General features: G+C 38.6%; 1 protein-coding gene and 1 pseudogene across 1 annotated transcript; both read right to left on the bottom strand.

The window, feature by feature from the left end:
* Positions 1–12,511, bottom strand: part of LOC143642347 (protein phosphatase 1 regulatory subunit 17-like) — a 13,824-nt pseudogene extending 1,313 nt beyond the window's left edge.
* A 33,541-nt stretch (positions 12,512–46,052) lies between these two features.
* On the bottom strand, positions 46,053–93,877 carry LOC143410712 (protein ITPRID1-like). Its single transcript, XM_076871484.1, is given in 10 exon segments — positions 46,053–46,141; positions 51,050–51,194; positions 51,613–51,724; positions 53,200–53,228; positions 53,230–53,328; positions 59,663–60,901; positions 61,475–61,557; positions 92,353–92,413; positions 92,530–92,641; positions 93,780–93,877. Coding segments are annotated over 10 exon segments (2,067 nt in total).
* Between the last annotated feature and the right edge of the window lie 50,302 nt (positions 93,878–144,179).

Below are 144,179 nucleotides of genomic sequence, written 5' to 3'. Positions count from 1 at the left end.
ACAATGGCAAATTAATGAAAACTATGTGGTAATCTTAATGACTATTCATTTGATTTAGTTCCTAGTTTGTTCTGATGGGTTCCTTACCAATTAGCTAATATTTATTGGAGGAGAAAAACAATTTCAAGAGTCTGGCTGGAACTAAAGCTTTTGCATAAATCACGTATGAAACACAGTAGGAGATATTCTCTCTGATACCAGCTACATGGAGGATTGGATTTTTATTTGAATTTAAGATAGCCTAGTAGGGGAATGTAGGTTTAGCTATGTTGAATTCTGAAACTTTTCATCCTTCCTTCCTGGATATGTCTTTATATTAAGCTCCATGTAGGTTGATTCAAAATGGGTGAGAGCCTTTATATTCCCAGGTCTTGGTACGCTTTGTGGTTACTTTGGGTATCCTTGACATAGAGGAAGATGAGAATCTGGGCCAAAAGTTGGGGGGTGGGGAGGTCCTGGGATTTCAAGGATAGGAGAAACCTTCTAAATGATAAAGGCTGATGCTTCCTAAAGTGGAGTGGCCTACCCACAGGAGCACATGAGGTAATTTCAAGTTGAAAGTGAACAACCATGCTAAGCGAAATAAGTCAGTCCCCAAAACCAAATGCTGAATATTTTCTCTGAAAGGCGGATGCAAATTTACAATAAGGTGGGAGCTAGAGAAGAATAGAGGTACTTTAGATTAGACAGAGGGGAGTGAAGGGAGGGGAAGGGGTATGGAGGTAGGAGGAATAGTAGAATGAATAGGACATTAATTATATTATGCACATATATGATTCATGATCAGTGTAATTCTACATCATGTACAACCAGAAGAATGAGAGTTATTCTCCATTTATGTATGATGTGTGAAAGTGCATTCTACTGCCATGTATAAATAATTATACCAAATAAAAAAATGATGTGAACCACTGTTTTATACTTGTGTAGCTAAACAGTAATTTTAATGTTTTATAATAAAGTTATATGTTATGATTTGGAGCTTAATTAAATGTCCCCCCTAAGGTCCAGGTATTGAAGGTTTGTTCCCCAGCTTACAGCACTCTTGGGAGGAGATGGAACTTTTAGGAGGTAGGGCCAAGTGGGAGGAAGTTAGGTCATTGTGGGTGTGCCCTTGAAGAGGATATCGGGATGCTGGCCCCTTCCTGTTCTTCTCTCTCTCTTTCTCTTCTCTGCTTCCTGGCCATCATGAGGTGAGTCGCTCTATTGCACCACACCCTTCATGGCATAATATTCTGCTTTTACAGGCCCAAAAGCAGCAGAGTCAAGGACCAAGAACAGAAATCTCTGAAATTGTGAGACAAACTGAATCTTTCCTCCTTTTGTTTTAATTTTCTCAAGTACTTTGTCAAAGTAACAAAAAGCTAACATAGGAGCTCATCAAAATCTTGACTTCATGGATATTATTGTTCAGGATGAGCTTTAAATCAGGAATATATATATATGTTACCACTGCATTGTTGTTCTTGATGCTTTGGTGATTTGAAAATGACCTGGCTATGAGATGCACTGGTCTGGTTTGACTTCTTCCTGATGCTCTGTTCTCTTGGGGGAAGCAGAGCTGTGTCATTGAAGGAAGGTATACTCTAGAGCCAGACAGCTTTGAATTTGGTGATCATTCAACACCAGCTCAAATAACCTATGTAAATCTTAGTTGATTCCCCTGTATAATTGGAGAAAAATTGTGTATTTCCCACAGGATGTGATGCCTCACAATAGAGAGTTAGGCCTGCGCTTGTTCATGCTGTAGTAAGACCTCATGTAAACATTGCTAGACTATTTCCACATTGTAGGAAACACTAGGCAAATACATCCATATTCCCTGGAGGTTCTCAGAGGGCAGTCAACCCTCTGGTACAAGACTTGGGATGTAGCAGGGATTCAGCAAACCTCAGTTCCTCCCTCTCTCTTTAGAGAAGAATTTAGGGAAGTTGACTGCTTGTAAGACTTTGGTGTGTTTTAAGACCAAAGCTGTGAGTCCTGGGTCTCTGAGGGGCAATCAGCCTTGCAGTGAGCTATTTTTGAGCAGGATCCCATGTACAGTACCATCTACAACTGATCATCCACATTATAGACATGTACCTCTGACCTATAGGAGCCAAAGAGAAGGCACCCCCTTGTCCTAACTAACCATCTTAGAAAATATGTTATTACAAGCAAGACAGAGGAGGTGTCACTTTCAAAGGACAAGCCAGTCCCTTTCCTTTGTATTTTAATGTCTGGTTCCCCTAGACTGCCAGATGTTCACAGTTTATGGACCAGTTTTCCATCAGGTTCCTCTTTCATGCTTCTAGCCAAGCTATGCTTGGCTCCATTTGCTACAGACCCCAACTCAAGACTTCCTTCTCTCTTAAGCAATACTTGGTTACCTGGTCCTGACCAATCACCAGCACTCCCTGCCATGAAATCATCAAGATGGGGGTCCTGGCAGACTGTGGACCAAGTTGGGAGCAAGCCTGGAGTTGGCAAGGGAGCCTGAGATACCCTATTGAGGGGCTATTCTGGCAGTTGGAGCCTGTCAAATGAGCTCATTAACCTAGGAGAAGGACGGTGGTTAGCAAGAGACTTAGAAGGGAGATTGAATCCATGTCCAGTGTTCCCTTGCCAAGGGCTAATGAGAGGAGATGTCTCCAGGGTGCATTTGTCTGTGAGTTCCTCCCGACACCCTCATTAGAATCAACATGAGTTTTTCTGCACATCTGCCGAAGGCGCTATCCTTATCAGCTTAACTAGCATTTTGATTACTGCCAAATCTTTAGATACTAAAAGGCTCTTCAAAAACAGAGTACTTCAGCTAATATGCTAATAAAAGCTAGAATCATACAACAATATCTATAATTGCACATACTTAAATGTAAACATTTGCTGACTCAAAAATTTCCATAATGAGTGTCGAGGCTATGGCCATACAGCACCCCTCCAACCCTTACACATGCTGCAGTATTTGATAAACATTTTTGTTTCAATGGGGAAGCTGTTGATTGGGGATTTAGGTAGTGGCATATAGGCAACATCCATTGCCAAGAGATCAGAGTTCAATCAATTTGGAAGTTCCCTGAATCAGCAGGTTTGCACGAAGTAGGAGAATTCTCATCTTCAGATATTGTTTGACCTATCTCAAAGAATATAAGATTAAACAGAAAATGAAGAGGAACTAACATTTATTGAGGACTTTCAATATGCCAAAAGCTCTGCTAAGTGCTTTGACATTTTATTTAAAAGTGTTCTAAGTGCTTTGAGATAGCCGTTATAGCCCCCCTTTTAGGAATGGATGAAATAAAAAAAGTTCTTAGTTGTGTTCATTTTTCAGAGCTTTGAAGGTACTAAGGAGAAGAAAATAAAATCTAGAGTTTTCTTGCCTTCAAAGCCCATGCAAAATTTTATGTAGTCAGATGGCTCCCTGCATGTAAGTATTTTTTTTCTTTCTACTAACTCTGTGGAAGTAAAATAAACACAAGAATGGGTAGAAAATAATCAGTCTCTTTCAGGTACTGCAGAATCATGATTGACAGGTAGAATTTCAAATCAGAAGATAATTATGGAGCACTACTATATAGAAAGGATTGGACTGGCTGATATCAAGGTCAACACCAGAAACATGAGGTGATTGAATCACAACCCAGTCCTCATGAATTCAGCAAACAAGTTGTTGATGTAGGTCAATTTACATAACAGGTATAATAACAGTAATGAGAACAAAAGACCATACTAACAACAATGGCAGAGTCTTGGGTATTTGCATGCCCATGTCCAGTAGAGAGTTAGTTTGGAAAAGAAAAAGCCATCTTGGACTTGAAAAAATGGGTTAACAGAGGCTTTGAGTTGGCTGAGGTCACTGGGACCTGGAAAATATATGTCAGTTTGAGGGTCAGTAAATTTGGGAATGCAGCATGGCTGAGCAGGAGTAGACTTTCCCACCCATCCTTAGTCCATTTCTCCTGAGAATTGTCTATATGCGCCACACTACCTTGCCTCACTCTGTCCCTTATTTGCAAATGAGAAAGCATGTGTTATAATCTGTGTCTTTCTTTCCTTCTCATTTGATTTAAGGACAGAAATATTTAACAGAGGCAAAAAAAAGAAAAAAAAAACAAGAAAATCAATTTAAGTCATACACAATTCTAAAGTAGAATTTCCCATATTGCAGCAAAACCTATAGAATGAGTAGACTAATAGGAAACAGGAAAAAAAATCATGGCAATGGATCAGAGTTTGCTCATCTGGGTTACATAAGTCAAAATAATTACTTTGATGCAAGACTTATCAGATATTTTATTATTGCATCAACGAATGCAGCTCTACCATGGAAATATCACCATGTAACAACTCCTTCTTCCTTTGGTTAAGTGTTGGAATGGATAAATTGTAACTATTGGCTATTATTCTTAAGTCATTTACACCAAGGTCTCTGTACTCCTTTTCCAATAGCAAATCTACTGTGAAAAAAGAAAGGATTTTGCCCCTGGCTTGCTCTCCATGTTAGAGGCTGGAGAGTGGCTTCTTCCTTCAAGTCCTGCATGAGGTAGGAGAGTTGTGCTCAGCAACCTCTGTTGACTGAAGTAAAAGACAAATGAGGGAAGGAAGAGGCTAATGCAGATCCTGCCCAGGCAAGTGATACAAGGAGTCATGGGAACCATCCTTCTCTCTGAGTGAGTTATCTCGTGGTTTACAATTTGCCTACCTGTGAGTGAGTTTTGGAAAATGTGTGTTAATTCTGCTCCAGGACCAAATATTTAGTTATTATAATCCCCTACCTAGAATATACACAAGGGGAAGACAAAAACTTTTTTAAGTTTTGTTTTCTAATGTATGTCTAGCACTCCCAACAGTGCCTAGCGCATAGTAGGTTCTCAATAAATACTGAGGGAGTAAAGGCTGAAGACTTTGCCATTTGTGGTCACTTGAACTCATCACTTTGGCTCAAATACTCTTCGCCCAGTTATTCCCATGTACTCTCCCACACTCCCCATTCAGGTCTCTGTTTCAATGTCCCCTCATGAGAGAAGTCTTCCCTGCATCCCTACTCAGGAAGCAGTCTCTAGCTCTCTCCCTCTTTCCATACCCACCTTTACTTTTCTTCCTAGCATTTATCCCTAGGAGAGATTCTATTGTCTGTTTGTACGATTATGATTATGATTAATATTTTGATACCAGGGATTGAATCCAGGGACACTTTACCACTGAGCCACATCCCCAGCCCTTTTTATTTTTTATTTAGAGATAGGGCTTCATTAGGTTCCTCAGGCTGGCTTTGAACTCCTGCCTCAGCCTCCCAAGGATTATAGACATGCACTATGGTGTCTGGCTAACTCTATGATGATTGACTTTCTTGCAGTATTAGTGCCTAGAACACAGCAAGGATTTAATAAATATTCATTAAAATACTGAGGGTTGTTTGAGGATTAGACTTCTGCCTGTTCTAAACTTCTTGTGTTATCATTATAATTTATTATGTTAAAAGATTACATGTAGTCAGAGCTCAGAAAGGCTGTTTACTAGAAATGGGTGTGGATATAAGTGTGTGTGTGGGGTGGGGTTGGGGAGAAATACTGCTAAACATGACCAGGTGGGGTCACATACATTTTGATATACAAGTAAGTAGGTAAGTGGTGAAGAAGGAAGGATGGATGAAAGGAAAAAAGAGTTGGAGGGGCTGGGGATGTGGCTAGAGTGGTGGTGCACTCGCCTGGCATGCCTGCGGCCCGGGTTCGATCCTCAGCACCACATACAAAGAAAGATGTTGTGTCCACCGAAAACTAAAAAATAAATATTAAAATTCTCTCTCTCTCTCTCCCCATCTCTCACTCTCTCTTAAAAAAAAAAAGAGTTGGAAAGAGAGGATGAGTGGGATGAAAGGAAGGGAAGGACAGAGAACACAAATTTCATGGAACTTGGGACTCGTCCCTCTAGCTTGCCTGAATATCTAAAGGCCCTGACCTCTTTTGTCATGGTGTCTTTTTCTGAGATGTCTTTTTCCTACTTTATTAAATTAAATAATGGAATGCTGGGTGTGGTGGTGAACACTGGTAATTCCAAGAGATTGAGGCAAGAGGATGGAGAGTTCAAAACCAGCCTCAGGAAAAGTGAGGTGCTAAGCAACTCAGTGAGACCCAGTCTCTAAATAAAATAAGAAACAAGGGCTGGGGATGAGGCTCAGTGGTCGATTGCCCCTGAGTTCAATCCCCAGTACCCCCTCAAAAAAAATTAAACAATGGAAAACTCTTAATAACAATCAAATCTTATCTCCTTCCAAAAGTGGAACTTCTGCATTCATATGATGCTAGAAGTCCAAACCACCCCATAGTATAGTAAAAACCTGGTTAAAGCCGGAGAGGCTTGGATTTGAACTCCAGCTGTTCTACCTAGTAGTGTTTAACCTTGATTGATTCACTTATTTATCTGGTCATTCTATCATTAGTCGAACCAGTTAATCAGCCATCCTTCTATCCATCCTTCCATCTATCCATCTCATCCAGGTAAGACTTTAAACTGTCTGACAAGTGAATTAGATTGTCTCTCTGTTTCTCTTCTATAAAGGGAGGTAAAAGCTACTCTGTTACATTACTCAGTAAACGTTTTAAAATCCATGATACAAGCCATATCTAACATTTTGTGGGTTCTCAGTAAATATCAGTACATCTCCCACTTGCAATTCTCCATACAAAACCATCTGCATCTCTCTCTCTCTCTCTCTCTCTCTCTCTCTCTCTCTCTGTCACACACACACACACACACACACACACACACACACACACACACACACACAGTCTCACACTCTAATCATCATGAGTGTACACATTTTATTTCCTAACTTGCATATAAAGTTCTCAGGGACAAGAACTATACCTCATACAGAGTCTCCCTTATAGCCTGGATTATAAACACAGATCAGTAAGGTTTTCTATTGCATACATAATAAGATAGCTATCAATATTTCTGCATTTCTCTTTCTTTCCTCCCTTTCTCTCTCTCCTATTTTGAGAACTTGGTCAATGAGTCCATGTGACTTGGGAGGATCAGCCATCAGTTACTGGACACACGATCAACTTGAGATGGGGAAAGGTATTTCACCAGTTCTCAAGGACCCACTGACATTTCTGTTTCACTGGCTCAGTGAATTTGACCAGCTCTGCTGAAGCAGGAGTAATCTCCAAGCCTTTGGCATCTCCAGGTCATCCCCCAGGGAACTGCCAATGAAGATAAATCTGAGAGGCAGCAGTAAATGTGACTCCTCCCTAGAGCACTTGGGCAAGACCGAGCTTGCTGGGCAAGGACAAAGGCCATGTCCTGGCACCTCCAGATGGTCAGGCTCCCGATCCATTCCCACCACCTCCTGCTCTTTTACCTGCTGCATAGGGGGGCACGTGCAAGGCAGGTGTGTCTTATCTCCTTGGCCTTTTCTGTTCCAGGTCAGAGTTATGAAGAGCTAGGTTTATTTTGCCCTTAGGATGTCTGTCCTGAGCATCATATCTTTTAAGTAGATGTTCTGAAATCACACCTGCATGAATAGGGGAACAGAGAGACAGAAGCAGGGTCAAGTGAACATATCCCATATAGAAGGGTTGTGCATAAACACAGCACATACACCTGGTGAAGGTAGTCAAGGTTGCTTTCCCAAACTTATTTTAATAAATGAAGTTTTCTTAGTGTAAGAATAATACTTACACAGACTGCACTAGGAACATCCTCTATACAAAGGGGTTTGCATGCCTGATTTCATTTTAGCCTCATAAATCCCTGAGGGATTTAGTATTACCACCACCATGATCTACCTAAGATGATAGGTGAGATAAAGAAAGGACTCAATTTATTCCATTTCCTAGGTGTTGCACGGGGATTGAGCCTGGATTTTTTTTTTTCTCCAAAGCTCATCTTCCTTAGCCGGGGGGTCATTTTCAGTTCTGCAAGTTCTGTGCCTCACACTTCCACCCTTAGACCTTAATTATTGCCCTACCTCACCTATTTGCCTTCTCACCTCTGTTCTGCAGGTGAAAATTTTCTCCATCATTTAATAATGCTCTAAAAATCAGAACTCACTACCCAGACCCAGTTTCCCTGGTTCTTAATTAGAACTTCCATTTTGATGTTCCTTCCTTTTCCTTTACTAACAGTGCTGGAAATCAAACCCAGGGTCTCAGGCATCCTAGGCAAGTGCTCTACAATGGAGTTCCATCCCAGCCTGTGATGTTTCTTCTTACTACAGATTTCAGGTGTGTCTGGACTGTTATTTCTTACACATATGAAAGTTCCTTCATAGAAATATGTTTCATTTATTTTGTACCCCCTCAAAGTATGTTGTGAATAGAAATGACATTAAGGAAATGACCAAGAGTGAAGGAAAAAGAGACCAAGCAAATAAAGTTTTTGAGCATAAGGGAGTGTCACATGTCACATCTAAGGTCTCATAGAGAGACATGTTAGTTGTTCATCAAACTGCTCCATGTTTTTCCTGGGCATGGAGCGGATTATATTTCCAGCCTCCTTTGTAGTCAGGTATGTCCTGTGATTGACCCACATTCATCTCCCCACTAATCCTCCTTTCTGATGCCTTATGCCTGCTGGATGTTGATGAGCATGATGGCTTTGGAAGTTTGTGGTGGCTTTATTCACTGTCTGTTGATAATATCAGAGCCCATCAGCTGGACCCCCGATGACTGGAGCAGAGCATGACTTTCTGTCCCCAAAGTCCACTCTCAGTGAGTGAAAAATACTGTATTCTAAATATAGTTCTGTTTTAATCCACTATTATTTTATTTAAATACCCAATATTTAAAGAGAAATGTGTTAGGACCAACATGGTCCAGTGGAGGTGGTTCCCCTTCACAGCTGTGGGAGGTGGCTGCGCTGTCCGTTACCTGGTATAAAAGGCGGGATGTGCAGGGCGGGTGTATCTTTCCTCCTTGGTTGTTTTTGGTCTGACTCAACATTCAGGTTTGTCTGTGTGTTCTTCCCCTTTCTTGGCTTCTTTTTGAGATCACAGTCCTTAATGAACTGTTCTGAAAGATCATCTGCTTTTGACAGGATATGAAGCAAAAAAAAAAAAAAAAAGAAGAAGAAGAATATAACATGAGTAAGGGTTAGTCCCACACTGGGAGCAGAGGTCATTTGTTCTGAAAAAGAAAAATGTTTATTATTTTTGCCTCTTCCACAGAGAACTTGAGTAGACTTACAGAATGGTCTACTCAAGTACAGACTAGAATAGAGAGAAATGAAAACTGGAATTCTGTGAAACCCCCAATTAAGAGAATTTGAAAAGCAAGACAAAGAAGAACTTCAAAATATGGTTGGGGAGATCTCAGCATGGGTTTACATGGGTTTCTGACTGGGTAGGCTTCCTGTACTAATGCTCAATTTCCTTTGCCCAAGGCTTGCTCTCTTTAGACACCGCAAGGGTCAGCATGGAATCTGCAGCTCCCTTGATCTTGGGAAGTTTCCCTGGGGTGCTCAGTAAATTCCCGACTCTCTTTCGCTTTTGGGACAGTCTTGTCCTCCTGATGGTTCACACGGGGGTTCCACCACTCATCTTTCTTTTCCCTGGCCTGGCAGATCTCCTATTTCCCATCCTAGCCCCAGCCCTTTTGTCTTCTTCTGCATCTCTTTCTTTTTCTCAGTCCCCTCAGGACCTCAGGAGAGCCTTTGGAGTCCAGCAGCTACCTCACTTCATCAGATCATCACTCGTGGCCCCTGAAGGTTGTTACTGCTCGCCTTCATCCTTCTGTCACCAGCCCTCATTCACTGCTCCCAATGATTAATCTGTTGCTCTATTCGCATCTTCCCAGACATTAGGGAGTAGATGCTTTCATGCAATTTTATTCTTAATGGCCTCTCCCTTCAATAAGTGCATGTTGAATGAGAATCAGCCATGCCACGTCCAAGTCCTAACTTTCTCATTTGTCAATTGTGGGAGCGTGGCCTTAATTTGTAGAAACTTTAATAGACTCTCAATACTTAATGCAAGGACAATATTAAATCAGTGTGTGAATGTGTGTGTGTGTGTGTGTTTGCTCATGTTAGCAAAGCATCTGATACATTTGATATATTCCACATGTTTTAATAAAATGTTCCCTCTGCCAGGGCTCAGCCCCTAAATTTCCACCAGGCCCAGAGGAAGGCCCCCTCTTCGTCAGTCTTTCCATGCAAACCCCAGTCCTGTGTGTCCTTTCTCATTTTCTGAATAGTCACAGAATTTTTGCTCAGGTAACACCTTCAAAGTTGTTAAAGGTGACAAATGATGAAGCCTGAGCGTGAATCAGCAGGAAGCCTCTTCTGGCCTTAGAAATGAAGATGAAGATGGGTGAGGAATTTACTGATGTAGTTTTGATTTGTTCAGGTCTTCTCTTCCCTTTTTTAATGATAGCATCTTGTCTTTCATCTCCTTAGCAGCAATAATTAAATGTTTGCTGAATATATGTTTGAATGAATGGACTCCAACATGTTTAGCGTAAGGAGACATTCTGTTAGGATTCAAAGAAGCCAATTCCACAAAAACAACCAGGTTATTTGTCCTCTCTGGAAACTCTGAGCCATGACCTGAATGCAGTCTGGCTAGATCTACAAATGTGAAGGAACATGGGGGACATTCAGAGGTTAACTGGATCTTTCAGATCCCTGCCTCTCCCTCCCTCTCCTCTTTCCCTCTTTCCCCTCCTCTTTTTCTCTTTCCTTCTCTGTTTCTTTTTTTCAGTAAAATATTCAGGTAAATTTCTTGGAAACATTGAAAATTAAATAGGTCAAATCTCTTCATTTTAGTTTATGGATCTGGACATTTGTGGATCTGTCATTTGTTCATTTATAAAATTAATGTTTATTAAAGCTCCTAGTGTATTCCAGGCCCTGCTAGAGTCTAGGAATAAAAAGGACAGGTAGATTGCTCTTGCCTTCAAGTTTTATGGTTTATTGAGCAAACAATGGAAACAACTATTTCTAAAACAATTATCCTTTGTTTTAGAAAATTCAATATGCCTGAGGAAACCACCATCACTTGGTAACTGTACATTAGTATGCCTGTATTATCAAAAGGTCAGTATACATAACCCCCAAATCAAATAACATTATTTTCCTCAGTCACATGCATAATAATAAACATTTACTTTACCTAAAAGATTTTGATAATTTCATTCAATCATCTCCATTTAATAAACATTTATTGAAGTCAAACTATGTATGAGGCATCGGATTATACGAAGTTTATATATACAATAAAAAGGCTGTAAAGAAGCCTTTACTGAGTATCACTTATGTTCTAGGTGATTCCATGTCATTCCAGCACACAAGATTGGCCAGCAGTTTTTCTGATTCATCTCTGCCTGTACTTTCCTGGTTGTTTAATTCCAAAAGAAGCCTACCAAAACAGTGTACTATTAATCCCCAATTTGCAGATAAGGAAAATGAGGTTCAAAATGTCAAATAAAAGGCAGAAGGAGGCACTGATGGCAGGTTATGGGATCAGAATTAAACCTGGGCTCTTGGAATTGTGAGTCTTCATATGCCTGGTTAAAAGAGCAGTTCTTAAAACATGTTCTCCCACAGCACAGTTAATTTCTCCCATATTGTACATACCATAGGTAGGAATGAATGAATTACTGAATGAATGAATGTTGCCTAGAATGGGTGTTGCCCAGCTGTGGGGTCTCTGGGGGTGCAGCCTGGCAATGTACCTGTCAGGGGTGTGGGCCACCATTTGACCCTAAGGCACTACTCTGCACAAGTACATAGAGCAAGACATTTGCTTCAGTTTATACTTTAACTTCAATTGCATTTTTCCCCACTTTTGGAGAAATTCTGAACATAAAATATCTTGATGGCAAATGGGGAGTGGGAAGAGGAGGGGGGAGTCATAACCGGGTGAGGCATAAACAAAGGCTATAAATATGCAAAAGGCCCATCCATCAAAAGTCTGAGTGTCTCATTGTTAGAGATGGGTAGAGGCAGAAATGTTTCTGGTATTTTCATTACAAAGGTTATGCAAAAAGTCAGTTCTGGAAAGGAAACACATTGACAATAAAACAGAAAAAGGCTATTTAAAATTCTGTCTTGATAGGCAAAGAGAGATATTTGAAATATTTTATTGGCACTGCACATGGGGTGTAAGTGTGCCAGGAAATACTGGAAACAATCTCTACTGCCACATCCCATTTATTGCCTCAAAAATGCCTTGCCTGGGACTCTAAACAGACCCACAAAAGAGGACAATGCTTCCTCTTTCTCTCTCTCTTTAACTCTAATGAACCTGTCCCCAGTGCTTCAGCTAATATTTCATGGCAGACCCCACAGACCCATGGCTATTTGCCCATCCAGCTGGTGTTGGCTGTCACCAGAAGGCACAGTCCATCAGGTTTCAGGGGCCTCTTTTCTGACTTGCCTGCAAGCTGTACGGCAGAGACACCCCTTTCTGACTTCCATGAGTGACATTCGCAGTGGAGCACTTACCCAAGTGTCTGTAACGAGGGTCTAGTTTGTCTAGTCTGTCTTCTGAGAGCTCCAGGGGCTGCATTTGCTCAGTGGACATCATCAAAGGAGAGTGGGTGTGCTTCTTATACTACAGGTGTGTAAGAAACAGTCCGTAAGGGTGCCTTTGGCTCATCCACTCATTCACTCATAAAATAAATATATTTTTTGAGCACTAACTATTATTTCCCAACTCAATCTTATTTTTTAAGACTGCTTCTTATACTTAGGTATGAAACTTTAAGCCCAAATAAGATGGATCATACACCCACCCATGGAGGCACACAGATTTATTTGCTAAATGTCATATATCAAATGTTCAGTATTTTTCCTCTTTCAGAGATATTTTAAGAGTTTCAGAATAAATACCTAGACCGATTCTGAGTTAGAAATGAGTTAGCTCAGAGTTATAGAAAATCTTTTTTTTAATTTTAAATTTATTTATTCATTCTAATTTGTCATACTTGACAGCAGAATGCATTTCAATTCATAGTACATATATAAGCACAATTTTTCATGTCACTGGTTGTTCAGAGTCACACTATTTTGTGTCTTCATATATGTACTTAGGGTAATAATTTCCATCTCATTGTACCATCTCTCCTAACCCCTCTCTTCCCCTCCCTCCCCATTGCCCTATCTAAAGTTCCTCCATTCCTCCCATGCTCCCCCCACATCCCCATTATGGATTAGCATCCACATATCAGAGTAGAAAATCTTGATTGAACTTCACCTGTATTTTGTCAGCTGAATCCTGCAAAATAAGATTATGTCTGTTTCACAGATGAAGAAACTGAGGCTCACAAAGTATACCTAATTTACTTAGTCATGCATCTATTAAATTACCAAGCCTAGATCCAAATCAAGTTCTACAGACTTCACTAGACACATCTCTTAAAAACAAAGTGAATTATTGAATCCAAATTTAACCAGGCTTCTAGTTTTCTACCATTCTATCTCATAACTATTAAGTAATGAGAATGCTTCCCAGTCCATATTATGAGGGTGGTTGAGTTGTGCCAGGAGAATATTTAGGCCTCAGATGGATCTTCACTATATTCTCCCTAGGGATTCCTGACATGAGAGCAAGTCTCTCTGCCTCCCCTTATCCTCCATCTTTCCTGAACCACAAATCCATTTGAACTTCCAGAGCCATTAGATATAGTCATTGCCCAGGAGGAGTGAAAATCCAGAATGGACATGTGTCAGGTCTGAATGAAAAATGCATTAGCTGAGATTTATAGGAAATCTTCATTAGAGACTGTTCAAATTCTGTTTCTTAAGTTCCTTTCTGAGGTTCTCTGATAATTAGCACTCAGGTCCTACAATAGCAAGAATGGTGGGGGAGGAACAAATAAGATTAAATTGGCTCAGCTGATCTTCTTCTCTTGAGATTTTCTGGACCTGTGGTGTGCAGAGGAACACAAAGACCAATTGTGCTAACATTTCAAGGCCATAGAATAAGTTCAACTCAGTTGTCTTCTGAGGAATTAGCCATTGTTCTCAGGAAAGGCTGGAGGGCCTCTCTCCCTGTGAGCTGAGATCATTGCATAGCAGATGGAGCCATTAACTGATCACTTGAGCCTGGCTTTTAGTGTCACTCTGGGCAGACTGATTGTATGTGACTTCAGCAGAAATCAATGCCGACCATTGTTCTTAATGTATATATAGACATGGCCAACTCCCCGGGACCATAAAGAAGTGTGCTGTTATCTCGGGTAGCCCCTACCTCCATCTTTAATGATAAGAGCTATGGGAAACCACTTAGAAGGGGGCTCTATGCTGAGGTCTCAAGGAAAAGTTACAGCCTCAGATGGGGAACTTTGCACCTAAATAACCCATCTTTCTCTTCTCTGGGAAGTCATGGGTCCAGTCATAGCCGTTGTACAGAAAATCACCCCAGGGAAGATTTGACGCAAATAGTTATGCACTCATGGTCAAAGCCATCATTTGATCTTGGAGTTCTGGTCTTATCTGGTGATTGTTCTTTTTCTTCTCCCCAACTTAAGGTAGCTCTTCTTCATGCTTGGGTCACAAGGCTGCCCCCAAGTGTCCAATAGCTGATTATTTAATTTGAACACAGGCTTTCAAGTCAATAAACCTAGGTTAAATGTCAGATCAGTTAGTAACTAAAAAGCTATGTGACTTTGATGAAGTTGCTAAATATTAATGATGAGGTGAGGGTAAATGGCGCCCCAGCCCAATATAGTCATTTTTACCCTCTCTCCCTGGAAGCTATGATGAAAATTGCAAGACTAGCTTCTTTGTTATTCCCCTATAGACTGACACTCAGGGACATATGGGCCCTCTCTTCTCTGCCCCTCCCCCCCCCCCCGCACAATTGCCATTTTTACTCAGTTTTCTTATTTGCAAAACAGAAATAATAACTGCCTCATAGAGTTCCTATGTAGTTCACTGCTTAGCACATTGTACTCGCTCTTCAAGAGATGATAGCTCTTATCATGTGCCATTTTCTACACCTCACTAGATAGCTTTGTATGTGGAAAATTCTAAGAAACAATTGAACCTTTTGTTTTCAACAATTCAAATGCAGTTTCATCCCAACAAAGCAGCCCTGACAGCACCAGAGCAGAGAGGGAAGAACCTGCCCCAGGTTGATCAGTTCCACCATTAGAGGGCCCCGGACATGCTAGGGCAGCTAGAGATTCCTCATGAGACTGACAGGGGCTACCTCTGCAAGGAGGCTGTATCATCCATGGGGAAAACAAACACTGTTTTAAATCAGTGGGAACAAGCAGGACTATTTGCAAGAGGGGTTGAGAGAGGATTTCCAGATTTGAAATTCAAAAATATTTTCTATCACAAAAATTTCTCATGTTTGGTGGAACCCATTCTGCCCATGGGGTTATGTCATTGTGACCTTCCTCTCAGAAACTCCATAAAGAACAAGTACTTGGAGGGCAGAGCTATTTGAAAGTGTACCCTCTTATTGATCATTGCACAGTATTTGCCTGTTGAATGTCAGTTTGAGGCCACCACCTGCTCCACTCCCCACTTGCCTTCTCAGAGAGAAGGGTGCTCTTTATGAGCAAACCATTGTAAGACCTGAGCCTATTTCTTGATCTAAGAAAGAGGATATTCCTAATTCCAGCTCTCGACTCTTCCCTGCTTTCCTCTTTGATTCATTCTCCCCTCCAAGCAGGCATCATACAGGGACCTGCCCTAGTCACATGATCCAGGGAAGTGTCCATCATCTTCCTTAGCAGCTTCCTATCATTTGGGGACTAGGGAGGTACCAGTTCCCTTTATATCTAAGGTTCTCTGGGTCTTCAGATTGCAACACATAAGCTAGGGCATTCAGTGGTACTTGTTGATGGAGACTTTACATTTGGGGTTGTTCCATAATTGTCTCTAGTAGAAAGATTTGTTACCCTTCATTATCTCTTGCCTTTTCTGGTTCAGCGTGGTCTCTGAATTTTAACACTGACACAGTGGTGGCTTGTTCTGCTCTGTAATTGTCAATTTGAGGCCACCTACCCTCACCTGATGAGCTTGAAGTCAAATGTGCTGTGGAAATGAGGGCATTTTTATTATATAATACCCCTAAGGTGCCTTAGGGAGCACCAGGGATTGCACACATTATTTCTGCAGCTAAATATGAATCTTCACACTGAATGGCAGCAAGCACAGACCCTATGAAGATTCCAATCCTTCCAGGTCAGGTTTGGCTACCAAATAACTTTATGTTGAGCTTCACACAAACAGCATCAGATTTTTTTTTTTTTTTTGGTTTTCAGAAATTTTCACATTTCTTAATTAGAGAATAAAGGATTGTGGATCTGTACTCTTTTCTTGGGTGTTGGTTTGGGAGAATAAGCAAAGCATGTACAAGAAAGAGATCAGGAATTGTGATTTCAGGATCTGAGGAGGGTTTGTAGGGCCCCAGATGCTAAACTCTTACAACTTCCTGACTAATCCTTTTCCCAAGAAACAAAGCCTTTCTTTTCACAGAGACACTTGTAAAAGCAAATAGGACTGAGAGAGAAGATCTAAAAACAGATGTCACAGTTCTCAGCAAATGTTAATGGCAGAAGTCACCTAACATTTTGAGAAGAGCAACTGAAAGGGCTAAGGAACTGGATGCCTGGGTAGGATCCCCAAGAAGTTGCCGGAGGGCAATCCAGCCTGCAGAAACTTGAGGACCTGTTTTGCCGAGACCAGCTTCCATCATCTCAGGCTAGTTCTTTTTCAGGGGGATTACATGCTATCTCTGCAGCTGCAGAAGATTAGTGAGTTCAGTTTGAGGTCAGAAGTTGGTCTGGGAACTTTTTCTTTTGAGTCTCAGTAGCTTTCTCAGTTGCATGTAAGAATATACGGCTTAACTCATGGGCAGAAAATTCCTATCTGTAAACCTCGGATGCTCGGAGGCAGAAGCAAATGCTGGGTTGCTTGTCCCTCTTTAACTTGGTGAATTTGTGAAATCCATGTGTTCTCTTGAAAAACGTGGCTTTCACATCTGAAAATAGGGGATGCTAGTGCCTGAGAGTATTAATAATATAATATGCGGATAGCACCCAGCCCAGGACCCAGCACATGCTAACACAATCATGAGACTGAGCTGCCTTCTTTGTACTCTTAGTCTTGTGATTATGATGCCTACATCTATAACTATCTAAATTGATTTTCAGAATAATCTCATTCCACACCTGGCCTTCTCTAAAGCTGTTAATAAGATTAGAACATTTCAAGGCACAAACCAATGACAGAACACCCACTTTCAGATCTTGGGAACATAACGATTCTCTGTAGCCAGTGGATACTTGGGTGAGATGGTGGTATTTTAAAGAATATCCTAAAAGTAATCAGGTCTAGATGTACTTGATGCAATCAAAAGTTTCAACAATGACAACCATCACCCAATGTGCTGTCTTGTTATTGCCCCCTCTGGCTATGTATAATTTATATCCTTTGCTACCCCCCCTCTTTAACCTTAGAAATTCAGGCCAAAGAGTATGACGTTTAAAAATCAAATTTGTTCACTGAGAAGACCTAAATCCACAGTATTCCTCAAGGAGTGACTTGAAGTAGGGCATGCAGATGGTTTTGGATAAGTGTACTTTGCCCAGCCTGATAAGCTGAGACTCCTTGTGCTGTGTGAATACGCAGACACACACAACGCTCATCTTAAAATTTACAATGTAGTTTGCGAGGGTACAGGCTTTCACAAAACTCAGGACCCCACATCCCTTGGAAAAAATGACATGAAAGTAATGACTTCTGTTCCCCACCACGCCTCAGCTTAGCCATGCTCCATATAAAGCCCAACCCCAGTGCCACCAGCTACAACCTTCTTTGTCCCAGCAACTACAAAGAAGCTGTAACTTATTGGAAACTTGCCTTGCTCATCACAAAAATTTGTCAAGAAAAAAATCCAAAGCACTTACCAATCTGTGAGGGCCCCGGGATGAGAAGGCCAGAGATAGGAGGAGGCTTTACTATTCACTGAGGCTGGCTGGCTGCTCTGCAGCAGAGGCTGCTGCTGCCCCGCTCCAGCTCCTCTTATCTAGGGACCAGCTGCTGTTGTTGCTATGGGGATGCTCTGCTTCTCAGGCTCCAGGGCAAGGGGGATGGAGAAGGAGAGAGGACTAACCTCGCCTTAGTGGGCACTGCTCTCAACAGAAATAACTGAATATTAGAAAAGTACAATGCACCAAATCCTGCGTTAGGTTTCCAGTGTGCAAACCAGAGAAATTCCAATGAATCAATTACATCCTTAAACCCCCCTAACAATCCAGCAATAGTTTTATATTTTCTTTTTTGCCTGATATTGCAAATATGGAAACTGAGGCACAGAGTGGTTAAGTGACCTTAACCTAACGTTGATACAGCAAATTTTAAATTGACCTTCAAACAATTTAAATTTCAGTTCAGCAGACTTTTGACCACTCCTACTGTATCTTAGAATAATATGATGATGAGTAAAGGAAAAGTAATAATAGCAATCGCTATTATTGTTGACATGGTGTTAATATTCCCATGCATCAGGTACTTTTTCAAACTCTTCACGTGTATCAACTCATTTAATACTCAAACAACCGTGTGAGATGAGAGGCTGTCATTCCCCATTATAATGATGAGGAAGCTGGAACTCAGAGTGATTAAATCATCTGCCCTAAGTCTCACCACTACTAAATGCTAGGTTTGGGGTTTGAACCTGGCAATTGGATGCTAAGTTCATGCTTTTAACCACTTTGCAACACTGATCACCAGTGCATTCCAAGTAGCACAACGGCAAAGAAGGCAACTCTTTGCTATGCAGGTTGGGACGGGGAAGCCAGGAAAAGTTGGCTCCTTCAAAGGAACTGAACCAAATGTTCCAGTATTAGGAATGCACATGTGGTATGCACCCTTTGGAGCCAAAGAGTGCCTAAACAAGGGTGCAGGGGAAGAAATCTTGCTATGAGCTATCTGTGCTGATTGGAGGAGCTGCAGTTCATAATCATTGCTCTGGGCATCTTTATGCAGTGAGGACAGTCCCAGAGATCAGGTAGGGATCAGCACTGACAGAAAGGAAGGGCTTCAGACCCCTGAGGGTAGCCCAGATACCACCCACTGATGCCCAAGAGACGTCTTTTCACAGATGACATCTGATCACTATCAAGCACATTGTTTCCTTCCTGGAGGTCACATGCAGTACAGGTCTTGGGCAGCCCCTTTCCCCTGCTTGTCTCTGGTAATGGGTGACGGATGCTTCCCTTCCACTGATGAGCCTGTAAATAACAGAACTGGAATCACAGTAAACTAGTTCGAGGTTGACTTGCAGGGTTAGGATTTCTTCAGAGGCCTTGGTAACAAGTTGGCAGGAAGTGGGCATCCTTGTCTGATTCACTTGGTTGCTTTCTTTTTGGAACCTTCTAGAAGGAAATGGAGGCTGTCCAAAGGCACTACTCCTGGTTAGGAAGAAAGGCCCAGGTTCTGTGGGACAGTGCCTAGATACAACCCTCTGTGCCCGGCTTCCTGCTTCATCTTGTCCAAAGCCTTTTGGCCACTGAGTGAGCAGCGTCTTCATTCAACCTCAGTGGAAAAGATATCCTTTCCTCCTGAATGCTTAACTTCTTTTTAAGTGTCACCTTTCTGAAATAATGGTAGAGCCACATACATGTAGTTGTAAAGAATAATAGCTGAAGAACATTCGTACTGTTCTCCCAATAGCAACAGCTTGAACACTATAGTACATTATGGAGACCTGAATAATGACAAGGAGACAGGCAGAAACAGAGGCTTTCCACCACCACAAGCCTCTCCCATCTTGCCCTTAAAGAGGCACCCCAGTCTCCTTCCTCCTCACCTTCTCTAGCACCACCGATTCCTTAACACTTGCCCACTGCTTATCTGTTCTCCACTTCTTTAATGGTGTTATTTCAAAAAGGTTATAAAAATGGAATCATAGTGTGTAATCTTTTGTGTTTTTCTTTTTTCATCACTCAACTTTATTCCCTGGAGATTCATCCAGGTTGTTGCCTGCATCAAATGTGTGAGTGTGTGTGTGTGTGTGTGTGTGTGTGTGTCACAATTTTTTATATCTCTGGTTATATACAAAGTATATTCACACCAATTTGTGTCTTCATACATGTACTTTGGATAATAATGTCCATCACTTAAATGTGTTCCTTTTTTTTATTGCTGAGTAGTATTCTAGGGTACACACCAGTTTGCTCTATGTACCTGTTGAAGAACATCTGGATTATTCCTAATATTTTGCTGTTACAAATAAAGCTGCTATGAATATTTGTATAGGGGCTTTTGTATGAACAAAATTGTTCATTTCTCTGGTGTGGAAAACCAGAAGTGCCAGTTCTGGCCATTGCATGTTTAATTTTATGATGCCATTAAAGTAGTTGGACTATTTTTTAATCCCACCAGCAAAGTACGATTGCTTCAATTTTTCTGAATCTTCCCCAGCAATTTGTGTTGTCACTTTTTTTAGAGTCAGTCTTACAGGTATGCAGAAATATCTCATTGTAATTTTTATTTGTAGTTCCTCGATGCCTCATGAGACTTAACATCTTTTATGTGCTTATTTGTCACCTGTATGTTTTTATTTGTGTCTTTTACTTGCTTTCTAATTGTATTAATTTTTGTTGTTGAGTTTTCAAAGTTCTTTGTATATTCTGGATATTAATCCTTTGTCAGAAATGCAGATAGCAAATATTTACTCTTAATTTGTAGCTTGTCTTTTTAAACCTTTGAACAGTAAGTATCTTTCATAAAACAAAAGAAGTTTTTAATTTTTACAAAGTCTAATTTATCAAAGTAAATTAATTTGAAAGCATGCAGTGTTGAGATAGTTCCTGAGGCTTTTTAAAGGAGGTGAACTATTTTATGGTATTTTAACTTGAGGATATTTTTAATTAGTTACTCATGACAATACATTGATCTTGACATATCATACATTTGAATCAAATGGGGTATAATTTCTCATTTTTCCAAGTGTACAGGGCCTGAGGATTTTAAGAAACCCTTTCATTACTTCCCCCTTATTTCACCTTTGGAGAGACATGCACACTTCCCTCAAGTTCAGGTGGTTGCTGCTGTTAATTTTTTCAAGACCTTCTACATGCACTTTAATTGATTTTGTCCCTCCCCCTTCTAAGGCAGATGTAAACAGCAACTGAGATGGCAGATGGTCATGTAAATCTATACCTTGGAGAGTTCTAAATAATATCCGCATGTGTGCAGTGTTGAAGTCATAGACCCTGTGCTACAGCGCTCGCAGGGTAAGTGCAAGGAGCCATTGTGTCTATGACATGATTTGTAGGTCCAAAGGCCCTCTGCTCTGTGCCTGAATTGGCTTCTGGCTTCTTTCCTGATGAATGCCTAATGGTAACTAGGGTTAAATGAATCTATTTTCATTTTAATCACAAATATCCCATCCTTATCAACAGACCCATCACAGTGATGAATATTTCCAGATTATTTAGACAATAATCTATAAAATGTCCCTTGAAAGATTTGCCTTTCATGTGAATCTGGAAGTTTCTGTGTTGATGGGTGACAGGACTCTGACTGGACAGGGATTTGTGAGGTGGAGGAATGAGGCTGAATATTTTTAGGCATTTTGTCCAGAATTTTTGCTGGATTTTCTTGAATGTCTCCATCAGCCTCTCATAGAGGGAATTAGCTGTTTTACATCAATATCTTGAAAATAAGTGTCCACGTCTTTTCTTTGGGCAGTTTTGAATGTATTTTAACTCTTGATAATGGGAGGCTATTTGAGTTAAGCTAAAAGAAAATATAATATTATTGCTATTTCATTGAAATAAATATATGGAAAACTTTCTCTGTTTGATATCAATTATGTTATACTTAATTAGTACCCATTAAAATAAGAGAAAAGGTGAATACTTTTCCTTGATAATTTCAAAGGCAATTTGCATGGAAATTATTGTAGATTCACATATAGTTGTAAATGATAATACAGAGAGAGAGAGAGATATCCCCTATATATTGTGATTAATAGTGGCATTTTGTAAGGGAGACTATCACACTGTCTCCATCAGGTAAGTTGGACCAATATTAAAATCCTATCTTACTCAGATTTTCTCCTGTGTTAAGTTCTATACAATTTTATCTTCTGAGCAAGTTCATGTTATTTACCCTCACAGTTTAGGTGCTGAATATTTCCAACACCACAAGAATCCCTCCTGCTATTCTTTACAGCCAGGGTCCCTCCCTTTACCCTCCCAACTTCCAAGACATTGCTGGCAACCACTAATTTGTTCTCCATTTCTATAATTTCATCATTTTAAGGATGTTATACAAACGAAATCATATAGCATACAATCATTGGTATTTGTTATTTTTTTTCACTCAGTATTATTCTGTGAAAATTTATTGAAGGTTTTGCAGATATTATCAGTAGCTCATTCATTATTTTGGTTGAGAAATATCCATGTTATTAATGTACCACAATTTGTCCATCCAGTCAAATGTTGAAGGGTATTTGGAGTGACTCAAGTTTCACTTATTTCAAACAAAGATGCTAGGAACATTTGTGTACATGTTTTTGTGTGAATGTAGTTTTAATACCTCTGGGATTAATGCCCAAGAGTGCAATTTCTGGCCCACAGGGTATTGCATGTTTGATTTTATAAGTGTTTTCTGGAATAGGACCATTTTTCATCCCTACCAGTAATATGTGGGTGAGCTGGTCTCTTTGCATCCTCACCAGCATTTGGTGTTCTCATTATTTTTTATTTCACTTATTTTGATTGGTGTGAGGTAATTTATTGCTGAGTTCTTTTTTTTTCATTTTTATTCTTTTTTAAACTGCACTAATATTCTTTTTTATTTGTTCTGTTTATATATATATATATATATATATATATATATATATATATATATATATATATATGACAGTAAAGTGTATTTTGACATATTATACATATATGGAGTACAGCTTCCCATTCTTGTGGCTGTACCTGATGTGGAGTTACAGTGGTTGTGTATTCATATATGAACATAGGAAAGTTATGTCCAATTCATTCTACTGACATTCCTATTCCCATCCCTTCTCCCCTCCCTTCAATCCCCTTCGTCTAATCCACTTAATTTGCATTTCTTTGATGGCTAATGATATTGAACATGTTTTCATGTACTTATTTCCATCTTAACTTCTTCAGCAAAATATTTATTCATGACATTTGTTTATTTTCTATAACATCTTGTCTAGATGAGAGGTTTTCCTTTTACATAATTAAAAAATTGTCAAAGTTTTCCATATTTAGTTGAGTGATTACTATGTGCCAGACATAGTTTTAAGCACCTAAGTAAGTACAGGACTTTTTAAAAAATCTTTATAACAACCCTACCTGGAGAGATTGTAATTATCACCTTCTTTGGGGGGTAAATTAAGGCACAAAGAGGCTAAGCACATACCTAAGAAGCTGTAGAAACAAGATGTAATTCCAGTCTGGCTCCAGCATCTGTGCCCTAAGTCACTGACCAGATTGTAATTTGAAAGCTGCTTGAAAGAGAATGGAGATTCAGTTCAGAGGAAGTCACTTTCAACAAGGTCTAAGAGGACATTTAGCAAAAAACTTAACTTGTTATGATTACTGTTGCCTCTACTTTGTTGTTGGATTTTACCAACATGTGGGCTTCTCTGCCAAGCCCTGAAACATATACCATAAGTCAGAAAAAGCAGTAGCTAATTTTTGGCCTCAAATAATTGAAAAGGAGTGTTTTTATTCAATTGTTGTTTACTGAAGATTAACTTGGTGTTAGGGAATTAATATAAACAAGCTGTGGTGCCCATTTTTTTAGAGCTCATAATCTGGGGGAAGTTGATGCATAAAATTATCAAAAGGGGCATTCAGTTCTCTAGCAGAAATATGATCAAATGTTGCTTTGGTTTTTTTTTTTTTGTTATTGTTTTTTAGTTTTCTACTGGGTATTGAACCCAAGGGTACTTTACCACTGAGCTACGTCCCTAGCCCCTTTTATTTTTTAATTTGCTAGGAACATTTCAAGACAGGGTCTTACTGAATTGTCCAAGGCCTCACTAAATTGCAGAGGCTAGACATAAAACCACAATCCTCCTGCCTCAGCCTCCTAAATTGCTGGGATTATAGGCTTGCACCACCATACTTGGCTGATCAAGTGTTTTTAAAAGCACAAAGCAAGAAGCAAGAATTTATTTCTGGAGATATTTGCAAGAGTGGTTGATATAAGGAGGACTTTTCATGAAAGAAAAGAAAAGATAATCAAGGGTGAGAAGTAGTATGATATCTGTTCGTCATCCATATATCTATACACTCATCTACTGAACCATATGAAATAATGTACAGGTAGTATTTGATACTGCAGATTCAATGGTGTATAAAATACACTACCATCACAATCTCAAAGTCCTTTGCATGACAAGTGGCAGGAGAACATGGCAAAGTCTAGTCAACTTTTGAAAGTTGGAAGAAGATAGCAACTACTTACCTGCCCTATTGAGACAAAAAAGTTCCAGTCTTTCAGAGGGGCAATGCCATATGGTTTCAAGAACCACCAAATTTTAAATAAACCTTTGAATTATTTCTGATATTTGGTCTCCATCATAGCTTCTCCTCTGGGATGTGAGAAAATCTCCTTTATGTATGGGCTGGTCCCTACTTTCTTGGGTCAGTTGCTGACTTGAATATCTCTAAGGATGCACCACTTTCCCAACAAGACCTATTGCTGGAGGTTTGGATGACTGGGCATCTGATCTGCAAGATGTAACCATTTTCCACTCCCCACTCCAATTTTATTTTAATCTCACCCCTTTGCCTTGATTTTTCTTTCATTTCCTGTAGCTGATTCAGTTCCGGGCCTTGTTCCACCAAAGGTACCTCCTTTCCCTCTAGACTCCAGCTGCTGGTCTCTATCGCCTTGTCTGATTCAATGGAGATCCAGAGACATAAGGTCCTTAAGAATATTCTGACCAAAGGGACCAAAGTCATACTGACCTTGTGACTGTTCTGATTGAAAGGGCCACAAGCACACTCTGATCTAATTACCTTTTATGAAGTTCTCACTCCAATCTCCTAACTACATTCTGGTTAATTCTCATCAGATCTCCACAAAGTGTGTCCTCTCGTGTTATAGCATTAGTGTGAAATCTGATTTTCAGCGACCTGGGTCACTGGTCCATGCTGCATAGCTACTAAGAGATGGAGGTGACTTGAAGCCAGGACTGTCTTCTCCAGTGTTTCCCTTAATCTCACTCTGGAATGAGTGTGACCCTTTCCCCAGCTGTCCCTGCAAGGGGGTGGGGTGGTCTTCTCATGCTTCATGCTCTTCTCCTCTCTGGCATTAATGAAACGGATCTGACCCATCATTTGCTCCTTCAAAAAAACCAATCTGATTTTTTTTTGAGTAACATGTTCTCAAAGCTGGACATCTGGTGATCTCTACTCAGCAGAACAGCGAGGGAGCCACCTGGCTTATATTCAGTTACTAATCCAGAACTTTACCGGAATATTAATTCTATCACAGCTTCTCTGACACTCAGTTAAGTGAGTGCTCTGAAGATGAAGAACATCCTGGAAATAGGTTGACTAATGCAACTGGAAGTCATTAAGAGGCATTCCTGGACACTCTGGTCACCGCTTACCTCTCACAGCACACGAGAATGAATAGGCCTGGAGAGAACCAATCTGCTGCCTTCTTTCCTCGCTTGCTTCTATCCAGAGAAGCTATTATAATTTTCCAAACCTGAGAATTGCCTGGATTCTGAGCACTCTCCACTAGAGAGGCAGCATCATAAAGGAACCAAGCCTTTTCCCCACCGTGTCGCCAAGGCCTGTCCAACGTTGCTGTGAGCATTCATATAAGACTGCCTTGTTGGAGGGAGCCAACGAGGGAATTGATGTCAGCTACCAGATGGTGATAGCAGCAGACACAGCACACTGTTTATGGGGTCTTCTGAACACAGAGGGAGCAAGTACATATATTTTCCCAGAGGGCACATAAAATTTTAAGGTATGTGCAGTGTTGTTTAAAGCTTTTGTTGCTCAGAGAGAATTGTTTAGATATGCAGGGTTATCATGTTTCAATTGTGCTACAAAATATTAATAAGTAAGTTTATTAACTCTCTAGGAGCATAAGGAAAAGTGTTGACTAAGGTTTTTACGATGTGGAAAAAAATCTTTCAAAGTTTTAGGACTGTGCCTCTTTGGTTTCAACTGTATGAAAAATGACACACAATTTAGGAATATGTGAAAGCAAATTTTAAACCCAGCATGTATTTAAAATAGTGGCTATAACTTCTGCACTTGATTTCAAGAAAATCACATGCCTCATATTACTGTACGCATAAAGCCCAGTAGGAAACTCTCTTGCCTTTTGCCAATGAAAAGGCCAGCTATCCAGTTTCTGGCAAGGGTCTCTCTGCAGAGCTTTGGCCTTCTCCTCCCATCTGTCCCATATACCCTGGTTGGACAGTGACAGCTCTAGAATGTCTATCTAGAAGGGGCCCAGGGGGTGCACTCTGGTTGGAAGGAGAGATCAGAGGAGGAAGCTCCAGGCTGTATTTAGAAAGCACATGATTTTTTTTGTTCATTTGGGTTTGGATTGGTGGTGCAGACTAAGTCAATCAGACCTTAGCTTTGCCAGTGCTTCCAGAGAGACTTTTCTTACATTTCCATCACCATCTGGGAAAATGAAATGAGACCAGTTGCCCTGAAGTCAATTTTTGAACCTGTATAGCAAGAATATCACCCTATCTTACCTCTCCAGCCTGGACCTGGTTGTCCATTATTTCCTAAACAATTTCATCCTTGTTTTTTCCTACATATTCTTTATTCCCCCCCCCCCCAGAGACACAGGTTAAGTTTATTTCCAAAAGCAGAGACACATTCATGGAAGAATATGAACTATCTCAAGAGTGAGAAGCTTTGGGGGTAAAGCAAGGAATACATATTCAAGGGAGAAGCCAACATCTCCAGATTGAGAGATAGCCTCCATGTGCATGCATCATGTGTTTTTCATGCATATACCATAGTGAGAAAGAAAGTGCAAGATCTGAAATCATAGAGAACTGAGCTGAAATCCTATCTTCTCTATTTGCACTCTGGGTGACCACAGATGATTTTTATCTCTGAGAGCTTGTTTCCACCTAGAGATGGCAGGGGATGAAAATACTTGTGGTAGAAAGTTGTGATGAATGTTAAGTAAGATAATACATCAAAGTATCCAATACAGGGCTTGGCTCATGGCATACACCTAATAAATACTCATTTTCCTCACTTCTTTTACATCATGTTTTTTTCTTACCTTTCCATTAATGATAATGTCAAGTTTAATTTAGTCAAATATAAATCTCCTGGACAAACTTAGACAAACTCTAGATTTACACACTCACAGAATTTTGAAAATCATGTGTTAGAACATCTGGTAAAAGGGTATATAGCTCCATGACCATTCAAAGTATACACAAAGGAAAAGGCAGATATTTCTGCTACCAGTCAGGATATACAAATGACAAGATTCTAACAATGAAAGTGTTATGTAGGAGTTCAGGGAAACCAAGATGGTGGATGCAGGGAAACAGTCATGTCCCACTTCATAATAAGTCCCTGTTCACAATAAGTTACCATGACAACTCCTTCCACTGAGGATTTATCACCATGACAATTCCTGCCACAGGTTTGATATTTTTAAATGACCAGTGTGGGTCAAGTGTGCAATATTCTAATTAGATTTTCTGAAGTAACCAATGGGGAAAATTGGGCAATATTCTAATCAAGTATCCTAAGGTAACCAGTGGGAGAAAATGGGGTAAGGCCTTCAACCAGGACTGTGTAGCAAAGATAACACCTCATAGCTCATCACAAAGAACACCAATTTCCAGACATCTGGGCCTTGAGTTCCTCTGTCTTGCTAGGCCTACTCTGCTCTATTCAACAGAGTGCTACTTCCACCTTCACCTTCAAAATATCTGTACTTTGCATGTTACTTATGTGTGTGTTGCTCAATTTTTTGTTTGGGACATGAGGGAACTCAACCCCATCTGTATATCCTGAAGATAACAAGAGGAGACAAGATAAGACACAAAAACTCATAGTGTTTTAAACGATCACAATGCAAGGGAATAGACAATGCAAGGGAATAATAATAGATAATGCAAGGGAATCTGAGAATAAGCTGTTAGAGAAAGTAACTCATCCTAGGAGGAAGGGGAGTATGGCTGCCTTCACCAATGGTAGAGAGAGCAGAGAAGGAAGAATTCAGGATAGAGAAAAAAAGAGGAAGAAAAGAGAAAAGAAAAGAAGTCATAATGAGCTAAAGTGATGAATTAGAATCCTGAAGAGCCTTTGTCAGAGAGATTCTCCACGTGCTCTCTCTCACTTTCCCAAATGTAACAGAGTAGGTGACATGCTACAGGGAAAGGGAGGAGATCTGGAACAAGTCAGATATTTTCCCTGAGACTTGTGGAACCTACTCCGAGTTAAAGATTGCATTCAAGGCAGGAGAGCTAACAGGAAACACTTGAGGCAGACCTTCACTGAGAATAAGGCAACCACCATTGAATGTTGGGGACAAGCAAGAAAATCAAGAGAAATCACTCCAGAGTGTGTGATTAGTAATTGAAATTACTAATGTATGGATCCTAAATTTTTCTGAAGGGATTGCCCTTATCCCACCATGAAAATATTTGAAGCTAGTAATGAAGTGAATCTAATCAAAGCTAAGACAAAACCAGTTTAACTTCAAATTTGATTGATTCATATAACCCCCCTTGAAGGTGCCCTTTAACAGAATTAATGTGCCCTTTTCTGGGGGTAAAATGAGGTTAACTATGGTTCCTTATTTTTTGTCAACTTTTGCTCTGTGAGCAAAATATATGACAAGAACAGTCTTAAGGAGGAAAAGTTAATTTGGTGCTCTAGTTTCAGAGGTCTCAGTCAACAGACAGCCCACTCCATTCCTTGGGACTCAAGGTGAAGCAGAACAACTCAGGGGAGAGAAAAGAGAGACACTGCACTACTCAGAGGAACAAAATATATACCCCAAAGGCACCCCTCCCCCAAATGACCCACTTCTACCAGCCATACCCTACCTGTCTACAGTTACCACCCAGTTAATCCCTATCAGAGGATTAATGCACTGGTGAGGTTAAAACTCTCATAACCCAATCATGTCACCTCTAAATTTTCTTGCATTGTCTCACACATAACCTTTTAGGGGACATCTCATCTCTAAACCATAACATTTATATTTATGGAATATGTACCTCCTCTTGTTAATATCTTTTGTCCATTTTTGTGTTTTTCTCCTCCTTTATTATTGATTCATATTAGTTTTTAAAAATATCTATTTGGATTTTGATATATGCCAAACCTATGTATAGCAAACATCATCTATAATTTTATGAGGGTTGTCTGTTTATGTTGTCTTTTGTTGAATAGAAGTTAAATGTGAATTACTTTAATATATGGCTTGTCCAATATGTATTCTGTTTAGGAAATGTTTTCATATCAAGGCTGTTAGCATATTTTTAAAATATTATATTTGGATCATTTGAATTCAGTGCTGGCAACATAGCCAAGATTTTCATCAGAATTTTTTTTTTTTGAAAGAGGACATTAATTCTGATGAAATCTATGTCAAAACTATAGGGGCAAAATCTAAATTAAGCCTTTATAAATGACTCCCAGAAATGATAGGACTTTCAATAGGAGTTGATAGTGTGCACAAAGAAGAGAGGAAGAGAGGAAATCAAATAGTCACCATGGTAACTGTTGGGTTCATAGATGCACCACTGTACTTTATTAGCTAAACAGAAAGCCATAGCTGCAAAGCTGCTATTGTGGCAGCATCAACATCATATTGAAAAGTTTATTATTCTCAGAAAATAGAGGCTTGCTAAAACTTGATATATTACTCACCAGTAATGTCACAGAACACAGTGGTAACCAACATAACCCTTTAGCAATCTGCATACTTGCACACAGGTAGCAGGAAGCATATGATCTGTTAATGAGTAGCTTAAGGTGAACCATCTATGCTAACCAGAAACTGAGTTACAGAAACCTGGGAGGACCAGACAGCATCAACCCCAGCCAGCCAATCTTCATGAGGCCTGCAGCCTGCAATTAAAAATAACTTTGGGATTCTGTTTGTACTCCTTTGTTCCCTCTTCTTTAAACTTCACCTTTAAAATCTCCTCACTGGCCCTAAGGAGCAAGATGGACTTTGGACAACTTCTCAGTCCATTGACTTTTTTGAATAAAGGTCCCTTCCTTGGCTCACCACCTGTCTCCAGACTTTATTGATCTGTCATGCAGTGGGCAGCTCTATTTGGGACTGGTAACACAATCCAGTTACAGCATGCCCACTGTGACGGTCAGCTTTTTGTTGCTATGACCAAAATACCTGACAATAACAACTTACAGGAGGAAAAATTTGTTTGGGCTCATAGTTTCATAGGATTCAGTCCACTTGGGGCTGGCTCCATTGTTTTGGGCCTGAGGCAAAGCCGATCATGGCTGGAGAGGGTTAATCAATAGATTAACCTACTGATGTGGTCAGAGTCTTTAGGAGCCAATTATTTTTTTAAAATACTATGGAAAGTACATGAGCCTTTGGGAGGACATTCCAGATTTAAACCATTCCAATCACTTAACCCCCCGGAAGCAGGTGAGTGAAGGCTGGAGCGGAGTCCAGCTATGGCAGGTGGGAGGCTGGCTTCCTGCTGGACTCTTCCTATAGAGTCAGGTGCTGCGTGAAGCAGAAAACAGCTTACATCAGCAGACGTTAGCTGTCACCTTCTTAATTTATGTGAGTTCACCTGGTAGATGGGACTTAATTAATATCCAGATCATTAGATACTGAGAGATTAAGAAATGTCTTTTATTTTTTTTTTCAAGATTTCCAACATGCAGGAAAAAATATCAGAAGGAAGAAAATGGATTCTGAGCATCACTCAGCTACATTAAGTTCTTCTAAAATTTTCACAGTTTTGTCTTCCAACTTAAGTTCTTAATTTGTTCATCTGGTATTATTTTATTTTATTTTTCCACAAAGATAATGGATTGTACAAGTACTGTTTCTTGAAAAATATGTTCTTCCCTCCGTGATCTGCAATGCTATTTCTGTCATAGTTTCTGCATATGTGGAACTGTTTCTTGGTTCTCTGTTCTGTTCCATTTTCCAATTTTTCTATATCTGATCCGTCATTAAACTGTTTTGATTAATCTATCTTTATATTTTCCTTGCTATCTAGCAAGATATATTACCCTGATCTTTATCTTCTTCAAAAGTATTAATGTTCTTTTTTGGGTCTTTCTTCTCTTTTTTCTAATGCTTTATTATATGAATCTTCAAACTTACAGGAAAATTGAAAACATTTTACAGGGAATGACCATATCCCTATCATCCAGATTTTATTACTGTCATTTTACTGAATATTTGCTTTAATGTAAAACTCTCCACATATCTGTCCTTCTATCCTCTCACCCATGTATGTTATTTTGGATGCATTTCAAAGTAAGTTGTTGACCATAATGGACAAAATTTACGTGGAAAAATCAGAACAATGATTCCTCTGTAAGGCAGAGCAGGGCTGATAAGGAAAGAATATGAGGGAATTTCCAAGATGAATGTACTGCCTCTTATCTTGATAGTAGTTTAAATTGCACAGGTGTAAACATATGTCAAAAATCATTGAATGGTACATTTTGTGCTCTTCTTTGCATTTTTAAAGAAAATAAAGCTATAAACAAAACACAAGATTTTATAAGTTAAATGCAAACTCTTACCGGACAAGGTTTTCTGGATTATCTTTTATCTGCCCATGATGTTTCCTTCCTGCCCTTGGACTCTTCCTAAAGTTCTGGAAGGTACTTCATCACTTAGAACTCAGCCAGAGATTCACTCTCTATTATGATCTCAGTAAAAGGAAAACTCTTGGTGGGGAATCCTTTGTAGGGCATGAATAGACTTGTCGATAAGTAAAGCTAAGACAAAGGCACATAAATCTGGATAAATAGAAAACTAATTACCACTAACTGCTTTTTATCAAAATAAATTCCAAATTGATTTTAACATTAAATGTAAGAAACAAATTGCCCATTAAAAGTACTAGAAGAAAATACAACTGAGCGTTTTACATTCTTTGAGTGTGAAAAATCTTTCTAAGCTGGAGGAGAGGATAAGAAAATTGGTTATGTAAAATTTAAAGAACTGTCAAAACATAAACCTATTAAACAAATTAAAAACTTGAAATCAATTTGCAACAGGTACAAAAATAATCAAATATCCTTAATCTATAAAGAGTTCTTACATATCAAAGAGAAAGAGAGGTTATTTCCTAAAAAAACTGAACATACAATTGATAAAATCATGTACAAAAATATAACTCTAACCTTCCATCTCTGAAGCAATTGGATTTGGTTAAAAAAATTTCAGACCTGGTTCTTCCTAGTATTTTTTTTAAAGAGAGAGAGAGACAGTGTGTGTGTGTGTGTGTGTGTGTGTGTGTGTGTGTGTGTGTGTGTGTGACAGAGAGAGAGAGAGAGAGAGAGAGAGAGAGAGAGAGAGAATTTTTTAATATTTATTTTTTAGTTATCAGCAGGCACAACATCTTTGTTTGTTTGTGGTGCTGAGGATCGAACCCGGGCCGCACGCATGCCAGGCGAGTGTGCTACCGCTTGAGCCACATCCCCAGCCCTCTTCCTAGTGTTTTGCCCCTACTTTCAACTCCATTAATCATCAGATAAAGCCAAATATGCTTCATAAATCAACCACACTTGAAGTCCTGCTTCTACTTAGCCTGCCTCCCATTTCCCTCTGCCAATTTCTACTCAAGGCACACTGAAGCTTCCCAACCTTTTATTTTTAAGGCTTTTTAGCTCTTTGCCTGCCTTTGAATTTGTCAAACAAGTCATTTGGCTGATTCCTTTGCTCTAGCCAGTTCTTAATAGATATTCTCTGTCTGTTCTCATTTAAATGGTCTCCATTTATAGACCTTCATTTATAAACCCTTGAACATGTACTTCATAGAAAAATGAGCAATGAATTTGAATGGACAACTATTAAAAACCAGAAAAGGAGGAGGAGGAGGAGGAGGAGGAGGAGGAGGAATCAGAAAGTGTTCAAAATGTATGAAAATACATTTGAGCTCACTAGTATTTAGACAATCACAAACCAAGCTCATCTATCAAACTAGCAAAGATCTAAATATGTGGTATGATTTAACATGGACAGGATATGGAATAAGGTTCATTGTTGGTAAATGTATCTTTTTCAAAAATATTTATTGTTTAGTTGTAGTTGGGCACAATGCCTTTGTTTTATTTATTTATTTTTATGTAGTGCTGAGGATAGAACCCAGGGCTTCGCACATGCTAGGCGAGTGCTCCACCACTGAGCCACAACCCCAACCAGGTGAATGTATCTTTTATGTGAATTTTGAGAGGAAGATACTATGGCAAAATATTGGCATGGTATAGAAGAGAGCCAGACATTCCCACTGTACCCAGTTTGGTGGGATTGGGTAGTGTGTGAAGTGCATAGCTGATAACTGACTTTGTAGAGCCAGTGGACCTGTGAGGCTACCACCAGGGCACAAGACAATGAATGAGGTTCAATGGGACTTTGTAATTGAGGTGGTAAGAGTCACAACATCATACCAGTTTTTGTAGTCAGGACTTGGGCCTGAAGTTCTTAAGATACCTTCTAATCTATGTTGAAGCATACTCTGACCTTCCCAGAATTCAAGCTATACAGGGACAAGAGTTACCAGTTATCGGGATTAGGGACATAAGAAGATTCACAGGGAGATATGCAGGATCACACAGGAGAGAGAGAACCTGGAAGAAAACTGAACTGAGTAGGAAAAGATTTAGAGTTGAGAGGCAGGATCTATAGCCAGTGGTTAGATGTGGCTCAGTTTTATGGAGAAGTAGGCATGGGCTGGCTGAGACAGCAGGGGTCAAATCATTCATACTTTCAAGGTTGATTGGCTCCTGACACAGACTTGGTCCTCCCCAGTATTTTGCCCCTACTGGGTCATCAAGAGAGCTACCATGGGGCCTGTCATGGGTTGGGTGAAGGGCCCAAGGAATCCCAGATGAGAGTGGGACATCTCAAGGCTGAGCAGTGTCCTGCCATGCAACTTTCTCCCACAAGATAAGTTAACCAACTCAAAAGGACGGGGAGCTAGAGAATAAGGGGTATTTTGTCTTCTTTTATTTTTTAAATTATATTTGATCATCAAAATGTGTGTAGGCAGTAATTTAGCTCTGGGGAAAGTGCCCATTGAAAATTGTGTTGAATAGTAGAGCTCAAATCTCATTACATGAGTAATGGTCCAACAAAGCCTGCCTGTTCTTTGCCACCTACTTTAGTTTGCACAATGGAAATAACTCCTTAGGCAAGAAGAGGAGTCTGATGCAAATTCTGTGTTCCTACAGATGCCCTATTGTCCCTTTTCCAAATATAGCACTGAAGACTGTGGGTGGTGACGTAGGAAGTCATTTGGTTGCTGTGGGCTAGGGAATTAATGTGGAAAGAGTTGCCATAGCCATAGAAAGTGGTCTAGGTATTACCTTGACAGTGCTTTTTGTAGAAAAAGTGGATTCAGATACTAAATTGGGATAATACTCCCTTTATAGATACTAATTACGTAAAAGCAGCTTACTTTTCATTATTAATAGACTATTCTTTAGTGATCAGTGAAGGTTAACTGTGGGTCAATAGCATCTTTTTCTGGGACAACTCATGAGAATGGTTCTGCTAAATATAATGTGACCTTGTCTTTTGTCTCTGAACAAAAGAAAAGAAGTGAAAGGAAAGAAGAAAAAAGGAAAGAAAAAGGAAAGGGAAAAAAAGATAAAAAAAATCTACATTTCTTGGAGTTTTCCACATTACAGTAGCTTCCTGCTGGTTATCCTTCTTCCTTTCTTGTCCCGAGTCAATTACTCACCAAGTAGCCAGACCAATCTTCTTAAAATGCATCACATGTTCTATCAGTGTCCTACTTTGTACCCTCAGATGCTTCTCATTATATGCAAAATTAAAACCAAATCCCTACCATGGTGTCTTAGACTGCTAACATTTGGATCTTGAATGTTCTCCAAAGACCTCATGATAAAGGCTTGGTCACCAACCTGTGGCAATGTTCGTTGGTGATAGAACCTTTAAAAGGAGTGGCCTAGCAGAAGGAAGTTATGCTGTTGGGGGTCATGCCCTTGAAAGGGATGTTGGGACTCTTTCTCTCCTGTTGATTTCCAGTTGCCATGAAATGAGTAATTTTCCTCAGTCAGTCATTTCTGCCATGATGTTCTGCTTCACCACGGGCTCAAAATCAATGGAGCCAACCAACTGTGGACTGATACCTCTGAAATGGAGAGATGAAATAAAGCATTCTCTCCTTTTAAATTGTTTACTCATGTATTTGTCACAGTGATGGAGAGCTGACTGACACACAGGCCCTAACTCATTTTACCCAATTTTGAGTCTTCCAATTCATTAACAGGATACCTCTTCATCAGGTCTTCTTTGATTTACTTCAGCAATATCTTGTGGTTTTCACTAAGAAAATTTTTATATATTTTCTTAGATTTATGTGCAAATTTTTTTCTTTGCTATAATTTACATTATACTTTAGTTTTTTTCCAGTTACTTACTGATAGTATGAAGAAATACCCGACTTACCTCTTAACTCACCTAGCTCCAGCCTTACTGAACTCCTTTCTGTAACAGAGTAAATTCCTTCCCAGCTCAGGTGTTTGTATTTGCTGCTGTCTGTCTAGAAACACCCTGCTGTAAATGTTTGTGTGGTTGCTTATTTTAAACCCTTCATTGAGGTATAATTTACATATGATACAATTCAAGTAAATGATTTAGTGGTTATTAATATATTTACAAAATTATGCAACCATCTCCATAGTCTAATTTCATAATATTTTATTTATCCCTAAAAAAAACCTTGTATGTATAGCAATCACTCATTCCCCCAAATCATTCTCTAACCCTGGACAACGGTTAAGGATCTCTATGTTTCTATATATTTGTCTATCCTGAACTCTTTACATGAATGGGAACATAAAATATATGGGTTAATTGTGTCTGAATTTTTTCACTCAGTATAATGCTTTTGAGATTCAGCTGTGTCATAGTAGTTGTCAGTACTCCAGTCTTTTTTATTTCTCAAGAATTCTCCTTTGTATGGATGTACCACATCTTGTTTATCCATTAATCAGTGGATAGATATTTGTGTTGTTTCTTTTTTTTTTAGGTACTATGTATCATGCTTCTATGAACATTGATGTATGAGCCTTTGTTGTGGCCATACATTTTCATTTTCTTGGGTAGATAGTGTTAAGGTCTGTAAACAAGTCAGGATGGCACCTGGTGTTTTTCCAGAGAAATGTTAGAGTCTGTAAACAAGTCTGCATGGTGCCTGGCAAAATGCCAGAGGGAGTGGTTTGTGAAGTAAGAAAAGCGAGCCATTAAGTGTGGAGATTCCTTATTGGTTGACTGCTGTATCTATTTTATGCTAATTAGATAAGCTGTGTGGAATGTATAAATATCACTCAGGTCCTACAATAAATGGCTTCCACTCCTGCTGTCATTCGACAAGTCATTCGTCACCCCCCGGTTATTTTGCTGCAGCTGGACTGCGGCAAGATAGGAGTAGAATTTCTAGATAAAGTGGTAGCTTAGCATTTTGAGCAGCTGAAAAATTGTTTCCAGGAGTAGCTACAACCATTTTCTATTCCCACCAGCAATGTAAGAAGGTCCCAATTTCTCTACATCTTCACCAATGTATGTGGTTGGTTTTATTTCATTATTTTGATCTGCAACCCAGTGATAAAGCTGGCTTACTTTCCATACCCAGTGCAATGTAACATCCACAGTCACTATCATATTGCCTAATTTATTGATTATATAAAATATTATTATTTTAAATTTTATTCTGCATATTTGTTTACTTGTCTGTTGTCTATTCACACTGTGTCCCCAACAAGCAGAATGGAAACTACATGAAAGTAGGAATTTGTCTATATTTTTTTTTGTTTTTTGAGACCCTATAACAACAGAGCCTGACATAGAATATACACTCAATCGCTATTTATTGAATAAACTAGTCATCCAAATTAGTAAAGTGACTTATAATTATTAAACCAAAATTGGAATAAGTTTTTTGAAATGCACAGCTGCATGGAACAGAGACTCTTCCTTTGATATAGCTTTGGACTTGTGTCTTCTTAATTTCCCAAACTAGAGGTAATGGCTCCTTTCTAATGATCTACGATAACTCTAGATTTACGGACCAATACTAGTCTTATGACTGCAAGAAAGAGGAATTCAGACAGTTACAGGGTCAACCAGACATTAGTCACCATCTGCTTCCACTGTGACCACAGCTTGTGTCCTCATCTCCTGTTATCTGAACTTACTCTTGTAACCAGTGTTCACCTTAATTTGGTTTCCTGGAGGCCTTCCCATGAGAGGTTGTTCCTATCTGAACTATTGGCCAAAACAAAAATGACTGAAATGTCTGAGGAGTCTTGTTTTGCAGCAGGAGAGGCCAGACTAGTTCTAACAGGATTGTCTGTAGGTACTTCTGTATGGCCAAGAACAGAAGTACCCTCACAGCAGAGGACACATGTAGAGGGTGCAGCAAAAGTTGGTGTGGCAGTGATGCAGCAGTGGGTTGTAGACTCTAGGCATGAGGCATAGGGTTGAAGTAGATGCCACTCATTGGAAAAACAGAAAAGGAATGGTCCTCCTCTAGTAGGGATAAAAGACAGGAAGTTAGCAAAGGCTTCTGGGTGAGGGGCATCAATATCTTGTAGTTTTCACTAAGGAAAATTTCATATATTTTCTTAGATATATGTGATTTTTTTTTCTTTGCTACAATTTACATTACACTTTATTTTTTTCTGGTTATTTACTGATAGTATAAAGAATACAAGGTTGACATGTTGACATAATATCCCACGATCTTGCTAAACTCATTGTTTTTGTAGATTAATAGATTCTTAGGGATTTACTGTACAGACAATAATATCATCTGAAAACAGAAAGAATTTTATCTCCTCACAATCTCTCTGCCATTTTTTCACATTTCTTGCTTTTGCACCATGTAGAATGTCCAAAATAATATTGAATAGCAGTGGAGAGAGTAGACATTTCTGCCTTATTCTTGCTTTTAGGGATCAACAGTCAAATCTTTTACTATTAATGATGAGGTAAATTATAGATTGTTTCATATGTCCTTGATCATTTTTGTGGACTTTACCTTTAACTCCTACTTCCATGGAGATTTTATTATGAAAGACTTGAACTTTTAATTAATGTGCCTTCTGAATCTGTTGAGGTGATTATATAAATTTTTCATGTAATTTTTCATTTTAAAAATGACCAACCTGTTATTGCTAGGAATAGCCCTAGTTTATCACAATTTGCTATACTTTTTATCCAATGAAAATATAATTTACTAATATATTGTTAAGAATATCTGTACTGACAATCATGAGGGATATCAATGGATAATTTTTCTCTGAGAATATCTGTTTTTAAAAATATGGTATCTGGGTTATAAAGTGAATATGCAAAATTTAATAGCTTTTATCTACACACAAAAAAAATACACACCAATCAATATTCCTCCCATGCTCTGTCACCAATGCAACAAGGCTATCTCTCCTGGGAAAATGTAGGAGGTTGATTTCCATGTACTTGAAAAGTACTTCCATTAACTTGATCTCAGATTTTTGACAGGTTTGACCTTTACCTGACTTGTATTCATTGTTAAGAGTAACACTCATTTTAACTTTTTACATCCTAAGAGAAGGAGATCTCTCTGAAAGTGATCTCTGATGTAGCAAGGTGTTTTTGAGTCATACACTTCAAGGGAAAATGAGTCTCAATCCAGGGAGGAAGTGCCTTAATGTTCTCTGCTCTCCACTCCATCCACAAGACTAGAGAAAAGGTCTGCAGGAATTTTGAGGAATCCAAAAGTGAAGATCAAGACCTAATAATGCAGACTTGGAGAGGAGAGATGATCATGGGGCAATAACAACACTTGTAGGTAGGAGATGTGGTTGCTTTAAAAACAACAACAACAACAACAACAACAACAACAAAAACCAGTGGATATTTTTATGGAGAATATTTGAATGAGGTACTTTTTGAAGAAAAAACCCAAAACCTGAGAACAGGTAACCAAGAATAGGACCTAAAGGATAAATAAAGGGCCCAACTAAGAAGTGCTTACCTTGTGAGTCACTTCTCCTTTGGAACAGAAGTCAAATTTAGCATATGTATTTAAATTATGTCCTTATAATCCTCTCTAGGTTATGTAAACTAAGGGTTCTTTTTTTAATTGGTTCTTTTTAGTTATACATGACAGTAGAATCAGTTTTTAAAAACTTATACAAATATGGAATATATCTGGTTCTAATTAACACCTCGTTCTTGTGCATGTACACAATGATGGGATTCATTTAGGTATTTTCACATATGTACATAAAACATTATGTCAGAGTCATTTCATTGTCTTTCCTATTCAAATGCATGGTCCTCAACCCCATGTGCATATTAAAATTACTTTGAGCGTTTTTGTAAAATGCCAAGGCCCAGGTCTCACCCTGGACCAATTTTATAAACATTTCTGGGTGTATTTTCTAGGCAATGATATATTTTGCAATCTCTCAGTTTTTATTAATAGACAATCACATTTGAGAATCAGTAGCCTAGATACTTGACTAAAATTTGTAAAACCCATACAGGCATGGAGTCTCAAAGGGAAAGGAAACCTGTTCATACTGAATCCTGCTTCAGGGCAGGCTCTTGAAAGGAGGCTGATTTATAACATGGGGGTCAGGGTTCTGCAGATAAAGAGTTCCTTGTGCTGGTGAGGTAAATAGCAGAAGAGAGTGCAGGGGAAACCCTGGAGGCAGACTATGCGATGGGAGTCAGCTCTATAATGCTTAAACCAACTCGAGACAACTCCTTTCAATTAGAGAGAGAAGCAACTGAGGCACAAGGGGGAAAGCAGTATTATTTGAGTTTCATTGACTTTATTAAAGACTGGCCCTGTAGTTCCAATATTAGGTTTTCCTCAACTTCACATGAAGTTGTGAAAATTGTGATCTCAGGCTTGAGAGCCCTCTTACTGATTAGGAAATTGGCAGGGAGGGATGAACAAAAAAGTAAAATGAACTGATTATTAGCTATGTGTGTTTTCATCCCTGAAATAAAAATTTCTCTGTCTTGTTTGTGTTTATTCAATGTTCATTAATATTTATATATTTATTTCACAGCATAATTATTGCAGATTTTATGCTAAATGTTTTGCCAAAAAAATGGCATGTGACCATTATGTGAAGATTTTTTTTTTAATTGTGCTGGTATTACTTGAAAAAATTGATTACTAAATTCTCTTTGGCCCAAGCTTAGAATGCACAGAACATTCATGAATATGTGTTAATGTGGTGACAACATAGTGAAATGCAGTAATTAATTCTCTTGTCCAGTCATTCATCAAATCATTTTCTAAACTCACTATGAGTCAGGCAAGTTTAAGGCCTGGGGTTAATATGTGAAAGAGAGGCAAGTCCTTTATTCATGAACCTTAGAATCTAGTAGAGGAGACAGTCAAGAAAACAAACAAATAATTATCTAGATAATACAGGCTATAAAAAGAAACAAAGTAGGGTAAGTGGATAGAGAATAGAGATGTGTATAGAAATAAGTCCTGTTTTGCATAAGAAGGTTTTTTGGTATAGTTTGGGCCCCAAAGGACCATGTATTAAAGTTTTGGTCCCTATCTTAGCATCATCAAGAGGTAACAGACACTTTTAAAGAGGTAGAGTCTAGAGGGAGGTCTTCTGGTCATTGAAAATGTGCCTCTGAAGGCACATTTCTTCCTTCCTCTTTCTTTTTCTTGCCAACCATGAGGTGAGAAGTTAGGCTCTACCACATTTCTGCCATGATGTGCTGCTTTGCCACCGCAAAGCAATGGATTATGGAATGAAACCTCCAAAATAAATCTTTTCTCCTTTTACATTTATTATCTCAGGTATTTGTTATACTGATGGAAAACTGACACAGTTGTCAAAGAAATCTCCCTGAAGAGGTGACATTTAATCAGAGGCTTGAGAAAGTGCCAGCCCTATGAATATCTGAGAAATGCAGAAAGCCTTACAAAGAGGAAGCAGTGAGGAAAAGCCCCCAAGACCAGACCAGAATGACTTTAAGATATGCAGGGTGGGATCATGTGCAGCTTTGCCAATCTTGGTAAGGAGTTGGGATTTAATCATAAGTGTGCTGAAAAGTCATTGAAGATACTCAAGCAGATCAATGTTCCTGTTAAATGGTTTTAAAAGACTAGTATGGCTATTGATTTGCAAGTGGATAATTGAAAGAATGAATTAAGTATTATTATGATATCCCATTATGAGCATAAATGTCTGGTCAGGTGAAGTAGATTGAGAGTTCCAAGACACAGAATAGAAATTGTCCCTTGCAGCCTTATCTCGAGGGGATGCCCTCATGATCTAAAAAGACTTAATTAATATGTTTGAAGGGAAAGGTTTCCTTGAGAGGCAATTCCTGTTGGATGAGGTCCCATGCTGTTGGCAAGAGTTTATAAAAACACTCTTCCTTCAAACCATCGCAGATGTGATGATCCAGGAGGAGTCAGAGACTGCATCGTAATGACTGTCACCATAAACAGCTGCATCTGCTTGCTAGGAGAGCCAGGCACATGAGTCTGTGTTTCATACCTATGGCACTGGAACATCATTTTCCATTATGTTCTATTTTGTTCTGACAGACAAATGATTAATTAGCACAATCAGAGCTCTCCTTGAAAATGGCCATGGATCAATGTGTCCCCCTCCATCATGTAATTGAATCAAGGCCCACACACCTGTTTCCACTTCCTTTAAACAAACACCTGCCCAATAACCAATACAAAGCAATATTAAATCTCCACCCGCCTAGTGCATAAGTACGACTTTCAACTTGACCTAATCAATGCTGAAAGCTAGAAAAACACAAGTTTCATAGAAGACTATGTACTGCCTGATCTGTACAGATTATCAAAATGTTAGCATCTCTGGCCCAACCCAGACTGCATAATGCACTTGGCAATGGCTACAGTGTTGGGTGATTCAGCGTTTAGCTCTGGATGGAACTGGGATTATGTTTGGTTTACCAGTTGTGTGACATGGAGCAATTCACTTAACCTCAGTAAGCCCTTGTTTTCCCATCTTTTAAGTGGGGGTAACAATAATTACTTAAAATGTTTGTTTTCTTAATATATAAATCACACATATAAAAGGTTTATCACAGTATTTAGCACATGATAAATAAGTGTTAGCATTTTTCTCATAATAATAGAATACTAAAAACATTTCTTTTGATTTGGGTGGGAGGGTGCACACCTGTAATCCTAGCAACTCAGGAGGCTGAGGCAGTAGGATCACAAGTTCAAATCCAGCCTCAGCAACTTAGTGAGACCCTGTCTCAAAATAATTAATAAAATAAAATAGGGGCTGGAGATGTGCCTCAGTGGTAAGCAACTCTGGATTAAAAAAAATTACATTTGTATATTGTAATTCTGGTTAGGAGAAAGTTAATTCTACTCTCTCTTTTGTATTGATTACCACTTGACATTCGTGAATAGAATATATGAAACAAATATTTGAGGAATTTGAAAGTAATTAATAACAGGACAACTGGGGAGCAAAAATAAAAAGAATGACCCTTAAGGAAATAACCCCCACCATATTTCTAGGGCAGCCTGTAACTTGAAATTATGCAACAGGTACAAACATAAACAGGTGCAAGTAAAACATTCTGTCTTGGGCTGAAGAACTGCAAAAGAACTCCTGGGAAACAGAGACCTTTTATTCCTCCCAATCCCCCTCAGGCATGTCCCAGCAACGAAGTGGCTTTTTCTCTCATGCAGTGGCAATTGCCACAGCAATGTAGATGGTATCAGGGGTAACAGCTCTAGCTCTTGATGCTGTTTTCTCTTTGCTTTGAGATGGACCCAGTTGCAGGAGATCCATGATAGTACAGGGTGCTAAAACCATAGTTTTCTACCCAGATCCTGGAAAAGAGACCCATAGGAGTGACATTATGGACAGGGATTATTCAGAGATTAAGAGGTAGTTGGAGGAAGGGGAACTTTAAATCCATTTATAAAGTCTTGGACTCATTTCTGAACCTTGATCAGAAGCAATCTAACAAAGGCTTTTAAAATCGAACTATAGTGTAGACCACCACTCAGGTCACAGACTGACCTGTGGGTGGTACATGCACAGAGCTAGATAGATAGGGCAGACAAGGGTGAGAAAGCAAAATTGACTCTGGAACCATTAGACAGATGGATCAGGACTAGAATTCAAAGCTAAGTGTGTTGATTGCCTTTTAGAGCAAGCAAGCAAACAACAATCTTCAGGAACTTTTTAACAGAACTTAGAGCTCATAGAATAATGTCAAAATGTCCAGAATAAAATCTAGATTTACTTGACATATGAAGAACCAGGAAAAGTTTAATATCCTTCAAGGGAAAATATAATCACTAGATATAAAATGCAAGGTAGCCCAGTTGTGGAAATTATCAAAGACTTTAAAGCACAGTTTGTACTGATGAGCCCTGATATAAGTGTGAAATGGGAGACAGTCATTCTCATCAAAATAACAGAAGATATACATTTGTTTGGAGAGAATAAGGAATTGTTTTCTAAACAAGAAATGAACATATAACTGTCTATGGCTTGCCCTACTGAGCTCTGGAGCCTCCACTGGGGCAGAGGAAGCAGAGGGGTACGTAGAACTTGGGGCTATGTGGAACAGACAAAGTGGGCAAGACCACTGAGCAAAAATGAGTGATGTTGCTGCTCAGGGCAGAAACCCTCCCCCCAACATACATCAGTGATAGGGCTACTGATCAAAGCAGGATACATTTCACATGGTTCAACAGCTTTGAATAGTTTAAGGAAACTATGCCACTAGGTAATACAAAATAGAAGGGAATACTTTTATTCATAGGACTTAAAAACAAAGCAGTACATTTGACAAATAACAAGTGTCCATAGAAGAATATAGATGATCCAAAGTAAGAATAAATCACTTTAAAATATATATCTGTCATCAGTCAACGTATGAATGAATAATGCAATTGTGGTATATATTCACGATGCAGTTTTCCTCAGCCATAAAGAAGAATGAAGTTATGGCATTTGCTAGTAAATGGAGGGAACTGGAGACCATCATGTAAAGTGAAATAAACCAGATTCAGAAAGTCAAAGAATGAATGTTTTCTCTCATGTGCAGAAGCTAGATCAAAATAAGGAGGAAAATGCAGGGGGCTGGGGGAGGAGGGGTCAGAAATCCTATGAAAATAGAAGTGAGGTCAATAGAGTAGGGAAAGGGATTCGGGGGAGGGAGGAGGTATGGAAAGAAGGGAGAAATGATGGAATGAAATTGAGCAAGACTATCTTATGTACATATGTATGTAAGAATATAACACAGTGAATCTTTATATCTATAAAGCACAAATTTTTTTAAAAAACTATAAACAAATAGAAGAAAAACTAGTAGAGTAGAGGAAGGGAAGAAGGGAGGAGAGAAAGGGGAAGTACTAGGGACTGAACTGGAACAAATCATATTCTATGCTTGAATGATTATGTCAAAATGAACCCCAATTTTTTTTAAAAGAGAGAGGGAAAGAGAGAGAATTTTTTAATATTTATTTTTCAGTACTTGGCGGACACAACATCTTTGTTTGTATGTGGTGCTGAGGATCGAACCCTGGCCGCACGCATGCCAGGTGAGCACGCTACCACTTTAGCCACATCCCCAGCCCCAGAGAGAGAAAATTTTCAATATTTATTTTTTAGTTATCAGCGAACACAACATCTTTGTTTGTATGTGGTGCTGAGGATCGAACCCGGGCCGCGCACATGCCAGGCGAGCGTGCTACCACTTGAGCCACATCCCCAGTCCCAGAACCCCAATTTTATACATAAAAATACATATAACTCTAGTGAATTAACACACATACACACACACACACACACACACACACACACACACAAACATACACACATTTGGGGAGAGAAAATGCCAGATATTTATATTTATATTTCTTTAGTCTTGCAAACTACAACCTTGTGAGATATCCCCAATATTTTAAGTTTTAACAAAGAAAAATATATAGATGTCCTGTGACTCTGATACATTATAACTAGAAAATAAACAATTGTTAAATATAATGAGAAGAAACTGGTGGTACATTTAAGAACTGCATTAAATGCTAGTGCTTTCTTTCACTTCCATTTTCCTGGGGAATGAATAAGACACTGAGTGTTTGAGGGCCTTACTAGTGTTGGATGGAATTCGAGTTCTCAAAGTACTCCATCAGACATTTGTTAATATTCTTTGCGTGTAAGGTACTTTGCTCGCAGAGTGCTTTTCAACAGAAGGAAGCTGGCATTTGTTGAGTTCTTGCGCACTGATCAAAACATCCATCATACACTGAGCTTTTACTATGTGACTGATATTGGATGAATTGCTGATGAACCTGGTTTACTGCATTTATTCTGTCCAACCACCCGACATAGTTTTTCTTATTCTTATTTCACAGAGGAAGAAGTGAGGGAAAAGATAGCAAGTGGCCAAAGTCCTATGATTTGGTTCTTATGTGGTTCTTATGATTTGAAATCATTCTTGATGTGGAGATTTCTTTCTTAGCTGAGAACAAATTCAGAGAGGAACATCCTATACCAAATCTTCTGGCCTGATAATGTTTTAAAGTTAGACTATTAGAGAGGCTTAGCTTGGGTCAGAGAAGAATGCCTTGTTTTAGCTTGTGTTTATATTCTTCAATTTGGAAGAAAGGCAATTTGACAATATTTTAAATAATCTATAATCCCTGCAATTGTAGCTGATGTTTGTTGTTCAAATTAGGCATGCAACCCACTTGAAAACACTCTGAAAGTTTGTCTTTTCCAAGGGAAATAGCTTGTCTCCTTTAACTTCTTCACAAATGGCCTATTTTATTGACTTATGTTATATCAAAGACACCAACTACTTCCTCAATAAAGAAGCAACAATTATAGCAGACCAGATTCTCATGCCAGTCAAAAGTCTTTTGATTTTATTTTTCCACTTGAGAAAAAATATTTCCTTTTAAGGAAATAAGAAGGCTCCATCTCTTTGGACAAAAGTTTACATGTAAGAGAATATCTGTAAAATCAACCAAATCTAATGGGCCACTTTTCTGAGGAATGTTTTTCTATGGGCTAAAAAATGGATTTCTTTACTGAAATCTACAAGGTCTACACATATGCTTTGGTTCAGAAGAGCCTTCAGGGTTTCATCTTTGTGTCTCCATCATGCCACTTGGGTCTTTTCTCATGCATAACGAGACCAAGGAAAATGTGTGACTTGCTTTCCAAGGGCTGTTTCTCAGATCAACCTCTCTATTCAGAGCTATAGGACTTGAACACTGAAATGTGGAACCCAGATGGAATAAATTAAATCAGGGAAAGACCCTGAAACTTTGAGGTAGAATAAGCCAAATTGTTCCCTGGCCAATTCTAAACTGAAAACCATCAGATAGTGTCATTTTACTTTTTATTTCTTTTTAATTCAAAGGAAATCATGCCAATCTCAGTAAAAGAGTTCCTGTTATTCACTTTCTGCAAGTATTTATTGAAATCTTCTTCTTTATTTTCATATATGCGGTCTAGGTTTTTCTTGTAGAATCAACTTGAACATGGTTAACATCAAAGAGAGAAAGAGAGTCCAGGAGTTTGGGACTTGGTGAGAGAATAGTAAGATACCTCATGCAGGGACAGAAAAGAGACTCTGGCCACTTTTTTTGTGGGAGAGGAGCAGATAATAGCAAGCTGAAATTGGGCAGGATGAGAGGTTTAAAAAGATTGTTGTGATAGAACTCGTCTCCTGGAATAAAAGCAGCTCTGAACCTCTTTGAATGAAAGAGAGGTTACATGTGATTAGATCTCATGCAATATTTTTCAAACTTTTCTAAGCCATAAGTATTTTTGTTTTTTAAAAAATACCTGCTTCAGCCCACTAGGTAGTGCAGACACAAGCAGGGATACTGTGTTTAAGTTGGGTCCATTGGTGAGCTTTATATAAGTCCTTAGGCCTGGCAGAACCATCATGATACGCCATTGGTTTAGCAAACCAGAGTGTGAACTCAACCCCTTACTTGTTGCTAGACCTTAGGCTATATAGTCTCTCTCTCTCTCTCTCTCTCTCTCTCTCTCTCTCTCTCTCTCTCTCTCTGTGTGTGTGTGTGTGTGTCTGTGTGTGTGTGTGTGTGTGTGTGTGTGTGTGTAGATGAATTCCTACCCCTCAGGATTATTGTGAAGATAAGTGCTAAGGCACATGAAGTGCTTAGCTCAATACCTGGCCTATTGCAGATATTCAATAAATGGCATGCACTCTCCTTACTATCATTATCTTCCTAATCATTAACAGTAGGGTTTACTGACCCTAATCACATTCCAGGCTTTGTCTAAAGGGCTAGTGTGCATTGCTTCTGTTAATTTACACATGATGCCCCTGGGGCTTAGGGAGGTTAAATAGTTTATCCAGAATACATAGTGAGTAGTGGAGTTGAATTTAACTCATTGTGTCCCAGCATTCCATAGAGAGGGTCTTCTACATGGGACTCTGAGCCACAATAGGTTAAGCCTGAAATCCTGAATTTAACACCAGAGCTCAGTTGCTTCTTATTAATGTGTTTTAGGACTCTGTTTACCTTTTGTAGGTCTGTCACTCCATCTCTGAACTCTTTCTTAGTGTACTCTGTTTCCAAAGAAACAGAGCCAGGCAAAGGTAAGAGGAGATTTATTATGTGAACCAGGAAAGCCAGTGGTGTCATGCAGTATGCATCCAAAGGCTTGACAATGAGAGGTGGGATTTGGAAGCAGCATTGCTAACCAGTTCATGGTGCACAGAAGATGACAAAGGCTCTGGCCTTTCTACATCTCAGTTTCTCTTTGTGATCTCTGCTGGAGAGTTAGAAGAATAAACTAGGAAACACTATGGAGTATTTGGAGGTCTTTGGGGATTCCATATGCTAACTGTCACTTGGAAACAATGGGTCTCTTTTACTCCTCCATCATATCTGAAGTCATCTGCCTGATTGTCAGGAATAACCACAAACAAATCCATTTTTAAAACCCAAACTCAGCTTCTACTATAGCCTAAAATAGGCTTCTTCTGTAGTCAGATCACTGTCCTCACTCCCTCCTGAGACTGTTAATTTATTTTCATCTCCCTCATTCATCAGGCGTTTGTTAATATTCTTTGTGTGTAAGGTACTTTGCTCGCAGAGTGCTTTTCAACAGAAGGAAGCTGGCATTTGTTGAGTTCTCGTGCACTCGTCATAACAGCCATCATACACTGAGCATTTACTATGTGACTGGTACTGGATGAGTTGCTGCTAAACCTGGCTTATTGCATTTATTCTGTCCAACCACCTGGCGTGGTTTTTCTTATTCTTATTTGAGAGAGGAAGAAGTGAGGGAAAAGAGAGCAAGTGGCCAAAGTCCTATGTGGTACAAGAAGCCTGAACTTTCATCCTGATAGTTTTTCTTAAACACAAGGGTAAAGGGTGGTACATGGCCCTTAAGTAGCTTTTGGTTTAGTGGGGAGAATGCATCCTATGCAGATAATGATAATGCAAAGTAATAGGTTATAAGTGTCTTAATAAAGGTGCAAAGTGATAAAGGAGTTAAAAAGCATAGGGATCCCTTCAACCAGAGATCATCAAAGAAATCCTGTGCTAGAGGTCTAGCCCAAGACTTACAGGAGAGATGTAGTCTTCCCTTTATCTACATACAGAACCTACATATCCTTCCACGTACTTAAAATCATCTCCAGATTACTTATGATACCTAGTATAACGTAAATGCTAGGTAAACACTTGTTATGCTATTTAGAGAATATTGATGAGAAAAAGTCTCTACATGTTGAGACAGATGCATTTTTTTCTGAATATTGTTGAGCTCTGGTTGGTTGAATTCATGGATGCAGAGCCTGTGGATATGGAGAGCAGACTGTAATTTGTATAGATTATCATGTATGGGGTGGTTTAGTGGAATAGCATTTAAGATTCATATGAAGGCCAAGTAGAATCTGAGACTGTAAAGCTATGGTGGTCAGGGTAGGGAGGGCCCAGAACCAGGTATTTCTCTTCAGTCAGCAGGTGTTATGGGGAAGAAGCAGGCAGAGATCACAGACAAACTCAAAGTGTCCTGGAAAATGGAGGCCTAAAGTCTGATCCAGGTGAAGATTTTAAGAAGTTCAGAAAGAAAAGCCATTTGGTAGGTACAAATGCAATTGTGACTAGAAATAGAACCAGGATGCAAAGACCAAAAGAGGGGCATAGCACAGGGAGGTGATGCAATGGGAGACAAGAGCAGAGGCTTGCTGCTTCTGGGGCAAAAACACATTTTGGTGGAATACTGCGCGGGAGGGGATGGTACGATCCTGTGATTCTCTTCATTTCTCTGGGATATCCTAAAAGTACTTCCTGGTACTCACCTTAATCAAGCAAATATGGCCCAAGTGGTGCCTGAGGGGGACCAACCAGGCAGAGGCCAGTGTGGTTCAGGGAGAAATAAGCTAGGGTTACATAGAAGGCCACTGCCTTGTGCTGTCACCAGGTTCTGAAGGGACTTCTGGAGACCACATTGTGGTGGGAAACTCAGCAATGACATGGTGACAGATTCTGAGGTAACAGGGAGTAAGACATGAGTAGATAAGGCAAAATGGTGGCTTAGAGTCTGTGTGGCAGGGAAATAGAAGATGCTGGACTGGGATTCTGGAGATAGGTGGGAACTGGGGGCATAGAGGACTGCAGAGGGGACGTGTATATGGAAGGGAGAGATATGAAGGGAAAAGGAGAATTAAGGAGAGGATGGGAGCTTCCACATTCTGAGGAAGTACAGTCAGTGGAGGAAACAAGGGGTCCTCCCCAGGGAACTTGGGAATAAAAAGTCAAAGAGTTTCCAAAATGCAAGGAGGATGAGGAGTGGAAGCTGGTGGTGAGGCTGGTTCTGGCGATGGCCAGTTTCAAAACAGTGTCCTACTTTCTTTGCTAGCGGGTGACCTCTGCCTGTCCATTCTCTTCTACAAATTATAAACTTCCCCAGGGCATTATTTTTCCACGACATGCTCCCTGCCCATTCCATTCTCCGTGTGTTCCCCATTCCATAGAGAGTCAGTGTCTCTGGAACAAGTTAATGTCAAACACTTCTCACTCCACATCACACTCTGCCACATTACACACAGAATTCTCCACCATATTGTCAGTACTGAAATTAGCTCACTGAGTGTTTTGTTATTGTTTGCAATCTTCACCTGACTCATGCAATGTAGTCATTCTGTCTTGCTCCTGGCTGCCTCTTGCACAAAGGGTCCCTGGCACACTGTAGGTGCTTCATCTGCACTCCCATTGGCTGACTGACTCAGGCCCTTTGAATGCCCAGGCGCCACTACATTCTGGATTCTCTTTCCCTCACCTTTGTCACTTCCCCAACCAGGCCTTTGAACACCTAATCTGAATCAGACTCTCCATTGTGTCCTCTTTCTTAAAATCTGGTTAATTTTCTTCAAAGCACTTACCCAGCTTTTAATGATGAATGCATGTGTGTGTTTATATTCTCTCTCCCCCATCAGGCAGTAAGGTCTAGTAGGGCAAAGACTGTACACCACTTGGTTACCACTGTACAGTCTGGGTCAGGTACATAGTAGGTGATTAATTATTCCATAACCAATGAGTACATAGTATTCCAAATTGCTTTGAGTTTAATCATAGAGCAGAATATGCAAACAAACAAACAAAAGATATAGGTGATGAAGGGTTGGGAGACAATTCTGGGTGAGGGTGGATTTAGATCTCCTTGCTACAGCTGTTGTGAGCTCTTACATTGTACATCAAATCCACTTGGAACTAGAGGAAGTTATTTGTATCTTTTTCCTCCCTCAGAACAACTTGAAGGAGGGGCTGGACCAGACTCCTCTGGAGCTGCTGATGGGGGAGACATCTCAGTTCTGGTCTCCTTGGCCAGTAAATCAAGGGCAGCCAACTGGACCACACCTGAGCAGGGAGGCTTCTGGCCACCGACCATGGCTGTGTGGGTGTTAGCACTTGAAGTCTGGCTACTGTTTTCTTCTGTCCAGTTATGCTGCTGCAGGTGTGTATAGTGTTCAGGAGGCTCTGCCGTGAGAAACTCCAGCTGCTGAAGGGAAACAAGAATAAAAAGAGTGGACAATGTATAGTATTTGTACCAAATAGCTCACTCACTTGGGAGAGAGGCATTTATGAGGTCTAAATTCTCTAGAATGGGCTCTTTGAGCCAGGAGCACATTATGGTAGTACTTAGTTTCGATTGGCTAAGGAGTAAGTTGCACCATGCCCGTGATTCTTGTTCTTAATTGGAAAATAGGTGATAGCATTTCCCTCTTATTTATGGGGCAGGGGGGATGATGGAGATGGCAGTTAGGGGAACTGAGTTCCCAAGGTACTTTGTTCCTGAAATGAAGGTGTGGGCACATGATCCTGGAATCTGAAATGATGGCAAAATCGGGTTCTCAATGAATGCCCTCCTCCTCTGGCAGGTTAGACACAGTCACACTCTGCCTCCCATTGCTCCATACCAATAGAAGTCCTTCTCTGATTTGCTGAGCCCGGTCTCCTAACTGAAACTCCAGCTCTTCCACTTGCTGCCTCAGGGCCTCACACAAAGTTTGAAGTTGTTCAGCCTCTTCCCTGAAGATAAATAACAGAAAACAACCAAATTTAATAATCACCTCTAAGGGCATTCTTACCTTGTCCCTCTCAAAATGTTGGTCCTGTCTTGGAAATTTCTTTTTTGGGCAGGGTATAGGGGATTGAACTCAAGGGCATCTGACCACTGAGCCATACCCCCAGCCCTATTTTTTTTTTTAATTTAGAGACAGGGTCTCACTGAGTTGCTTAGCACTTTGCTTTTGCTGAGGCTGTCTTTGAACTTGGGATCCTTCTATCTCAGTCTCCTGAGCAGAGATTACATATTATAGGCATGTGCCGCCATACCTGGCCTGTCTTTGAAATTTTGAATGTCGCCTTCTCTATTTGATTCAGTTACAGAAACAGATATATTCTTCAGGAAGGTTGCTTTTTTTCTGGGGGGGGGGGGTAAAGGGGGAAGGGGTGCTGAGGATTGAATCCAGGGCCTTATGCATGCTAGGCACGTGCTCTTCCACTGAGCTTTATTCCCATCCTTTTTTTTCTTTAAAACAACTCCATGATAGTATAATTTACCTATCATAAAGTTTACTGTTTTAAAGTTTACCTGATTTGTAGTAAATTTAACAAGGTGAGCAACTATCACCATCATCCAGTTCATGTACCATCTCCCCAAAAAGAACCCTCATGGCCCTGTACAGTTAAATCCTACCTCTATCTTATTGTTCAGGCAATGAACAATGCCTCCGATTTGGGGACATATTTTTAAGAAAATGTTTTATTAGTACATTATAGTCATATATCATGGTAAGGTTCATTTTGATATAAAATCATTTTTTAAAAATTCTTTTATTAAAAAGTATTTTTTAAGTTGTTGATGGACCTTTATTTTATGTATTTATATGTGGTGCTGAGAATCAAACCCAGTACCTCACACATGTTAGGCAAGTGCGATACCACTGAGCCACAACCCCAGCCCAATATAAAATCATTTTGATATAAAATAATTTGTTCCATTTCAGTTCCCCAGTACTTCACCTTTCCTCCCTCCCTTCCTCCCTCTCTTCCTCCCTCTCCACCCCCCCCCCTTAGAGTCTCTGACTGGCCTCTACTGATCTTTCTATTTTTGAGAGATTTGGGACACATTTTTAACCCATGTGAAAATAACGTAGATTTTCAAAACTCTAATAACCTCCAACATTTGCATTTGCATGAACCCTATTCACATCCCCTGAAGATTTCCTGCAGGTAATCCCCCTCCTCCCAGCCCACTGTCTTTCTTCTGACCTTCTCATATCACTCTGGCCTTAAAGAGTAAATGTTCCCATCCAGCAAATGACTCTCATAGGCTCCCACTGAGAAAGCAAAAACAAGACCATGAAAGTTAAGAAAAACCTGGCCTGTTTCTCATTAGCCCTGCTCCAGGGTGCTCACCAGTCCTGTCCTGCCCTGATTACCTTCTCTTTCTCCAGGTGTGTGGTCTGGTACTTACTTTTATTACTCCCTCAGATAATTACCTTTCCTCCTCCGACATGTCCCTGGAAAAAAAGTGCCTGCTGTCCTGTGAGGTGCTGCTCAATTTCCTCTAAATGCTCCCGGAAACTCTGGCATACAGTCTTCATGGCTTTCATCTCGAGGACTGTTCACTGAGAACCATTAGAAAGAGCTGAGAAAGGTGTCCTTTCTGATGCACTGGAAAAGCTCACCCAGAGAAGGGAATGGGTCTCCTTCCCACAGGGGATCAAAGTTCTCCTGTTAATATATGAGGAAGAGAATAGGGAGACCCAGCCTTGGGCCTCAGGAAGTAACTAATGCCCATAGTTAGCTGAAACAGGAAGGCAGAGGTTCTTGTGCAGCCCTTGAGTGGCTATCATTATGTCTCAAAGAGACCGGGTGATGTGGCACTGCAAAGACATGGACAGAAGGGGGTAGGGCAGGCCAGCCAGAGGGCTTGTGTTTGGAAAAGTTGAGTCTCTCATTTAATTTTGTTTAACTTTGGTGCTGAGTACCAAGAACACTGGACACATCTGCTCAGATGGTGTGTGCTTGATTAAAGAAAATCTACTTAGAATATATTTTTCATGAGTCATAGCCCTGCTTAGCCACCATCCCTGGAGGTTGAGATCTGCAGCATCAGCTCATCCAGCTAACAAGCTCACCCAGAGTAAGACAGGCAAAGGTTGGGCATCCCATCCTTTCTGGGAGTTGGAATCTGGAATTGAGCTCCATCTACACTCTCCACCATGCTTTCCATTTCTTCTGATGTGAATCATCCTTCAAATTTTACATTCTCTCTAGAGCTGTGCCTTTGCCTTTGTTTCCTAATTTAAACATATTCCTGCAGCATCTGAAATTGCAGAATGCTCTCCACATAACAACTCTGATCTGTGTTAAGATACTTAATCAAACTCTAGCATGGCTTCTAGTAGAACAAGACTCTGTCCCTAGAATGCTTAGCCTCAGCCCCTAATTAAAATGCCTGCCCCCCCAAAAGCTGAGAGCTGCCAGGAAAATTTATAGTTTGCTTTAGCCAAAACCTGGCATAGACCCCTGAACTACCTTTCTTACATTATTTACTAAAAGGGGCTTAAAATTGTGAACGTATATCTCTTACAACTCAGAATTGTCTTTCTCAAGGACCCAAGAACCATTCCTTTGAGACATACTCATCTGGAAGACTGTTGCCCAGGCTCTGTGGGAGGGTAGAATCCTAGTTTCAGTACCTGTCAGCTGGCTGAACAGCATTTACACTGACCAACCTTTTGTAAGTTTTCTCATATCTGACTCTATTGAGCTCCTACTCCTCCCTTTCTCTTACTTTCTTTAAAATGCCTAAATGACCTGTGTGCAAATCAGAATGGAGTTCAGTTCTTTCCCCTACCACCAGCAATTGAACAAAATTTCTTTTCACTGCTCTGACTTCCGTCTGCTGTGTATCTTTGATACGCTCAAGCTCTGTCCATTTGTGGGACACTCTAATGATATGCTGAGTTTTTACCCAGCTGTCTCTCTTATTTTGCAATCTGGTTGGATCATGCTTTGAATAAACCCAGGACTCAAGACCCCAGGATCACTACCTACCCAACTCTGGGTGGGGTTAATGCTTATTGGACCCTAAAGTTATCTCTACCAGTTTCCCCAGGCCCCATCAGTGTGCCTAGCTGCCTGCTCACTTTTTCCCTTCTCATTGACATAATTCTAGTTAGGGGCAGCAATGTGTTTAGCTGAAGAACTACATTCCCAGTGTCCCTTGCAGATAGGACAGCCAATGGGATGGAAGCAGAGAGCCTGATGTGGGGCCTTTGAGACACTCTTTAGAGGTATCTGACATGGCTAGCAGGCCCACTTAACATTTTCTTCTCACCCTTCCACAGAGACAAACCTTACACCTAGGCTAATTCTTCCAGTCCTGTTTCTAGGAAGTCCCATATTTCTTACCCTTCTCCCCAAAACCACATGGCCAAGATCCTGGCAGTCCTATGTTCTTTTCAGAATTGTCATAATGGTAATACTTTCTTTTTGCTTTGAGAGTTAAGTTTTGAGTTTATCCTCCAAGTTTTATAATTTTCTATGCAATATTTAACTGCCTCAGTACAAGTGTATGTGAACCAGCAATAAGGAAACTCTGAAGCATTATTGATGTTGGCAAGAGTGCTTGGAAGATGATCATATAATGGCTTTTAAAGCCAGAAAAGATCCTGGAGACCATGAGGGATTCTTTTACAGACACATATTCTGAAAAAGAATGGTTAATAACTTTGTGGTAAAAAAAATGGCAGCCAGATTTCAAACCCAAGCCTTCAGATTTATCTCTTTTCTTCTCAGTACCTGACTGGGTCACAAAGGGCCTATGGAGTAGCTAGACACATGGAGAAATTATCTGTCCCTCAGGAGGGAGTTGATCAAGTGGTTCAAGTGTACACCTATACAATATCCAAGACTGGCCAGGGGTTCAAATTCACTTCAAAGTTCTAGGGACAGTGAGATTAGGCCCTTCAAAAGACATTGCCCAAGTTGGCTGGACATCATAAACATTAGGTTTTATGTTCCATCTTGATCTTTCAGGGTGACCCTTCATGATTGGATGGTGTGGGGTTGGATTTGGAAATAACCAATGGAATGTTCACATTCCCCTCAGTAATGTGGAAGATTCTGAAAGGCTGCCATCTTCTGTCATTTGGAAACACAAAGAAAATACATTTTAGCCCTAGAACAGATAAAGAAACAGTCTGCAAGGAAGAATGTATTTTGTACTCCTTTTCGGGGGTGTCCGGTACCGGGATTGAACTCAGGAGCACTCAATGACTAAGCCACATCCCCAGCCCTATTTTGTATTTTATTGAGAGACAGGGTCTCACTGAGTTGCTTAGTGCCTTGCTGTTGCTGAGGCTGGTTTTTAACTCATGATCCTCCTGCCTCAGGATCCTGAGCTGCTGGTATTACAGGCTTGAGCCACTGCACTTGGCTTTTTTTTTCTTTCCAATTTAAGGACTAAGTTAAACCCTGATCTAATACAAGTTCTGCTCTACTGACCCAAACCCATTAAAACAAACTTCAGTTGTAAAAGAAAGAGTACCAATAACCATTGAACTTTCACTTTTGAATCAGCTCATATTACTTTTTAAATTTTGTATAATTTTGGTTTTCTGTAAAATTAAATCATAAACACAATAGAAGAATTTTCTAATATTCAGATCTTATTCTAGAAAGATTTTCATTTTTGAATTAATAAATAATTCTTGAGAAGTCATCTATATAGGTTTATATATGTAAATTTAATTATATCAACAAATCAATTTTTAAGTTAAATTATTGTAAAGAATCAATTCACTTCTAAGAATTTATTCATATCAACAAACCTTTATCTTAAGATATCCCAGAAGACCACAAAAATGGCCATGTGTTTCTCTTCAGTGAAGCCACTGGATAAGCTGGAGATGTTTCTCTGTGTCATATTTTTACCTAAAATTGCTCTTAGTTTTAACTTCTCTTTGGAATTCCTGTTATATAAAAGGTGATATCCATGCCTGCCTATAATCTTCATTTGCTCCAAGACGCATTTTATAGTTAATTTTCTCCTAAATATCTTTCCTAACCCTTGCTAATACATAGCATTTAACTTAAAGTCATTTTTCTCTGGAATATTTTTCAGGCCTTATAAACTCACGCTCACTCTGAAGGTGGCAGATGTTGCTGCACTAGGCACCCTTTTCCTCTTTGTTCTTTAAGTTTCTTTGTTTGGTTTCTGGGCTCACCAAGGAATTCCATCCCTGTGTGTGTGTATGTGTGTGTGTGTGTGTGTGTGTGTGTGTGTGTGTGTGTGTGTGTAGGTGTGTATGTATGTCTGCTACAAGTACAAATACACATGCACATAGTTGCATGTGTTTTGATTGTTTCCTTTTAATGTGTGTTTCTGGTTCCTTGGATCTAAAGAAAGAGAAACATTAACATCTAGTAAAACTCTATATAGTATTCATTTCAGTAGGTATATACTACTAAATTAATTTGGTAAAAGTACCTTTTTTGTATAATTGCAAGCTCTAGAAGGGGAGAAGGCTAAGGCAATATGGGACAAGATATCTTAAACCGTGGGCTGGTGGCACGCACACTCTTTCCAATTCCTGCTTGTTTAAAACCTACATAGCCATCTGAGGATGTCCACTGTGCATTATGGGCCACAAAGCCTCTCTATTTTCAGGAGAAGTGCTGATATGTCATAGCATCAACCCAGTAGGATCATCTATTTCTAGATGACAAGTTGTTCCGCACAGATGGGACTATGCAGGTCCAAGGCCTAAAGTAGGAAGAATGGGAAAACCTCTGGTCTAGACTCAGGGTTACCCCTAGACCTATATTAGTCTCCTGTCTAAATAGCATTCTTGCCTAGTACCTGGCTCTGGGTTCTGAGCCTAAGTTTCTCTAGTGCTGTGTCCGTCTGTGTTCTGCCTTCCAAAAGCTTAGTCCTTCTACCTGCTTATATGCTCCCTAGTGCCAGATGCCCACTTTCTCCCTCAGTCCTCAAAATCATGCTCCTACAAATTTCTGAGGACTCCTCCAATACCTCATGTGCTCCAAGCCATGGTAGCAGTGGTCTGACCAGGCTGTGCTACTTGGTCTGCTGTGCTCCTAGATGCCCGGCTTGCCTGATGAAGTCCTTCTAGAACTTGTGTCAGGCCCACCCATCAGCTGCTCTAGACTCTGGGGCTTCTGTATTCATTGACTCAACCATGTCAAATAACCTCCTGCAGCTGGACACTTTTGTTTGTGCCATGGGAGACTGGGTTACCTTTTTTCCCTCTTTGTTCAATTGTGGTCATGTCACTGAATGAGGGATAGTCTAACTGAGTATCTATATTCATCTGTTGTCACAGATACCTGATTTTAATATCAAGTGATAAATTGATAGTACTTCTCAATTGATACATGTTTGGAATCTCTCTTCTCAACACAATCAATAAACGAATTTGTATTGTTTTCAAGGGTGGATGTGAACAGACGAGGTATTATCTTATTGCTTGAATAAAACTTTCTCTTACAAGAAGATAATCTCCATTCATGTATCATTTAAAAATATTCCAAATGCCTGATAGTTTTGAAATATGAAAGAATAATGTGACAAATTATTTCAACTTTCATGTAATTATTTTCTTTATCATTACATTAATAGATATTTCTATTTGTTGAGAGATCATGTAGAAATATGCTTTATCTTCTAAATAATCACTTTCTAATGTAAACATTACTTATATATATATTTAGATATTTTAGAGTTGGACACACCTTTGCTTGGAATGGAATGGATGTCCAAAACTTTCATGTCTTCCAAATTTGAATTTGTATTTGCCACTTTGTAGTTTGGAAGTGCTGGAAGAATTATATAACCTCTCTCAATTCTAGTTCCTGGTCTATAAAAGAGAGAGGACATGGAATATATTAGGAATCCAATAAATATTTATGGTATGTATGAATCCAAGGTCAGATGACATAAAGTCATTAAAATGGTTAGCATAGGTACTCAACAAATATTTATGGAACTGAAGAATTTGAAGGTAACCTAGCAGACACGAAACCCTAGATGCTCAGTAAATCACGTTTCCTATTAATTTTCTTTGAATAGCTGCAATCCTAGTGTCTGTGCCTCTCTTTTAACTCTCTCTGTATGCAGTTTCATGTGTGAGAGTCTTGATATTTTGAATTAATGGTGGGCCTTGAAGGCCTAGATTATTTCTTACCTTGAGGGTTGTTGAAAAGAAGGCACTGGAAGGACTCATTAAATACCTGTTGACTAATCAAAGGCCCAAAAAGGTTGATCAATTTCTAATAACCCCAATGTCTGCTTTGAAGAAAGCCTAGAAAGGGTGGACCAAAGTACTACTTGACATGAGGAGTTCTAGATTCAAGATCTTGGCAGAAGTAAAACAATATTAATAACTGAAGATGAGAGGAACACCCAACTAATATTACCTAGAGCTTCTCTGTACCAGACTGTGGTGAGTACTTTACAAGCTTATTTAATAATAAGACAATCCAGGTCTACAGGCTGCATCATCTCCTTATTTGATAGGGTGAACCCAGAGAAATTAAATGACATGTGCAAGATTATTCAGCAAAGAAAATGTAAGACCCAGAACTTCTCAGCTAGACTGAACTGGAGATGAGGCGAGTGCATGAATGCTGACAATCTTGGGGATATGAATTTACTGTTTTATGCCTTAGTTTTCCCTTCTGTAAAATGAGGACTAATCATAAAGTCTGCCTTCCTTGCTTCAAAAGGTGATTGATTAGAAGCACGAAATAAGAAGAGATTTGGGAGAATATGCCCTCAATAATAAAGTACTCTACAAATAGTTCCTGTGATTTAAGTCAGGAGGGCGATCCCCAAGATCTCACATTCAGAAAGGAAGCCTCAACCTTATCCCTGAGGCATGAGTGGTGCCTTTGGTGCACTTGCTTTCTCATCTTTGCAGGGGAAAGACTTACAGAACAAAGCTCCCTCATCGTGGCGTCCTGGAGGGCTTTCAAGGTCCTCGTGAACTGGGCTTCTGGGTGATCTGCATGTGAGCCCAGGCCATGCCTACAGACTGGAGTTGCAGGGCCGGGGCTTGGCCTTTCTGCACAGCAGTGGGGATGGTGATGACAGCAGCCACAGCAGAGGGTAGGTGTAGTGTGGCAGGTGCCCATTGGGTAAAGACTAGGGAAACCCGTGTCCAGAGAGACCGATTTGGTGAGGGGCAGGGACCTCTGAGTGAAGGCCTTGTCACTTGGGGATGAACAGCAATGCCAGGGCTGGGTTTCATAGGTATAAGTCTGAACAGAAACATCAGCGACCTGTCTCACTTCTGTCTCTAGTCTTGGTCCTGTGGTAGTCAAAGGGTCACACAGAGTGCATTCTAAATCTGTGCTTCCACAGTCAGTCCCCAAGGCCATGGCACTGTGAGCAGCTGACACCAGATTAGAGGACATCTGGGATGACACAGACTGGGAGCAGCCAGCGTTTGAGTCAGTGGGAACATCTCCAGGCAGTTTATTGAGGTGGGAAACAGACCTGTCAGATGTTTGGCCAAGGTCAACTGAACAGGATGTGACTTCTCTGTGCTTAGGAAGTTGCTGTGGTAGCCACTCTTGTACTAGTGAGCTGTGGCTGGTGTAGGGACAAAACTTGCTGCCCTCTTCTGCTCCTAGGGCCTCCAAGTCCTCATGAGGGAAATTGTCTTGAGTCTGATGAATCCCAGGAAAACTTTGAGACTCACAGTGGTGGCCTTGTGCGAGTATTTCCTCTGTTCCCTCAGGCCCCAGAGTCCTGTCCTTCTCTTCTGTGATGTGGGCCAATCCCAGAGGGCCACAATATGTGGAGGTGACCATGGCTCCAGGGCCTTCGTATTCAGCATGGAACACTGGTGGGGGCTGCCACAGATGGCCGACTTCCCTTGGGTGTTCTTTCCCACTGGCGGTCTTGGCCAGGGTTGCGTCTGGGATCAACAGCTCTGGTGGCCCCTCTGTGGCCTCAAGCTGAGGCTCTTCCTCCACCACAGATGCTGAAGCCTTTTCTTCCAAGATGCTCCAGTCTTGGCTAGAAAAAGATGTGCTCACCATGCTTTTGGAACCAGACCTCTCTGACTCTTGCTGACAGTCCTGGGATGACACTAAGCTGTGGCTCTGATCCCCTGGCTTTCTGCCTCCGTTCTCAGCAGGACTCTGGCTGCTAGGGAAGGAAGACATCTGTAGGAGCAACCGGGACAAAGGGAAAGGTGTCAGGAGGTGGGGAAGGCAATAGGGGTAAGGTTGTAAGTGTCATCATGGTTGACTCCGAAGTTAGGAGACAAAAGTTACAGGCTCAAGTTCTACATCAGTGTGTGCTTCATCCAGCATCAGTTCATGAGGCTCCGCTTTCTTGATTAAAAAAATTAAAAGGATGGGGCTGGGGTTGTGGCTCAGTGGTGGAGCGCTTGCCTAGCATGCAGGAGGCACTGTGTTTGATCCTCAGCACCACATAAAAAGGAAGAAAGAAAGAAGGAAAGAAAGGAAGAAATAAAGGGAAAAAAGAAGGAGTGGTATTGTGTCCATCTACAACTAAAAAATATATATATTAAAAAAATGAAAAGGAAAGGTGGAATGTTCTGAAACCTCATCTACTGTGACTCCATCATGCTCTGCCCCTTGACTGCACATGGCATGTGCCTCCAAACCCTTCTGAATCTGGCAGCCATCTTAAACTTATCTTACCTTCTAAGTTAGCCATGAGTGAGGTTAGGGTGGACCATGTGGGGTGAGCAATAAGGGCCCTCTTCCTACCTGGAAGGGTGGGGCTTCCGGTGGCTCCTCCAGAAACCCACTGCTGTCGGACTGACAGCTGTTTGTTCTGTCCACCCTGGTGCCTGTGAGAAGAAAGAGGCCTTGAGTTCAGTAAAATAGAAACATGCTGCCAACAGGACCCCCTAGGTGCCCAGCATGTCAGAGAGCCTCCACAAATGCCAAGCATATAGGAATAAAGGAATTCCATTACTTTCTCTCTTAGTTGCTAAAGAGTTCATGTAAAGCTGCATCTCTAGTTTCCTAATACAAAGAGGAAAACATGTACTAGAGGAAGGGGCACTAACTTCTCTCAAAACTAAGTTACAGACAGGCACAGTCATGCATGCATGTTATCCCAGCAGCTCGGGAGGCTGAGGCAGGAGAGTTGCGAGTTCAAAGCTAACCTCAAAAACAAGGTGCTAAGAACTCAGTGAGACCCTGTCTCTAAATAAAATACAAAATAGTTTTGGGGATGTGGCTCAGTGGTTGAGTGTCCTTGATTTCAGTCCCTGGCACCCTCCCCCCAAACAAACAAACAAAAGACTAAATAACAATATGGTTGTGAGCAGATTCTTTACTGAGGGGAAGAAAATTCAGAAGGAGACCTTACATGCCTTAAATTCTACACTAATAAAACAGTAAAAAACTAAAATTTGTATGTGTGTGTGTATATTTACATATTCTTTTTTCTTTTACTAAATTGTTACTAAATTTTAGATAAGAATCTTTTCCTAAGCCAGGTGTGGTGGCACAAGCCTGTAATCCCAGTGGCACAGGATGCTGAGGCAAGAGAATTGCAAATTCAAAGACATCCTCAGCAACTTAGTGAGGTCCTAAAGCAACTCAGTGAGACCATTCTTGAAATAAAATATAAAAAAGGGCTGGGAATGTGGCTTAGTGCTTAAGTGACTCTGGGTTCAATCCTGGTACACACACACACACACACACACACACACACAAACACACACACAAAGAAGATAATTGAATAAACAAAAATAATAGCAATGTGTATGGGGATTATAACAAAGACCTAGAAAAGTGAAAAGTCTGCAAAAATAAGCACTTATTATTATAAAACTGAGTTGTGTGCATGGTAATAGCTACCCAAAAGATATTCCTTTAACATGTGCAATATGTACAAAACATTTAACTTGGGTAATAGACTTGTTTACTTATTGTCAGAGAAAATAGAGACTATTGATTGTGTATTTATTATAGAAATAAATACATTTTAAATATACAAATTAAATGTATATTTAATTTGTGTAATACATTTGATTTTACTGCTTTTGTTATAATTTTAACTCAATCAGTATTAAAACTTTCTAGATCCTTTCAGAGTTAGGAGAACAATTTGTGCTTCTGTGAAAAAATAAATGATGATGATTGTAGTAAACTTTCAAAAGCTCAATGCAGAATATAATTTTTTAAAAGTATTATGCAACAGGCCCTGTCATTTTGGCACAACCCTATAGAGTGGACACCGTATCTTCAAATATTTTCTACATGAACCCCATCTTGCAAGCTTATCATACAAGCTTCAGGACCCCTGGCTGCCTGTTACTACTCACTCCCAAAGCCCCTCTGCAGTACAGTATGCAGACAGGAGAGAAGAGGACAGGACTAATTTCCACTCTTCACTCTCCACCCCCATACTACATATCATTAGAAACCCAACAGGATGCTTGAGCCTTGTTGGAGGATGGCAAGGTAAACTTTGCAACCTCTTGTTCTTTCTTTATGTTTTGGTGTAAAATTTGCACCACAAACTGAAGGACTCCCAGTACGTCATTATTATTTCATCTTTCCAGATAATATCTAAGTAATTATTATTCTGGAGTATAAACTTCACATATGATGTTTGCCATTCCCCTTCTTACAATGCAAAATGAAATGATAAATTAGAATATTAGAATAAAGTGATGTGTTACAGTGTATTCACCCATAGACTGGGTGGACCATAACAGCCTGTTTCAAATGTAAATACAGATGTCCCTGGTATAGGTAGGAGATTGGTTCCAGGACCTCTCCCAAAATTCCAAAATCCTCAGATGCTCAAGTCCCTTATATTAAAAAAAAATGGCATAGTGTTAGCATATAACCTACACATATCTTCTTTTGTACTTTCTTTTTTGAGTTAGGTATTCTTTGTGGGAGAGAGGAAAAGTATTGGTGATTAAATTCAGGGGCACTTGACTACTTAGCCACATCCTGAGCCCTATTTTGTATTTTGTTTAAAGACAGGGTCTCACTGAGTCGCTTAGCGCCTTACCTTTGCTGAGACTGCTTTGAACTCTTCCCTCAGCCTCCTGAGCTGCTGGGATTATAGGCATGTACCACCATGCCCTGCTACATGTACTTTGTGTTTTTAGGATGCTTTTTGTGTAATTTAAATCTTCCTAGATTACTTATATAGCTAATACAATGTAAATGCTATGTGTTGTATATGGTCAGTACAAAAGCTTTGTTCCTTTGAATATTTTTGGTCTGTGGTTGGGCTGTGGATGCAGAAGCCCTTCATGTATGGAGGACAGATTAAACAACCATATACATGAAGGGTGTCTAAAAAGTACAAGGAGTAATCTCCTCTAAAAGGGGTATGTTTGTCATATAACTGTTACTTTTCATTAACTATTTATAAAGCAAAAACAAACAAATCTCTGAAACTGACTTAAGGGAATCTGTGAGTCCATCAGGCTTTGAGGACCTCACTTGTGTGGTGAGATCAAATGGTGGAGTTGGGCATGATTCTGTCAGCAATGAAGCTTTTTAACTTGTGTTTGCTCTAAAAGTTGAATGCATGCATTTAAATTATTTTAAGAAACTCAACAAGAAAAATGTGGGAAAATTTACAGATGGGTTAATTTCTTTAAGAGGTTCAAAATTCTTGCTCCTTTTAAAGCACCTTTTCAGCAACTAGACCATAACACCTAGATACTGGGCTTCCAAATTCTAAATATTCCCTTAGGGGTGTAGGAATTAAAAAAGACAAAGGATGAGAAATCACCTAGCTCAGGATGGCTATGATGGATTATTAAAAAAACAGACAAAAACAAATGTGTATCATGTATCACTCCCCCACCCTCATATGAATGTGTATCACAAGGGAGGCTGGACTTCAGGGAAGGAAGTTGGGCTTTTGGCAAGAGTAACAGAAGTGGTACCAGCATACCCAGGTCAGTTCCTGAAGCTAGCTAGACCAAGAGTGAGCAACCCAAGTCTCAGATCCTCAAGAGAATTCCCCCTGAGCACTTAACATATCCAAGAGCCAGAGCTCTTCCTTACTCTGCTAAATGGGGGCCTTGACTTCCCACTTGGATGCTACCAGTCCTTGTCCTCCAGCTAGATCTTATTTCCCCAGCCTTCCACTCCTGGTTGGCTCTTGTTCCAAACCAGTTAGATAAATAGAACCCTTCACTACCAACCTTCTACACAATTTTGTTATATTGTTTCAATGGCTGGTTCTCCCACCAGGCCAACTTCTCTATGATGAACACTGCTGAAATGCTGCTAGGCTCCGTGACTGAATCATCTAGAAGATCTGAAGCCACCTATCTGGTTCAAATTCTGACTCTTTTATTTATGAGCTATGTAATGTGGGGGAAGTCTGCTTGTCTCCTTGTGTCTGATCCCTCATGTGGAAAAAATGAATATGATACTGTTATTTGTGGAGTTTTGATTAGAATAATATCCACTATTGTCATATATGTAAGCAATAAAAAATCTAATATATTAATAAGGATGCAGAGCATCACTATTGATATTATTATTGAATATCATGAATGATCATTGTGATTAATATTAATATTTATTTTAAGTTTCCTTTTTCAGTACACAGCTGTCTTCATGAATTTCAGTTTTATCTTCCCAATTAGGTGGACCTGCCTGGTGCAGGACTACTTCACTGTTATATACATTTAAAAACATTTTGTGCCTGGGAGGAGGCCAATGCCTCAGGCACTTTATCTAAATAATCACTAGATGGCAGCATTACACCAACCACAGAGTGAGGAGCCAAATCCCTACCAAGAACCTTGGAATGGTTCACATGAGCAAGCCAAGTCAACCTGAAGGCTGCTTTTCTGGACTGTAATGATAATAAAAGCTTCTGAATCCTAAGTGAAAAATTTTACATCTTAAATAGTCTGTTCATATAGGCTCAAGGGAAAAAAAACCTATGGAATTGAAAGATTAAGGAGGGAGAGGGAAAAAAAGAATAGTATGGCAGGCCAAAGTTGTATAGAGAAAGAGAACAACCTGAGACTGTTTGGATTCACTGTCTTCATCAGAGATTCTAACTCACTTATGTCATTACCGAGTTCCTATCTCTTCCATCTTATAATGATAGAAAATTTCTGTGAGAGCTCAGGGGTAAAGCTGAGTCACAGACCAAGGTATCTTAGAACTGGAGTGGACTTTGCACCTGAGGCAAATGCAAACACCCTTAGGAGGTGAGCAGGTAGCCTAAGTATGTGAAGCAACTCGGTTCAGGACCAGAAGTGGTGTGGTGTGGGTTGTGTGGACTACTCTGGTTGTTCCTCAAGGGCATTTTTAAAAAATTAATTTAAAAATGTTTTCTAGACTAACAAAATCTCTCCATTGGCCACAGTCTCCAGGTAAGAAGTCAAGATGGTGTCATGTATCATATAATGCAGGAATCCCTTCTAGAACAATCCTAACAGATGTCACCTAGCAGTGTTCACAATTCTTGTTATGGGGAATTGTTCCTATGTGATTAGAACCTTAGAGCATATTATACTTTTCAGAAATGCTGAAATTCATAGAATTTTCCATTTATTGATCACAGTAAAACTCAGTGAAGTAACAAACAGAACATGACTAACCCCCTTTTCTGAAGAAAGTTCTCTTGTACTTTCCAAGCCTTTCTCCTTAGTGTAGTCCCCCCATTCCCTTTAGATCAGTCCTCATAGGACAGGGTTTCCTACTGTTTGTCCCTTGTACTTTCCGATAAGCTCTTACTTAATAATGCTTGCTGTAAAGCCTGGCTTCCAGATCTTGTTTCCGAAGCCAGCTGAGAACTGGCCTGGCCAGCATCGTCAGCAGGAAGATTGTTCTCCTCCCTACCTCTGGGTATTTTGGTTCCATACTCAGCCTAAGGTTGTGTGAGTTTAGTTAGAAATGGTGCTCCCAGGGTTGGGTTACGCCAACTAAGGAATAAATATTCTGAAAACTAAATGAAGGATTTAGCTTGCATCCTTGTGGAATTGCTCATTTGAGATCATAGTGCCTTCCTGTCAAGGATGATTTTGATCATCACTTAAAAAATTCATTTTCATTTTATATTCTCTAAGAATGGAGAATATTATGTCTGCCTTAAACCTTAGTTTTGGTCTTAGTTCATGAATTTTTGTATATTGTACATGTTATGATTTCCATTTTCATCTTGTTTTGTTGCCATACTTTTGGTATTTATTTTGCTCATTCATTTTGCTTTTTTACTTTTCTTTGAATCTTTATTTTAAATGTGAATAGAATTTTTGAATGATGCTTAAGTCTATTTCTTTGTTTAGATGTATTTATTCCATGTATTTATTCTGAAACTTACTTGTATTATCTATCTATAGCTTGGAAAAATGTTCTTGCTGTGGATCAAGGCACTGTTAATTACTGACGGCAACAGACTTTGGAGGCAGAGCCTGGGTGGCTCTTGAGGAAATCTTCATTCTTGACAAATGAACCTTGGTCCCCCGTGGTGTCCTATGCAGACCTAAGATAGTCCACAGTATCAGCAAAGACACCTGCCCTCATGGAGCTTATGTCTTGACTGTGACCCAGGAGAATTAGTTGTTATGGAAGACATTCCTGAGACAAGTTGATTCTTTCTTCTATGCCAGAAGTCTTGGTAGAAGACTTCCCCTGCAAGGTTTCTATATCACATTCTGATAACTTCCATTAGCAGCATCCTGCTGATACTTTTGGTTCAAGTTCCTTAACCCAGGAATCCCACCCCTCCTTTTTTTTCCTTTTTCCTTTTCTCTCTCTTCTCCCTTCCCTTTTCTCTTACTGATTGCTTCAGATTTAGCTGTTTTCCCTTTGTTCTTTTGTTAGAATAAACTTTCTTCATCATTAAGTGGGGGGGGGGGGCGGAAAACTGCTTCTCTATAATTAACTTTTCTTGGCTTAATACCATTACTTGTTGTTCATTATGATAGAAGCAATAAATGGTGGTGAAGAAATGGAAAAAGCAAAAAGATTCATATATATAATCTAATCATTTAGGAAAATAAAATATTTCTGCATGTTGAAGAATGTGAATTGTCTTTGAGCACATGCATGTGTTTGTTTGTGTTGTAAAATAATAATCATAATATGCACACTTTATATCCTGCTTTTGTCACATAATGTATTTTTTTTCATAAAAATACCATAAAAGATAAAAAATTGTGGCAACTTTTAATTTTTTTATGATTTGCCTTCAATACCTGGGACTTGGGGTACATGCCACCACCAGCTCTTAATCTCTTCAGAAACTACTGAAATTTCAGGATTTTTACTTTTTGAATTAGTGATTTCTTTTTAACTGAATGTTTTAAATTTATTTTCTATGTCATCAATTTAATAATTTATTTTTATTTCATATTCTCTAAGAATGGAGAATATTATGTCTGCCTTTCATCTTAGTTTTGGTCTTAATTCATAAACTTTTATATGTAATACATGCTATAATTTCTGTTTTCTTGTTGTTTCATTGGCATACTTTTTTGGTATTTATCTTGCTCATTCATTCTACTCTTTACTTTTCTTTGACTCTTTATTTTAAATGTGCATGGAATTTTTGAAGACCTTTAAATCTATTTCTTTGTTTAGTTGTATTTATTGTAGCTCCATTTTCATGTGATATACATTCAATCTTATTGGTTATAATTGTATATTATCTACCTTTAAAATTGTGATGGATGTAGTAAAAATGTGGCACACTGGATAAAAATCCTTCCTCCTTTTCTGGAAATAGGTATCATTAATAGTCCATGATAGATTTTTCTGCTATACTGGAATTCAGCCTCAGCATCTTTGTCAGATCAAAATTACTACTGGCTAAAACTAATCAATGAGAATCAGAACTCATGTTTTTAACCACCCTTCTACTTACTGGTGTATCAATAAAAACTGACCTAATTTCATGCGTAAGTAGATCTGATTTTGAGTTGGATCATAGTTATCAAATAGACTAGAAAGAGAATAAAAGAAAATAAGGTAAATTGCATAGCTTACTCTGACACTCAATATATGATAGTTTTATTAATATAATTAGTTTTCAATTCATATTCTTTTGCTAGTGGACTATATTTCCTTTGTTTCTTTGTCCCCCCACCCACAGTAATTCCAAAGGCTTATAGAATGTTTTTGTATTTAACAATATTAACATCAAAATTTTACCCATTTCAAATTATAATTGTCAATGTTGAGAACTAAACAGTATCTATTGGCTCCCTAATGAATCTATATTTAACAGTTTCTCTTCTATTATAACTTTCTTTGACATGATCTAGAATTTTAGATCCAGTAATTGTTATTTTTTAAATATTCATGATAATTTATCTTATTCACAATTATATTTATAATTCTTCAGACTCTGCCTTGCCTGTCCACTCAAACAGGACTCCCTTATCTGGTAGGCTGCTATATATCTTGGACACTTCTTTTTCAGGAAGAATCCATGGATGCTCTATTTCCTTGGCCTATGCTTATCTGAAATGCTGCTTCATATGAACATCAGAAAGCATATTGAATATTTTTTTCATACAGGGGATTGAACTCAGGGACACTCCACCACTGAGCCACATCCCCAGCCCTATTTTGTATTTTATTTAGAGATAGAGTCTCACTGAGTTGTTTAGTGCCTCACTTTTGCTGAGGCTGGCTTTGAACTTGTGATCCTCCTGCCTCTGTCTCTGGAGTTACTGGGATTACAGGGGTGTCCACTGTGCCCATCACATCCACTGGAATTTAAAGTGTAAAGTTTACTACTCAAGAATCCTAAACTGGTCTGGTTGGTGCACAGCTGTAATCCCAGTGACTCGGGTGGCCAAAGCAGGAGGATTGTGAGTTCAAACCCAGCCTCAGCAAACAGTGAGGCCCTAAGCAACTCAGTGAGACTTTGTCTCTAATAAAAATATAAAAAAGGGCTTAGGGGATATAGCTCACTGGTTAAGCAACATTGGGTTCAATTCCTGCTACAAAAAAAAAGTATGTACCTGTACTATCTACTGACATCTGACATGAGGACATTTGTGAGATATCAATTTGAAAAACAAAAACAAAAATGAAAAAACCAAACCCCTACATTGGTCCAATTAATTGACTATTGTATTTTTAAATATATAACTCATCTGGCCCCTCTAGCAGTGTGAATATCTTTCTCTCTAAAAACTGTCAGATTAACACCATACCTTGAAAATTGTTGAAAAGAACACTCTGGGGTAATATATTCAGACAATGTGACCCAATGATATCTGTCCCCGATCTCCATTCCCCTACAATGCTTCTGTCAGAGGAATGAAAAGAGGCCAGGGTTCCTGGAGCTTTGTGGCATAGAGTAATCAGGGAATCATTGATGACCAAGGATCTTGGAATGAAAAAAGCTAGGATTTTAATACAGTTAGATATTTCTGAAATAGAACATTTCTATGACTCCATAAAGATTGTATTGTTTAACCACACTTATCTTCTTTATCTAGAAGGATACGTATTTATTAGACATTCCTGAGACAAAAAGAAGGGGGAAGATTTAATTTTGAGTACTAAATGTTCATTCTTTATCCTGTAAGAATGTAAAGTAATGGCAAATTTTAATTTAGATCTTTGAAAACAGAATAATAGAAATTTCTAGGACTAAATGAACAGTCTCTCCACTTGAGATAATAAGTAGATTTCAAATTTTGACTTCTCTTGAGTGTTTAATTTCTGTACTGATTCAACTAGCATAGTTCTAGTGATAACTAGTCCAATTGTCCGCCCCCCCTTGTGAATCTGAGTGGGAACAAATATTTATCCTTGCTTCAGTTAACTAGTTGATTGGCAGGTGATTACATCTAATGCTCAGACAGAAAGAAGAAGTAGTCCTTTTATATGGCAGCCTAGTTGATCAAAACTAATAACCCAAGTTGGAGAAGAAAATAAATATTGACCAAGTTAGAACCAAAGTTTCCATCAAAAGTTAAGCTGATGACCTCATCTCCAGCTGTACTCTAGAGCCTCACATGGACTCATGGCTCTGTGAGAAACAGAGGCTTTTCAGGGAGGCCAATATATGTGCATTATTCTACATTCACCCTCCCTGGCGTCCACTACCCTCCATTCCCATCATTGTCTGCCCTGCCTGTGCTCCAGGCTTTGACTTGTATTTAATCAATGGGATGTGCCAGGAGAAGAAGGAGATGGAGGCACAGGGGAAGGGCACAGGATTACACATCCATTGCCTCCTTTTCTAGGGACAATTTGAAAGTGGCTGCACCTTTAGGATGAAAGATTCCTTTGAGTCTTTCTTTTAAAGCTCTAAACTTTTACTGGTTCCAGGACCAGGATCACCCTGTTTCCCCAGACCTAAAAGTGATAATGGCTTTCTATTCTTGATAGCCTTGGGTGTTTCTTTGGTGGTTCCATGAATCCAGCCTGCTTTGGTAAATGGTCCCTTTTCAAAACTCTCTTCAGTTAAACCCTTTTGAATATGTTTTTTTTCTCTGCCTGAGTGATACAACTACCACAATCAGCCACACAATTTAACCCAGTATTCATGTAACATTGTATCTTTTTGCTTTAATTTGAATTCATTTCCTCTGTAACAAAAAGGAAATTTGAGTTTTTAGGGATCTCAAACCATCCAAGTTTGAACAAAAATGGAGAGAAGATTGGGACCTTATCCTTCATATCTGTCAAATTTAATCCTATCATCTTGGCTTGTTCACTAGCATTTTGATGATTCTCTAAAGAATATCTTCCATATTACCTGTTTTTGGCAGGTAGAACAGAGAGGGGGACCGTAATTTAATTATAGAATATTTTTATAATTATTCTAGTATACTGATGTTATTTTTTCCAAGTACAAAGAGTTTTATTTAAAAGATAGAACAGAGAGCAAATGAGACCTCTGGTCATAAGGATATTTTAAATGAAGGATGGTTGTGAACAAGAATATTTTTCCTTCTGGTGTTTCTTTCTACTAGATAGTTTACTAGTATATATTTTTAAGTCTATTATTCAATAAAAATCAGGTAGACTATTGAGGAATTGTAATAAACATAGACCTTGATTTAAATATAATTAAATATATTATTTTATAAAATAGACTCTGACTATAAGGGTAGAATGAACATACATATCTTTGCAAGGTTTGTGTGCATGCCCAGGAAAGATGTGAGATGACCTTGATCATTCACATCTGCCTCACCATGAGTTGCTGAACAAATAGGAAGTGAAAACTAAAGCTGAGTTTTAAATACTTAGAATATCATAGGCATGCCCCAACAATATACAGAGCACCTTATCATAGGGTGCTAAATTTATTTGTTCAGGCACTTAAGAAGATCTCTGTCATTAGCTTAATTAACTTAGTGCTTAACTAAGAAATTTTAGTAGAGACTTCAGTGACTGCAATGACAAAGAATAGACTTTGTGCAATTCATCCTGAAGAATTACTTTAAAACAAACTAACTATAAAAACACAACTAAATCAACCCCCCAAATTCCTTGGGATAATATCTGAATTTGATAAATTTCATATTATATTATTCCAAATGCCAAGTTTATTACAAAGTTTAAAACAAACTAACTACATTACAAAACATGAAAAGAAACAGGTAAGTATGGTCACTACACAGCAAAACAAAATGAAAGTCAATAAAACTTGAGAAAGTGCAGAAGTAGTCACAAGAATAATAAATTAGCCTATATATATATATATATATATATATATATATATATATATATATACATATATATATATATATATATGTACATATTATATATAATTTTATATATATATATATATATATATATATATATATATATATATATATATTTTAAAGGAAAACAATTAAAGGAAACTATATCTAAACATTTAAAGGGATATGTGAGAACAATGTCTCATCAAGTTTGGAATATTGCCAAATAGATTTAAATTATTTAAAAAATAAATAAAATTTTAGAGTTGCAAAGAATGATAAATGAAATGAAAAATTCAGAGCAGGTTGTTGACATCAGAAGTGAGATTGCCAAATAAAGCATCAGAAATTTTGAGAATAAGTCAACTTAGTTTACCCAGCTGTTAAAACAAATAGAAAAAAAAATTAAGAAAAACTAACAGAGCCTTAGAGATTGGTACATAATATGAGTTCAAGAAAGAGAAAAGAAAGGAACATAAAGACTATCTCAATAAACAATGTTTGTAACTTTCCAAATTTGATTTAAAAAATAATGAAATCAATCATACACCTCCTCAAAATACCTACTTGTGCTTGGCAAGTGGTGCACATGTCTAATCCAATGGCTCGGGAGGCTGAGGTAGGAGGATCACAAGTTCAAAGCCAACCTCAACAACTTAACAAGACCCTATGCAACCCAGCAAGACCCTGTTTCTAAATAAAATATTAAAAAGGTCTGGGGATGTTACTCAGTGCTAAAATGCTCATGTGTTCATCCCTGGAACAAACAAAACAAAACAAAAAACCCTTCTTTTATTTGTATTTGTATTCTACTATATTTTGCAGACTATAGTTGAATGTGGGTAAGTGAAACACAAAACTGGATAGGGGGGCTGGGTGCAGTGGCATATGCCTATTACAGCTCCAAATGCTGAGGCAGGAGGATTGTGAGTTCAAAGCCAGCCTCAGCAAAAGTGAGGTACTAAGCAACTCAGTGAGACCCCGCCTCTAAATAAAATACAAAATACGCTGGGGGTGGTTCAGTGCTCCTGAGTTCCATCCTCGGTACCCCCAAAAAAAATCTGGATAAGGGGAACTACTGTAGTAGGGACTCATCTTGAAAGTAATTTGCAATATTGTGATATTTTTATTGACAAAAATGTGACAGCATGATCAGAGATTATCAAAATATAGCCCTTAGTACTCTCTTAAGGAAAATGAGGCATTAAATCATTCAAAAATGAAAATTCTTTCTTTGCTTCTTATTAGCAAGGTATGTGTAAATTTGTATACTTCCATTTTTAGATATGACCAAAACAATTACTAATAGCACTAAGTGACTAATTAAGCATTAATACAAGCAGTGTGTTGGAGTTTACTAAGAATTCAAATTTGGTTTTCTATTAAGAGGCCTGCTTTTTATACAATGCTTTAACAATATACTGCAAGATTCCTACTATACATGCAAACATAGAAGTTGTTGGGAATCTTGCAATTTTCAAGAATTATGATTTGCAATCACTATATTGGTAACATCTTGAATTGATCATGGTTCTACTTAGTGGCTTACCTTGCATTTTAAAATGTAAACAATTATTAATTTAACTTTTTATTTATTATATTTATGTTTATACCTTTAGGATCTAATACTAGTGTTGGTGCCTATTGCCATCAGTAGATTTTTAAACATGTAGATCTTAGAGTTCAGTTACAAATCATCCCTACCACTTGTCATAGATTAGGTTTCCCAGAGATAGACTACGGGTTGATGTTTGATTTAGTGCTTCTAGGAAGAGCAGTAGGTGAATGGGAAATGGGATCATGAAGAGAAGAAGGAAATCCACTCGTCAGCACATCCTTCCACCCGCTGACAAAGATCCAATTGTTCTGTCATCTTTTTGATTCCTCAGGCCCTATTTGTTTCAGCTTCTAAAATAGCTAGTACCTTAAATCACACAGTCAATTCTCCAGATCACTTGATGAGCAGTTTTCAAAGGCCCTGTCTCTGATTTCCTCTGTGCCCAAAGCAGAAAGCAGCATGAAGATTATGCATAAGCAAAAGAGACAAAAACAAAAACAAAAACAAAAACCACATAAGACTAAAAAGGTTTCTAAAATTCACATGTTGGCAGCTTAAAAAGAGTGGCTTATCTTTCAAACAGTTATCAGACTCTACCCCCACACCCCCACATCCTTCCTCCTGCTTTTGCCTTTCCAAACCCAAACATTCTATTTATAAAAGGAATGCTTTTAATCTTGTGGTTTGTGGGTATGGGATGGGTGTCCTGGTCATATTCCAATCAAGATAATTAAATTCTCTCTGTTGCTTACATTCCAAGTGACATTCTTCTTTCCTCTTTAGCAAACTGCTCTGAGGCATCACTGTGAGGTGGTAAACAGCTGGAGGGGCTTCCCCAGAGGTGGTTGCACATCAGTGTTAAGTGAGCTCCTCCCAGTATAGTTTGTCTATCAACTTGTTGAAAGCATTTGGCATTTTTAAAGCTTTTGGCATCTTTCAGAGGAAAAAAAGGGAAGATTCTATGATTAGTGCTATAGCCTCAGTAGATTTGAAGCACTGCTGTAATTAGAATGGAAATAACAGCAACAATTTAAAAAGTGATAGACCTTTGCAGACAGGATGATTGATATAAATGAGTTTCTCAATAACAAGTATTTTATAGATAACCTATAATAAAATTAGGCCTTGCATTTTAGGTTATCAAATAAACCATACCTCCAGTATTAAGCATTTTCAACCTAGGCAGAAGGCTCATTGAAATAGTAACCAAATTTCCCCAGTAGTTTAATTAAACTGAAATGCCTATTAGCATAAAATCAAAATCATATCATTTTTGTGAAAAAAGACATCCTGAATGTAGATAAAAGAGTTCAGATCAAGTTATTTCCAGAGAAATACATTCTAATTCGTTTCCTCCATTTACAGGGACCCTTTGATGAGTTCCTTACCTTTTGAATAATTCAGTGTCCTTGATTCATATCACCACACTCTCCTGCCATTTTCTGTTTTAGATCTGTGTACCCTCCCGTACCCACACCACCTGAGGGACACAATCTAAAATTCAGTAAGTTTGGTTGAGAGAATGAAGATAAATAATTTGAAGAATATTGGAATTTTAGATGAAAATACTTGCTGTCTTAAGAAAAGTTTGCTTAGATTCACTTCTCACCCTACAAATCATAGCAGAGAAAGAAAATTCAACCTCTCTTCTGTTTGAACATGACAGTGAAAGAATTTCAGAAGTAGGCATATTTGCAGTCAGAAGAGGAATTGCTAATGCTCAGGGACATTTCAAGCAGATGTGGCCTCCCTGGGATCCTGAGGAAAGGAGAGAAAACAGACCTTAGGAAAAAAAACTGGAGTGAATATATTTTTCATATTACATTATATTATATTGACATTAAGATAAAAATTGTTAATAAAAACAAAGAAATATATCATTTTATAATGATAAAATAATCAATTTATCAGGAAGACATTACAATTACAACCAAAAAATATACCAAAAACCAAGCTCCAAAATACATTAAAACAAACACACAAACAATCAAACAAAAACCCTGATGGATTTGAAAGGTAAAACATATAATTCAACAATAGTAATGAAGGACTTTAGTACTCTATTTTTAGCAATGAGTAGAACAATCAGACTGAAGATCGACAACAAAATAGAAGAGTTGAAAAATACCATAAGTCAAGTAAACCCAATAGATATTTGAGGAACACTCCTCCTAACAGAAGAAAACACATTCTACTCAAATGTACTGCAGCATTCTCTGGGATAAGCCATATGATAGGTCATGAAACATGCCTTGATATATTTGAAGGATTAAAATATACAAAGCATATTTTCTGAGTGCAATATAATGAAATTTAGAAGTCAGTAACAAAAGGAACTGAGAAATTCACAGTTTTTTTTTTTTGTTGTTGTTGTTTTAAAAAGCTCACTTCCAAGTAAAGAAGATACCACAGGGAAATTAGAATATACTTCATGATGAGTGCAAACCACTGCAACAAGTCATAATTTATGGGATGCAACCAAAACAATTTTTCAAGGGAAATTTTCATCTCTAAAAGGCTTATATTAAGAAAGAATTCAAGTCAGTCATCTAAACCTTCACCTTAAGAAACTACAAAACTATCAAACTAAATGTAAAAAATGCAGGATGAAGGAAATAATATAGAGGAGAGATAAGTAAAATAGATGATTAAAAAACAATAGAAAGAATTTTTAAAGAAGTTTCTTCTTTGAAACGGTCAACAAAACTGACATATCTTTAGGTAGCTTGACCAAGAAAAAAAGTAAGAATGAATTAATAAATCAAAAATGAAAGAAAACATAGTATTAGTAACTTTCCTGAAGGAACATGCATTACAAGACAATGAAATAAATGACAAATTTGATGACTTAGATAAATTGCAGAAATTCCTAAAAAGGTAAAAGCTATTGAGATTTAGTCTAGAAGAAATAAAAAATTTGAACAGGCCTATGACAAGTAAAGGTATTTAATTAATAATTTAAAAACATTCCACAAACGAAAGTCCATGTCTGTTTGCTTTGTTGGTGGATTCTACCAAATGTTTAAAGAATTACTAATAATATAAGGTTCTTAAAAAAACCTTAATAACTTATTACTTCAGAACTCTTCTAAAAATACCGGAGGAGAGAACATTTACCATATTAGCTTTCTGTCACTATAAAAAAATACCTGGGTAATCAACTTATAAAGAAAAAAGCTTTATTTTGGCTAACAACTTTGGAAGTTCTAGTACATGATCAGCTAGTCTCATTGCTTTTGGACAAGGAAGAATATCATAATGGAAATGTGTGGTATAGCAAAACAGGTCAGCTCACAACCATGAAAAGAGATAGAGATAGAGATAGAGATAGAGATAGAGATAGAGAGAGAGAGAGAGAGAGAGAGAGAGAGAGAGAGAGAGAGAAAAGAGGGGGCCAGGGTTGCATTATCCTCTTCAACGGCATGCCCCTAAGACCTGAAGATCTCCCCTAGGCCCCATGTCTTTAAAGTTCTACCATCCCTCAACAGAACCACACTTGTTACCAAACCTCTGCTATATGGGCCTTTGGAGAACATTCCAGATCCAAACCATAGAATTTTCCAACTAATTCTATGTCTAGATTTGATATCAAGTATAGACAAAGACATCACCTGAAAAGTCCTTGTGAACATACATGTAAAAGTCCCAAATAAAATACTAGCAAAATAAATTCAACAATACATGTAAGGGTTATGCACTATGTTCATGTGAGATACATCCCAGAAATATGATATTTTAACTAAAAATCAGTCTATACCATAAGCAATAGGTAAAATTAAAAATCAAATACCTATGGTCACCTAGATTGATGCAGAAAAAGCCTTGGACAAAATGTAACAATTTCTAATGATCCAAACCCTCAAAAAACTAGGAATAGAACTGACTATCCTCCACCTGGTAAAGGGCACATACAAAATTAACAGAGTAACATTGTACTTAATGGTAAAAGACTGAATGCTTTCCCCCTAAAATTAAGAAGCAGAAGGGATATCCATTTTCCCTGCTTCTATTTACAGGACAATTATGTCAGAAAAAGAAATAAATAAAACAACATTCAGAATGAAAAGGAAGAATTAAAATTATGTCTATTTGCAGATAACATGGTCATGTGTGTGTGTGTGCACACATATGAATATATATATATATATATATATATATGCACACACATATATCTATATCTAAAAATCCACTAAAAACTATTAGAACTAAAAAATAAGCTCACTGAGGTTGGAGAAAATAAGATAAATATAGAAAAATTTTATTTCCACATAGTAGCAATAAACAGCTCAAAACAAATCAAGAAAATAATTGCATTTATAACAACATTGAAAAAAAATAAAGTACTTAGAATACATTTAACCAAAGAGCTGCAAGACTTCTGTATAGAAAATAATAAAACACAGTTGAAAGATATTTAAAAAAACAAACAAATAAATGGAACTATACTCCATATACAGGTCAGAAAACTAAGGTTAAGATAACAATAGCCTGTAAATTGATTTTAAGATTCAGTACAATTTCTGTCAAAATTCAAAGCACAGTACATGGCTTTTCCAAATATCAAGGAAGTGAAAAGTGAAACCTTGCCATGTGCCTGAAAGCATGAGAACTATTGGAATGGCAAGCTATATGGCCTGTCACAGGTGGATAATGCAATGTGGGTTCTAATATTACATTGTTTATGAGAAATAGGAATTTATGTTTCTTCAGAAGGTCTTGATCATTGAGCAACTCTTTACTGAGTGCTCAGTAGGCAAGGAACTATACAACACAGCAGAATATAAAGGTCTACAAAGAAAAAAATAGAATCTTTTTAAAATTTATATATAACAGCGAATTGCATTACAATTCTTATTACATGTATAGAGCACAATTTTTCATATCTGTGGTTGTAGACATAGTATATTCATTCACACCAATTAGTAAACTACAATTTTAATTCTAAAAGGGCATAGATTTGTTGTTACTTGTTCAACTATTTATTCATTTGATCATTTATTTAAGCAGGCATGCACAAAGATGCATAAGGTTATGTGCAGAGAGGGTGCAGAGCTTCTGTGCCATATCTGGGCACACCACCCTACAGCACATGAACGTATTCACCACCTCAAGAAGCTGCTCAAACCCTGCTACTTAGAGATTTGTATTCAGAATTAATCATGTAGGCACAATTAATGAAATCATTGGTGATTAAATTCAATCTCTAGCCCCTCTCCCTGACCTGGAGGCCAGGGGCTGGGGCTGAAAGTTCTAATGCTTAAAATTAATTGGTTTTCTGGCAGCTATCCCTGACCCTGCATCTAAAAGTCATCCCTCTGCTCTCATGAGTCCTTTTCTTAGGGCTCTAAGAAGTCTGTAAATTCCCAAGTCTTAAGACTTCTGTGCTAGGAACTTTGGAGAAAAAGCAAACATTCATTATTTCTTTTTACTGTACTATGAACACCTAAATGTGTTTATGGCCCCGAGAATACAGTGATGAATGGAGTGATTGTGGTCTCTGTCCTTATGGAACTTCAAATTAGGCAAACTTTCCGAGGGAGAGTTCAGTTTAGAGAAGCTGGTGAAAGTTGAAACAAAGATAAATAAAATATGACCACCTTTTCCATAAGCATTTACCTCCATGGGCAAATAGCAATCAGTAAACTACTTGGGAACAGGAACAAGGTGCTGGGTGTGGGATAGAGGTGAGAGTCAGAGAAGCTAGTACTGGATTTCAGACAACCTGCATCACCTGAATCCCATCTTTTTTGCCATGGTCAATGGTTGGCATTCATTTTTATCAAAGCACAAGACAAGGTGCAGAGTGGAGGGGCCAGGAGAGTTTAGCCAAATAGAGAAGGTGGTTTAAATCCCTACCTCAGGGTGTAACCTGGGTTTTACAGCTCATGGAGAATAATACATGCACACAACAATGTACGCATGGATTCATGGGTCACCTGAATCGATAAATTCCTAAACAAATATGCAAATAAATGAATCATAAAATATAAACTATTTATATATAGGGAGTTATATCATGTTGCTTCCCATTCTTTGAATTTTAAATTTAGGAGATTTGTGGTAGAAATTTCTTATATGAATATTAAAACTTCCTTAAGGAACCATTAAAAATATCCTTTAACAAGCATATTTGTCAAGAATGCTCCTATCCTGTGGGCTTTGGTTTTGGTTCATCTCATTCTCCTTGACTTCTCTACATCTTTAAACAGGAAATTAATTTAGTTTTCCTCAAGTTGTAACACTGGTGTTTTCACTGAAATTGATCCATGCATCAGTAATACTTTTGCATATGATCCTGACATGTTGGACTATGGAGGTTTTCTATTCTCTCAGTAAGGAAGAGTGCATCTAGAATATCTCACTGCTATTATGATTTGGATCTTAAAGATCCCTAAAGGCTCAAGTGCTAATGGCTTGGTCACCAGCATGTGGTGCTACTGGAGGAAGGGAAAACCTTAGGAGATGGAGACCTAGTAGGAGGAAATTAGATCTTTGGGGCATGCCGGCCCTGGCCCCCCCTCTCCTTTTTTGCTTCCTGGTCACCCTGAGTTGACCTCTGTCAGGTACTCCTGCCACCATGATGTACTGTTCTACCCTAGGCTTAAAGCAACAGGGCCAAGTGACCATGGACTGAAACCCTTGAAAATGTGAGCCAAAATTAACCTTTCCTCACATGTTTGTTTTTTTCTTTTTTTTTAATCTCAGGTTTTTATGTCACAGTCACAGCAAACTGACAAACACAGTTGCCTTATGTGGATACTTTACACTTTTTGAGTGGATACTTTCCACTTTTAAAAAACGTGAGTGATCACCATGAGTTTGGGACCAAGTTAGTCAATTTTGTGACTAAATCAGGATGCTCCAATCTGTGGTTTTAGCTGTTTGAATTTCCTAGGATATAATTAGTTTCTGAATATACTTATCTCAAAATCTTACCTCATGAACTTCTTGAATTAGTGCTCTACTTGCTAAAATATCACCTCCATTTTTGAGCCTAAAGTCACAAATGCAAAAAAAAAAAAAATGTTTGTTTCAGAGTATGGTAAAGAAGGCTGATTATTAGATAAAGTTCATCCTGTTTATAGACCTTTATCCCTTTAAGACACAGCTGGTGCAGGGGCTTTGAATGTGTCGCATTAGGATTCATCTGGCTTCTCTGATAAGTGTTCTTCAGCAGCTTCCATGTGGAGGGAGTTCTGCAGATGCAGTTACAGCAGTCTTTCTCCCTCCCGTGGGATTTCACAGAGTGGCATCTCATCTTGCAGGCAAGATATATCAGGCATACACAGTTGGGGTGATGATTTCTGCCTAAAGTGGTATTTGCCTTTCTAGAGAGCAGGGAGCAGGCTTGTTGTGACCTCTTTGTCTCTGAGGACCCCCTCAGAGGAACTGTCTGGTTGACACTGAGCTCTGATATAAGCACCTGCTCATGGGTGGGCACACCTGATTGCTTGACCCCATGACTGACCTTTCACATCCTGCTAAATCCTTTTTGGCTGTGCGTTTCTTGCTGCACTCAGATTAGCTACAGAAAGAAAGACAAGGAGATGTAATGCATTTTTATAGTCCCCATTCTGGATGTTGAATGTGGCAGTTTATTTCCTGAACAGCTGTGTTGAAGGTCTGAGTGTGTTGGATACACTAAAGGCATCAGCATAGAAATGAAAAAGGAGATTGGCGCATTATATTCAAATCATCTTTCCAAACCTGGGAAGGATTTGGATTGTTCCACTGTTCAGTGGCATTCCGCAGGGGCTAGGAGTTCACCTAGAGGGGAAGGCTGCGATGTGCTGTTTTGTACATTGATGGACAGGTCAATACAGAGGGCATTCTTTAGTCAGTGCTCCTGCTCTTGTAAGACAGAAGGAATTGAGGAATCAAAGAAATGCCCCGAGGTGGAAGAGCATCCAGGATCTTGGGTGGAGTTCTTGCTTTTCTCCGCTTCTCACCATTAGGTTGCCAGATTCACGAGAGCACTTGATGGTGGACTGTGTACCAGATACTTTGCAGGGGTCATACATGCTTCATGTTGCTTAATGCTCATAGGAAACCTCAGGTGAGAGGGGCTTTTAAAAGAGAAGCACTAGTGTGATCCCCTTACCAGATTGTCATTGTTTCCCTAGCCAACTCCTTCTGGCTTTTCATAATCTAATAGTGCCATATCTCTGTAAAGAAATTTGAAGGTGTTTTTTTTTCAAGTGCATTATTCAGATCTTTAATGCATATGGGTATAATGGCAAACAATTATCATGGGTTTGATAGGTGCCAGTTTTTTTGCTAAGAAGTCCTCAAGTGAACATGTAAGATAAATATCATGATCCCCACTTTTAAAAATTGATGAAGAGAGGATAAGGGATATCCCCAAGATCACACAGACAGAAATCACAGACACCAGGACTTGACCTGGTGCCATCTCACCCAGAGCCAAGGCTTTAACTCTGATCTGCTAGCTTTCTTGGTGGCTTATTGTAAGGACAGAGAGAGCATTTCCACTGAACCCAAGCTCAAGAACTTCCTGTCTTGTCTTCATGATGGTAGCATACCTACTTCCCTTAGCAGTCTACTTCATAATTTTTAGCCTATTAATTGTGTTAAATTTCCAAAAACAGTGTTGCAGTAAAACACATCATTCTATGGAATCTAAATACATGAACTTAAAAAAATTTTGAACTGGACAACAAAACTTGATGTAATACCTGGAAATTGAATAACACTTGTTCAAATTAGATGCTGCTCGTAAGCAATTCACAAGTAATTGCCTAGGTCCTGGAAATGTCACCTCAAGTGAGTCTCAGAAATAAGGGAGATGGAGGCACACATTTACATCCAAGTACTTACAGGAAAGCAAAAGTGCCCTTTTTAAAAAGTTCAGAGCCTACCATGGGTATTCATGAGCCTGCAGCTTTGCCAAAGCTTCATCTTCATAATTCTAATAGCAGCAAGGCTCAGGGACAGAGAGTTGTGTTTCTAATCAGTTGATTTATTTGAGCACACTGGCAAGTTCAAAGTCATTTCAGGACCTCTTTGGTTGTCTTCTAAGTGAAGAAAGATTCCAACAAACAGAGATAATATCCCCCAGAAGCTGTGAAAGTCTGTCTAGAAATCAATTGTTAAGCTACCTATGGAGTTTAAAGCAGAAAGAGCTGTAATGAAGTAAGTTTCTGCAGTGGCAGAAAGGATGTATGTGCATTGGACTAGTGGGAACATTGATTATATACTTCTTGTATGCACATTGCTATATGGAGGAAACAAAAGTTTACCGGTAGCCCTGTAGAAATGTAATTGCCCAAGAATTCTCTTATAGGAATCCTCTTGATGTACACATGTGCAGAACTGGAAAAATAATGTGAAAATTTAATGCCAAATGTGATGGTTCCTCCCTTACACACCTGTTATGAGTCAGTGCTTTTTCCAAGCCTTCTGCAGGCACCTCTGCAAGGAGTGTGCCTGTTGGAGTTGGCGGTGGGACTTGGTGCAGTCTTGAGAGGTGCCTTTAAACTGAACTATAGTGTGCAGACATTCTCACTGAAAGGGGCTGTTCCAGTGGGCTCACTCACAGCTTCCATTTGAACCTTCTCTTACCTCAAGTACCAGGCTAGGCCTTGGAAAAATCCCTCCAAGAAGAGCAATAAATAGCACCATGTTAGCAGCACAGATGCCTTAATTTCCCAGCTGTGTGACTTTAGGAAAGTGATAGACACTTCAAAAATTTCAATTTCTTCATCCTCGAAAAGGGCCTAATAATCGTCACCCTTTGGTGGGAGAAATAATAAGATAATGGATAATTAAATCATGCCAAAATTTTTGTGCTGAGATAGGGAGTGTTCAATCAATGTTAACATTCCATTTGTTCCCGTTTTCCTTACGTAATTGAGGGAATTCCCAAGATCACAGCGTTAGTCCTAGAAGAGCTGAAATTTGAACTCAGTTCTTTCCGAATCTAGATCAAGCGCTTTTGCTAATATGGAATTGCTTAAAATTTCCAAAGTCTGACGATGTGCCAGGTATACTGTTGGGTTCCCATCGGTACATAGCTCCTCTCCTCCCAGAGTCTGCCTTCCTGATGCCTCTGAGAATACGTCTCCCATGTCACACAGTCCCTGACACTTTGGAACTCTGTTCTTGAGTCCCCAATGTGCTCCAGGCTCTTCTCTGACATGGAAATGGTGAGGCTGCTTAGGGTGGACATTGTGAGGAGGAGGTTTAAAGAGCAGAAAGCTTGTGTCTTCTGCTATCTGAGAAGGCAGTGACAATTGCAACCAAAGCAGCTGGGCCAAAAGAGCAGGGCAACTTCGGCAGGTCGCACTCTCCATAATGCCATTATTTCAAATGAGCGAACTTTTCAGAGTTTGAGCCCTTGAACGGAATCTCTGCTTATGATGCTTTTAAATTACAGAATTGTGTGTGTGACTTAAACTGTCTGTGCCTCAGATTCCTCATCTGTAAGGCCAGGATCATTAAAACATTGATTTCTTAGAAACTTTGTGGCTGGCATTTCTAATGCAGGGAGAAACTGAGCTAGTAATGTAAAAAGCCAATGTGTTATTTCCTTGGTGCATGCAGACTTATCTCTGTGTGCTTCCTCTCTTCAGAATAGCTAAAGGGTTAAAGGCATCCTAGTTACTGCTGTAGGTTTTTTCCAATCTTGTATCCTCTCAGCCTATCTTGAGGTTACCTGTAGACAGTTTGCAAAGCAGTACCTACCTGGGTCTCTGTATCTGAGGATGTTCCTTGACCAGTAGAGCCTGCCTGTCCATGCTCAAGGTGAGCCACAAGTGCCAAAAAGGTAGACCAAACTGTTACATAAATGAGGGCTAGAATTTGTAGATGAAACCTCAGTTTTCTTTTCTCTCAGAGATGATTCTAGATGTGTCCTACATCTCTTAGAGGTTTCTGACTGGGACCAAATCCTAGTTGTCCATAGCAATAGCCTGGTCACCAACTTAGCTTCTTCTCTTCTCTGTCTCACTGCCCCTCTGCAGCCTGCTTCCTGAGATCACTTTCCCAAAACTGCCTGCATCCAAATCCCTGTCTCAGGATCTGCTTTCAGAGGAATGCCAAGAGAAGGTGGATATGGTTTTTAAAGTAGGACTGTCTCCTGCAGATTTGGGCTCCATTATTACAGTGTTTAACCTTGAGGAGATGACTAAACATCTTGTTACCTCCATTTCCTCATCTTTAGGAAAGGCCTAGAGTGATAAAAGCGAAATGATACTTTTGTGAAGCTTAAGTGAAATAATGAGCGTCAAGTGCTTTGGGGCCATTGTGAGTGCTCAACAAATGTTAACTTTCATTTTTATTACTACAGATATCAATCTATGTAAATCTTTTCTAAATAGATGGCAATGAACCATTCTAGATAATTGCCGAATTTAAAAATTCTGGCAGCTTTCTCACACTTATTTATCGCTTGGATTTTAAAACTCTTTTTGACTTCCTGCTGGCCGATAATTTATACCTCTGTGTCAGCAGAGGAGACAGAGAGACATTAAGAAGGAACTGAGCTAGTAATGTAAAAAGCCAGGCTTCCTGTGCCTAAGTGGATGGTCTGATTCAGGCAGTGAGAGAGAAGATCATGAAAATTCATGCTCCTGGCACAGTAAGGTGACAGGTAAATGGTTTCTTAGAGCTTTACTAAAACTTTGAAAAATTCCATTGGCAGTGCCTGTGCCCAAATGTAAAATGGTATTTTAGGAAGAAATAGTCTAACAAGCATTTATTAAATGTCTATTGTGTCTCAGACATTCTGTGTCTATGCTTAGTTATTAAGACAAATGTGGCTTGATCTCTGCTCTCAAGTCTGGGGGAGACAGATATGGAAACATATATATAATAGTATAAAGTGCTATTGCCACACCAGAAAGGGCAAAGCACTCATTTAAGCTGAGGCAGAGAGGAAAGAAGGAAGGGTATTTTTCGATACTTATTCTAAAATAGTGGATGCTTTGCAACGAGAACCTCAAAGTTCAAAGTCAACCAAAGTGGGGAGCCAGCATTGAAGCCAAAGTGTTATTTGTCTAAAGCTCTTACCATTATATTAGGCTGTATTGGTGACAGAAGGAAAGGCTCAGTGAGCCCTACTTTAGCTGATAACAACAGATCCTGGTGATATTCTTGGATGTAGTCACAGAGCTCGAGGGCATACCGTGTTTAGAATTTTCTTTAAATTCCCTTCAAAAAAATAATGTGGAAACTGGGAAATTCATAACTTATGGGTTGAATAGTAAGAATAAAGGGGAGAGGCATCTTGATGACCTCTTTAAAGTGGTTTAAAGAAAATATTTTCATAAGCAATATCAAGGGCATATGATGATGGCATTATCAACACAAATCACATACACAAGAGTTTTGACTTTTACTTTATCATTGATTCACAACTTGAAATCATCTATTTTTTTGAGGTATCCTTCACTGTAAGGCAGAACTAGTCACCTCTTGTGATTTTTCAGATTATTTGGATATGGAACTAATGAAGATCTCATTTGGATGAGTCAGTTTCATGGGGTGTCAAGCAGGATTGGGCAAGAGAGTTGGTTGTTGGGAGAAATGGTCTAAAGAATCAATCACAGCTGAATGTCTAAAATACTAAACTCATCCTACCATAAATAAATAATGGCCTCTGCCCTTAGAAGATCAAATGAGAAAATTAAAACAAGGACATAATGAGTTTGCCTACAGTGACCCCAGAACTTTGTGATATTAAGAAAAAGAATGATGTTGATCAATGGGGAAGTAAGGACAAGAAACCAGCATTCATTAAGCACTTTGAAGGCTCTGGACTGTGAGTGATAATAGTCCTCTTCATAGTAGAGACCCAAATAGTGTTCAGTGCTTTACTTGAAGCAGCAGAAGTAGAAGTAGAACCCAAGGTCAGTGTTCAGCTCTGAGAAAACCAGTCTCTCCACATTAGACCATGTTGTCTTGATAAAAACATCCCAGAGGAGCTGGTATTGCTGTAATTCCAAGAAGAATAGGTGTGCAATATTGCAATCAAGTGATTAGAGATTGTCTCAGGAACACTGAAGTCAAGAGCAAATTCTTAGAGCAGAAAGAGCTCGTGATGCTGAGAGCCAAGGAAACCATTTGACTAGAAGAAAGAACATGAAGTTGGGAATTAGGTAGACATGAGGGAGGTCACTCTAGGACTCTGGCCAGAGAAGGAGTTTGCAGCCAGCACTGGGTTCAGGTTAATGCAATAATATTTTTGAATTCCTCTTTTTTCTGAGTCATATATTAGGGAACAAGGAAAGACAAGTCTCCATCCTCAAAGAGATGATAGTTTATGGTCTTAGATTTTAGCAAAGGACCCTTGAAAATTGATCCAATATTTGTGTTTGATCTAGAAGAATCCTGAAGGATGAGGGTTAATAAACATGACTGAAGTATCCAATATGGCAATCTGATTGCAATGGATAAAATATTCCAAGATCACTAGATGATGCCATTCCTATGGAATGAATGCCGTGTCAATGAGATGTGGGAAGTGGACAAGGACCTTGAGGATAGGCAAAAAGAAATGGACTCATTTGTGCAATGTGGCTGAGAAGTGGTGTTTGAACTTAGCTCTCGTGTCTCACTTAGGAGAGTGGGGAGAGGATTTTTTACATATTTCATTTAGTCTTCTCCTCTTTTAATTGGTTAATGAGGTAGAAACCAATATAAAGAAGAGAGCAGTGACTCAGTTAAAATCTGGGCTACCTTCTATGTGCTAGTCAGAGTTGTTAAAAATTGTTGGATTGAACAAATATGAGATACCCACACATCCTTCAGGGACTCAGAATCTAGGCATGGGACAAGAAGGTATTCTACAGGCAATTCCAGTGTTTGTAGCTGTAATTCTTTGATACCAATTATCTCAAATTTAGTGTATTTATTTGTGTTTTTTGTTACAATTGGAAAACAAGGCTCTTTCTGTTCTTTTTGTTAATTAGGTTTTTTTTCCATAAGAAAGGAATATTCAGGGATGCATAAATAGAGGTCTTTAGGGTTTTTTTTTTTTTTTGCTTATTCTTCATGATCCAATGATGCACAATGCATATCTCTTTTAAAGTGGGTTCCATTTGACACTGATGGGGTGGGGCCACTTCACTGTCTCCATGACTAGACTGTGTGTTTCCCTGGAGCAGAAACTATGCTATTCTTTGTGAATTCCTGTCATTTAAAACAGATTGTGGCTCATAGTTTAAAATTTATAAATATTTGAATAAAAGAATGCATGAAAAAATCAATGAAGGACTTTAATAGTTATTATTATAGTTTAGAAAGTAGGTTCAAGATAATCTAAGATAATAAAGCATTTTGGAAATGCTATATACATTTAGTATACACATTATATACATTTAATATGCATATAATAGAAAATGCCCAAAAGATACAACAGACTCTTCTACTTAACTGCATCTATGTCTACTAGATTGCCATTTTACAATTTTATTTTATTTTATTTTAAGTATCTACTCTTTGGCAGGCAATGGACTAAATATCTGGAGTTGTCTGCAACCACTTTTAAGTACCTACTATTTGCACGGGAATGCGTTTCTTGAAACATCCTGAAGACTGAGATATAATTGGGTCACTTATGCTATCAAAGAGTCACTATTCTTTGAGCTTACTTGTTTTGTAAATCAAGTGCTATTTCAGAAAAGAACACAGGAGGGCACCAGAGAACAAGGAAAAAATAAACCCCAAAACTAAAAAAATAAAATTTGAAACACTGAACTTCTGGCTCTGGAATAGAGACTTGTTAAATTTATTATCACTCTGAAGTGTATTTCTATTGTTTATTCTTTAAACGCTATGATGTATTTTTATACATATATACATTCATTTTCTAGGCAATGCTTTAAACTTGGGCAGATGTGTGTGCAAGACCAGAGGGGACACATGTAAAGACAATCCAAGGGGTGGCCTTGCACACTTGGTCTAAAATATTTTAATCTCTCTCCTTTGAATCACCTAGAACATTATTTATAGAGAGGAAACCAGTCCCCTGAACAGATTGCAAACCTACTGCTTCTCCAATTTGCCTAGTGATGCCTCTACTCCAGGACCCTGAACACACAACAGTCTCCTGAGGGTAGAGACCCAAGTGTGTTGTTTGAGAAAATAATGGGCTTAATTATTGATTTACTTCAATGTTCTCTGGGCCAAGAAAGGTGGCTACAGGGTACATGGGAAAGGCATCAGACACAGGCACTTAATTATGATTAGAATTTGAAAACTACTAAACCTGGCTTGCATGACAGAATTGTCTCAGCTCATGATATCACTGAGAGGTTGTGGCAGTTTATAAGTGATAGAGATCAACAAAAACCTATCTTTTTGGATTCAAAGGGCTGTGGACATGCGGGTTTGAAATATATGCTTGAATCTGTTCTGCTGACTCTGGAGACCTATGTACACATTTCTGATTATCTGGGAATTTCTGTGTTATATCCCGTCAACATCTCGAATTTTTGTTTTTGTTTTGAGGTTTTTGCTGGTATTTTGTTACAATTGAAAAGCAAAGCTCTTTCTCTCTTGACGTTTTAGTTTTTTGTTTTTCCCATATGACAGAAATATTCAGGACATATTTAAAATAGAGGCCATCAGTGTCTGTCTGTGTGTGTGTGTCGACGGGGGGGTTCTCCAAACCCACCTCCTTTTTACATCTAGAGAAGACAGCTGAAAACAGACCATTAATTGCCTGGGGAGATGCCACAGAAAGGGATTACAAAGTGACACTAGGAAACTGGTGGGAGATGGATACATTTCTCATTTAGATTTTTGTGATGATTTCATGAGTCTACCCACCTGTCTGACCTTATCGAATTATGTAATTTAAAAAATATGTAGTCTGTCATATGTCCATTATGGTTCAATTTAAAAGAAGACATTATACATAACATTTAACACCAGGTGTCTCATGGGCCCAGGCTGAAGATTTTTTTTTTGTCTTTAAAGTCACTAAAATTATTTCCCAGAATCTGGAATACCCATTCTGTTGCTAGTTCTGAAAATTTGGCCACATCACTGAGGTCCTTCATCTAAGACATAGGAGGACTGAAGTAGTCAATCATCTTGAAGGCACCTTCTAAATTTCTAGAGTTCCTGTGATCTCCATTTTGAAGGTCACTTCACAAATGTTTTGGAGGTACCTCCATTTATTCTGGCAGTATATCAATTGCATGTAATTTGACTGACCCTACCCTTGCAGGAGATGATGCCTCTACTGCTAAAAGATTCTTCTTTCATTGCATCACTCTTTGAAACAGCAGGGAACTATCTGAGGAAATGTTCCTTTATAGTAGAAGAGAAAAAGGCTGCTCAATTTTATTGTTTGGGCAAATTACCCATCTAAATTGCACATCACATGATAATGGCCTCCCAAACTCATGTTCCCATTTTCAGAATCTAACACTAATAGGATTTTTTGTTAGGTTCAAAATATTACAATTTTTAAAAAGAATGAAAGAACAATGAGAAATAGACATCATGTGAGGCTATAACAAAATTGGAAGGAAAGCAATCACTGGGAAATTCTCCACCTCATAGGACCATAAAAATGACACTGACTATACATAGTGGTGTTAAGGTTGAACTCGATGTTGCTAGAATTTTGTAAGCTTATATAAGACAGCCTAAATCTCATGGCCTAAAAAGGTTCCCTTGAGAGGAGAATTTGCTGGAGTTTCTCCAAAACCCGACTGCTTAAAATCCAAATGACCCCATGCTAGCCTTGCTTATCTCTAGGGAAGTTTCCTTAGCAACATAGCAGCATTGTTAAGTTACTTGAAGGAATGTGTCTTTAACATTGGTGTAAATCAGAGACTGAAGAAATAGAAAAAGCATTTACATTTGCACAATCAATTATTATTGGCATCTGGGTAGACTGTGGAATAGCCAGGATAGGAGTTGCTAATTATTCCTTTATCAATGTACATGGAATTGAATATGAAAAGGAGAAATATAGAGGAGACTCTATACTAGACACTTTTCCTATGTTAATTATCCCTCTTCATACTTTATTTTGCAACTTGGAGACAAGACTGAGGCTGAGAGATATTTAGGCACTTGTCCAGGGTCATGTAGCTATTACCTACTGGAGCAGAAATTTGAAGCTTAAATCCTGTGTTCTCTCTCAAACCCTGCTGGCTCACTATGGATCACGAGGCATTTGCATTATCATATGCCTGTTTCCCACCTGGCATTTTTAATGTACTGGTTTCTTTTTCTTAAGGGCACCCTGAGGGTCTTTATGAGAGATTATAAACTGTGTTGTAATCCTAGTGGCCTGTTATCTCTGTGAGCTCCAGGCCTCCAGGACTAGTAGATAATCCTGGGTGGACACACAGAAATCTCAATCTTTCTTTTTTTTTTTTTTTTTTTTTTGACTTTGGGTCTTATTTTTTTCCTCTAGGAAGCTTTTGCATTGACTGATGAATTTTGTAAGTTGAGTTGATTTGGGTTGAGTTATAAAGAATTCAGTTCTCCAGGACATTTTCTCCTGTGCATGCCTGGAACTTCTACCTCTTATCTAAATGCCCCTTGAGAAATTTACATGGCATATCCTTGGCTGCATGAAGCTGTCAGGAGTTGGGTTTGATGACCCCCCCAACCTCACTCCTGAGCTTGTAGGATTTATACCTCAAGTGCCAGTGTGATTTGTTTTCTAAGATAATAATCATTTGATTGTATCCCTCTTGGTAGCATGAGGGAAATCACAGTTCAAGTACAGACAGCCTGCCCCAGAGGTCACAGAACAGAAGCACTCATAGTCCAAATTGAGATGCACACCCATGTGGTTCATTAAATCATTTTTAAAGCACAGAGCAAAAGGCAAAGAGAAGTATATGCAAGTGATGAGCACATTTAGAACAGTGCACCCAAACTACCCTACCTGAACCTTTGGTTACACAGTAGTCATCAGTCTTCCCTGAGGTTGGGTGGTGGGTGTTAAAGAGCTAGAATTGAGGCTGAGAAAGGAATGCAAGCATTGGGGAGGTATCTGGGGCCATCCCTCCATAGCCTAAATGGACAGAGTGCAATTAAGTTTGGCCACAGCTGCAGCTGCCAATTACCCTCATGACCAGAGGAAGGTTTGATCTTTATGTCTTAAGCAGAGCTAAAACATGGAGCCAGAATGGGACCAAATGGGTCTTGCCAAAGGGTTGACCAGTTTAGGAATAGCAGTCATTGGTCACAAACTGTTTGAATTTTGTAAGTATTTAAGGGTAACTCGGTACTGTCATCCCTTTTTGTGGGCAAGTAACTTTCCTATTTGTTCCATTATTTTTATCTTTGCTCATTACACTTGTGCTTTTTTTTTACTTACTCTCATATGTTTTGGAGAGTACCCATTTGCTGTCCTATCTTGACATGCTTTATGAGCTTATTCACCCCCTTTGTTTTTGTTGTTGGCGATAGCAAAATTAAATAACCTTCAATAATACAGCCAACACTATAAACAGCCTGGAAAGACATTTTAAGTGGTCTTTTGGCCTAAAACATAAAACACAAAGCTGTCAGCACAACAGAAAGGTCCTAATAATCTTCGCCTGGCTTCTTCTCTAGACTCATCTCCTCTCTCTCATCCAAATGCCCTCCACTTCCTATACCATGTGGAACTTCTCATCGTCCCCAAGCTGGTTGGGCTCTCTTGGTCCCTGTACATGGCATGGAGTGTTCTTCCATGTCTCATCTGCATAGATCACTAGATCCTCCTCATCCCTGAAGGAGCATAATCATTGCTGTCTCTATAAAGTATTACTTGAACACTACTATCTCTTCCTACCCCAAACCCTAATCAGCGATCACGTGTACACACACATGTACTCCTCCTCTCTACATTCCTAAGATATAAAGAGCACACACTAGTATTAGAATACAGAAAACACTGTATTAGATCACCTAGGTGGCTATCTCCTTCATTAGACTAGAAGTAACTTTGATCCAAGGATGATAATTTTGTCCCCATGTATTACCCAAAGTTGAGCATATCATAAATAAGCAATAGTCATTTGATGAGTTATTGATTTAATGAGTATTTAATAACAAATAAATGAGTGTTATTGTGTAACCACTGGGTGGATTTTTTTTCTTTAGAATAAGGATGAGTTTTTACACTTGTCATATTAAAATTCAGTTCTTATGGAGATTATTTCCCCCTCATTTATTCCTTTGGACTCTTCTCCTTCCAATGTACTGTTTATTCTTATTACGAGAATTTCTATCACTAAATGCTTTTGTAATAACAAATAGTGCTAATCTGTTGGGCACATGTACCATGCTGCATATTAGAACTTGTCCTTCTTGTTCCAAGGGTGCTATATCAGTTCACCCTATAGCAGGAATAGTTGCTAGGATTATGGTTCTCAGGGAACAGCCTCAAACAAGATACTTAGATGCAATAAGCATATAACCAGCTTCTTTTCCTCTTTCCATGGTAGACAATAGTGGTTGATTCCCAATAAATTTCAATTGAAATATCCATAAGCTATTTTTATATGCATTCACATAAATACATGTCAAGTGATTATTATCTCTAGGACTCAGACCAGATTTGGGCAGCATCAACTCAAAATCAAGGGGAAATACATTGTAAAAACTATGAGGACTCACCTTGAATTTCTCTGGGAAATATTGTCTTCTCCTCAGACACTAGCCAGATCAGTCAATGTGAACTCATTGAATAATCAAATATCATGATATATAAATTTTCCCTCCTTTAGTGTCATGAGGACCCACATGCTTTTTCTTATCCTGGAATTCTTCTGTTGCCTCACACATTCAACCCTCATTGCCACCTAACCTGAGTATCAGTTCAAAGAAACATCTCTAGTTCCTTTACCAGGTTGCTTCCCCAAACCTTTCCCTTTGTTCCTCAGAAGTAGCACTAGTCACATAGCCCTTGTCTGAAGTCCTACCCACCACGAACACATTCATCATGAATCCAGAAGGTGGCATCCCTGTGCTATCTACTTGGACTGTCCAGTTCTCTGAAATGGACAAGGATCCTATTTTGGAGTTTGCATTCAAAATACCTACTATTAGGAAAAAAAGAGAGAAGGTTTTGGAAAATTAGAAATAGCTTGCTTCTGGGTCAGGGTGTAGAGAAAACTGTGAGGCTGTGTTCTGTCCACAATGGACCGATGTCAGGTTTGGTGGTAATAGGTCATCTTAGTAGATAGTGATCTGAGGAGACAATATAGCATAGCAATTCAGAATACAGGTTCTGTAGCCAATGCATGAGCTTGTCCAAGGTGAATCGACCCAACAAATTACACAAAGCTCTTTCCTTCAAATGTGGACCTACCATATATTCTTCAAACTTTTTAAAGTGCCTCACAATTGATCTGCTCAGAATGCCCCTTTCTCTTCCCCACAAACTAGCTTATCACCAACCTTCAAACTTCCTAAGTCCTGCTATTGATTCATTCTACTCTTTCCTATGACAACAAGAAACTATATTTCACTTCTTTCTGTCTTCAAACTGAACCTCTACTTCTCGCCACAGGAACCACTGTGAGTGGTCCAGAACTGGAGAACCTCTGGTGCTCATGTTACATGTGAAAGATTTGGAAATTAGCAATAACAAATTGACTGAAGTTCACTGAATTATGCATGTGAAATGATTTTTTCCAAGTAGAATTGAGACCTAGCAATCTGCAAAATTTATAAAAATGGGAAAGTAGTCCCACTAACATATAAAGAAACAAAAATGAATAGAATATCTTGAGGGAATGAGGTTAAGTGAGATACTGGAGGAGAGAGCAGGCTGTTGAAATAAAAGGTGTCTAGGAAATAACCAGGAAAAACTTAAAATACTAAAACAGACTTGAGAAGAGAAACACCGATTGGCAAAAGACAAATCAAAGATCAAATTATTGTTCATGTCTTATGGTGGGTTCATGGAGTAATGCATGTGAAAAGAAAGAAAACAGAGGCTAGAACTTTAAGGAAAACTGGAATCAGGTCATACACAGGGAGAGGCAGGAATGAGGGGTGGGAGCTTCATATAAAAATTAAAGAATGTAGAAAACTCATGTCATGGTGCTGATGTTGGGAGTGGTGGGTGAAGTTTAATGGTTATCAGACTGGAAGGCTTTGGCAATTTTCAGAGTATTAGTTTTAGTATAGAGAAGTAGAGAGAATAACTAGCTGCTGAAATATTGTTGGGGTGACTTAGGAGGGCAGGTGAGATCAATGCCCAGAAGTAGTAACTGAGATAAGGTGGAGTCTGAGAGGATGAGCTTCCTGCTGTGGGCCAGTCTATAGGTCACTGGGAATGAAGAGAGCAAACCAGGCACAAGAGGCTTTGTGGAGAGGAGACCTTCTGGGAGTGGGTATGTTCGGTGAGTATCTAAAGGGAAGAGCTTATAGAGATGTCTGAGGGTAGAAGAAAGGGAAGGTGATTGTTAAAATAAAATTCCAAAGAAGGAAGAAGATGTGAGAAGATTGAGCCTTAAGGTGAGAGTCCTTACATGGGTATTGGAAGGAAAGCTTTGGTTAAGTTTGTGGATTCAAGGGAGGGATTTCATTCCTGCATTCATCAAGTGTTCCCTAAGTACATAAATGCAGAGATGGAAGTTTTAGTCCCAGTTTTCAGGGTACCTCCAATATAGTTAAGAATATAGAATACTGAAAAAGCGATTTATTAAACCATGAGAGAAACTATTAGGAGTGGTGATCAGGGAGCCAAGGGTGATAGAATGGAAAGTGGTGATAAGAAAGAATTTCAAAAGTTTCCCTATGAGTTACAGTATAGATTGGAAGGGAATGGAACTACTATAGGACAACAGAGACTGATCAAGACTACAGTGTCAAAAGCATCCAATTTGGGAATATTTGCCAATGGAGTGTAACCTGATAAAACTCTTTGATCTAATTTCTTTTGGGATATAGATCAAAGTACTTGTAGCTTCTGGCTTCAAAACTCAAGGTTCATAAACCTGTAGTAGGACCACAGATGACAGCTGGCAGTGTAGAGATTGCTGGACTGGGAGTCAGAACCAGAGTGTACTTATATGGCCATTAGAAATTCCTTCTAAGATGTAGGACCTTAGAACTTACTTCACTAAAATGAAGCATCTTTCTCTATTTTTCCAAAGTATGGTCTGAAAACCACCATGTTGAACAGTTGAATAGATCCCCTAAACACTCCTGTCCACCTGGAACCTCAGAATGTTACTTTATTTGGAAGTGGGATCTTTGCAAATGTAGTCAGTCTAATTCACAATGAATTAGAATGAGCCTTACTGGAATACCTGGAGTCTTTATGAAAAGAGGGCATACACAAGAGGATGCCATGTTAAGGGGAGGTGAAGATTGGAGTGTCCAAGCTATAAGCCAAGGAGCACCAAGCATTGTGAGAAGTCACCAAGAGCTAAGAAGTGGCAAGGAGACTCCTACCTCAAGCCTTTATATCCCTGTTGATACCTTGCTTTCAGACTCTGACCACCAGAACTGTTAGAGATATGTTTCTGTTGTCATAAAGCACCAAACCATGTCTCTTTGTTGCAACAACCACAGGAAATTAATTCAACCTGTATCAGGAATATGTGGGATCTTGTTAAAATGACATTTCATAAAGTTCATCCCAGATCTTCTAAGTCAGACCTCCTGAGACTGGAGGTCTAGAATTCAAATTCTCAACATTATCCATATATGTTGCTTCTAATATTTCAAATGCAAGAAACACTGGCCCACATTACTCTTTGAGAGCTCTAAAAAATCTGAAAGCTAAAATGACAAGACTGTACCAAGCATATAGGTGACATCCTCCCATGAGTGATTTGTGTCACCTGTCATTCTATGTAGATCACAGAGGGCTTTATTTTATTATGGTAGAAAAGTAACCTGATTATTTCCAAAGTACATACTTCTAAACATTTTTTTAATGTTTTGTGTTCTATGTTCTGGAAGCATTTTAAAGGTAAAAATCTTAGGAATTTTATTTTTCCAGAAGAGAAATTGAACTCTCAGCAATTTGACACATCATTAGATTTCTCTTAATCTTTCTTTCCTGTCATTTTCTCTTTAGGTTTTTCTCTTCTCCCAATTTTTAGCCACCTTTTTCTTTTCTGCCTTTCTTCATTTCCTGTCCACCTAGAAATTATAACCCTATGTAATGTATACATTGATTTAATAGTTTATGTTCTTTATCTTGTGGGTCATGTACAGAATATTTCAATGTGAGGTTTAATCTTTGTGTCTTATAACTATCTATGGTGCATTTCTCTGCTGATAGAAGCTTTATAACAGTAATTAAGGGAAAAACAGACCCAGGTTGTCTGTATTCCATATTTATTACTTATGTGACCTCCTACAATTAATTACACTTCTTTCTGTCTTAGTTTCCTCAAATGGATGTTATTGACATTAATATGACCTATGTATCAGTCAGTTTGGTTATGCTGCAGTGACAAATACCTCTCTGAACTTTAGTGACTTGAAAACCAGAGATGTGTTTCCACCCACATTAATATTAATCTAATTCTGCTGCAGTACTATTGCATGTCCTCTTCCTTTCTGGACCCTTACTTGAGGAGCAGCTCCAATCTCTGGCATTGTAGATTCGCGAAAAAGAGTCAAGAGCCATGTGATGGCTCTTAAAGTTTCTTCTAAGTTACCTAAGCTTTTTCTACTCACATGTCCTTGACTATGAAGCAAGTCACACAAAATGCCTGACTTCATGACCCAGGAAATATAATCCCCCAGAATGGATGGACCTAATAGAAAGAGACTGATTGGATAGTAAATAATGAAACGAATTATGACATTCTTTTGGGGTTCATGTGAGTAATAAATAAGGTAATATGTAAATCACCCAGAAAGGTGTCAAGTGACCAGTGCTCAGTAAGTTGTACATATTATCTATGTTTAGAAGGATCTAATGCAAGTTTGAGAAACTGCAGTTATTTATTCACTTTTGAACTTTGAGAATCTAGTGTGCATATGTTAACTGTTAAGAATTGAGAGGGATACAGAAATGTACATCTTGGCCTATGCCTTACAGTTGCTATGTAATCCTACGTGAAAATGTAAAGAGAAAGAGAATGTTGATGGCTCAGACTTACAGGTGGACCACGTGTGCTCCACCAGCAGGGCACCTCTGTCCCTGTTGCTCCTGCTCAGTAGGTGTTTGTGTAATCTCCCAGTGGACTGTTAATTCTTTTAGAGCAATAGTGTGTGTCTTTTTAACTGTCACAACCCTAGAACTTTACGTAATGCCCACAAAGTAGCTCGTGCGTGTGTGTGTGTGTGTGTGTGTGTGTGTGTGTGTGTGTGTGTTTGTGTGTGTGTGTATGTGTGTGATGCTGTGGATTAAATTCCAGGGCTTCACACATGCTCAGTACATGCTCTTCGACAGCCCACTTCTGAACTATTAAACTCATCTTCTTTAGTATAACCTGGAAGCAAAGTGGTATTTTACCTTCTTTAATAAGAACAGTTTCCTTCTGCTTGATGACCCTGGTTTATTGAGGAATTCAGGGTGCATGAATAAAGCAATCAACAGTCTGAAGTTTACCTCTATGCTGTGCTCACACCATTGCACAAAGAGACAAAGCCAGCATATGGATATTAGCCATGTTTTCTAAGGTAGCTGGTTTGCATGTCTTGTCTGCCTGTGGGCACACTTGCTGCCTTTGAGTCAGTTGCATGGAAGTATTTAAAGTGGACAAATACATTTGAATTAAAACACTCTTGCTATAGTTTCGTTAATGTTCTGGTTTTGATTTTTTTCAATGTGCTGTCTTGCAAGTTTTATTTTAGTGGGTACTATAAAGAGATGATATTTCTAGTGAGATGAAAAGCTATAATTTCGCTTCTTTTTAAACCTTCATACATATTATTTTAGGGAGGAGAAAAAAAAATCATCCTATAGTGAACTAGGACCAGAAAAGAGTAATATTTCTGCTCATCCAGTCTCCTGGATAGCCCAGTTGCATAAACCAACAATTAAGAAGATAAGAGTCTATCCAGGTGAGAACACCATTTCATGTGGCAACTGCCTCTGTCCACAGTGGGTGATCAGTTAGTGTCATTAAGTTTACGAGACCATAGGCCACGTAGTTATCTTTCCAAAGAGGCAGGATGCAAATATCTATCTTTCCCCATTCTTGCCTTAGGTTTAATATTTTCTGTTGTGGGAAGGAGATGCTGTAACCAGAGGATTCATCTGGAAACATCGTCTTCACAGAACTATTTGTCTTGGAATACTTTCCAAATGCACTGATTATATTTTTATATTTAGAATAGAGTTCCCTTTTCAGAAAGTGGTAATTGTTTAGATCTATACAGAACCTGAAGGGATTGTGGGTAAAGAGACCGTATCTCTTAGGTTCTGTCTTGAATAGACGTAAGCATTTACGAACAATGGTCATCACATGTTCTCAGAAATCCTGCACAGTTCACAGTGGAGAGCCATATGATGGCCCTCAGAGACTGAGGCCACTTCCTCACAGCTTCAGGAGCTGGTCAATTGTACTGTACAACCACAGCACCTCAACCCACACTGTGCACTGAATGCTAATAGCAAATTACTTTCTACTGTCCACATGGACTTCATCAACTTCAGACAGCTAATATATAGATGAATGGGAAGAGCATCATCCTGGAGTCAGAAAACCTACATCCTGGATTTTACTTCCAGAACAATTTAATGGCTTTGTGAACTTGCACAATCACTTAATCTCTCTGAATCTCATCCTAAGGCTGAAGGTGTAGCTCAGTAGTAGAGCACTTGCCTATGTTGTGCTAGGTGCCGGGTTCCATCCCCAACAACACACACACACACACACACACACACACACACACACACACAAAGAAATCTCATTCTAGCAACTAATACTACCTGGAGTTATTATAACATTTGAAGTTTCTGCATGGAAACCAGTGCTGTGAAAATGATCTTCTTCTCGTTTCCCTTGAGAGCAGAATCAGAGACACAACCTTGCATCAGGGTGTATTTGGGAGTGGATTCCAAAAGCAGGAGTAGAGGAGGAGGGAGAGTGAGCATTGCAGGAAGAAGCACTGATGTGCAGACCCGTCCCCAAGGTTTCTGCGGTGAGCACTGAAGAGGTGGGGAGTTGGAGGTGTTCTAGTAAGTGCTGCTGAGCATTGGATGCCTAAAACACAGAAGCTGGGGTACATATCCATGAGCTTCATCCCCCCATTCTTTGCCCATCTCCCCTGTGGCCCCTGCCCTCACTTCTGGGTTGAGCTTTCATGCAGGCAGGACAGGTGCCCTAGCCCAGAGAAGGACTGTGGACTGGCCCTGCTTGAGATGAGGGACCATCAGATTGTGCCTGAGCTCACAGTATTGTCACCTGCTGCTGTGTCTGAAATCTGAGGTTGGCCATGGGGATGTGATACGAGAAACCAAAAGTGCTGACAAATACAGCAATATTTTGAAATGTTCATGTTTATTTCAAACATACACATTTAACTTCTTTTATCTCTATAAATAGGTCCCATATGTTAGGTCTGTATCCTAGTTTTGCAAATACATTAAGAATAAAACGAAACCATGTCCTACTCTTCATTGGCACCCCCAAATTAGATTTTCTATTTAATGCTTAGCAATATTCCCCCATTTTCTCTGTTTCTTTCTTCTTTTATTTTTTTTTAAACACCTTACTCTTCTTAAATCCCTAGACTGGACAACCCAGGGTCATAAAGGTTGAGAAGCAACACAGCACATTGAGGACTGTTTGCAGACTGACTAGTGTGACCCCACATAATTATGTGACCTGGCAGTTGCAGAGCCTGCTCTGCCCCTTGGTTTGTAGTACTGGGGTGTATTATACCAGCTTCATAAAATTAAATAAGATCCTGTGTGCAAAGCAGCTGTGCTTGCTCCCTTTTCTCCTCAGTTATTTTCCAAGAAGGCTGCATTTTTTTTTTCTGGTTGGGGACAAAATATATATTTAAAAGAAAATGTAGTGACTTAATTTCATTTAGGGTGTCTGGTATATTTCAATTCCGAATTTGTCTAATTCTTTCTACTGCCAAAATGCACTGTGTTAACTCTCCTCTGCTCCCCTTCTGTTTCTTCTTCCACACTCAACGAATTTGCTTTCATTAATTTATTCATATATTGTTTTGTATTCACTTATTAATTCATTTACAGTATGTGTTACTCTATTGAATACATTCCTGGATTTATCCAATCTAGCCTATTGCTAAAACACAGTGTACGTGTGTGTGCTTTCTGTGTGTGTGTGTGTGTGTGTGTGTGTGTGTGTGTGTGTATGTTTGTTTCTATATACAGAGCACTTTCTTGGTGTAAAGTACTATGCTTAGTGTTTGGAGATCACAAAGGTACCATATTCTCTTTGAAGGGTGTTGAAGTTCACGCAAACAAGACCAAACCTACCATACAAATGAAAAAATTAAGTATTTACTAGGCCTTTTCATTCATAATTACATATATAATAATAATTATATATACTATGATGTTGAACAAAGAATCACTTCACAAGGAAACAGACTTAAGTTGGAAAGTTATTAGGAGTTTGTGGTGTGGAAGATTCTAGGACATGTCCTGGTTAAAATCTCTTTGGTTTAATCTCCTTCATCCTTGAAATCTGTCTTTAATGCTAGTAAGATTACATAGAAATACCTAAAGCACTAGAGTATCTTAAATCATTAATGAGGTCTAATTTGTATTGTATGACAGATGTACGATCTTACCATAGCAAAAGTCGGACAAGCTCTATTATATGGATGACTTTTTCTTCTAAATAGTTGTAGAAACAATATCTCCAAAAGACAATTTTTCTTCTGATCTCTGAGCAAATTGCTCTCATCTCTTAAAAAGTGACTTCATGGAGAGAGATCATTGCAAGAAATCTTGAGACTGTCCTCAGTGCACCACTGCTGAGCAGGCTGTAAATTTGTGGCTGAAGGTAGAGGTTGGGCAGGATATTGGGGGCAAGTTTCCTTCTCATCCTTGGTGGAGCCATTTATGAATTTGGAAATATATCTCCCCAGATTCACTCTGTTTTGAAATTGAGATGCTCCTTTTTCTTATCTCAGACAAATAGATTATAAAGCATGGTATAGAGTGCCTGGGGACTGACTATGCAAGGTAGAAAGGGAGGGAAGGAGAGAGAAAGGAAGCCAGGTGTGTGTGGTGAGGAGAAAGATTGTAGCAATCCAGCGTCATCAGTATCCTCACTCGAGAGCGGGGGCCTAAGGCCCAAATTAACACTGTACTATGAAAATTAGGGGAGCAGTGAACCTGAGGCTCACGTGTCTCAGCTATAGGAAGCTGTCAGAAGCTGCCATGAACTGTGGCTGATGTTGGATAGAAAGGACCCAGGTGCTTCAGAGATCCCTTTCCAGAACATTCTATAAAGTAGCCAATTTCCTATTCCTACTTCCTACCCCAACCACTTTTTCTCAAAAACACCCAGTTTTATTTTCTTCGTAGAACTCAATACTATCTATACTTATGTCACATTCCTTAATTTGTGTCATACCCCTCACATTCCCTCACCCCACCCTGGACTGCAATCTCATAAGGGCAGGCGCCTCTCCTGTTTTATATCTGCTGTGCCCCAAATTGCGCCTGGTCCCATATGTGATCCTCAATTACTATTTTTTAAATATATGAGTAGACAGTCTCTGTCACATCCTGCCCTAGGTCAGTAAGGGTGCTCTCTGCACTCCAAAAGAGTTGGTGGAGGTGAGCCATGGGGGGGGGTGCTGGGCAGTCTGAGGTGGCATGTTATATATGGGAGCTCAATGGTGAGTTTGCTTGTTCAACCCTGATAAATAGTGATGGTGTTTTAAGTGAGTTTCAAGCAGAAAAAGGGTCTTCAGGAGGATGCATGTGCTCAGGCCTAACAGCCTGGTCACTGGTCTTTCTCAAACTGGCTGGGAGACCAGTGTGAGAGAGAAGACTTTGCAAAAGCTCACGGTGCCTTCCGCCCCTAGTGTAGGAAACAGCCGTACTTCCTGCCACAGGAGGACTCCAGTGAGAACGGATAATCTAGTTGGGGTGCTTTGCCAAACCAGCTTCAAAAATGATATGATATAACATGTATTGAAAACACATCTTTAAAAATATGATTGTGAAAAATAAGTTTATCCAAATCAAACTCAACACTTCCTCAATATCTTCTGGATTATGAATCCAAAAAAAGCAACCAGAACCTAAAATTTTGTGGGCAGAGAATAAAAATTCTTTTTTCCACCTCCTTGTCTTCTTCCTCCTCTTTAGTCCTGATCTTTTTCCTCTCCACCCCTGCTTTTCTCACCTGATCTGTTGTCTCTGGGGATGATGCCTGATAAAATTTATGGTGCTATGGGCTGAGTAAAATGTGAGTCACAGCTCAGCTAGCCTACTCAAGGGTTCAGTTGGAAAAAAGGTAAGTTTTCTCTTTATAAATATCTTTGCTGTCCTTTAACTCTAACACAGTCAATCACTTTGAGCATCTATTTACCATATCATTTATATGTAATATTTTGTATGCCCTGTGGGAATTTGGACCCATGTGGAACACTTTTTCAAGGGAAATCAAGTTATTGTTCTTTTTCCTCTTTTGCACAAATAGAAAGATGTTAAGGTAAGGCAAAGTGTCCCCCTCCCCTGTCCTATCCCCACCCAAGCAAGGAAGTTTCCAAATATTCACTGGCCACTTTTGGAAACAGCCCTATGGCAGATGGAAGGAATTTCTACTCCCTGAATATGAGTAAAACCATCTGATTTAGTTGGTTGGGTCAGGTCTTAGAAATATATTGGCAAGCAAATGTATATCCGGGGTAACTTATAGTTTTACTGTCTATATTGCTCCTGGGGGGAATGGCAAATTTATGCAATATGGCCCATCTGGTTTTAAAAAGTCTAAATAGGTTAGAAATAATTAAAATCCAGAGTCTACCTTGTGAAGGTGTGTGCATTTAGAAATGCTCCAATATCATTTTTACCTTATATTCCCTTTCTTATCAGCCCAAAGAAGGAAAAATCTGCTCTTATCTGTTATCTTCCTCCAAGTAGTCAGCAATGATTTTTCTCTCAACGTGAACTTTTCTCAAAAATGTTTCATTTTGATTTTATTATTATTTCTGGCTTCTTGAAGAAATAGGACTTTCATAGGGCTCTTGTGGTTAGGTCAAAAAAACAAGCTTATCCGTGTTCTCCCATTTCTTGGGGACTTAGACCACCTTCCCAGAGACACAACTTCCCTCCCACAAGCTGTCGATACGTGGGTTTCAGCCAGGCTGCATTGAGTGGTTTGATGTCTTGCTCCCAGGATGCACTCAAGGCTCTTGGTTCTACGATGGTACAGAATTCAACACTCCACTCCCACAAATTTCTGCATCTCAAAATCATCATCTGTGATTTTGCTTCTTTATTACCTAGAGTGAGTATCATTTCCTGGGAAGTTCAGCTAAAGAGTGTGAGATGCTTATATCCATCAGTCTGAAGAGAATCAAAGAATTTCTTGTGCCTGAAATCACCAGGAGGAACTCCTTAAGTTCATTGTTCCGCTGATGGTGTTTCACTGGCTTTTGCTGGAATCTGCCAGGGAGCATCTTCCCTGGACCACATCCTTCTGCTCTGAACATGTAGCAGGTTGTGTGTTCCAGCCATCAACTGGCAACACCTCTTGTGTCACTTATCAACCCAGTTTCATTCCTGGGCCACAGATCAGCTTTATTCCTTCTATTTGCCTGGATTTCCTGCTGAATGTAAAAAATGACTTTTTCTCTGCTAGGAAGTGTAGAGCTTTTGGCTTGATTAAGGATAAACATTAGTTCTGTTCTTGTAGATACTGAGAATCTTACCAAAGCTCGGATTTATTTGCTCTATCGTTTGAAAATAAATACTGAGTAATGTTGCTTGCCATTTCAACAGGATAGGTGCAGCTGTTTTTCCTACTCTTAATGAGAATTATTGGTGTTTGGAGGTATTGAATGTAACTAGTAGTAATTTTTTTTTCATTTCTAATCAAAGACCAACACATTCTAAAGATTTATAGTCAAATATTTGTTTTAGAAGACTTTTAAACACTTGTTTAAATCAGACCCTATGGACATTTCCAGGATACTGTATGTGTAGAGTTCCTGTATTATGTTAACATCATTTAAAACACCCTTGAAAGATGCAAAACTTGTTTTACAACTCCAGCTAATATGATACTTACATAGTAGTGTCCCCAAACCAACCGTATTTGTGTTCATTATTCTCCCTTTTATCTTGTCTGTAATCATAAAAATTAAGTGATGTTCAAAAACTTGCCTGAACAACAGATGCTATCTTGGAGAGATGTTTTAAATAGCCTGTATCTGTAGCAGTTCTGCCTCTGTAGCCAATATTCTCTTCAGCCTTCTTTACTCTCTTCTTTCTTATTCAAGCATTTGCATGTAGAACAAAGAAAAGAAAAGCATAAAAACACAAAGGCAGATTTGTTTGTTCTGAGAACATCTGTTCTCCTTGTAAAGCAACCACATGATGTGGTCCATTTTCTTCCAATGCCCTCTTGGTTTGCAGTTGTAAAGTGACTGTTCCATCAGTCTTAAGACTGGAAATTAAAGATACTCCCTAATGTGTTGAAATGTAGGGAAAATAGGATGAGTTTTAAATTTTAGGTGGTAGTCAGATAAGCATCCTCACAAAGTAAGAGAAGCTGAGGTTGACTACAAAATGGTTTATAATAGAATTATTTTCCCTAAAGTTTCCTTGAATGATTTCATGTCATCATTTGGAGTATATTGGGTCCTCTTTACATTTCTTCAATGAATGCTTAGAATTCTTCTTAACTTGGATTTCATTTGAGGTGTGTATATATTCTGAAAAATTTTAAAGATAAATCACTAGCTGTAAATATTGGAATTAAAATATATTTTTTTTCATTTTAAATGTTTGTTAATTTTTTAGGAGAATTTCTCCCAAGAAATACTACCATAATCTTAATGACCAGCAAAAATTCAAATGCTCATTACTCAAAATCAAAAGGATCAGTTGAAAATTACCTAGAGATTCTACCCATGAGATATTCCTTTTTTCTTTCCTAAATAGGATATAATACCTTCAGTCTTTGGGATAGATGAGTGGGGACTAGATAGTGAATGATATGTAAAGCTTCCAAAATTATTTAGATAAATGTATTAAATTTTATCAATGTTTACCAAAAATCTCCCATATACTCATTACGTATTCAAAAAGCAGGTATCCTCAGCCAAAGTATCTCAGACACATGGTATCTGTAAAGATACATTGGCCATTTATATATTCCATACTTAAATCACATTCAGAGGTAGGGCTTTCTGTATGTTGATTTATTAATTCAGAAATATTTAATCAGCATCTTTCTGCATGGGCTCAGTTATCCACTTAGAAAGAAGAAACTTGGTCTAAATCCTGGGATTCCAGACAATGTTCTTTGTGAAATTTCCATCTCAGTTTAATGATGACACACATTCTCATGTAACATGACAGTTTTTCTCCTTGTTCACTGGATTGTTTTAATGCCTCCATGTCTCCATCTTTTGCACCCAATTACTACAATTTTCTATTGCTCCTGATTCTTCATGGTGTGCCCTTGAATTTCGTCTTGAGCATCTTGAACATGGATCTCTTGGGACAACTTAGTTTATTCTTTTCCTTACTGGAAACATTCTCTTGACCTAAAAAGGATCATGTTTAAATTTTATGTTATTTCATGTTGTAAGTATTTAGATCTTTTTGGAGGAGGATGAGCAATGAGATAAGTCTAGGCCCTTTCACATTTTCTTCAGGAGCATTATTTATAATGGGGGGGTTGACGTTATCTCTATGATGCTGTTTACAGTGGTGATTTCTGTGGTCACTGACTTTTGATGCACCCTGTGGTTAATGGAAATGTCATGTTAAGGCAATATATGTTACGGAGTTCTTTTCTCATCCGATTGATGGGTATTTCCTAGAAGCCAGACTGGTATATTATGCCTAAATCACCAAATGATTCTAAAAACAATTGTGATGAATTTCCTGTATTTTTGAGAAATTCATTTAGAATCTATTATTTTGAGAAATAAAGGACAGCTGACTATTGATTCCTATGAATCATCTCTTAGAGCCATTGGTACTGGAAAACCTTGTATGTATAAAGGAGGGAACTTATGTCTTTTATTACTTTGTGATTGTCCTTTAAGTTTGAATGGAGACTTTTGCTCCTGGGGACCTTTATGGAGGATCCTGTTGGATCTATGGGAGGGACACAATTCCTTGAATACTAATGGGTCATGTGCACCAGTGTGGCTTTGACACCCCTGATGCTGTGAGCACTACTTGGAGAACTGATTCTGACTCTGGCCCTTACCACCATCCTTAGGCAAAGGACCTGAGACCCTGTATGCAGGGCAGAAGCTCAATGACAACGAGTGGCACACCGTTCAGGTGGTGCGGAGAGGAAAAAGCCTAAAGTTAACCATGGACAATGATGTGGCCGAGGGTAAGTGCAAATGTAACAAAACCGGTATCTCTTTGCTCTTATAGATTCCTCTGTCATTCCATCTTTTAAACCAGAGGCTAAGTAGAAGTCAGAAATCATGTTCTCTGTGGACAAGCGCAGGCAAGGCTAAGAAATAATTTTCCTCCGTATTTTTAAAAATTCCCCTTTCATCAATCTGTATTATAGAATGTACCTACTACTATAATTCTTTATTTTGGGGTCTCTCTCTATAGGCACAGAACATACAACTGGAGGAAAGATGTAGGGTTCTATGGATCCTTCTAGAATCCAATAATTGAAATGTCACTTATCAGTCATCTTCCAAGTGCCACTTCCTTGAGTTGGTGAACAGGTTGTACTTAAGAAGAGGGAGAGGGGCTGGGGTTATGGCTCAGTGGTAGAACACTCACCTCGCACGTGCAAAGCCCTGGGTCTGATCCTTAACAACACATAAAAATAAATAAATAAAATAAAAAGTTATAAAAAATTAAAGAAAAAGAAGAGGGAGGTAGATAATCTGGTGTTCAGAATATTTTAGGGACATGTAAATATCTAGCTCAGTGCATGATATTTAGGAGTTAATCATTATTGCCTGAGTATCTATTTTGTACCCAGAACTGTTTTAGAAGGAACTTGGAATATGGTGATATAAAAAACAGGTGAAATTTACATTTAGAGGGCAATGAAGAGATGAATGAACCCATACATATGCAAAGGAACATTTAGCGTCCCACGCAACACAGAAGCAGTTCCTGAGAGCCCCTTGCATGTCAGCAGTGTGCTCAACTTGTAGACAATAAGAAGGACGTGCAGAGCTCGCCTGTTGCCTCAAATAGTCAATCAATCATGTAGATTAGATAGGACTCTGGTATTTGAAAATGAAATAAGAATAAGAAATAAGAATATATCATGAGATTCTAATTTGGATGAGTAAGATTATAATTGTCAATCAGAGGGGAAAATGACTGACAGGGATGGGGTGATTGGGAGTTCTTTATGAAAGTAGATCTTCAGCCCAAATTTGACAGGTGGTTGTGATTGATGAGGTCTAGTGTGGAAGAGAGAAGGCACGTTCAAGTGCTGTTTTACACATTTTCCCCCTGTAAGTCTACACTCTCATATTCCAGAGCAGTACATAGTAGATAGAATTCTTGTGTTTGGTAAAGAAGAACTCAGGTAGTACTAGGAATTCCATGGAACACTGCTGGCATCTGGTCTGGGCCCTGACGCTAATTCTGCAGGGTGTTGGGAAAGTCACTCCCCATCCCTGGGCCTTGACAAGTACAATCAGAGACTAAGCCATCTCTGGAGGGCCTTCTGTGGATAAGACCGCCAGTTAGTCAGGAGCCCTGGGGTTTAAGACAATCATTGCCATTAAATTGCTTTATGCCTTTGGGATAGATATACTAAACCTCTTTTTCTTCATTTCCTCATTTTGAAACTTGAACTTCTGTTACTTCTAAGGTTCTTTCTAGCAAAAATGTTCTGCGATTTTGAGTCCTGTAATTCAATTTTATATTCATAAGCCTGAGTTTCTATATTTCTGGAGTCAGGAATTATAGTGAAACAGGAGTGTAGGGGTGTGTGTATGTAGGTTGAGAAAACCTGTCTGAGGATTAAGAAAGAACATCTAGCATGTAGGCGTTAGACACTGTGTTGTCTATCTTACATGCATCAGCTCCTTTAATCTTTTATAATTCAACATGGTCTTTCAAAATAAATGTTCATATTGTCAGAAAGGTAACATGAAATTTAGAGTTGGATAATTAAGCTTCAAATCCATGTCTTCTTGATTCTACCTCCAACCCATTGTAAAAAAAAAAATGATTTATCTGCCAAGTGTGGTGGTGCATACCTGTAATCCCAGCAGCTCCGGAGGCTGAAGCAGGAGGATGATGAGTTCAAATCCAGCTTCAGTAATTTAGCAAAGTCCTAAACAACTCACCCAGATTCTGTCTTTGAATAAAATATAAAAACGGGGTGGGGATATGACTCAGTAGTTAAGCGCCCCTGGGTTCAATTTCTAGTACCAAAAAGGAAAAAAAATAGAATAAAATGATTTCTTTTTGAATAGAGGAAAAGTGGAAAGAATGGCCAGGACTCCGGTGGTAGACACACACCAACTCTCTCCCCCACAGGGAAACAAAGGCAAACAGAACCACAAGTGTATAACCATTGTAGTTATACGCAGACATCAGTAGAGAAAATATTGTTTTACGCAGAAAGCATTGGTCTACGTTCCTGAGGGTAACTTAGCTTTCTGAAATGAACGTAAGAAATGTGATGCAAAAAAAAAAAAAATGGTTATACTGTTTAGAATGTGCAGTCAGCCTGCATTAGTTGTCCCAGAAATTATCACAAACCATTAGTGCAGGCAGGAGCACACAAAAGCTCTGGCGGTAGTTTGAACAAACAGCCCTTGCTAAACTGGGCTTGGCTGATTAAATCCCAGTGAGAAAATTCACAGCGTATTCTGAATAGCAGCCACTAGATGGCACCCTCACCCCAATTCTAGCCCTGAGTACTTTTCATTTTCCTTGGGAAATGCACACCCTGAAAGCTTCAAGAGCAGCAGAACTGAGGGGGCCGTAATTCCCTCTCTCAATCATAATTCTTTGATAGAACCTTTGGAATAAAGGTAATTGTAAATTGTGCTTTCTGTTGCCAGTAATAATTAGAACTCAGGGCTAAACCAAGGAATGCCCAGGTCATGCAGTCATTGGATATTTGAAATTAACCAAGCTCCTTCACTCTCAGCCTTACCCCCTAATTCACTGGCGGTGGAACAAAGCAGCCATGAGGATGGAGAGATTTGGGAGAGGAAAAGAGTTATTTTGCTTATGAGCTGTAACCTTGGGTTGCTTTTTTCAGTGATAAGGGGTTTGGGAATTTTAATTTTAGTTTATGGAAGTCATAAAATCAGGCAATGAAATTAAAATACCACACAGTCCCCAGGTTATTAAGTGGTGTCTTATTGGCTTATTTAGTAATTGCATTCATGCTGTTTAAGATCCCCCAGTGTGCCAAATTTTCAACTACTTTATAGAAATGATGCAAAGAATAGATCAGACTCATAAGAAATCAAAAGCAAAGAAAGAAATAGTCCTCAACCTGGTGTTTTTCATTTATTATAGTGTAATTGTGTTCTCAGAAAGTATTAAGTTCAGTTGACAGTTAATAAGGATTGATTGATTGATTGGGCTGGATTTCTATTATTAAGAATAAATTAAAAGAATACCTCTGTTGGGTTATACCTCTCAGAATGGGGACCTAATGAACTACCCATTCCACCCAGAACTTCATGCTAATATAAAAATTCACCCCTTTGTTTCACTACTTTGGTTCAAGTTGATTTCTCTCTCTGTCATTCATGCTGTAAAAAGTCGGGGTTTTTTTTTTCAGATTTTTCCATTAAAAACATGTTCCTTGTGTTAATAAAAAGCCTGATTAAATAGGATTGGGAAATGTTAGGTCAAAAATCATGAATTTCTGTACTGCCAAGACTTACTTATGAGGAACTTTTAATTAGCTAATGTGCATTGCTAATCATAAATAATTAAATATGCAGTATTTGCCAAATGTATTTGGCTCCAGAAACTTTTTTTTAATAAAGCATTTTATAGCACACACTCTTCAAAAGTGCTGATATCATGGAGAAAGACCAGGGGAGCTAGAGAGTTGTAGGGAAATATGGCCTTTATTTTAATTTCTCTTCCTATGTCTTGGAGTCGGGGGAACTCAAGGTACTTCCTCTCTGCTTTTCCTATTATTATTATTATTTGCTAAGCCTTAATGTTGGCTAGGAACCTCATGAAGAAATGAAGATATAAACTCTGACCCCTGTGAAGACATGCCAAATACAAGCTCCTGCCTTTCAGTATAGGGATTCTTGAAGTAGTCAGGCCCCTGCAGAATGCTAGAGGACACATGGAGGTGGTCCTTATTTTTTTAAAAAACTTGCATTCTCAGAAAAGAGCAAATTAAATAAGTAAATAAGTGGAAAATGCATAAAACATTTCAGAGAAAGAGGAAACAAACTGCTGTATTATTTAGTAACAGCTAATGATTTAAGTCCTATGTACCATTCTAAGTACTTTCTATGAATGGATTATGTTTAGCCCTGGGCAGCTTACTACCTAATTCACAAATGGGGAAGTGAGGCAGACAAAAATTAGGTAACTCTCCTAAGGTAGCCCAGTTAAGACCTTGTGGAGTTAGAATGTAAATCCATGCTGTACAGCTCTTGAATTTATATAGTTATCAACTATTTGCCATGGCCTCCTGGGGAGTTACATCCTCAACCTGACCAATAGTTTCCATAGGTTTATGTTCTTCATCACTCCAAGGATTGATCTGCAGACAGTTTCTTGGCTGTCTTTGAAATATGGAAGTGAATGTGGGAATAGGAGCCAAGGCAATGAGGCTGCTTTGGGGGAAGTTGCTGAATGTATTACTCCTGAATCAGATGGAATGGCATTGTGGTGCTTGGACATGGGGAAGGAGTGTGGACTCATTATAACAGTTCCAGCATGGTAACTTCACCTGCTAAATTCTACCTGCCGCTTTTCTTGGATAATGGTGTTCGGAAATGAGTCCCTTTTTTTTTTCTTTTTTGGTAAATACACTATGGTATACTTGTAAAGATGTGGGCTTTGGAATTTACACACCTGGATTCAATTTGAAGGTCTCCCATTTACCACCTGTTTGATCCTTGATCACATTGCTTAACTTCTGTAAGCTAAATGCCATCACCTCTAAAGCAAGATGATGATACCTATATACAATTTTATTGTAATAATGGTGTTTGGGAGGCAGCGCTTAGTGCAGCGTTGGGTGTACAGGGAATAGTCAGAATCTTGGCTTCTCTTTGTTATCTTTCACCCAAGTTACTTCTCTGCCCTCCCAAATTTGAAAACAGATACTATAAGGTATGCATTTATTTATTCACTCCTGAAGTGGAAGGGAGGTTTAGTGTACAAACAGGAAGATATAAGTTAAGGGGTTCCAAGTCACTAAAATGTTTTAGCTGACACACATAGATAGATTTATTTTAAAATATTTGGTTAGACTGGTACAGGTTTCAAATTTGAAGCTTTTTTCCCCCCATACTTTTGCTAGGTGCCCCAGACTTATTTATTTATTTATTTTTTAATCATCATCCACAGAGGAGTGAGTTCCCTTAGCAAGTATTAGAGCCAGTACCTCTTTAAGTTTGGCTCTACATTGCCTTTTCCCCTCTCCTCCCTGGCTCAGATTTGAAGCTGCGCTCTGAGTCACCCTAGACTCTGACTCAGGCTGCGTTCCTGGGCTTATCCTGGGATTTCCTTCTCCCCTTCTTGGCTTCTGTCCCACATATCCAAGCCCTTGCCCAGGCCCTGGCTCAGTCTCTCTCCATTTTCATTCCCAATATTTTTTGCTTTATACCACTGATTTTCTGGTGAGCAGAATTTCACAAGTTTGCAATGTCAGAATTTCCGTCAAAGCTACCAATTGACTTGAAAATCGTCTCTTTAGATTTCTTTTATAAGCCAGGGATCTAGCTTTTTGGATTACCATGAACCACCATTCTTACTTCTTAGTTCTCAGAGTGCAGTTGTTAAAAACACAGATTAGCAAGGCTATGAACATAGTTGTAGATCCTTTCCTTCAACCCCATGCAAGTTGGTTGTGACTGTCCCTCTCATACTCTAGTCCCAGCCCTAATGCCTGTATGAACAGCTATAGCCAAGTTGAAAACAGGAGCTTATTTCAGCTGTTTTAAAACATGTGACTGCATGTTGCTATGGGGTTGTGTTTTCTCCAGGCAGGCCCAATACCAGTGGCTGTTGCAAGGCCACTGCGAACTCTATGCTTTGAACAAGTCTTGCTTGAAACAGGCCTTTCATCAATATGCTTGCAAAAGCTCTGGAGCGCATTATCACTGTGCTGGTTTGGATTGTTCCTAATCTAGCCCTCTGCAAGGTGGTTCAGCCTAGATCAGCCACATAAGCATCATCTTTAACTTTGCTAGAAATGTAGATTCACAAGTGTCAACCAGGACTTTTGAACTAATAAATTCTGAGCGTGGGGCCTAAGCCTTCAGATAATTCTGATGTGTATCAACATTTGAGGATCACATTTTTAGTCCTTAGACTAAAAAAAAAAACAAAGTTTGTGATTGGGTAATAAAACATAAGTAATAGTCTAATCAGGATAGTTTGAGTAGGGTCAACTTCATTCATTCCATCCATATAGTTCAAGAGCAAAAGGTAGTTTCCCAAAGGAAAATTAGGTATTATTGCTAGAAAATAATAAGTTGCTGGGCAGATAAAATCAACCGATGTTCTAGAGCAGAAATTTTTCTACAAGTACTAGGTGGTGAATTATTATAGCAAGAAATATTTGGTAGTATCTTTGACAAGAGCTGGGGCAGCAAAGACCTTTCTTCTTATCCTGTACATTGGTACGCAATCATTTTCTTGAACACAGAGAACTCATAGTTTTAGCCTGTAATCGGGTTCCCTTTAATCGCACATTCTTCTTTTTATGACAAGCCATTCTGAGAAGATATTTGGGCATCTGGATGCAGAACATAGGACTTGGGCTGAGTCAGAGTTCAGCTCTTTGGCACCAAATCAGGTATATCCTATAATGATTATCTTGTTTTCTTGAACTGAATCAAGGAAATAGAACCATTTGCATTCCATCAAGTTTCAAGTTACACTAAAAGATATAGTAAGGATCCTGTGACAGAACATAACTCTTCCTGTTTGTACCTCATATCTGGTTTTTCATAGGTACGATGGTGGGAGACCACACTCGCTTGGAGTTCCATAATATTGAAACTGGTATCATGACAGAGAAATGATACATCTCCGTCGTCCCCTCTAGTTTCATTGGGCACCTGCAGAGCCTCATGTTTAATGGCTTGCTCTACATTGACTTGTGCAAAAATGGTGACATTGATTACTGTGAGCTGAAGGCTCGTTTTGGACTGAGGAACATCATCGCTGACCCCGTCACCTTTAAGACCAAGAGCAGCTACCTGAGCCTTGCCACCCTCCAGGCCTACACCTCCATGCACCTCTTCTTCCAGTTCAAGACCACCTCGGCTGATGGCTTCATTCTCTTCAACAGCGGTGATGGCAATGACTTCATTGCAGTTGAGCTAGTCAAGAGGTAAGATATGGGGCCCCCAATGGTTTATGCTGGATATTTTTGCACAAGCCCCACATAAAATACAGACATAAAAAAAATCCTGTTCATTCCATTCTTTTACCTCTGTTCTTTTCATGTTATAGCGTCCTCTTTGATTAGAAAGAGTCACAAAATGATTCAGGAAGGAAAAGAGATTCATAATGCTATTTAAGATTTTCCATTTTTTGGTAGGGAATGTCATAGCTACTTACTCTGAAATATAGTCCTTTAAAACTATGGGGGAAAAAGCTTATTTTTGCAGAAGAGGACTCAGGCATGTTTTACATCCATCTCTTGAGTAATACTACCTGTAATCACCAACTATATGCCTAGAAATGAAGTACAGATATTTGCAACCCAACCATAAGCTCATATATCAATTATTTTTAAAAGCTGCCCTTTCTTTAAGACATTTTACTACAACATGTTGGAAAATAGTAAAAAAAAAAAAAATCAAAATCAGAACCAGATCCTTGACTAACGGAATGAAGTGTTGCCCCAGAGTTTTATAGTGAACCACCTGTGCTACTTCTTGGCTCTAGATAGTATTACTACTAGATAGTATTACATGACATTATTCTAGATAATATTACATGACATTATTCTAGATAGTATTACACAACAGTGTTAAAAAAAAGTAGCTTCTATGAGAGTGGAACAAGAACCAAGTATAATAGAGTAGGAACTGACCCTTCTTATAAACTATGCTTTAATGATTGTCACATTATACCAGTTTAGCTTGGGAGACTCAAAGCCCCCTGCACATTGCCAGTAGTGCAGCAGGGAATTGCTAGTCATCGGTGGTGATTGTTCCTCACAGGTACATACACTATGTTTTTGATCTCGGAAATGGCCCCAATGTGATCAAAGGTAACAGGGATCGCCCCCTGAATGACAACCAGTGGCACAACGTCGTCATCACTCGGGACAACAGTAACACCCACAGCATTTCTTGCAAACTTCAGGTTAGGCGTGCCACCTATTTTTTGAGACATTGTGCATTTCCTAGATAAGCAATGTTGAATTACACCATAATGCAACTGAGCCTTGTCTCTGTATAGACCCCACTGCAAACAATGTTTCCTTTCTTATGATCTCAGGAATGTCTTGTGGCAGGTACTGAGGAGATGGTCAATGTCAACATGTGAGACGGTCCATAATAAAAAAGAAGAAACATAGTCTTTCAGCTGAGTCGTTTTCTGCCTAAATGACATTGTTAAATTTTTCTCAGCTGTAGTCAGCTTACTAATATTATTTTTTGTAAAATGAGGACGATGATTTTTACTCTCTTTATAGGTCATTAGGAGCTTTGATGACTGTTGGTAAAGCCCTTCAGCATATTGTTGGTTATAAGCACCCAAAAAAATGTTTTGTTGAAAATATAGTTCATCTTTACTTGACTGTATCATGGGGACAGTGCCTACTTCCAAGGATTGATTTGATGATTAAAATTCGTATATAAAATGCATGACACTTAAGAAATGTTGGTTTCTTCTCTTGACGATTTAGAGATCCTGGTAATTACTTGGTTTTCAGCTGGTCCTGTCCAGATTGCGTTCCACAGATACCCAATAGTCTGAAGTGCTTGGAGAACTGCTCACACGGCTACCATATCCTTTACTCAGTCTCTTTTGCTACCTACCGTCCCGTTTAGGCGACCTCTACATGGCTGGTCTGGCCCAAGGCATGTACAGCAACCTCCCGAAGCTTGTGGCCTCTCGGGATGGCTTCCAGGGCTGTCTGGCATCTGTGGACTTGAACGGGCGGCTGCCGGACCTCATCAATGATGCCCTCCACCGGAGCGGACAGATCGAGCGTGGCTGTGAAGGTACCAGCTTTCCTTTGAAGTTCCAGCCTTGTGGCAAGTACCAAGCCTCTCTTCTGCCTCTGCCAATGCCTCTTTCCTCAATTGACCAGTCCTCTCTCATCCCATTTGCCACCTGACATTGCACTGCCAGCATTGCCCTGTTGTCCCTGGCTGAGTATGTCAGGACATGTGCCACAGGCTCCAGGAGTATGTGTTGGCAGATGTCCCCCAGGATCACATACTTGCCCACAGAGAACCTTCCCTGGCATTGACATCAGGCTTCTTCCAATTTGTGCCTTTGCTTCCTGAATGGCTGAAAAGGGCATCAGAGACTTTTACTTATATTTTAATACTTGATCAGGGACAGACTTTACTTATGTATCAACATCAATAAAATGCTTCTTATTTTGGCTAATATGGACTGCATGTTTGAACATAAATGCAACAGGAGATACGAAAATGATTTCAAAATGCCATGATAATGGAAGGGAACTAATATTTATTGAGTGCTTGCTAGAAATCAGGCATTGTTAGACAGCCCTTTATTGTGGAATCATGGAACACCATGGGCTTTGGTGTTGAAAAGACCTAGATCCAGGTCCGGGTAGTAGCTCCAGTTAACTGAGTGCCATTCAGCAAATTATTGAACCTCTTTGAGCTAAATCTTCCTTCCTTATTTTTTTCCCTGTAAAATGAGGCAACCAAACTTGCCTTAAAAGATAATATAAATAAATCTGAGTGAGAAAAATGCCTGATCCATAGTAGACACTTGATAAACATGGGATTATTGTTTACAAATATTATCTCATGCAAGGAATATAATAACAACCACATACCCACCTATACAGCACAACAAACCATGCTCAGCCTGTTTCTGAAGATGATCCACTCTCTTTTGAGACATTAGCTGAATTTTACAAGTCTTTCTGAATCCAAGTTCTTTACAATTAACGCAATCTAATTTTAGTCAGCAGAGGGCAGCAGTGCTCACATTTGGGGTTCCCTAGCAGCCTAGGTTTGGCTGAAAAGGTGACTGACTACACACTTAATTGCCAGGCAAAGAGCTTGTTTGACCAGTCACCAAGATCCATGTGTTCTTTCTTTTTGGTTGAGCCTCATGGTCCTTTGTGCAGAGTATTATGTTTTCTTGTACTCCTTTGTTAATTTACTGGTGTTAAATGGGTTCATTCATTTCCTGTGTTCAACGTCACCCATCTCTCCTGTTGTTAATCGGCTTTCATTTGAGTCCACTCACCACCTTACAGCACAGTTTTGTCAAAGCTTCTCATCAGCTTCTCATTCTGACTTTGTATTTATGCAAGTTGTTTCCCTTCGCCTAAGAGTCAGCTGCCTGTGCTGCACTAGTGAGAAACCCATCATCCCTACATCCCTACGACCTACTCCAAGTTTCTTTAGCCAGAAGCTTTTTCTAAATGCTATTGTCCACATTTGGAGTGTGTGTGTGTGTGTGTGTGTGCGCGCGCGCGTGTGTGTGTGTGTGTAGGGGGGGCAGGAGGTTCAGAATCACTAAGGTCTTAAAGTAGTCACTTATGTGTTTTCCTAGAAATGCAGAATTTCATTCATCTAAAAAAATTTTTTTTAATCCTCCTGTTTGTAATTTTTCAAGTGTTAAAGGATAATCCTGGAATAGATGCAGCATTTGGAATTAAATTGAGTATCATAGTTTAGAAGATTGTGAAATGACCATATTTCTAATTATCCTGGAATTATTAATCATATCAACTTAAGTCCTAAAAGCACATATTAAAAAGCATAAGGCACTCACTATTCAAATGCTTTATCATACCATCACTTCTTCAACATGGAATGTTAAGAGGAATCATTCATTTTATTCTAAAGTAATGTTGCCCAATAGAATCATAACAAAAGTCACACATGTGGTTTTAAATTTTTCAGTAGCTACATTTTTTAAAAGGTGTTAAATAACTGGTAAAATAATTTTAATTTTATATGATAGACCCATTATATACAAAATATTATTTAACATGTAATTAATATAACTTTATTAGTAGATTCTTAGATTTAAGAATGTATTAATGTAATTAATATAACTTTATTAGTAGATTCTTAGATTTTTTTCTTCAATAGATTATGAGTCTCACATTCATTTCTGTGATATTAATCCTGCAAAATTGTGCATTTTCTATCTACAGCACACCTCAGTTCTATATGCACATGTTTAAAGGGTTCTGCAGCTGCCTGTGTCTCTGGCTGCTGCATTGGAAGCACAGTTCTATTCAATATAAGAATTAGGATGTGGAGGAATAAAGCTATAGTATTGGATTAGAAGAATGTCTGAACTACCTTTTATAAAATGTGTAGTGTAAGGGGGAGTGGATCCCACTTAAGAGAGCCTCGAGAGAAGCAATGGGAGTGTTAGCAGAAAGAGATGATCCATGGCACTGGGGAGATGTTCTTGCCCAACCTGAAGCTCCATGTGTAGTTCAGCGTGACTCATCACATGCATTATAGTGTGTGCAGAGTTTTCTCTAAGTACTGGTGATTGTTCCCAGCTGGATATTGTGACTTGATGGCTCTCCCATTCTAATCGATGGCAATGCCCACGGGCCTAATCATGCTGCACTCTATTGCCATGGAGATAATGATGATGGTTCCCCGTGGAGCATTGTGACTGCCCTACTGGGTGGGACGGAGTGGAGGACGAGTGCAAGGGAAGGAGGCTCTTGTTTATTGTACACAGATGACTTCGATAATGAGCCTAGGTGGCCAGAAAAATGGCCCCAAAGTGGGTTAAGGCATAAATTACTGTCATTGAAAGTTTGCACCATTGTGAATAAGCCCTCATAAAAGGTCCCAAGAGCTTTTTAGGGTTCTGTGGAAATGAGGTTGTGGAAGATAGTGGGGAGGAAAATGAAGGGCCTTGAACCTTGGAGAGACTGCTGTGCAAGATGTCATCTCCTTCTGACTCTTTTGTACACAGTGTGTGCCTTTGGGGGTGAGGCAGGAAAGAACACATTTCTCACTGGTCATTTCTGCATATAGAATAGAAAACAGGTGGCAGAGAAGGTTTCCTTACTCAGAACTAAGACCTGAATCTCTTTAAGATGGAGAATGTGCTTTTTTTTTTTTTCATACATTTAGGGTCCATAGAGCAGGATACATCCTATGTTCCTGTTAAAGTCATTGACAATGACATTTCAAGATCTATGTATGAGTGGTAAAGATAGTATTTCCCAATTATATCTGACCCACAGCAACAGAGCAAATAAAAGACAAGAGAGTCCAAAATCATTTTAAAAGCTCATTATTCCAATATCCTTTGGCTCTCCATTTTTGTAGAAAGAAAGAACCATTTGAATCAGGTTTTGATTTACGTCTGTAATATATGCAGTATGTAAAATTTAGAAATTAAGTGCTTTTCCTAGCCAACATCTAGCTGTGACTTTAGACCTATCTGTTTGGGCAAAGATTTCTTAAAATAATACCCCATTAATTCTTGGCTGGTACATGTCTCTTTGCATCTTGAGGTGAATTTTACTATTGAGACTTACTGTCTAGAAATGCTAATCCACAATTGCAGATGGTAATCATCTGAGAGAAACACACATGCATTGTTTGAAGACTGGCATGAATAAATAAAAAGGACACTGGTTTGGTGCCTTTTTGCCCACAAACATTTGGTTTTGAATATATTCTTATAATTCGAAGAAATTGAGCTCTAGTAGTTTTCCCAAATAAATCACCTTGATAGAAATGCTCAATTCTGGTGCCATGTTTCATGGTGATATTTGAAAGAGGGTGCCGGGGGTGATTCCCAAGTGACTCTTCCATGCTCAAGTCCTGAGCATTCAGAATTACTTTTGTTGTCTCTGTCTGTGCACACGTGTCTTTCAGTCTGGCTACCCTTGTTTCTGGACCATATACACCTTGGGGCTTGCTGTGCAAATGTGTGAAGCCTCCCTGTGCCAATCGCTTGTGCTTTGTGAAGTTCACTTCTTTCCTGCCCCTGCTCTGCTGACTTGGCTCTGAGGAGGCCCGCTCTGCCCCTGGTCTGCGCATCCCCTTGTCCCCTTGTCTGTGCTGTCTCTGGTGAAACTGTAGAGCATCTCCATGTCTTGTCTGAGTGATGTTGGTTATGCAAACTGCGTTTTCGTTTCTGTAATGTGACCCTGGTTTATTCTACCTCTTACTAACCTCTGGTTATTGTTTTCGCTTTTTCTGTTCTTTTGCTAATAAAGTTGCGTTGACCAAAGCTGACCTGCAAGGTAGAGAAGGCTCTTATTCCCATTACCACTTTGGACTGAAAGATGCCCCGTGTAACCCTTGGTATCTCGGCTTTAGAGGGCTTCAAGCTGTCACACCTCTTAGACAGCTGCTATTGTGGGGAGGGGGCTGAAACCAGTGTTCTTCTAAAAGGGTGACTGAAACCCCGCATCAGTGCATGAAAAATAACTATACAGAGGAGATCTCAGGGGAATAAGAACATGATTTCATTCTGGGGGGGGAACCAAAGAGGTTTGACAGCATTCTATAGCTGTGACTATCCACGAACACATTCACCCTTTCCGGAAATGGTTAACACCTCTTGGTGATTGCCATGGAGAGATTGGCTCCTTTAATCTATTTGCCATAGTCAGAAGGCAGAACTTCGAATGAGGAAAAAAAAAAGGCCACTTGAGTTTTTCATTTATTATTCTCTGGGTCAGGAAGGTCACTTCTTAGAGCAGCGTGTTTAACTGCTTGGGCCTTATGAAAGAGCATATCATTTAACTCATTTTATAAAGAAATAGTTTTAGGCATTTGGGAGATATTAATGTCATTAAAGCATTCCAGAGGTTTATATTTCCTATTGGGGATTTTCATTAAACATTTTAATTTCCTGTGTTGTGATCTAAAGGAAAAAGCATTCTTGGGGGAAAAAGAGGATCTGTCAGTTTTATTCTGAATACCCTATAAAATGCCTGCATGTGCGATATCAGTGAATATCTGCTGCAGAAGCTGCTTTTTCTACCATTCAAAGAGGAACCTTATAAAATCCATAACTACCTACTGGTCCTGTCGTGTCTGGCTTCTTTGACTCAGAATAGCAAGGGAGGAACAGGCATATGGGTATCTCGTGGCTGATTCTTAAGCAGGGAACTGAGCTTCCGAAGGCCTCTGCAGAGTTTGCAATCAGCAGAATTTCTTTGAAGTGGCTAAGGCAAAGGTAGCTTTAAAAAAGTGACTTTTCATCTAAAAGATCATTTATGTAGCTGTGACTGACTTGTTACATGCCATACAGGCAACCAGCACAGGCATCTCTCCGGAGGACATCCACTAATAAGGCCTCACTCTAGTCATTTGACCATATGTGATGCATTTTTCTTCACCTCTTCTTGGATTCATATATATTCTGACATATATTAAAATTGATGGAAATAAAAAGAACATACAGTGGATTAATACTTTGAAGTCTAAGGAAGCTTTACAATAACATTCAATTACAAAGTCTATAAGACTATTTTGGATAATACTGTAAAAGTGTTGCGTTCAATTGTCAAAATGTTCCAGTACATTCTACTCTGTAATTGGAGGGGAGGAGAAAGGAGCAGGATTTTCTTTACAATGTTAGGCATTCCTAGACTTTTGAAACTCCTTAGGATGAGATTTAGTAGCTAAAACTGGGTAAATATATATCCTCCTCAACTTTATTGTTCTTCAGGGTAATAATGACATGGATTTTGAATTTCCAGAACACAGCACAGGGACCCACATAGGGATGTGGGAAAATAATGTTCAAGCTTCCATCAAAAGGAAAAATGGTTTGTAGCAATCATAGAAAGAAGTGATTGATCTCCATGTCGTTTATAAATTGCTTACCAAAATGTAAATACAAATTTGCGGACAGGAGATGGTTTGGAGTATCTTAACTTCTTCTCTATAGGAGCTGTTTGTTAATAGTCTTGAGTTTCAAGTTATTACTCCATTGACACACTCTTTCTTCCATTCCCATAATGACTTGAAATTCTGTTTGTGGCAGGAGATGATATTCTTTGTAATTATTTTGGATCATCTCACTCTTTCCCTGTATAATGGCAAATGAGAATCTGAATGAAAATGCTTTCGCTTTTTATTTTCCTGACATTGGGGTCTAGACCATTACTCATCAGCTGCCTTTTTTCAGCTATAACCTTTGGGCATAGATAGTACTGATTATCATGAAGTCTGAAGAGTAGTAAAAACATATGATAAAGAAGTAAGGTAGTCTTAAGATATAGAGGCAAATGTATTCAGAAGGAAATATAACAAGGAGCTGCTGGAAGTGATATCCTGAGTCTAGATTGATCAATAGATTTAGTCCTCTTGTTACTGTGTTGTTGGGTAGTTTTTTTTCTTTTAATTTTTAAACTTCTCCAGTGATTATGTAGTTTACTTTAACAGTGGAGTGGCAGGTACTCCTGGGTATCAGGTACTTAGCTAGATACTATGGATGCAGATGAGCTGCATATGACATTAGTCTTCACAGAGATCAGCCAATAATTACACTGCAGAGAGAAGACTCCTGTCCTGGAGATACGCATCCTGCCATGTGAGGATGGACGAGGATGGCTGCACAGTGGGGTGCGGCAGGTTACCTCATATATTCTCAGGGAAATTTGGGCTGAAGAACAAATGTGTTTTAGATGCATAAGCAGAGGAAGCTCATTTGAGGTGAAATAATACACATGTGAAGATGTGAGAGAAGGTGAAACTGGAATAGTCAGGTAGAGACAGGTATAAACAGACTTTTCATGCCAGAAGTTGGGCTTATTCTGAGGATGCCATAGGGGGACAGAGATTTGGGTCAGATTTTCATTTTATCAAGGATTCTCTGCCATCAAGAAGGAGAACAGATAAGAAGGAAAGGAGCTGAAAGCATGGAGCACAGTCACCAGGGAAGCCCTAGAGTTAAAACAGAGAGAAGAGATTCGGCCCAGAATTTCCTTACATTCCTTGCCAAGGATCAAAACAAGTTTCCTTCTTAGATGGAAACTTCAAGAATGTAGAATGAAAATGAGCTGTTTCTCCTGTTTGCCGCACCCTCCCATGCTGCACTGTTATTCTAGTTGATAACAGATAGAGATAGATAATATGACAAAAGCTGTTAATGAAGAATCTTTTTTTTTGACATATACATTTGAATCAGCTGGGATATAATTGCTCATTTTTCTGAGTATACAGGTTGCAGAATCACATTGGTCATGCAGTCTCATATATTTACACACAGTAATAATAATGTCTGTTTCATTCTACTGATTCTTAAGGACTGTTCTAGTTTCAGGCAGGATGGCACTTCACTATATTAGGTGAGGTTGTGGGAGCTCTCCATGGTACTCACTTGGGACCCTGGGAGATGCTATAGTGCTGAAAGATGCTGTCTCTATCAGAATTCTTTGTACAGAAAGGCAATTTCTACAGAATGTTCAGTAGTAACTTTCTAATTCTTTTTGGTTTTGCAAGAAGGGTACTCCTGGAGATGAACAGGCTGTCTAGATGTGTTTCCATATACGAAAGGAGATCAGAACTGTAAAAGAAGCATGATGTTATGTATGTTGGGAGTTAGGTGGATGACATAAAGGATGAGACATCAAAGAATAACTCTTTATTTGGTTAGGTGATTAATCGGAAAGTCGTCTCCTCATTTTTCATTATAACTCCCCTTAGTGGTTTTATTTCTAGAGTTGAATGCTTCTATTCTAGAAATGTAAGTTGCCCCTTATGCCCAGATGATAAGTAGGCAGGTGGGGGATCCAGGGTTGATTGACTCTGGGGTCTAAGTGATGGCTGTTTTTAGAAAGTCAATGTATGGGGCTTTAATGCCTTAAGAACCTGAAGATTCTTTTAAGACATTTATGGATGAGCATTGGCTTCAGCCATTAGGAGGTAGAGGGAATTTTAATTCTGCAACTATCTTTATTGTGAGAAATGCAGTTAGTTCTGCACCTCGTTTTCTCCAAATCCAAGGGCTAAGACACATTCTCCATTGTATTTTATGTAATGAAATGTAGTACTTGACATAATAGAAACCAGCACTCAAAAGTGATTTGCCCTATGGGAAACAATATGAGGGACAGGAATTAAACTTAATGTCCCACAGTAGCTCTTGCCTTTGTCCCTTTACATTGCATGACTGAGGTTTACTTCAATACAACTGTGCAGACATGGCTCATTACCTTCCTGTGTCTTGTTCCGGGACTCCTCAGCAACTCTGCCCTAACTTAGTGGGAGCAGGAAACCTGACGTTCCTTGCCAGCAGATCTAATAATACCCTTGACCAAGAGGCTGCTTGGTATTGGAATGTGCTGAGGACTGGGTAGTTGTATCTGCATCTTATTTGGGTACCTTGTCACTTTCTCCATGATTTTGCATGGCAGATAGAGTAATCTAAATTTCCTGGAGGAATTTATAAGCTTTGCATATATCATCTCACTTAATGCTCACACCAGTGGGAGGATGATGATATGTATCTCTATCATTAAAAAAATGGGGAAACCAAGGTCAAGAGTAGCTAGGGAAAGGTCTTGTTGCTAATAAATGATAAAACTGGATTTAAAAACCCATAATTGTTCCTCCAGGTCATACTATGATTGTGGATTTTCCTTTTTTCCAAAGCAGAAACGATATATAGCTCATCAGAAAGTCTCTAAGAGGGTTCTCAACTCTGATTTTATGAGAGAAAGTTTCTGTATCAATTTTGTTTCAATAATTTCTAGGTGGTTTTTTCACAATGTTCATTTAAGTATTTTAAGTAACCTTCTTTTTGTAAAGACTGGCCTTTGAAACCCTTTATGTCTCTCTCTTTTTTTAATATACCCTTGATTGCCCCAATAGACTATTACATCATTGTGAGACAAAACAAAAGGAAAAGTTGATAATGAGTTTACATTTTCTAAAACACATTGACCTATGAGAGCTTTCCCATGATTTTAAAACAAGGAGTGATTTTATTATTGGGCCTTTATGATCTAGAGACCCCTAGTAGTAGGGGATGGATGTAGGATGGAAGTAGGATAGATCAAGCAAACAAACTTTAGGATGTAAAACTCCATACAAAAGCCCTCACTGGGTCAGCATTCACTCCTGCTTCTCCTCTGCCATGGAAGTACTCCCAGGTAAGTTGCTATACTCCTAAGGTGCGATTATACTTTGCAGTTTATTAACCTTTGAGGTTAGTGCTGTGCCGGAGTGGCACCAGCATAATGATTTTCAGGAACTGTGCAAGCCAGTTCACAGAAGGAACGTGTGATAGTTTGAAATTTGCAGTAGTGGGAGCATTTTATACTATTCAAAACAACATGTGAAAATCAGGAATTTTTTTTTCCTGGAGTGCTGTTTTTTTGTTTGTTTTTCATTTTAAATGTATACTACTGAACAAATGTTACCAGGGACAAAGACTTCATGATAACCTCTGGGTTTTAGCCAGTTCCTGTTTCTGTCTTCACCTGTTTTATACCCAGCATTCACATTGCGAGAGGGCTCCAAGTGATTGCAGAAAAGTGAGGTCTTACTGAAACTGCCAGTAATGTTAGATCTTACCATTCATCTTCATTCCTCATCTTAGTTATTTGACTTTCAATTTTGAACTACCGTTTGAGAAGAGGAACCCATAAGCTGCTGAACATGCCTGATAAGAGGAGTTTGGTGTCTTGCTGAAAACTGACATGGCATGAGTTCTGTCTTTAAGACAAAAAAGCTGGTGCTGGTGTAGCGTTATTTATGCATTTTGAACTGGAGCATTTGAGGCACAGGTTTGGTTAAGTCTTCCTTGGGAAATAACAGAGGAAAGATACACAGAGATTGGTGTCCTGTGCTTTAGGCAGTATAAATAATAAAAGATAGCCTGTCAATTTTTGATTTTTCTAGAACATAAAAAGGAGTTGACTGAACCAGTTTTCATGTCCTGCAGAGGTGGATTTGAGCAGTACCATATACGAAATGACAGTACAGGACAGTTCTTAAAGGGAAAACCAGTTCCAGATTCAAGACTAATGGGAAATATGTTGTAGCCATTAGATTATTATCTGAAAAAGGAAAGAAAAAGAAACAAGACAAAATTTTATGTTTTCCAGTGAAGTGAATAAAGAACAGGGAGTTAGAAACCAAAGTGCTAACCTATTGACAACTTGTTCATATTTTCAGGGACAGTTTGGCTGCCTTGTCACTTTCTCCAGTAAATGAAGTCACCATTGAAAAGATGGTGAGAAAATCAAGAGGAAAAGTGCTCTATTTGTGAGCAATGGTTGCATATCAAAGGCAGAAATAATGTGCAGCATTCCTGCATGGAGGGCTTTCCTAAGGCTTAAATATAGTTTCAAGATGCCAAAAAAAAAAATGATAGAAAAGATTTGTAAATATGTAATTCCAAAAGCATGTGTGACCTTAGAACTTCTGGAACTTTAGGTTTGTTTGGAAGAGTGTTTTAGGAAAAGTTTCATTATTTAATCTTTAGGATTTCTGTTATGCTTATAAACATGGGCATTTGATGCAGATTTCTGTTTGAATAATTGGACAAAATTATATCTTCACATCCATTTTAATTGAATCCTAAATTGAAATGGCATTTGAGAATTTCCTTGTAAAAACTTCCAAATTCTTATATTGAATATCATCTCTTTCTGGTTTGTAGGTTAGAAATGCCTTATTTAAATTGCTTTGGTTGATCCAATGGTACCACACATGCAACCTGTACTTCCCATCTGGTTTATGCACATCCATAAGAGATTAAGCGATGGGCTGTAGAATTAACAAGCTTGAGTTTGGGACCTCACCTTGCCACTTTTACTTTCTAGAGAGTGTTCTAGAGCCTACCCTACACTTTCATTCATTCAATACACAGTTCTTATATACTATAGCTGGGCTTGGGGACACCAGGAGTCTTAACATCTGGTGGGATGGAACGTGCCTAATCATTTGATCCAAGGAGGAAGTGTAGTTAAGGAAACACTGCCCTCCCACCTCATTCTGAATGATGTGTTGTTCCAAGTAAAAGATTGCTCATATGACATGATATTGATAAATAAAGGGGTAAATTGTTAGGCAACTCACTTTTCTTTGAGTCTTATAAGAAAAGAAAAAGACATTTTTTATTTTTCCTTCCCTCTTTCTGTTCCTTCCTTTGTTTCTTATATCCATTCATTCATACAGTTGTATCTCTGAGCCCTCACCCTATATCAAATACTATGTTAGAAATTAGAGATATAAAGGTGAACAAGACAGATAAGACTTCACCCTTCAAGAGGCTCATATTCCACTAGGTTGTGACAGAAGGACGTTAATGTTACTGGAATAAAGCAGACATACTGACTAATGGAATAGCATAAAGAGCCCAGAAATAAGCCCATGAATTTATGGTCAATTGCTTTTTTGACAAAAGTTCCAAGAACACACAATGGAGAAATGATAGTCTTTTCAATAAATAGTGTTAGTGAAACTGGATAGCCAAGAGGGGAAGAAAGAATAAAGTTGGATTCTTACACCATATATAAAAATCTACTCTAAATTGACTAAAGGTTTGAGCCTAAGACCTGAAACTATAAAAGTACTAGAAGAAAACAAGGGTAAAGTGCTTCATAGCATTTGGGCAAATGTTTCTTGGATATGACTCCAAAAGCAAGGCACAAAAGCAAAAATTAACCAATGGGATTGCACCAAACCAAGAAGCTTCTGCATAGGAAAGGAAGCAGTGAATAGAGTGAACAGACAGGCCAATGAATAATTGCAAAACATACCTCAGATAAGGGGATAATATTCAAAATAAATAAGGAACTCAACCAATGAAATAGAAAACAAAAACAAAGAACACAACCAAAAAAATAAATGGGCAAAATGCCTAATTAGAAGTCCTCAAAACAAGACATGAAAATGGTCGACAGATAAATAAAAAAAATGTTTATCATCAATAATCATCACAGAAATCAAACTAAAAACCACAAGGAGATACCATCTCATCCCATTGCAATGGCTATGATCAAAAACTAAAAGAGAAGTGTTGGCAAGAGGGTGGAGAAAAGGAAACCCTCATCCACTGTTGTTGAGGATGTGAGTGAGTGCAGCCAACATGGAAAACAGTGGGGAAGTTCCTTAGAAAACTGAAAATAGAATTGCTGTATGATCAAGCGATCTCACTACTGGGTATATTTCCAAAGGAATTCCTTACGTCAAAGAGACATCTGCATCCTCATATTCATTGCAGCATTATTTACAATACCTAAGTAATGGAAGTAACCTAGATGTCATCATTTGATGAATGGAGAGAGAAAATGTAGTGTGTATACACAGTGGAATACCAACCTACCTTTTAAAAAGTGTGAGACTCTGGGACTGTCACCAAAAAAATTGAATTTGTAGAAATAGAATATAACAGATTGATATTTGCCAGAGGCTGGGTGGAAGGGGAAAAGGTAGATGTTGATCATTCGATGTAAAATTTCAGGCAAGAGAACTAAGATTTAGTGATCTATTGCACAGATCGGTGACTACAATAATTTATAATGCTTCGTGTATTTTAAAATTACCAAAAAGGTGGCTTTTAAATATTTTTACCACAAAAAAACACATATTTGAGTTGATAAAGTTGTTGGTTAGCTTGAATTAATCAATCCATATAACTGATTATAAATATATATCATAATTGATATGATTGGTATTGTTAACATATATCAAAACATTACATTGTACCTCATAGATACAAATAATTTTGGTTTGTCAATTAGCAAAAATAATAAATTTAATTATAATTCATGTAATTGTTATGAATTAAATAGGAAAACATGACAAAGAGTAAGTAATACTAATGGGGACTTCTTTAATAGAATAATTTAAGAAAGCTGAAACTTAAAGAATAAGAATGAACCAGTCATTTGGAAATCTGGAGGATGGACATTTCAAGCCATGGGTCAGGCAAGAGCAATGGAACTTGAAGACAGGGATGGGTTCCAAGTGATGGAGAAGTGGTTGGTCCTGGGATGTAGCATGTGCCCCACCACCTAGAGGCCTTTGTTGCAACTCAGATTTCTAATCCCACCCTCAGTCAGGAGGCCTGGGTGGGGCCTGAACGTGTGCTCTTGTCACAAGCTTCCAGGTGATGTAGATGTGGTAACCCCTGAGCACCAATGTGCTAGAGAGGAACCAAAATGAGAAAGAGTTGGCAGTGTGCTGTGAGCTGGGGGCAGGTAGTAACAAGCAAGGCAGGGGCCTATGACCACAAGCTTCAAAGAGGTATGTGGTTATCCCAGAATGAAAAGAAGTCATTGAAGATTCTGATCATCCCCATGATATCCTTCTTGTTCTTGGGCGGTTACAATACAGTCAGTCTTGGAGGATTGTCTGAATCTCTATGTTGTCCACCCCTGGGTATGTCTGAGGAACAAATTTGAAGGAATTTGGAAATAACCTATCATTCCCTCTATATTTGATTTCTGACCAATCTCTGACAAATGATAAAGACTTGCTTCTGCTCCTACATTTAGGTTTTGGAAGTATGACAGAAGGGCTATCAGGGATGGCTACAGTTCTGATCAGCCCCACATGAACTGAAACACTTGACTCTGATTCTGCACAGTTTACTTAGTGCAGAAAGATCTAAGCAAAGCATATTACATGATTTCTAAGAGCAAACTGCAAACTTTTGGCGACAAACAGTAAAAACATGAAACAATTAGAGGATTATATAAGCAGAGGATGGTGCAATGTGTAATAAAGGGCTAAATTGAACATTATCATATGCAAAACTTAATGATGCAGATAATAAGTGCTGTGACCATTAAGAAGGGGGAGTTTGAAGTTACTTTGGAATGTTTTTTTTTTTTCCTGGGGCAGGTGCTTAGGCTGGTTCTTGGAAAATGGCTCAAATATGGCAGTTAGAGGGGAGGGAAGAGGTTTGGAAAAGCCTTTGTCTTCAATCAACATGCAAAGAATTGCTGTGCCTCCCTGAAATTTTCGCTGTTCTGCTGCCTTTCAAGGGAAAGTTTTCCATGTGTTTCTAATTCTTGAGTACAATTGAATTACCAGTCCATTGTCTGGTGAGAGCTGTTTGGTCAGGGAGCCCTGTGGACTTCTCAGAAGCTTTTATCCTTTGAAAGAAGCTGTCCTGATTTGCCATTGTTAATGAAACTTGTATGACACAATGCTTGAGTTTAAGGCCCACTGAGAACATGACCGTGTTCTTCCTTTCATCTCGACATGGGGGAACCACATGGCAAATAGAAGCTGCAGAAACCCAGCAGCAGTGCTGTTCCCCTAGTGGTAGTAATTGTCCTGAACTTTCTTATGTCATATTCTAATAGCTTTGTCTTCTGACTGATGGCCTATACAGCGTCCACCCTTCATGAATAAATACAAAATGTTTTGCCACCCAGAAGGTGAACCATTTGTAGTCCTGTATCTCTTTTGAGCATGCATCCTTAGGATTCCACATGATTACGTTTTAGTATTCTGTCCCTGTGCGAGGCTTAGCTTAAAGATTGCCAACTATGCAGTTATTGCAATGGAGATATATATATATATATATATATATATATATATATATATATATATATATATATATATATATAACTCTGCTAAGTGCTTTTATGTATTAGTTCCTGACTAATACACTTGATGGGTCAAGGGGCTCACCTCCTTGGCTGAGGCTTTCTGGGAAATCCAAGGAGTTATCCCACATATTAAAATATTTCCAATTAGGGCAGATATTTCCAAAGGAATAGGTTTATTTTTAATCCCAAGGTTAAAGCAGAAATTGGTATTTAAAAAGAGAGAATGATTGAAGAGAGGTGCCAGATGGACCTAAGGGGGATTTTAATGGCAATCTACAGGATAGAGAAAGCCAAAACTTATTTTTTTTTCTCCCATCAGTAAGATTCTGAGAATGCTTCCAGAATAGGTATATTTATTTATAAGTTACGCATATGTACTATTATGCTTATACATTATTAGCATGCAAAAGACACAGAAAATTGAAATAATAAAGAATTGAAAATTAGCACAATATTTAATATTTTATTCCTATATGCAAATGATTCTCTTTTGCATCCTCTGGTGTATGCACACTCCATTTAAGAGGACACACTTCTCAAATACCAAAGTAGTGGCATGGCGCAGTAGAATGGTTCTCAAACTTTAGGCTGTGTCAGAATTTCCTGGAAGCTTATAAAAACAGTTTTCTGTCTCTGCCCCAAAGTTTCTAATTCAATAGGGAAGGGGCCCAAGAATTTGCATTTCTTACAAATTCCCAGGTGATGGTGTCCTGAGGACTACATCTTGAGAACCACTGTGTAGTTAAGAGTTTGGTCTCAAAATCAGTTTCCTAAGTTGGACAGACAGCAGCATTCTTGAAAAAATATGTGGCCTTGGGAAAATTATTTTCTCTCTGAATTTGTTCTTTTTTAATCTGTAAAATGAAGGCAATCATAATTATACTCCTCTTAGAGTCACTAGAGATCTTAATGAGGTAATGTAGATAAATTGCATAGCACTCAGTGCAGATCACCTACAAAACAACAAGCTGCGTTAGGTTCTCTCTCCTCCTTTTCCTCCTCCTCATTATCATTATCATCATCATCATGAACACCTTTCTAATGCCACTAAGTAGTGTTAGGGACTTTGAGTTGCAGGATAAAATGTTATACCTTATTTCACTACAATTCTGAAAATGCATTTTTTCCACCTCAGCATTATGCATAAAGAAAGACCATGCTCTAAGAGAGACACCTTTTGAGTTGAATGGTAGAGATGAAGCTCTTTTGCAAAGTCTGCCTAACAGAGAACAGTGTGTTCAGCCCTCTCCCTTCTATGTGTAATTGTTGATAGTTTGTGGCTAAGTGTGTATTTCTGTCATCTTTCGTATATACCAAATTCTTGTTGCATGTAATTCAGTTGACGATTTTGGTGGTTGTGATTTTGAATGTTTGGGGGGCATGAGAATGGTAAGTTCAGGTGAGTTCTTTGGAATTTGACTAACGTTTAATGTTGCTTCTCTCTCTTCTCCCTTCCTCCTCCTCTTGTGCGTTGCTAGGACCCAGTACCACCTGCCAGGAAGATTCCTGTGCCAACCAGGGGGTTTGCATGCAGCAGTGGGAAGGCTTCACCTGTGACTGCTCCATGACGTCCTATTCTGGAAACCAGTGCAATGATCGTGAGTACAATCTTTTCTTACTGGGAAATTTTTCAAGAGGTTCAGAGGTTTGGAGAAACCTTAAGAGACAATGCATAAAGAGACAGCTTTTCTAAAGGACTCATAAATAATTCTCTCCTCTAGAAACGTGGAAAACTAACAACGACTGTTCTCATGGGAAGAGCAAAGGAGACATGTCTTGCTCAATGCTGGCTGTTCTCTTGTATTCTTCCCCTCTGCTTTTCCTTTAGGTTTCAATACTTGTGACTGAGAAGCAAAGGAACAGTTCAGGGCAAATGGTTATGTAAGGGGTTCAAATCTCCATGAATTAAGTCATCTGGATAACATTTTTGAGACCCTCTCCATTTGCATTGCCTAGAATTTGGAGGATATTTAAGAATGATAGTTGTTTTCTCAAAAATTCTTAAGTTAGAGGACTTCTTAAGGTCTCCCAAATGAAGAAGACTTACGGATGTTTTTTTTTTTTTTTTTTCCATTTAGAAACTTTGATAGCATTTGGGGAGTGTCTTTCAAATGTAAGACAGAAATTTCTATTAGCTAAACTTATTGGTATCTTTGTTTATATATACATCACTATTCTGTTTGTATTTCTATTTTAGAGTGTGTTCCAGGTATTTATCTGTGTATTTGTGGAAGAGAGTCTGGTGATGATTATTCCTGCACATTAGTGATGCTTTGGGTGCATCTGTTGATTTTGTCTTGAGAGGATTGATTTCATGGGGGTGATTCTAGCTCTGATGATGGGGAGACTTCAGTGCTGTGGGAATCTATAACCTGAGTCTCTATTTCCTTCTCACATTATTTTCCTATCATGGTTATTTTAAAGACAAGCAAACACAATCTGTTGAAGAGTCCTGGGTCCTGCTGATTTTCTAAATGCAGTCTTCATGGTAGATATTTTGTCTTTCAATCCAAACTCATTTGACTTCTTCATTTTGTGAAAAGGCTGCATGATGTTATTAGAGCAAGTAAGGAAGTTAAAGAATAGTGTGTCCACATGGGAACAAGTGCCAAATACAATGCTATGTCTCTCATGTGTATTTTTTTTCCTTGATCTTTAATTCTCAACTTTTGTGTGTGTGTGTGTGTGTGTGTGTGTGTGTGTGTGTAGGTGTCTCTTGTAGTTCTTGTTTCCATTTTCCTCAGTAGTTTTTCACTCCATATGTTCTTTCATTCTCTTAAGATACATTAAAAAGGAACAAATGGGGAAACTGGCAGTCTAGAAAGAAAACTATGTGATACCCATTCATCTAAATATAAGCATATGCCTCCATATCTGTCATGCAAATGGTACAATGCCCGCAGAAGGGGTTGGCATCAGATTGCTCTTGCCAAGGAGCTTGGTGTTACTGAAAATCTTGTTTCCATATTTATGACTCAGAAATGCTACTCCACTCTGAAACAGGCAATTATGCACCAATCCAGGTTACCTGGGGACTCATGCTATATGCTCTTTCCTTTCCCTCCAATTTGTCTGCATGAGACTTGCTAGAAAGGCATTTTCCCTCTAACTGGTGACATAACACTTCTTTATCCTCACAAGGTTGTTTCTTATCACACATACACCCCATTGTGGGTAAAAAATGGTCAGGAAGAGACTCTGCACACAAAAAAGGCAGAAAGGTAAGTCACCAACTGCAGCAAATGTGCACAATCTTCAGAAGGTAAGTATGTATTTTTCTATTATTGACAAGCTCCTCTGTCACTCAGAGCCAGGTGTTTTCTGGTAAAATTTGACCAGTATTCTTCCCAGCTTTCAATGATTACTTCTGATTTTTGTCAAGAGCAGATCGTGTCTCCATTGAGGATGTGGACTACTGCATTATATGACTCTGGCAATTTTTTGGTATAAAATGAAGTACTTGGATGAGGATTGGAAAAATGTCAGCTTTCCTTTGTGACACTAGCTTCTCATGCTTCAAAAATATCAGATATCGAGGCTTAGAGCAATGCATTTTGGACTTTAATCTCTAAGCAATGTAGACAGGTCTTTTGTTTTGTAACAGCACAAAATGCTATCAGAATCTGCTTACTTGATCCTCTCCTGGAGAGTATGCCAGGAATTCTGTTATTGGATGGTGATCACTGAAATGAAGAATGTACATTTTAATTTCTAGAATGTAATAAATTTATAGAATTCAGATATGTAGGAAGTGACTCTCAAGTTCAGATATGAATTTTTAGCAAAAATCAACTAGATATACTTAAATGATAGGCTATTTAAAATTGTTACAATGGCTGGTCCCTATATATGATTGGCATTCAAGGTATTTGGAGGGAGCTTCTCTTTGGAAACTAGCATCAAAGCCACTCCATTCCACATAGAATATCAGTCTCACTATTTTACATCATAGATTATTATTTTCTATATTGACCCTTAGCATTATAACTTGATATTTCATCTCACACATATCTTCAAAATAAAGTTACTTCTCTGATATTCTGTGCATTCAACTATACTAATAAGTTCTTGGTAGTTTAGTCTGCATAAGGGATCAAGTATTAATCTTCAGCATCACTAGCAGAGTTGAACAGGTTCATGCTTAGCATTAGAAAAAGCATAAGGGTAAGTACATATAAAGGAGAAGGGATGAAAACAGTTAATGAAAGGGAACAGGGAGCAAGGAGAAAGGATCCTCAATAGAGAGGGTCAGGGACTGACTCATGTGGCAGTAGTGCCATAGAGCCCACTAATGATTGCTTTGGTACCCTACATGCCTTAAGTGCCTTTTCTTTTACTAACATGACATAGGAAGCAGAATGCCATCAATGGAATTTGGTCTTGACTTCATTCTTGAAAAGAAATATTTGGAGAACATGGCATATATCTAAAATAAGAAGGATTTCATAAAATGTCATAAGACCATCTGAATTGGTTAAGATGAAATCTAATGGCAAAGACATTTTTTGGAAAAAAAAAGTTTTGAATCTCTCATTATCTATGAAGCTACTTCTCAGGGAAGCAGACTGACTCTCAAATAAAGGAAACGAAAATATGTCAGTTTATTACTGTGCATCCAAGAATAGAAACTTGTCCAATAGGGGAATGACTAGGTTTTGTATTTTCAAAATAGGTATTTATTTCATCATGTGTAAAAAAAATGTTAATTGCATCTGGTGTAACTTGTAAGACTCTGAAGAAGTGTGTGGGCATTTTAGAGTCTCCCTCACTTACTCTGGTGTTGGTTTGATCACTCGTGACCTTTTGCTTTTTTCTTGCTTATCAAATCTAGAGTTTGCTTGATAATTTTAAGATACTATCCCATAGATGGTGTCTCCAGAAGAAGCAGGTATCTTTTAAGACTTAATTTCATTTAGTATGAGTAAGCCACAGATGACTTTCTCTTCATTCCATTTTATTCTATCATTCTTTGTGTGAGTAGGTTGGGTTGATGGATGCTGCCAGGTGGATTTCAAGTTCATGCTTATGAAGCTGTGATGGTTTTGAAGGAGTGACACATATTCTCGGGAGCCGATCACTTTGCGTAACAGTGACTCACTTGTGTGGGTTAGAAAATAAATACCATCTGATTAGAAACCTAACTATAACTGATTTACTAATAGCTTTACATATTTTAGATATGACTGTCCACCCTTTTATGTAATGGTAAAACCATGAGGAGTTTCTTTTTCATGAGGTTAACTTTTAGGGGTGTCTTGATACTATCATGGACGTCTCATCCCAGAGGCAATTTTGAGTTAACATAGGTCCTAATAACATCTATGGAATAACACGTAAGTTACATTCTCGAAAGGTAATTTTCAGTTCTTCTGAAAAATTCAGAACAAAGGGTCTAGCTTCTCAGTGGGTGAGCATTACCTGAAAGCCAACCTAATGGTGTGTTGGGGGGCTACCTTTGAAGAACAACAAAACAAATGGAAATTTATAAGAGTTATTATGAGGATATTCTTTCTGTATATCAGATTCTTATTGGTATTTTAAACCGGGACTGAAAACTGTAGAAATTCCATATTATGGTACCCGTCATCAGAAGAAGCCAGAATCTCTTCTCCATGCTGTGCGACAATGCCACTCTCACTGGCAGCCTGTTGTTGAGTTCTTCTTTCCACAGTATTGAAAATATTGCACAAAATCCATCTGTGCTGCATGCATCCACACATACCCAAAGTGTTATCCCTTTTTAGGGACTTTGTGAAAATATGAGTTTTAAACAACACATACTGATCCAATAAGAGAGCTTATCCTAAACTATTCATGACAACTGCTCTGAGTTGCCTATAATTTGGTGATCTCATTATTGCTTTTGTGTTTGGGAGAAGCACGTGTCTACATGAATGGCCGATGGCACATGAATCCTTAACACATGTCAGGTTTCTGTGTTTATGAGTCCAGTGTTGATTTTGGCTTGTTGAATGAGGATGAGGGAATATATGTGGGTCCTTGGACCACCATCAGCAGACAGCTATCCTGTGCTACATTGCTAGTAGTGCATTGCAGGCTACGTGTTGGAGAAATTGCTGGGCTCACACTGGCATGTGATAATAGATGTTCTTTGCTTGCAACAAATCAAAAGCAAGCAGCTGTGGATTGTGCAGATAGTGGAGTGTGAAGCACCTTTTTAGACAGTTTTCTACTGGAGTGGCTGTTAAGCTGCACTGTTGGCTATTGATTGGCCTTTTGCTTTTTATTTATTGTGTGGGTTTATTTATTTTCTTAATGTAGGTTGTCGTATTGATTAAATCTGTTAAAAACACACTTCCCATTCAGGCTTCAGAAAAAAAATAAGCAAGATATGCATTAATTAGTGTACAAATGAGGGGGCAGATGTATGTATGCTAATTCTGTCTCTTGGTTCCATATATGAACAAAAGCATTATGCTATTATAATATGTTCACATTTTGGGTCAATTATTTATTCCTCACCTCTGTTTTCAGGTTCTGTTTATCCAGCAAAGAGGTGATATTTGAGTTGACTTGTAAGGTAGTTGTTTGTGGCTGAGAACATTCTCTATTATTTATTCACTCACTAGATATTTCTTATTTGTAGATATGATCATGAATAAGATATGCTTCTGTTCTCAAAAAACATTATGGTCTAATGGGGGAAGACACATATGAAGGTGTTTCAACAGAAATATGAGCAGTAGAGAGTGAAGAGTCATAACGGGGAGTAACAGCAGCTGTCCCTGGGGTTGAAGCACCAGGAAGAAGTACAGCTGCTCTTAGGACAGTTTCCATTGAAGAATGAGCCTTGAAAAGTTTGTAAGTACCTTCTGAGCAAATATGAAACAGAAGAGGTTTGGAGAGGAAAGGCTGTACTCTAGCAAGTAAGCAGAGAGAAACATGTTTCAGCCACTGTTACATTATTGCACCTTTCCTCCAGTTATTTATATAGTTAAGATCTTCAAACTTTGTACTTTGATTTATTTGGTTTAACAATGCATGCATTTAAATTTTTTTAAAAATTATTAGGTTTCCTAATCTCCTTTAGTAGAATGCATATCAAAATGCTCAGGTCTTGGGGTGAAATCCCTCTTCCCCAACATTAAATCCATCACTATCCTGGGTGGAGGCCTAATAGAACTTAAATCTTGATTAATCTCATTGATTTATTGGTGATCTTGGAAATTTATTTATAATGAACCAAAATTTTAATATATATCTTATTGAATTATAAAGGCTATTCTAAGCATAGTCATTAATTTAATTGGCTTTGGAATCAAAGTGATTTAAATGCCAGGCCTAATTCTTTATAACACTGTGATACTGAATTTATTCACTTAACCTCTTGAAACTTTGGTATAACACACAGAAGATAATAGGTACTTAATAATTAGGTGTGGTGGTAATTTTTATTTTTAGCAATAATATTTGACATTCATTGAATCCTTACCATGTTCTTGAGACTATACTAGGGCATTCATAAAGATGTTTTTATCCCTTTAAACATCTCTAAATCTCTAAGAAATATGACATTACTATGGTTATGATAATAACAATGAGAAAACCCAGGTCCCAGGGACTAGCTGAGTGAGGACTTGGGTCCAGTCTATCTTCTATGCAGGTCCACATTCTTATTAGCTTTGCTAATTTTTAGTCATTATGAGAAATAATAAAAGTTTAATATCTGAATTAATTATTAGACCAGGGTGCTTAATTCTAGGCAGGCAAGCCCTGATAGCCAACCAAATTATGTAAGACATAGGATTGGTTCTTGATCATTAATTCTTCTGGAATTCTGAACATTAAGCAGTTCTGTCTTAATACTCAAGTAAGGCCATTTTGAATCAGAATACATTTAATTATAGAATTAGAATATCCACCTTTATTTCTGACTGTGTTTTCATTCTCTTTGGACCCAAATCATCTGATTTCTATGTGTTTATATCGTTGTGATTCCAATATTTATCATGGACAAGTATCGTGGATGAAAAGACTGATGTGAAGAAAGAGGGTCTATGTTCAAATCTCTCACTGGCCTTCTTTCTCCACACCAGGATAGAGTTAAGTGACTCTATCACTTAAAATCTGTTACCTTGGGCAAATTAATTAATTCCTCTGTGCCTCTAAAATGCAGATATTTATAGGTCCTCTCTGGTAAGCGTGTTGTAAAAATAAATTGCATCTGTAATTGTGAAGTTTAAGACATGGTACATTACCCCCTGTGGAACTGTTGGCTGCTCTTCGATATGATTTTCAAAAAGTTAAAAACATGACTCAGACAACCATAATTTTTATAAAGTTAAAAACAATGCTTATATAAATATAGAATGAGTGTGTTAAATTTATATAATTCCTTACCAAAGGAAATAACAAGATGGTAAAAATGTAAATAAGACAGCAAATGAATATTTGAAGAACTAAATATTAATGGGCACTTAAAAAATATTAGAATGCAAATTCTGGTTAGATATAAAACTAGTACATGTTTCAAAGAGCTTGAACCTCTTAGCCTTTGATATTGTCTTTCTGTTGAACATATATAGTACTGAAAAAATATCTATGGATCTTCTTGCAGATAGTAAATATTAGTATTGAACAACAACAACCTCCCATAGATTTAAATATTTCTTGAGTGTGTCTGTGAAACAGTGTCCTTATATGACATTAAAAGGGCACATGGTCATTCTTCTCAACTCTTAGTTCTAAGTTATGGGTGATTTTTATTTAGAATGTTACCATCTATTCAGTTTCAAGTCCTTTTTTACCTCGATTTTCTCTTTTATGCAATTATGTTTTACTTTTAACTACTTAACTATGCACTAAATACTATGCTGAATTCATTGTCATTGTGTCATTTAACCCTCACAACAACCCCCCAAAATAGGTACTCTTGTGATATCAGAAGGGAGAATGGACATATGGACGAGTCAAGTGATTTGCTCAACGTAATAAAACTGTCAGGTTGGGGATGAAGGTTCAAAGTAATGTTTGGCTGCAACCGTGAGATCTTGACTGTCTGAGGTCAGGATTCTGATGAAGCTTCATCTGAAAACCCAGGTATTTAGGGCTACATTACCACAAAACTTAACTACCTTTATTGGCACTGTAATTTCTGGTGTGTATGCTGTTATTTGAGTGAGGTGCAATATATAGTTTTTACTTGTCACATCATGTAGTTTTAAAAAGGGCAGTATTACTACTGATTGGTTCAGGTAACAAGACCAGAGATTCTATTAAAGTGTCATTTTGTCAGTTTGGTACATCAAGGCAGGAAAAGGGCTGAGTCTATAAAAGTTATAAAGACTGAGTGGAGCTGCAGGAAACATGGGCAAGATCTGGAAGGTAAATCAGGTACAAGAGAAGCATTCATTCATGAGTGGCCAGCACCAAAGGTAACGCCAAAGGTATTTCTTTGAACCTGTCTTTTATTCTTGACTCCACAAATATTCAAAGTAGCCATAGGATGACATTTCAACTCAGGGTCTTCTAAGAGCAAAAATGAAGGTACAATCACTCCAAGGAACAGTTCCACAGAGTTGGGTTTTATTGCTCTTGCTTATAGTTTCCCTGATAATCTGATTTGAGGAAACCTCAAGCTATAACAACAGCTGGTATTAACATACATGCCACATCAAACAGATTTAGCAAGAGCAGAAGAGATTGCAGCTTTCATTTTACACAAGCTTCCATGAACATGAAATGAGACTCGCGTGTGAAAGCATTAGTTTTCATAGGTCCTACCCGGTACTTGGACCTATGGTTCAAGGAGGGATAGTCTCAACAATTCAGGGTCTTATAGTTCCTTATAGCTTGTCAGGGATTATTATGAGCTGTTGGAATTTGTGGCCTCACTAATTTCATTTTAGCCGTCTTCAGCATGCTGTATTTGTAGACCATTTTTATTGCTTATGTTTAATTATATCACATTTATTTCTGGTGTACTTGGCTAGTTACTTATTGATGGTGATAGCAATAATCTGCTGAGAGCCCATTGGTTCACAAAAGATAATTTTTATATTACCTTGTTAGTCACATACAGGTACAATTTTAATGTATTTTTCAATATAGACTCATAATTTCCGACATTTATTTCCACATCTAAAGGCCAAAAAGATGTAAACTACTTTATCTTGTCTTGTAAAATAGAACTAATAAATATAATTTTGTTCCTTTCCCTCATTTTCCTCCTTTATTTCTATTTTAAGGGAGGGGCAAATAATTTTTTGATTGAGATAAAATTTGTATTCCGCAAGATCTTACATGTACTATGGCAAAGGTTTATACCCATGTAACCAATAACCCAGTGACTTCCCTGAGAATTACCCCAGGCCCATTCCTGTTAGTCCCTTTCCCTCAGAGGCCACCATTATTTGAATTTGTATAGACATACATTATTTTTGTCTGGTATAATGCAGAATATGATCTATCATGTCTGTTTTCTCTAGATCTGTGGGATGTTTTTAAGATTCATCCACGCCAACTCTCTGTTCTAGCCACCTGAGTCTCTCCCAGATCTCAGCTCCATCTCCTCAAATGTAGGTAAAGGCTGGACTGGGCTCCTTCTAGGGTTTCTCCTTCATGTTCCATGGTGCAAAAATTCCCTGAAGGCAGTAAGCTAGGACAACTCAGGGCTCACCTTCTTCATCTTCTCTCATTCAGCCATTACCGTCTGTCTTTGCATGATGTCCAGTGTCTTGCAAGCCATTACTTCCTGAGTTGTCTTTTCCCTGGCTGTATTAAGTCTTGCAGGTTCAATTTCTATTATCTCATCTACATAGCAAGTGAATGCTAACCTGATCCTTCCCACCTGACTTTACCTTTGCACTGTGAGGTCAGGGGAAAGGTGGATACAACCCATAATGTGCTCTGTTTCAAGCACAAGTTTTCAGAATGATCTGAGGCTTTAAATGAATTCCAGAATGGCTCTGGCAGTGTGGAATATTCTGAGTTGTGATTTATTATTTATTGGAAAGCACTTTAATTCTAATTATAGGCCTTATCCCATCAGAAAACCTTCTGCGGCCAAAGAATATGCTGTAAGAAGTTAGTTAAGTACCTGCAAATGTGTCTCCATCAAGCATTTCTTCATTTGAGTGTCTGTTATGAGGTCCCCTTTGCTTTTTCTCTTCAGTCCTCTGATAACACTTGATTAAGCTCAGTGGGTGCAGGGATGGATTTGGCTTGTGTAGCTAGTCTTTCTTATTATTTTCTTTACTTAGAATTATGGTTTGTTTTCTCACCTACCTTTATCCTGTGGATCTTTGCTGCCTGATCCATGTCTCTTTGCCAAATGAAATTAGGAAATGTTTATAAACAAAGAATTGGAGACTTTGGGGAAATGGAGATGTTTCTATGTCAGATAATGTTTTGGGCATTGATTTTTTCTTGTTTTGATCTCTAGGCACATTATTTTGCTGCACATCTACAGAAGTAAAGGAACCACATTGTTGATGCTCTTTATTAGTAACTGAGGTTTATTTTTTAATTAGAAAATTATACAAGCAGCCCACTGTTGAAAACTTGGAAAACAAGTTCAAAGCAGTATAAAAATATGACCTAATTTTATCAGTTATTAATATGGCTTTGTTTAGAACATGCATAGTGTCAAGCACATAACAGACATTCAAAATACAATTTGTTGGATGAATGACTGAGCCTTGCATGTTTTCAAAATCTGAGTTATGCACAGGTCCTAGTGTTCTTTTCATGAAATGAATAGTATTTCCACTAGCACTGGGTGTTTTCTTGCCAGAAGGAATGCATTTAGGCATACAAGAGTTATAATGAGCATGCCAATATGTAATTTTCTTCTTCAGATGAAAAATGGAAATGTCAAGATGTTTTCATTTTCTTTCTCTCTCAACTTTCTTCCTTCTCACTGACAATCTTGCAATTTCCAAACAGTTTTTTGTAGACACATTTTCATACAAGTGAAATGGTTTTATAGTGGATTGTGGTTGGAGGGAAAAGACCCTCATAATGTATATGAGCAAAGAACCTTGTGATCCCGAACACCTCTTTATCCCCCCATGTGGCACTCACTTCCAAAGAGACACCGTGCTTTATTTCACATGATGAGATGTCTTATAATGCCTAGTACCCTCGAGATCTTGTGAGACATTACAACTCTTCAACCTGAACATCATTCATCAACAACCCCTGACTTTCACATTGATCAAACCAATGCTAGACAATTGAAGAAGGTATCACATGTAAAACACAAAGCTTCCTTGATTGTTGCAGACCTCGGACTGAAAAATTTTCACATCTCTGTGGGAGAATCCAGGCAAGCCTAGTAAACTCTTTTATAATTTTCATGAGTATTGGGAGGAAAAACCAGCATCTGAATCTAAGGTATTATTTCCTGGTAAACTCACTGGATATTGTTTGAGTTCAGCCCACAACTAAACCTAAAATCACAGTTTTACCCCAGGAGTTTACAGGAGTAAAATCGAGTGCATGTTTGTATAAAGAAAAATAATTACATATAAATATATATGTATGTACATATATATTATAAATATACATATTATAAATAAATGTACATTTCCTTTGGGAGTTTCTCCATATGTTCTGAAATATTTTTTAATCCAACTAACTTTGTTTCTTACAAAATCACAGGTAAACTTTTGATTGCATCTCTAATTGGAAAGTCAAATATTTCTGTAATTGTGAGGGTAATGTGTCTGCTTGGGCCCCTGATCAGGTATCTGTCTGCCTTTGAGGATATTTGGCAGAATGCCACTTTATCCCATCTGAATTCTCAAAATGTGGGGCTTAATTTTTTCTCCAAAAAAGGATTTAGGCAGGAAGATGTCATCTGGGATTTATCTATCCTTGAAAAAGAGTTTTCTTTACCTAAAATTCCCATATGACTTCTTTATGCTGGCACTCAAGTGTATCATCCAGTTAGTGTCCACATCAGTGCTCTGGTCTTGGGAGTCTAGGAGGAAGGCTTTGGAAAAAGACATATATACAGCATATATATTCAGCATATATACATCATGCACATTTAAGTATTATCCTGTCTCATGCAAGATCCCAAGAACAAATTTAAAAGAATGTATTTAAAAAAGTGAGTTTAGCCAAATAAACTTTCAGTGTTATTAAAGGATTATTCCAATCTCTACAATATACCACATGAATTTCCAACATCTAACTTATTTAATTTGCATTTGGATTAATTTAGCATATTTTCCTATTATATAAAGCTTAATGAACAATAAACACAGCTATAACCAAATTTCTCAGCTATTTCTCAGTGTGGGGTAACATTTTACATTTAGTTATATTTGGTTTCC

Source organism: Callospermophilus lateralis, chromosome 11, assembly GCF_048772815.1.
Source record: "Callospermophilus lateralis isolate mCalLat2 chromosome 11, mCalLat2.hap1, whole genome shotgun sequence".
NCBI classification, from domain to species: Eukaryota; Metazoa; Chordata; class Mammalia; order Rodentia; family Sciuridae; genus Callospermophilus; species Callospermophilus lateralis.
The sequence above is the reverse complement of the archived record's forward strand: the minus strand, read 5'-3'. Positions and strand labels throughout refer to the sequence as shown.